The 144,179-nt window shown below is 38.9% G+C and overlaps 1 protein-coding gene across 4 annotated transcripts; it reads left to right on the top strand.

Annotated features, from left to right (window-relative positions):
* The first annotated feature begins 13,434 nt into the window (after positions 1 to 13,434).
* USP25 (ubiquitin specific peptidase 25) lies at positions 13,435 to 101,793 on the top strand. Of its 4 annotated transcripts, none has more exons than XM_059872914.1 (26): positions 13,435 to 13,560; positions 34,629 to 34,706; positions 35,798 to 35,942; positions 44,917 to 45,040; positions 51,068 to 51,230; positions 62,892 to 62,978; positions 67,561 to 67,698; positions 68,573 to 68,649; positions 69,437 to 69,510; positions 70,946 to 71,094; positions 73,335 to 73,462; positions 74,213 to 74,308; positions 74,620 to 74,781; positions 77,209 to 77,417; positions 77,626 to 77,696; positions 81,112 to 81,340; positions 82,586 to 82,783; positions 84,226 to 84,365; positions 87,065 to 87,178; positions 88,950 to 89,045; positions 92,373 to 92,551; positions 93,315 to 93,393; positions 95,243 to 95,322; positions 99,748 to 99,871; positions 100,558 to 100,753; positions 101,197 to 101,793. In XM_059872914.1, exons 1-26 carry the CDS (start codon positions 13,516 to 13,518, stop codon positions 101,367 to 101,369), a joined length of 3,354 nt encoding a protein of 1,117 aa, XP_059728897.1. In that variant the 5' UTR covers positions 13,435 to 13,515; the 3' UTR covers positions 101,370 to 101,793. The 4 variants fall into 4 exon arrangements, with proteins under 4 accessions (XP_059728897.1, XP_059728905.1, XP_059728911.1 ...); XM_059872922.1 differs by lacking the exon at positions 13,435 to 13,560 and adding an exon at positions 27,214 to 27,232; XM_059872928.1 differs by lacking the exons at positions 13,435 to 13,560; positions 87,065 to 87,178; positions 88,950 to 89,045.
* The last annotated feature ends 42,386 nt before the right edge of the window (positions 101,794 to 144,179 follow it).

The raw sequence follows: 144,179 nt of genomic DNA on the forward strand, positions 1-144,179 counted from the left end.
AACTGTAAATTTAGGGAAAGAAATAGGAAGGTGTATGATGAGTACAGCAGATGGGATTCGTGTATCTTTTTCAAGATTCTTTTTCTTAATGCAGCATTATTTCTGTCAAAATTGAAATGCTTTGAAAAATATGCTAAGTTGATGTAAGTCTGTTCAAAGGAGAACTGATAAAGCATTAAAAAGTCCAGCAAAAAATATTTTGACCATTTTGTAAAATTTTTTAAATGTGAAATATGTTATTTACAAGAATAAAAGAAATCTAAATTCTAGGAAATGTTTTGCAGCAACAGAACAACAAAATATATTTGGTTTAAATGGGAAAAAATTGAAATTGGGGGAAAAAATTCTATGAAACAGAAAATCCAGTTCCCAGGCCAGGTCTGTTTAGTGACAATTTCCTAAATCTGCAAATAGTTTTGATTCATAGAATTGTGAGTCATGATTCTGTAAATACTTTTGATTGATGGTTTTAAAGGGAGAGAAGATTTTTAAATGTCAACTCAAAAACGCAAGTGGATTAAGATCTGCTGAGCCACCTGCTTGTTTTAGTGGGGACGGCTTGATCATTGTGTGGAAACCCTTTTCCACATGTTTCTCAGCACTGAAGCTTAGTTGTGCTCTTCTCTGAAAACTGGGTGAAGAGATTTCTCCAAGCTGTAAATATCAGTAGCCTCAGACTAATTATGCTTTTGCAATAAGGCATAAGGCTCTCAATTACCTGAAGTGTAGGCTGCTGTTGTGCAGGGGGAAGGGGGAATGTTAGGACTGATGGGGTTTCTCTTCCCAAGTTACGTGTGATGTAGCCCAGTGTTCTTGGGGATGGCTGGACACCTGCCCATGGGTAGTGGGGAATGAATTCCTTGTTTCACTTTGCTTGTTCATTTGGCTTTTGCTTTCCCCATTAAATTTTTATCTCAACCCACAAATGTTTTCCCTTTTATCCTTCTGATTCTCTTCCCCCCATCCCTCTGACGGGGAGTGAGCATGTGGCTGTGCAGTGCTTAGGTGCTGGCTGGGGTAAATTTCTGTATATTTTCAATTGGGTATTACCTTTGAAGACTAAAGAACATGTCAGATAAGCTGTTACCACATCTCACCTGTCACCATGGAGTGCTGCAAGACAGGTCTCACTGGGAGCTGGCCAGTGTTGGCAGTGGAAAGCTGGGAAACTGTTATTATAAAGACCAACTTCATAACTGGAAGAAGTGTTGGTGGAGGCAGAAGCTTTTAGTGTGAAGGAAGCAGAGCCCATTCATTAGCTCTTCTTGCTATGTAGAAATTCAAACATGAAATAAAAAGGACTGGTTGTACTGTGCAACTCCTCTCTGTGCGATGAGCATTGCACTGTGCTTTGACTGTAACACCCACCAAATGTAATAATCATCTATTGGCCAGATTATCTTTTTCCTCTGGGGAGTTTGACCTATTTCCTCTTGAAACAGATTTTTCTTGTGTCACATCCATGCATTTCCCAACACTCTGTAAGCTGAAGAAGAAATATAGTCTGACAAATTAATTAGCTAGAGTTCTCCTATGTAGGAGACCACGTAGGAGTGTGCAGACCTTAGAGGAGTATTTGTCACCAAATGAACATGTCTGTGCTAGTTCAAATGCCCTTCAAGCTATGTCTGAATTATTTGTCTGTTCAAACGAGTTACTCCTTCTAGTGGGTGGACTCAAGAATCTTGTCCTTCATCTTAATTTGTATACAGCATGGCAGAGTAACTTAGTCATATGAAGGAATGCAGATAACACCTCCCTTGTACACCATGCAGAGCTGTTGTAAGCTAAGGAGTTGTACAGGTAACAGACTAGTAAAACCAGGCCTGGGATGTCTACCAAAACAATTGGGTTGCAAACTCTGCGTAGTCAAGTTAAAAATCTAATTTAGCTATTTGTGTGGGTTCTTAATCATACATGTAATGTGTACAAGTTCACATTAAAGCTAGAATTAATTATATCTTTCAACTCATGCATCTAAATGAACAATACTTTGCTTAACGTAGCTTTGTTTTTATAAATATCCTCCCATTATGCGGCAACTGAATATTCCTGTTTTACCTTGGCTTTTGTGTGTGGGAGAGGCACTCTGGAAACTAAATATATCCAGTATTAATTAAACTATGCCTCTCGGAAGGACAGCAGGATAATTCTTCTTATAGTTTTATAATGAAATTCGTCTGAACATGAAAAAAGCTCAGCCAATTCAACATTTTTAGTTCAATTTTAGATCTGTCTTTACATCAGTGAGAGTGAGCAACAATTGGCTCCTGTATTTTACAACTTAGGAAAAAAGACCATATTTGAAACTGAGTTTAGCAAATACTCAGAAAACAGGAAGAAACACTTAACAGGGAAAGGGGAAATGGAGAACAAAACAATAGTAGACATTTTTAGCACCTAAAGAAATGGGAGGAAGAGAAATGCCCATGAAATACAAATCTGAACATGAAAGTTGCTGAATTCTAAGAATGACTTGCAGTATGTTGGATCATAATTTTCCTTCTCTGTTATGTTTCTTACGCTGTTAATGCCCCACAGATTTAATGGCCTTTGTGCTTACCTCCCGTCCTTGTGCCCCGTATGAGCCAGCAAACTTACCCTGGCTCCCCTTGAAGCCCACAAAACTGGCATATCCCATGGTTTGTGCCACAAGCCATTTGCAGGGGGTTTCCGTCATCCAGGATACAGTTGGTGGCTCTGATTCAGAAATGCTGAACACAAGGGCTGGATTTTGCTCTCAGTTGTTTGCAGTAACCATGGAAAGGTTTCACTTCTGCCTTGGATTTGATAGAATTCAAACCTGGAGCTATTGTGAACTGGATGATGTGAACTCAATGAACTAGAATTTTCCCACTGAATTACTCTACTTACAAATGGGAGAAGTCGCCAGTTTACTTCACCTGTCACACAGGTACCCTGTTATTCATAACTTGTGTTTAATCCTTGAACAAAGTAGTTTAGCCACTCTTGCAGCCCAGAGACAAGGAGGGGGACAGTCTTGCAAATCGTGCTGAGGTTGTTAAGAGGCAGAACCTCTTCAGCTGTTTTGTCTGTCCTGTCCCTTCCAGAGCTGGACTGCAGGGGTGGAGCACCTGCACATGCCTCAGCACAGTGTCTTCTTTCTTGGCCCAAACCAGCTTTTGTCAGCACTTTAAAGAAAATTGCTGGACTTTGCATCTGAGTCATGTACACACAGCCCCAGCAGCTGCTTTTCTGCGGGGATGGTTTTCCCTGGAAAACATGTGATAGCAAATTGTCAAGGGCCTAGAAACAGAAGGAGGAAATAAATAATGAATTTTCAAAGACTTCTGGACTTTTTTCTGTATTTGAGAAGTCAATTCTTAGCCCCATATAACAGACAACAGAGGTCTATTACAAACATTCTGAACCAAATGAAAAAAATATGTGGCAAGCAAGTACCAAAGATTACAAATATATATTTTGCAAAACTGCCTGTAATTATGCAAAGTAAATTTTATGCAAAAAGCGGCGCCACCTAAATGGCAACATAACATATGCACACGTTCAAGAAAGACAGTCTTTTCAAAAAAACTATTGCCACAGTTGTGCAATAGCTTGAGTCTTTAATTACAAGTTAATCTATCCTTGTAAAATGAATTCTTTAATGTGGGGATTGGGGTTTTTATGTTTTTCACTACTAAGAGATTCTGCTCTTCTAGGTTGAAATGGTAAGGAGACATTAAAGGAGAAGGCAGAGGTAACTCCATGTGTGACAACATGACAGTAGTTTTGCTGCAGCTTTCCACTTGGCAAGGTAATAAATCCAGTTTTAGATGGCTCAGATGTTACCAAAGCAGGTCTATAGCTAAAGTCTGTTAATTTCTCACCTTAAACTCAGACACAAACAGTAACTTTTGCAGTTACAAGCAGAAACACCACTGATAGTTATGGTTTTCTCCAAATTACTCTCTTTTCTGTGTTTCCTGGCAAGTAGAACTGGTCTCATGGCATTGGGCTGCAGTGCTTTGCTGCACACCCAGAGAAAGCAGGGCTGTTCCAGCCGTGGCAGTTTATATGTGCTTCCTGCTCTTGTACCATGATGCATTTTCTTCACACGGCCTCCCCGAGAGATGGGCTGAAGTTACAGCACTGTGGTTCAGAGTGAACCACTGCCTTAAAAAAGAAGAGGATAGAAGTTTATATAGGTTGCAAACCCAGATGTCAGTTGGTGCAATGAGCTGGCTTTGTGTTGTGTTTTGAAAGGTTCCAGAAAAGTCCATGGAAGGCTTTTAGATGTGTTGGTGCAGGTGCAATGATAGCTATGTCAGAACCAGAAGATGTTGCAACTTCCTAAGTAGTAATAATAGAAGGGTTGATGCCATCCACTTCCTTAGTGTGTCTTTTCCTGCTTTGTCATGAGGGTGTCAGTCTGGAAGGGCTAGAAAGCGGAAGACTCTTCAGTTTTGAAATATTTGCAATTGTAAGCAGCCAAGAAGGAAATTAGTGCCTTGACAGAGGCAGAGTGTTTCCCTGCAGTCTGAGTGACAAGCTGGGGTCCAAGCTCCACTCCACAGAAGGGGGAGTAGTGGTTTTGAAAGTTAAGAGTCTCAGTTGGCCTTTATAAGTTCTCCTGGTCATCTGTGGCAGTCTTAGGGATGTAACTGTCAGTAAAGACACAGCATTAATAAACCTGAGTTTTGATCACTTTAAAAAATATAGCAGGCTTGAAGAATGGATCAAAATTGAATGTATCAGAAGAAGCAACATTGATTCTGAGAAAACAGATTCCTTCATCTAGGAATCAATACTGATTCTGAGGAAATAGATGCCTTCATCTAGTGTAATTTTAGATGCATCCTCAAATCTATGACCACTTGAGTCAAACTGACTCTAAATTCCATAAAACCTGGTCTTAAAGATCCCAGAACAAAAGTTTTCCTTCCACTGAATTCACCTAGTAAAGATCCAAACTCATGTCATTGTGCGAATTAGTCAATACACCTTTGGAACCTTACACAAAGATGTTGAATGTATTACATTGATCCACATGTCTCCTCTGTGGTGACCAGAGTCTGCTAAAGAACAACTTGAATTATTTTTTTATCATATAGCTGAAAGAAAAACAACAACAACAACAACAATGAAACTCCCATAACATACAGATGTGTTTACCTGAACTTTTCACCTTACTATAGATACACAGGTGGTGGGATGGGCAGTCCCGAGTTTCTTGTCCTGTTTCTCCTGCTCTGTCACCATGTGTGTGGAACTTGTATTTCCAGTGCAGCATTGTAAGTTTTTCACAGGCCATGAAGGTGTGTTTACAAAGGTTCCTAGTGTGGTGAAACACTATCCTGGCCACTTCCAAGGCTGCATTCTGCACAGCTTCCATACCAGTCACCTGCCTAATCTGGTGCAGAGAACTGCTTGCCCTCATAGTGTGGGGTTTTCCCACAATCCCTCCTTGTGTGATTGTGTCCTTCTACAGTGAATGCTTTGCTATCCCTGAGCTCTGTTTAGCCATTCCATCTCCTAGCCTTGGTTAACAAAAGTAGAGCAAGCCCTCAGAATGAGCAGGTTTGCCCACATCTCTACATGGACAACTAAATTAAGTGTATGAGATGTCACCTCCCTGTAATGCTGACCAGCTACTGATGATAAACCTGTCTCTGCCTTCACACTTAGCTAATCATTCTCCATCTTTTTCATGTGATGAACTATTTTATTGTCTCAATTTTGTCCATTTTTATAAAGAACACTTCCTTTTAGTTTTTGCCTTTGGAGATTTTCTTGTTTCATTGACTCTCTGGAATACTATATTGAGCTTGTTTTAAATTGCAAAGTGTGACCATGTGTAGTGTGCCTCAATGAAACATGCATGAACTGCTGTTCTGAGCAGCTCCTGCTGTCAGTCTGTATGCAGTATTTCTGAGGAGGCCGCTGCTCCCAAGTTCCCCAAAAGCACAGCCTAATGTCACCACTTCAGTTCCTGTCTCCATTTTAAGCCACGGATTCTCCCTCTCCAAAGTTAACCTTTGCTGTAGCTGTTCAGAACAGAGTCCTAGCTAGTGTAGCACTCCGCCCCTTCTGCATGTTCAGTTCTGTGACAGGAAAGCTGACCCTGAGGATGGTTTCTTTGGAAACCTTTACCAAATGTGCAACAGTGTAAGAAGCTGAATAGAGTTTTACCAGTGCATACTAAAGATCATCAATGAGAAGCAAATGCCACTGGAGATCATTTCTCAAACAGTCTGACTAATGCAATTTATGACCCCATCTCATCTCCTCAGGCTCCTGTTTAGCTAATGTGTCATCCTTTCAATCTTATGTTTCACCCCAGCTGTCCGTGTTTTTACATTTAAAGGCTTTGCATGAGCTGTGCCTGATAGTGTAGTAGCAAAGGTCACTAAGCTGACTTTACTATTAGGTGGGTTTCATTTTTATATACCAAACGTGATGAGGAAGAGTCACGGTCAAATCTGTTGACAAGATCAGCTTTAAATGTTGAACATCTTAAATGACTTTGCTTTCAGTTGGTCTTCTCAGGAGGGGGGACTGGAAATCTCATTAGAATATATAAAGTGACAGATTTTGCTGTGCCAAGTGTACTCTTGGAGCCCAATATTGTCCCTCATGTGAATACACAAAGAGTACAGTTGCATATTTATTTGGAGGTTGGCCTACAGCTTTGTCTAGAGCAGCCACTGACAACAGTCACAACCACCCTCAATGTATCTCTAAGAAACTTAATAGCAATAAAGGGGTCTTAAAGGGCTATTTTATATATATATATATATAAAAAATATATTGATTAAATATATCTATTTAATCAATATATTATATATATTGATTTAAAACTTCCTTTTGCTTTCTTTCTGGTAGGTAACCTCCCCAGAATTAATTATTAAAATGAAAACTTTTTAATCACCCAAATGAACACTATGTTCAGATAAAACAAGCTAGATATACCAGGTGAAATGGTCTGCAACTGTCAGCATTCTTCTGTACCATTCAGGAAAAGTAGGCTTGCTGGTTAAAACCATGACGAGAAAACAAAACAGTTTTGTTTTTTTTCTCTTATGCCTTCTGACTTACAAAATTGCTATTTTTACAGTCAGTAAATGTGGTCAGACACCGTGGATCATTGAAGTAACATGGAGAATACATTGTTTTCTGCCAAAAATATATATTTTAGAAAGCAGTTAGTTTCTGTATGCAGGTAAAAAATACAAGAGGGTGTGAGCCTGACCTTGCACACATCAGTAATATCTTGTATCTACTCAATTTTTTTACATATATCTTACAGTCAGTAGTAAGATACAAACCAAACTGACACCTATTTAAGAAAATTAAGGACATGTTGTCCCATATCTGGATATAAAAGAGAGGAAACCACTCAGGGAATGTAAAAATGTAAACATGCAGTTCCTTTTGAGGAAATTTCTACACCTTTTACTCAGTAGTTTCGTGTGATCCAGACTGAGAACTATTAAATTTAAAAAAAAATCTTTAAATAGGCTGAGGGCATGAAAATTTTAGGCTATAAAAATCCTACAAGATCCTATTAAAATCCTTTCTTGGGGAAAAAAACCCAGAAGCTGTAATTAAATCCTACTATGGAAGTCATAGTCATTGTGAGGGTCTTTCCTGATCGTTCCTTAACATTTTTACGGGATGAATACAATGAAACTTGTGCTAATGCTTACCATGGTCTAGAGAAACCTGCCTGTCTACAGTTGAGTAGGCTGAAAATGAAGATTTATAAAGGAAAAACAAAACAAACAAACAAACAAACAAAACCACCCAAAAACCAAACAAAAAAAGGCAAACTGCCATGTAAATTTTTAGACAAACAAATAGTTTTCAGAAAAGTTTCCTGTGTGCTGAGGAAGCTCTTTCTGTGTGTGTGCATCTACCCTGCCAGGGCTGAATACCTAGGAACATTGCCTAAACGGGAAACAGTGGTATTCCCCAGTTCATCTTCCCGGAGAGCACTTGATAGCTGAGCTCTGAGCATGCTGACAGGGTGAATCAACATGGCATGCAGAGCCTTGTGTTCTTCATTTAAAAATACAGCCACTGAGGGAGGCAGTAATGATGTTTGTTCCTTATTTAAGATCCTCGTATTTCGAGTACTGTCCCAGTAGATGGACGATTTGAGTGCTGCTCCCTCCTACACTGTCAGGGGTTTGGTGTCCACATTCTCCTCATTCCAGAGGAGTGGCCAGGCAAGGAGGCTGCAGACTAGGCTGTGATAAGGACATGGGCTGGTTGGACCTGAGCAAGGATCATTAAGCTTTAGTTGTGAAACATGAATCCTTATGTAAAGCATCTTCCCACCCATTCAAAAGGATCTTCCCTGTCCGTAGCAGGGGTAGGATATTAGGCACGTGCCTCCTTCAGGTTGTATGTTGCTGGATGTTGTACATCCCAGCTTGAAGCATCCAAGGCCATTCCATACCTAGGACAGGGAACCTGGGTAACTAGCTGAGGTATTTTAATATCACCAAGAATTCAACATACCTGAAATCTATGTGAAATTATGCACTACAGTCTGGGGCCTTTAATTTCTTAACCTTTGATTGTAGGTGACTAGAAAGAAGGGCATCCAAAATGACAGAAGCAAAATATGGGAATTTTGTGCTAGTCCTGTCAGCTTTGACTCCTAGTTTTATGTGTGGATTACATGATCCTGATGGAGAACAACCCTGTTTACCCACATAGACCATTGGTAAGGTCATTGTCTAAGAAAACAATTGTCTGTCAATATTTATTTAGGGAAGAGTGCAGCATGCATTTACATGACTGCATGTATGGGAATCTTGTCCAGGAGTTGTGATAGGCTGTCATCCTGGTCAATGAGCTTTTGCTTCAACAAAAAGCAAAAAATGACTGAGTAGTTGGATGGAAGAGAAGAACAGGGAGTTTGCCCTTGAAAAAATACATGCAAAGTAAGAAAGGGGAAAAAATATATAGAACTGGCTTGATTACTTTGTAATCCAAAATAAATTGTTTAGACCTTGAATATGAGTGTTACACACTTATGGTGCTAAAAGTAATAAATATTTGAGCTGAAATTGTTTCAAAATAAACATTATAAGTAATCATTAGGTAAAGTTTAAATCAGGGGGAATATTAATAAGTATTTTGCTTAAAATTAATTCAGTGGAAATAGTGATTTGTTGTGGAACATGCTTGTTTATATGAGTTACCTTTTCAATGACAGAAAGAAGTATCTTGGGAACAGTTCTGTAAGTTTCTACTCCTTGAAAAACACTGGGCAATGCTTATTGGAAGGACTAGTAGTCGTTGCTGAGCTCTAAATTACTTTCAGCCACATACAAAAAAATGTTATGGCCTCTCAGGAAAGCTATGTGAAATAATATGATCAATGTGCAAGGGTGGTCAAGAAAGTAAATAAAATGTGATGATAGCTAGGGTAAAAAGGGCACTTTAACCAGGTTCTTGTAAAATCCATAATTTCTGTGCAATTCAGCTGCAATTATATGAACTCAGGAGTCTAAATCTGAGAATTTTTATTTTGATTAGCACATGGCTTTAAGAAGGCAGGTGAACAGACATCTGCTGTCAGGAAGCAATTAGAAGGTCAGGAACCTTCAATTTAAGGTCAATAAACAATGGAATATGAAGTTGTGTTTTGTATAGCAACAAAACCTATGTTCACCTCATTTTAGTTTTACTTTTAGATTTTCAAAAGCCTTTCAGAAAACGATTGCTCTCTTTCCTGAGTTACAACTTCCGTTAGTTTTTGTTTTGGTTGCCTTGGCTGATAACCACCAGGAGATTTTGCAGGTGCCAAAGCAATGCTTGAATGGTTACCAGTGACACGGAGAGTAATTGCCAAATGATGATTTCAAAAGTGTCATGCTATAAAAGCTGCTTGAATGGCCGTGGTTTTGTCAGTTGGCTGTACTATTTACTGTAGAGCCAAAAGGCCTAAGTGAAAGGGCTCCAAGATGGGGTTTGTAAATGTGAATCCAGGGCAGCTCTTGTCCAGGGTTAACTACAGAGCCTGTGTTTGTAGCGTTCACTGCACTTTTTAAAGCAGTGCTTTCTCATCCCCCGTATAGCAGGTTACACATTTGGGAAAAGAAAACCAAGAAGTCCTGACTTGTACTTCCCCAGCTGTAACTTATGCAGCCACAGTCTAATTAAAGCCCTAAATAAATGTTGCACTTAATTAAGGACAAACCCAAGTCTATTGAAAATGGAGGGAAATAATGAGCTATTTCTTGTTGTACATGATCTTTGTATACAATAAAACATGTGCTAAAGTGTTTTGTGGCTGGCTGATGTTTGGCTGCTCTTTGCAAAAATAGGAAAACAAGGATTCCTGTGAGCAGGAACAAGCTTTCCCTCCAACTGGCAGTATGCAGATCAGGAAGGCATGATCACTTACTGATTTGGGAAATAGGTGAAATGAAACTTGATGGGTACAATCGCTGAGCCTGGATCACCCTCTTTTCTGGGCCAGCACAGCTGTTCCTGCAGCCAGTCAGTGAACCATTTTGGGGAACTGATCTAGCAGAAGAAAACAACCAGTTTGGGGGGAGGGGAGTCTGTGCTTGTGTTTCAGGTGAATCACTTCTCCAGCCCTGCTCGTGAGGAGGAGATGCAGACGAGGGGAGCCTTGCTCAGGGGACCAAGCAGCTGGAGGCAGAGGTTGTGCAATGTGTCACCAATTGTTTAACAAACAAGCCATGTTTGGTGACAGCCAACACTGTAATATTGTTAAAAGGTACGGAGCAACTAAGAGGAAACCTGACCAACTTCTGTGAAAATGTGCATATATATATATATATATATATATATATATATATATATATATATATATATAATCTTCCTAAACTGTGGCCCTGAAAAATAATTAGTGTTTTCTGATGAGGTACAAATTCCAGTCTTGTGCTCTATGTATTTCATAGAGAGCTTGAGCTACAAACAGAACAGGGAACTCTGCTCTCTCTGGTTCCCAGCAACACTGTAAGTTCGACAGAATCCTCATTTGCATTGCTGTGGTTCAGATTATGTACTTCAATGGCAAATCCCTGTTTTGGGATTGGATTGCTCAGCCTTTTTTTATATTAAAGAAAGTTAGGAAGCCGGAGCCCTTAAAAATGATAATTTTACTGGGGAGGAGAATTTAATGGGAGGTGATACTTTGTCATCCTATCCTGATTAAAAGAGAATTGAACAAAATGTACGATTTCTTCTTTCTTTTTGGACACATTTTATTTTTGGACACAGAAAAGCTATTAAATGAAACAGTGAAAACACTTGAAATTATATTGCAAGACAAATGTATTTCATTTAAATGCTAATTTGTTTATAATATTTTAAAATAGTGTAAACGGTTAATAGTTTTGATGAGAGTTATCTGAACATAGCACATGTCAAAAATATGGTGAAGAAGCTGTAAAAATGTATAAGAAAAAGCATGATTATATATTGGAAGAGGACAGAGGAATTGGACTAGAACTCCCACGCAGCTGCTGCAGAAAAGGTTTCTAAGAAGAGCCCCTAGCTGCTACTGTTGCCTTTCTTACATGTAGCCATCAGTCTGCGTAGAGAGAATTTCCACTCCTATTTCCGGTAAAGTAATTTGCAAGCCATTTCTGATCCCGTTATATTATCTGCATACTTTCTTGTCTTTTGCACAATAAATTCTTTGGGAACATTAATTTTAAAAATTGCCTTGCATATTGCAGCATAAAAGGAAAAGACATTAAAACTGATACAATCTATGGGCAACAAACCTGAGAAGTTCAAATATCGATTACATTGCAACATCTCCTGCACAGAATCTGCAGTGAAATAAAGCAGTGGTTGCAGGTTGTCATGAGTTGTGCTTGTATTTTATTTAGAGTCCAGGATCTTCCAGTGATGCTATTACCTGATAACCTCAGTTTTAAAAAGATCCATACTCTACTGTGGGAAGAGGAGGGCCTTGAATTACAGAGTCATAAAGACGGTGTGTGACAGAAAAGCAGTAGCTGCAATTAATTTTGTTGCATTAGGCTCTCAGCTTTTTAGGTACTTGGGGCTCTCAGAACCGTGCTGCTCTCTGCAGCTTTTCCTACAGACTAAGCTCCACTGGCCTTGGAAATGGAGCTGGGACACAGGTGCCATGCACTGGGCAGGCATTCAGAATGTGGGGTGGGCTTTTCTGCTGCCCTTCACCTGCTTTCTGGGCAAACGTGTTTTGGCCAGCCGAGTCACTTTGCCCTGCTTGTGCTGATGCCCAAAGCAGAGTCCTTTCTTGCCCTTTCCTTGACATCTCAGAGCAGGGTGACAGAGGGACAATCTCTTCCCTAATACTGTTTATCTGTGGTGCCAAAATTCACTGTGGGCTGCCAAGACCAGCTACTCCCCCCAGTATGTCAATGACATTCCTGTACAATTTGAATGCTGAACTGCCACCACCCCATGGCTCACCCAGTCAAACCTCAGGGAAAGGGAAGACCTGCAACTTTAGGATGAACCATTACTGTGCCTGGTTCTGGGCTCCTCAAGGAGCTCCTGGAGAGGGTCCAGCAAAGGCTACAAAGGTGATCAGGGTCTGGAGCATCTCTTATGAGGAGAGCTGGGCCTGGTTAGCCTGGAGAACACTGAGAGGGGACCTCATTAATGCATACAAGGATCTCCAAAGTGGTTGCCAAGAGGATGGTGGGGCTCAGCAACACTAGGGCCCAGCAACAGGGCAAAGAGCAATGGCCATAAACTAAAACACAAGAAGTTCCACGTCAACATGAGGAAGAACGTTTTTTTTCTGTTGAGGATGGCAGAGCACTGGAACAGCTGCCCAGGGAAGGTGTGGAGTATCCTTTCTCTGGAGACATTCCAAACCCACTTGGACACGTTTCTGTGCCACCTGCTCTGGGTGATCCTGCCTTGGCAGGGGAATTGGGGCAGGTGATCTCCAGAGGTCCCTTTCAACCCGAACGATCCTGTGATTCTGTGATTCATTTGGCGATACGGTTTGTTGTCGCTACGAGCAGCGACAGCGCTCGAAGCAGCGCTGGCTCAGAGATTCCCTGGCGATCCCCTGGAAAGCGGCACCGATCCGACCTGCTCTCGCTTCCCCCTCAGCGGGGCAAACTTTGCCTTCCCCGGGGAAGGACGCGGCGGGGCCGCCCCTGCAGCGGGCGAAGGACGCGGAGCCCTTCTCGAGGGAGGAGCGGGGCGGCCGCGGGGCTCGGCGGGGCCGCCCCACTCCCGCCGGGCGCTCCCAAGATGGAGGCGGGCGGTGTGACAGGGCGGAGAAGGGGCCGGGCGGGGGCTGCGCCCGGGGCAGGTGCGCGGGGCGGCGCCGCCGGGAGCCGCAGCCGGGCCGAGGGCGGCGCTCGACGCTCCGGGAGTGGCAGCGGGGCCGGAGCGGGGCTGCGCTGCCCCCCCGCCGGGCGGTGATTCGGGCTCCCCCTCCCGCCCCGCCTCCCGCCCCGCTCGCCCAGCCCGGGCCCGGCCCAGCTGCCGCCGCACGGCGCCGCCGCCACCCGCCGAGCCCGGGGCGCCGCCGGGAGCCGCGCGGGGGCCATGACGGTGGAGCAGAACGTGCTGCAGCCCGGCGGCGCCGCCAAGGTGAGTCTCCGGCGGAGTCCGGCCTGGAGCGGCTCCGCGTCCCCGCCGCGCCCGGGCCTGGCCGCACCCGCTCCGGCTCCCGCCGTTCCTGCCCGCGCCCCTGCTGAGCTTCTCCCGGGCCTTCCCCGTGCCGCGGCCTCGCCTGGGCCCCGCCGCTCCGGCGGCCGCGGAGCCTCAGCGGGGGCCGCTGCCGGCCCGGCCCTGGGTCATCCCGGCCCCGGGCTTGGCACTGCCCTCGGGGGAGCCCCGGCGCGCTCCCCGCGGCCCCGAGGGGGCCTGTTGCGCTCGCAGGCTGCCGGGCAGAGTGGCGGGACCGGGGCTGGGCAGGAAGAACGCGGGGTGCCGGCCGAGCCCCCCGTGGGCCCGGGGGAGATGCTGCACATGCCCGGCGTGACCCTGCAGCGCCGGCATCCGCGCCTGCCAAAGGTGAACGCTATTTCCAGCGAGTGACGCGCTCCTGCTGGAGTGAAAAAGTGCCGGGTTTAGGGGCTCGTGTTAACGTGCATCATGGAACGGGGTTAAGGGAATGACGGCGCTTACCAGTTTTACTGTGCGCCAAGACTCGACGGAGAATGTTTGTCAAAAGAAGGGGGAAAAAAAAGGATACCTTCTAAAGCTTTCCTTCTCTTGAACTGAACTGTCAAGAGAAATGTCTAAAATTATATTGCAACGCTTTTAAGATAATATGTTTTAAAGGTAATTTGTAGGTTAACACAACTCTTGTGGTTAGTGGTATGACTGCTGCCTCTTCCTTGATTTTTATTAGTGTTTTAATGGCATGTTCTGCCTTCATAAGAGGATAAAGGTGTATGTGCTTTGGTATAGTCGGTGTGAAAGTTAAATGGCTGCAGCTGTAAGAGTGGACAGTGGGAATGTGCTGATTAGGGTATAATTGGTTAAAGTGGTACAGCTCGCATTTAAGAAGCTTTTTTTGAGGGAGGGCGTGTCTGGCCGGGGACTGCTCTCATAGTTGGAAGTAGTTAGCAGTGATTTTGGCGGCTTCAGCTGGAAGGCAAGGGCTGAATGGTCTGATTTTGTTCCTCTCTCAGTGTTTTCAGTTGTGGTTTGCTCGGAGATTATTGTAGCAGGTTTGCTGCTACATGTGCCTGCTGTGTTTGAAAACTGATGTTGCTGCTGTGCATCTGACAACTTCTGTGAGCAAGTTTATCTTTTACAAACCCTCTTGTCAGTGGTTTACTTAATATATTGTAATTATCATGTCAGATACATAGTGCTTTCTGGACCCTATTTGTGCTTTCTGATGATAATCCTGAAGGAGTAATATTAGTTTTCAACTAAACTAGAAGGGTCCTTAGTTTTCAGCTAAACTACTGCTTGTGGGTCAGTAGTTCAAATTCACTTGAGCTTCAAATTGAGGATAAGCCCGAAAGGAGGTTGAAGATTGATTGTGGTATATGCCAAGTAATCCATGCTGCAGTATAAAATACAGCTAGCAATAATACTGAGGTTGTAATCAGCATCTGTGGGCGTTGGTCACTTTTTTAAGTGTCTAGAGAAACTGAATAAAATATCAAGGGTTTTTCATGGCAGGGATTTTTTCTTATTTTTTCTGTTGAATCATCTGATTATTTTATTATGTGTAATTGCTTTTAACCTGTTTTATCCCTAATTGCATGCATTTAGGGAATGAGGGAAAGGCAAATCTTAAAAGTACTTTGTAAAAAAGCTTTATTTGACTCCAAAACGAGTACCTCATTGTTTGTGAGACTAATGACTAGCTAATTGGATGACAAACTTTAACATTGATCAGGTATTTGCATGTAAGAAGGCAAATGGTGAAGGTACAGTGGGCTGATGGATGGATGAAAGGTGAAGAGGCTACCATAGCAATAACTTACTGTTTTCCCTTGAAAGAGGAAAAACCCAATGTCCTCAAATCAGGGAGTTTTTTCTGGAGACCTCAAAGTTTGTTGCAATTGTTCTCTGTTAGTGTGAAGAAACCACATACAAGCAGAAATATATTGGGTTTACAAGAGATGCCTGAGTCATCAGCATACCTTATTCGGAGCCGTGGTTCCCAACATTGTTCATCAGATGTTTTCTTACTGTCATACAGGAAGTGTGTGTCAAACTTCAGCAGCACTTGGAGATGTAGGTTTGTATTAATAAATGCTCTAACTACAAACAGCCTGCTTCCCACTGAAGCTATCTTTAGTTTATTGTGTAGTTAAAGCAGCTGCGTCAGGTCAAAAGAAGTTTTTTCTTTCATCTCTGCTGGTCATCTTGACCCTTAGTTAAAATTTGTAAATTATGTCCTGAAGCAAATAATTAATCAAATTATTCTTGTTGCTCATGGCCCTTGTGTGCTTTTCTGACATTGTTCGGTGCCTGAAGGTTATAGGTAATGTTCACAGTAAGACTAAAGCATGTGAATAAAGGTAAACAACATGAGAAGTTAAAAAAAAGTAGCTTCTTGTTTTGTCCAATCTGTATTTCTGTCCCGTCCAATCCTCTTTTTTTGGTCTGGCATTTTGCTGCTGAGGAAATAAGGCATGAATGTTGCAGGATTTCCCGTGTTCCAGGCAGCACTACATGGCTGATGCCTGTGTACCTCAATTTTCCTCCTGGAAGAAGATCTTCCCAGGCTGCCCTGTGTGCTGTGCAGACCCTTCACTTGTCCATTGTCCTGTACACAGCGAGTTCAGGGCCTGGGTGAATGGTGATTTTTCTGCTAACTGGAGATTATGATGTGGGAAGATTAAACGTGTTTCAGCATTGTCTCAGCTCTGATGGTTACTGTGATGGTCATCTTGGAATGGCAGATTGAAGAAGCTGGGTTTTAATTGGTGGCACTTAGCTGGCCTCTCAGCAGTGTGTGTTATCAAGTTCTACTGCTTCTGGAGAGAGCCTGACATTTGGTTGATAGATGGATTTAAAGGCTGTTTTATCTGTCCTTTGGTTTCCCGCACCCACTGTTATTTCAGACCTGTGATTCAGCAATGCATTGGCAGTGTAATCTCAGGAATAGTAGAATAATAGTAGAATAGAGCTATGTCAGCTCAGCTCATTTTTCTTTTCCTAAAAGAAGCACAAACTTTTAAGGATATTTACCACTTGAAATAATGCCTGGCTTAAAGCAAGGTCTGATACTAAATTCTTCTCTCTTGCTATTTTTTTGGGGTAAAAAGGTTAAAATTGTGCTAGCTTGTATGTGCTTCTGTTGTGCTTGTCCCATGGTTTTGATGTACTTATTATTTAAAGATTTAGCTAATAATATGGCACTGAGTGGTTTTTTTTTTTTTTTTTTTTCCCTAAAAGCAATAGCTGCTTCATGCAGATGATGATAGAGTCATCTGTCTCCACCAATTGCCATGATGCAGTCCTAAATGGCAGGAAGTGATTGCAAAGTATCTACTGACCACCTGGTACAAAGAAGGTATCTTGGGAGCTGTGTACTCATTTTTCTTTTTTCCATCTTAATAGGTGGCAACCTTCCAAGGATTTAAAATTCAAATCTTTAAAATGTCTATATCTTGAGAGTTGAGTTCAGAGTTGCCTGGTGGATCCAAGAGGCTGCAGGCTTCCTCTCTCTTCGTGAGGCCAGAGCCACCCTTGCCTGTGACCGATTGCAGCTGTCCCTCTGTACCTGAGAAATGGCCCCTGGGTCATGGAGTGAGGATGGTTTCTGCATCTCCCCATGAATGGGGAGCAAGCTTGGAGGGCTTGAATATGGGGGGGTTACAGCTGCCAGTGCTGGTACCCAGAGCTTTAGTACCTCTTTGTCCAGAATGAGCAGAATAGCAACACTTGCTTACTTAAAGTGTTTGCACCAACTACTGAGTAATTTGCAAAGATTACTTGAAGTACTGTGGAGTTATGCTGTTAAATATATGTATCTTGTTCTGTATTTAAGAAGCTCATATCAAAAAAGTTTGTAATACTTGTAGTTACACCTTTGACACAGATTCCTGTTGGTATTTCTGAAAGCTAGAGCAAGGTGCAAAGGCCGGTGATTCAAAGTAGTTTTGAAAGCCCTTGTCAAACTGGTCTGCTGAATGCCTTCTGGTTTTGTGACTGTTTTGATGGATTTTGTTGGGAATGGGTGGAGGTGTGTGTGGTTAGTTTTGGGGTTTTTTGGTCTTTTTTTTTGTTTAGTATCTACGCAAGCTTGCTGAATCTTGGAGGGTTGTGTTTATTGATATGATATGAATCAGCACCTTTATGAAACCTTTAATAGCAGTTTAAAACTTCTTGCTTTCAGAAAACCTTTCACAGAAATTCAGTAACGATTTCTATTGTGTTTGCAGGAGTTTACAAGTATAGTACTATCATTAGAATTTGTCTGAAATAATGTCTTTAAATATGTTTGGTCCACACCTTGGAAGGAAAATACTACTTCAGAATATGAAAGTGTAAAGTTTTCCTGTTAACTTTTGATAGTATTATTTTAAAATATCTGTAATAAATCCTTAACACACATTCCCCCCCTCCCCCCCAATATTTTTAGGATAACCCTGTATTCACAGCTAGTATGAGCAGCAGCTACAAAAGATAGTAAAACCCATCAGCTTCTATGAAAAGGTCAAAAAAAAAAGTTACCCATGTCTTAAAATAAAGAAGTATTTAGCATTTTAGAAAGTCCTTCATAAAGATAAGTGGAAGGATAATTGAACAGTTGCCTTTCTTACACTCTTGTGCCTAAGAAGATATTTGTGGCTGGTGTCTCTTTAATTCTGTGAGTTCAGCTGGTGTCTGTAGACTTGAGTAACTGAAGGGGAATGAAAGGTAGAACAAAAGATGGAATTTCTCTTCTATTTCTGGCTAAATCTTCTCTACTTCCTTGCTGAAGGACCCATCCAAGAGCTAACAGCCCATTTTTTCAGTCCCTCAGAAGCTGGCCCTATAGCTCCAGTGATCTGAATGGTGAGGTTGAGGGATGTTGCAGGTGCTGGGGACTTAGTGGCCAGGTTTGTAAATCAACCTGAGGCCCCAGGGGACTTGGAGAATGCCTTTTCAGGCTGGGCCCAGATCATTGCAGAACCAGCAGGGAGGTCTCTGACACTCACCTGTGCCAGGAGTTGTCTGAGGAGCTGCATCAGTCACCCCCTTACAGCCATTGCTGGCAGTGCCAGTGACAGGGGAATTATTGAGGTGCACAGCGGTGCCTAAAGATGTATTAAAATAGTATTGTTGTTCTTCACTTTCTCTAGTGGGGGTACTTATTTTCAATTCCCAGCTTGTCAATAGTTCAGATTCACTTGAGCTTCAAATTGAGCATAAGCCCAAAAGGAGGTTGAAGATTGAGTCAATCCTCAAGAGTCAAATGTGACATTCCTGGTATTCCATAGCATAAAAAGTAAACAAAAATCTTAAGAGCTGTGTCGTCACTTACATGTATTAGTGTAGGAATAAATTCCTTTAAAGGCCTGAATTTTCAGTTTTGTTCAGTTGGTTGTGTTTTTGTTGTTTTTTTTTTTTTATTGATTTTCTGTTCTTGTTAGGAAACAGAACTCTTAAAAATCTGAAGGGGGTGTGTGTGTGTGTTGCTGGGATGTGACTGAGAGAGAAAAGTCTTTTCTACTTTCTCTGAGTAGAAAAGCCACAGATGTGGGAGCAGATTTTCTCAGAAACGAAAGTATCCTGGTGGCTTTCACTTTCTGTTTGTCTTGTGATAGTCACTGTGATTATTTTAAAGTGGGTGGAGGTTGCCTTCAGTCACAGTGAAGGGTTGTGTGTGTATAGGTGTTTGGGGGTTTTTTTGTTTGTTTGTTTTTTGGTTTTGTTGTGGGTTTTTTTTGTATGCTTGGTTTTGTTTTTGGCTGGGTCTGTTATTAAACTTGCCCATCAAACCCTGGTCACTAAGTTACCGATGTGATGGACACCTTTAAATTGAAAGAATTCAGGTTCTCAGCAGGGGCCTGTTGACTTGTGCCTGGGGTAGCAGTGTAACATCACTTTTCAAATCACAAGTTAAGAGTATTCGGTGAGTAACCTAGGAGAGGCTGTTGTGACAATGTATTTCAAAAGGATCTTGTGAATTCAGGGTAGAGTTCAGTCTTTTTTTCACATAATGAAATTAAGATGGCTTTTCTTAGCTGACGATTGTACTTTATCAGTTGGGGTGCTGTTAAAGAAGTCAGCATCTGCCAAGAGTGGAAAATATTTGACTGGAGTAAAAATTCAGTTTCAGTAGTCAAGTGACTCTAATGTCACTCACGTGTGATTTCTGCCAGGGAGCCGAGTGTGAGATACATGGGATAAAAGCTCCCTCTGTTCCCTTTGGGACGGTGATGTGTCCAATGTTCTGGTTAATGGGTGGTCAAGCATAATTAATTGGGAAAAGCTGATTCTGTGAATCACAGGAGGTAGTTGCTTGCAAAACCGTGCGAGTTGAAAGCTTTCTATAAGCTTATTCCTTCTATTATTTAAAAAGGGCGAGAATGCTAAAGCTGTGGGGCTGAAGGAGACATGAGGTGGTGAGAAGCCATCCTGCAGAACATACCTTGCATGATAGTACGAACTCAGGCTTCGTGCCAAGTAAAGGTACAAACTCAGGCTTTGTGCCAAGCACAAGGAAATACTTTTTCCTGTTTCCTCAGACTAATGAATGCCATCTTTTGCTGGTTTTTGTGAACACTTGTAGCTTTTACCTTGGCAACACAGTGTGTTCTGAACACCACGTGTCAATTTTTTCCGTGTTACTTTACATTAATACTGTGCTGAATATAGATATTATCATAAGCTGTATTGTGCCTGCACACCTCAGCCAAGCTTGCAGGTAAAATTGGGAGCAGCTGTAGTGTGTGCTGTGGTAAAATGGTAAATCTAAAATGTTAATTTCTTCCAGCATTGCAGTTTTCTCTCTCTCATTATATAGCAGGGTTTACAGTTTTTCATCGCTAAATTTCTGTAGGAGTTCAAAACTTGCAATTGACTAAGAGCTCTACAGACCACTAGTGGAAAATTTTCATGAAACTTCTTTTTGAATGATCCTGTCCGTAGCATCTTCGTGCTCTGTTACCACCCCATTTTTCAGAAGTGGATAATGTATCCCTTGGCTGCAGAGGGTTACACCTCCCTGCCTCAGTATCTGAGGCTAGTATGCCAGTCTGTGTTCTGGAGTGGCTGTGGGTGTGTGCTGACTCCTGCTGACACTCACAGGGCTCTATCTTCTGGTAGAGGGCTGGTTTTAGCATATTGAACTACACAGTAGTTTTCCTGTGGGTGTTGTGCAGAATCTGTGGGTTTGGGCTTTAATCTGAGTGAAATGTTAAGCAACATTGACTCAAAATGTTGAGGTTGCTGTGAAATGCTGTAAAGGAAGAACTGTTTCAAGATGGTGTAAAGGACAGATTGACACAAAATATCATGAGCCGGACACTTTGATGACTTCAGTGTTGGTGGCAGGCTTTCTGAGTTCTCCTTTGTTTAATTACAGAGTGGCTTTCCCATGTGTTTACTAGCATCATTCATTCTAAGCATTTGAAAATCACAAAGAAAATAATCTATTCAGACTAGATTTTGCAATTTAAGAAGGCACTGATTTTTTTTTTTTTTTTCGGTTGGGTTTTGTAGTTTTTATTGTTTTGTAAATGTCATTAGCTTTTCTTTGCCATAAAGGGTGAAATTCAGGAGCATGTTGAAAGCCATCAGCATGAGTTTCCCTGAAATCTGGTGTTACCTGGTGATAGGACTTCAACAAGGACAGCATTGTTGTGAGCAGTAGCATCACTGAGTGTCCACAGTTTTAAAGTGCCTCTCCTTCTAAGGGTGTTAGAGAGGTGGAATCCAAGGGACGTGTCATGTGGAACAGCTTGAAGGCTGGAGTGCAACTAGATTAACTTTGAAAACATTACCCGACACAGATTTGTATATGTAAACCACTTTTTTTAAGGGCATTTAAGGAAATATTGGTATGCAGATTCAAACAAGTTTTATGCTAAGATGCCCAGCTTTTACTTGATGCTTTTGTTTATAGCTGGTTTCTGAATTATTTTACCTGGTGGATTCTTGCTGAAAAAAATTATACTCTGCACAGTATTATTTTAAAATGTTTCTGTTATCAACTAATTGGCAACAGTGAAGCTTATCAAAGTTTAGGTGCCAAGAAAATGGAGACTGTGTTTAAAATATCCTTGACTACAGCTTTTTTAGCCATCAGGTGAAAGCATATTTTCAGTTTTACAGTAAGCAGAGGTAGACAGAACAATGTATTTAATAAAAGCTTGTCAAAGAGGCATTAGTGTTTGCAAGGCATGATCTGGAACCATTTAAATCTAATTGACCCTTGTATTTTACCATACACAGAATTTGTGGAAATAAATGCATGTGATATGATGGTATTCTATCCCCCTGTGACTTCGTCCTGCCAATTGTCATCCTTTCTGTGGTGTTGTACCCCAAAATCCAGAGGGCTCCCTTTAGAAGAGGATGGTCACCTAACATTAGGGTTTGAGTCTGAGGTATAAAACTTTTGGATTGTGATTTATGCAGATGTATTTCATGCCAGTTTTTACTTTTGTTGAACAGTAAATGGTAGGCTTGAGGTCACACATGGTTTATGTGATGATAACTGTCCTTCTCACAGCTGTGTGACTCCAAGGAAAGTCAGATACCTGTGCTTGAAATTTCTATCCTATTCTCAAAGCAAAAATGACACTTTCTGATTTTCAATCAAATTTCCATTAAAACATAAAGCCGCTTTGGAAAGTTGAATTTAGCTGTGTTTCTGCTGGGTTTAAGCTGGGAAAAAAAAAGTAGAGTGTCACATGGAATTTGAAAAAAATATTCATTTGCATTCAGGTGTGTGCTGTGAGAGTGCTTTAAAGTAAGCATCTGGAGAAGACTGGGTGTGCATTGGCACATGATGTTCTTCGTTCTCTTCAGAAGGGGAGATGGCAGGAACAAACTCCTACTCCACTTCCCTTTTGTTTTTGGTTTTCTTTTATTCTTCTCAAAGTTAGTTACTTTGAAACAGAAATTCCTCCTAGGACCATGGTTGTTGGAAAAGTACTTTTCTTTTTTCCCCCTAACACTTTGCACTGCATAGCTATAAATGGCCTGGTTAGAGGACTGAATACTATATTGTATCCCAGAAATCTTAGGTTATGACTGAGAAAGCATTCCTGTACTTTGTGGATATTAACTTTTGCTTTGTTTTGATATAGGACTGTGGGAAAATATATGACAACATTGTTAAGCTTGTAAATATGATATTTTTCTTTTTTAAAGCTAAATATCTTTATAGATGGGTTGCACAGGGATTTCCCTTCTTGGTATTACCTATTTTCCCATCTGTTAGGTACTTTTCTTCAAATTCTGCTTGGATCTCTTATGTAATTTCCCACTTGTTTGAGTTTGTTTTTTTTTAATTTAGAGGCTTTCCCACTACTGTGTAGTTTTATTACTTTAGAATCTTGTAATTATTTGATGGTAGTAATTGGCAAGTTTTATTTAATTCTGGCATCTAAGCTTATAACATTTTTTTTAATGGGGTACTAGAATTAAGTCTTCTCTGTCTGTATCCCATTACTGGTTTGGAAATTAAAAAATAACGAACAGCTTACTGGAAACTTTTAAAAGTTCTCTCTGGTCTTGCATGTGTTTTATGGGATTTAGTGCTGAAAACCAGAGAATGTCTCTTGTGACAGCCCTGTCTGGACCACAGTTGTCCCCTTGCCTGGAGCTGCCTGGGATGCCTTTTTGGTACAGTCTGCAGGTCTACAGGATAAGCTCTATTAATGGTGAAGACAGACCGATTTCCTCCTTGACACCAGTTCCAGCTCTTGCTAAGGTGCTGTGTTGCCTTGAAGCTTTTTCTGAGGTTGATTTTAAGGTGATTGGTACATGTGCCACCTGCTGCTGGTGCTGAGTGGAGGGTGTGTGCAGTGCGCAGGCTCTGCTGAGTTGTTAGAGGCCAGGGAAGGTACTGAGTGCTTTGTGACCTAACTGAATAGAAAAGGATTGGAGATTTTACTATCAGAGGTTATCATCTCTGCCATTTGATGGAGAATGTATTGGCTGCTAAGAAGTCAGCACAGAATTTAAAGTTTTGTTTAAAATAATTTTCCAAAAATGTGAATTTGTTAGAGGAGTATTTTGTACCCCTTTTATTCAAGTCAGCTTCTGAAGCTTCAGGTAGATGTGTGGTGATGGCAGAAAGTCATTTTTGGTATGACACCACTGACACTGGGAAAACTGGCAGGGCTAAATTACAGAGAACAGTGCTTACGAACCAAGGTGGATGTAGATTTCTTGAAACCATGTCTGAATGTTCAGCTTTCTGTGGGAGGTGAGGCAAATGTGTGTTTCAATATAAGGTCCATTAAAAAGTGCCCCCCAAACTTTAAGCAATATCTTTCTCCATGAAGGAAAATGGCCTAGAAAATTTCAGTTGCCCTCTGTGGAGTGCAATGCTGAATTTACTATTTCTTTAGTAATAAAGAATTCATTCTTTCTTATTTATTCAATGCTGAATTTACTCTTTCTTTAATTGTGAGGTAGTAAAATTACATGCTGATCCCTGGTATAGATCTCACCACGTCTTTGAATATTGTAGTGTCTCTGTTGTGTTTGAGGTTCATTTCAATTCTAGCATCACCTGTATCCATGGAGGTTGTTACCCAATGCAAGTGAAAGCTGCTGGCTGCCCTTCACCGGCCATGGTATGGCAGTGGCCTTTCCACAGGGACACAGCATGTGCCAGTGCCTTCCAGGTGCTTGACCCACCAGGAAAGGCTGTCTTGCCCCAGAAGCTGGAACTGCTGTCAGAAGCCTGTCACCTTCCAGGCAACCTGTTAAACACTGCCCCAGATTTTATGTGGCTTAATGTTATCTGTAGGCTCGTTCTTGTGCAGAGTTGTGCCTTGTGTCTGTCTGTGCCCACGTGCCCTTCCCCAGGCTAAAAACATGTCTCTTCACATGATTTCTTTGTAGGTGGTTAGTGGAGGGCAAGATAAGCTATCAAATAATTTTACTGAATGCTGCAAATAGGGCTGTGTAAATTTCGTGATGTAATTTTGTCTTACAATGCACAACAGTTGGGGGGGTGACCAATCGAGGCTGTGGGATGAGTTCACCTCTGGCAGACCTCACTGCAGTGGAGTGGAGGCGCTCCCCCTCTGTTCTTCTTCCCAAACCCTCTGTGTTGTCTCCTCGAACTTCTTGTGGCCCAAGATGTGGGCGAGAGCAGGCAGTGTGATCAGGAGCTACGTGCTGGCTGGCCAAGGTGCTGGGAAGCCTGAGGGTGCTGCTGAGGCTTTTGGGGATGCCTGAGGCCAGGCCAAGTTGCCAGAGGTGACCTTGAGCTGGAGAGGGAGGAGGGTAGACGTGCCTGGGTACATGCCCACTCTGTGATTACAAGGCCTGTTTCTTTAGGGAAATCATGTTACTAAATTTTTTTTTTAATTGGACTAAACGGAAGACCTTTATTGAAAGGCTTTCTGTTAAGTTTGATTGTTTTTTTTTTCTCTTCCTATTCAAAACAGACAGCTGAACTCTTTCCCCAAATGTGTCCCTTCTGTTGAATACAGTAGACTCTTTGTAATACAGACCTGTCTGTGAAAAAGTGCAATTTAAATTTTATTTACTACTTCTCTGCTGTACTATGCTGAGTTTTGTGTGGAAAAATTGTGAAATCTTCCTGGTATCACTTACCTAGGGCATGTAGCAGAGTTGTTTGAGGTGAAGTGGAAGCTTTGATCTTTGTGCCATTAACAGCTGCAGTAAATGAAATCCTTCTGGATGTGCACACCTAAAGCAGGGAGCGGAGAACAGTGTACGGCATTTCAGCCCATGCAGGAGCAGGTCTGATTGTGCATGTTCATTTGTGAGAAGTGTACACCAGAAGCACCACATCTCTGTCACTGTGAGATTTTTAATTCATCTCCCATTGGGGTAAGTTTTCTGCTATAGTGCCTAAATAAGATGGGGACTGCAGGAGTCTTTTCCCCTCATCAGTTTCTCTCACTAGATAGAAGAAGGATTAAAATAAAGGCAGAGAAACAACTCATTCTTTTAGGGCTGCTGCTCCACTACAGTTGAATTGGGTGGTAATTGGTGCAATCTTTGTCTTATCCCCTCCCTTGTCCCAGCCCTGGCTCTCACTAAGATGGCAGGAAATCAATGTATGCAGAGAGTGACTCTCTGATGGTCTTTTGGGACCTTAGCCTGACTTGCCAGAGGTTTGGATGAATGGTGGTGCTGGCTCCAAGGGATGAGTGGCATCTGGCAACACCAGCCTGGGCTGGCCAGCACTGGCAGGAGCTGCAGCCTGGGAAGAGCAGCTGACTCCTCCGAAGCAGCTTGTGGTCTGACAGTCCCTGTGAGTGTTATTTTTGCTAAGTATTGCAGAGCCTGGGATCCCACTGATCTGAGGACGCTTGGAACTTCCAGAGTTGGTTTGTTTGTTCCTAGAATAGTAGCCCTGGTTATCATAACAGCAGGGTGATAGTGAGGAGCTAGTTTGGTGTTTCCTTGGGAGTTCTTCAGTATTGTGCAGAGCAGGGTGAGGCTATCATGATGTCTGTTTGGAAAAAAAACAGCCCTATAAATATGCTGAATGTTTGAATGGGCTAGTGGGACTGCCTTTTCCACTTGAGAGTTAGGCTTGTGAAAGAACTGTGAAGGGCATCAAACATGAGCCGGAAGAGCTTGTCTTGGTGTGATGAGTTAAACTGTGATTGGTATGCAAAGGAAAATATCTCAAAGTATAAAAGGTGGATCTCATGGCAGTGTTGTTTTAGACTAGAAAGACATGACTGAACATTTTTAATAGTCACTACAGTAAAATTATACCCTAGGCAATAGTCATTCCTATGAGGAGAAAGCTTAAGTCTTGGTGGTGCTGCCTGGTCAGGCACTGTAAAATGGGATGTTTGTGCATGATGGTAAATATCTGTGAACAGAAGAAAAAGATTAAGAAAAGTTTTTAGAATAGAAAGTAGCTAGGAGGAATTGGAAGAATATCATAGAATCATAGAATGGTCTAGGTTGGAAGGGACCTCAAAGCTCATTTTGTTCCAACCCCCTGCCATGGGCAGGGGCCCCTTCCACTAGACCAGGTTTCCCAGAGCTCCATCCAGCCTGGCTTTGAACAGTCCCAGGGATGGGGCATCTCAGGACAACCTGTGCCAGTGCCTCACTGCCCTGACAGTAAAGAATTTCTTCCTAGTATTAATCTAAACCTACTCTCAGTTTGATGCCATTCCCCTTTGTCCTGTCACTCCAGGCCCTTGTAAATAGTCTCCCTCCATCTTTCCTGTGGGCTCCCTGCAGGTACTGGAAGGCTACCATTGGGTCATCTCAAAGTCTTCCCTTTTTCAGCCTGAATAGCCCCGTTTCTCTCAGCCTTTCCTCATATGTGTGAATGTGTATCCTGCTTCAGCAGGGTGTTTATGATCCTGAGAAACCCCTTCCAACTGCTGCCCCTGTGGTTCTGTCGTTGTGTATTTATGTACACACAGTGTGCTGTGTATCTGTCATCCTCCCGCCTCCTTCTCCTTTCTATCTGTATAATGTTGCCTCTGACTGACCCCACTGGCTTTAGTTTGCCATGGCTTGTGCATGTTTTTGGCAGGTCAGTTGGTGTTGAGGTGGGATTGGCTGTGAACCACTGGTACTCTGTCATTGCCCAGCTGTTGTCCGGGGGGTGCTCTTGAAGGAATTCTTCTGAATGTGCTGGTGCTTTGAAAGACTCCTCCCACTGCTACCAGTAAGTAATTACTCAACAAAATTAAACTGGAGCAGAGATTTTTGCTAATTACTGTCACAGTTACTGGAGTACATAAGAATCAAAGCAATTTTTGTGAAGCAGATTTTCCCTTGGTGGTTCCTGTGAAAACAACCTAAAGTTTAACTTGTGTCTAGTTAAGTGAAACTGAAGATCTCATTGGTTTTAGTGTAGTTAATTAATTTCAGAGCTGCTGTCATTACTCCTGGGAAGCTCACTGTTATGCTGAGTAGGGTGTAGAGAAATCATGATGGTTTAAAACAAAAAGACCTCAAAAATCTCGGTAATTTTGCATTTCTGACACCTTTTTTGTTTTCAGTAAGTACTAAGGTTGCTATCCTTTCTTGATTAGCATCCTGTCACTGAGGCTTATTTTGGACTAGCTGTCAGTAACAACTTGAAACACAGATTCAAGCAACAGTGTTCATAAATCAGTTGATAGACTAATTTTAAAATTCACCCCTGTTAACTGAGCAGGTGCTTTTCCTGCTCATTGTGCAAATATTCCCCATGCAGGTGATTTGGCTCATAACTTCTGGGTGGTTTTATGTAAATAACTGTCAGAGGTTTTACTTTATATTTAGTGTCAGAGAATACAAACCAAACTCCTCAAACCTCTCCTTAAGATATTATCTCAAAATCTTTAACTATCAGCTTGAATAAAGACAAATGTATATGCTGAGAGTAAAAAAGATTTTTTTTTTTTTTTTGCCACATATGAGGCTCAGAATTGTGAGTGTTTATATGAATGCATGATCTCATCTTGTGTAGAAACCTTAATATAAGCCATTGAAATTCATTGAAAAGTCACTAGTTAAAGCATGAAAAGCATGGGAATGTGATGAGGGTATTCTGTGTGTTGTCTAGGATTATTATAGGTTACATAAAACTATGATTAAGTAGAATCCTTAAGTTAATTTTTCCGAGGAGAGTGTACACACCTAAGTAGTGCACTCAAGCCTTTGCCCCTTGCGAGTTTTAATTGGGCTAGGCTGTGGTTGGCTGAAAGTTCTTGCCATACACGGTGTCCTTTTGCTCCTTGAAGTTATTGCTCTCAGTCCAGTTGCACTTTGTACAAGCTGCTGCTGTGATTGTCAGATTTTGGCAGCCTGTGCAGAGCAGTCCCAGACTGAAAATCTGCTGTCTTTATGCATGTCCTTTGCTCTCCACAGGTGATTTTTGTCTGAACCAAAGCGGAGGTGCATTTGGCATTACAGTGTGTGTAAAAATATATCTTCACCTACTTTCTTAGAGGATACAATGTCATGTAAGAGGTTTCTCTTTTCATACCTGAACAAAAGGAAGCCCAGATAGCAGATGCTGGGCAAGGGGACCTAATTCTGTTGTACTTTAAGGAGCACCTTAGAGCTGGTGCAGAGATTTAACTTGGTCTTTGCATTAGCAAAATAGCGCTTTAAAAAAAATAAGTACACATATAACCACCTCCTAATTTATATATTTTTATAAATACATTTATTCTGCACATACATGGAGAAAAGTCTCAAGGACAGAGCTGGGAAAAGCAAAGCCTTCTGGAGCTGACTGCATGTTTTTTCCTATGTTTCAGCTTAGTATTTTCATGGAAGGAGTTAGTTTTTATTTGCCTATTTGGAACTTGACCAACAGCATATTTAGGAAATGGTTAATGTATCTGTGGTGCTGGAAGCTGCAATGTACAGCAGTGTCTGTGGGCCTTTTAACTATTCCTGGGAGATATGATTAATGTGGCAGAAAATTATATTCACAGTAGTAATTGAGGGTCTTTAGTATGCTTGTCCTTTGTATGCTAAACTATTTCTGTTTGTTTGTTTGTAGCAGAAACTTAAAGCCTCTTTATGGAGGATTACATTCCTCTAAGCTCTCAGTGCTCTTCTCATTACAGCAGCATCATATGAGGAAACCAGCTTATTAGCTACTTGTCTGCAAGCAATGCCATTAGCAGGTCCTCTGCAGCTCAGGCTTCATTAGAATTGTCTTTAATATAAAATATTTGTGCAGTGTCATTTGAGTTTTCCTCCAATAAATAGATCTTATAAATCAGTGTTACACTAGAAAGTAAAGAAAGTGGGATTTGTGTGGAGGGCCCGAGTCAAAACGCCATTTTCAGCATCTGCATTTTCTTCTTTCTTTCTTTTTATCTCTAATAAAAGAATTCATCCCTCAGGAATCAGAATCTTGGCTTGGGCTGGAAGGCACCTTAAAGATCATCTGGTTCCAACCTCCCTGCCAGTGACACCTTACACTAGACCAGGGTGTGCAGAGCCCCATCCAGCAACCTGGCCTGGAACACTTCTGGGGATGGGGCACCCACAACTTCCCAGGGCAATTTATTCCAGTGCCTCACCATCCTCACAGTAAAGATTTTTTTTCCTGATAATACAATCTGAATGTACTCTGTGTCAATTTGAAGCCATTGCCCCTTGTCCTGTCACTCCAGGCTCTTGTAAATAATGTCTCTCCATTTTTCTTGTAGGCTCCTGTCATGTGGTGGAAGGCTGCAAGTTACCCCTAAGCCATCTCTGTTTGAGGCTGAACAATCCTAATTCTCTTAACCTTTCCCCACAGGAGAAGTGTTCCATGCTTCTAATCAGCTTGGTGCCCCTAGTGCACTTTCATTATGTAGTACATAATTGAAATGTGAACTGTGTAGTGAGGCCATAGATCCTGTTTTCTCCTCCTAATGGTTGGATCATCTCATTCATTCCTGAACATACAACTTTATCTGTGCTTGGAAATGGAAAAGAGTTGTTTTATCTTCTGAGTTTTTAAGTGCTTGTGTTGCAAATGCAAATATTAGGATGTTGCCATGAATAAATCTGAAGTTTACATGTCCCTCTTCAGAAGCTGCAGAGACGAGAAAATAAACAGATCACATGTGGCTAATTTCCCCCCCAAATTTATCTTCACTGTAATTCAGTATTAGTTTATGAGATTTGCCTTGTTAAAAAAGCCATTTGTGTAATTTAGCTTTTTGCTTTGATTGTAGGAAGTTATCAGAGTTTACAGTACTGTCGTGGAACTAATTTGGGTACAGTATCTCCCTAAGCTGATAGTAGTGCAGATCCTTTTCTGCTTCACTGGTGCTGGCACAGCTACTGAATATGCTATTGTGTGAGGTTATAAACCAGATAATCTTAATTGGGCATTTCCTGAGAGCAAGGGAGGGATGGCTGAAAAAGGAGAGATTTGGAAATAAGGGCATGCATTCCTAATACACAAATTTGGCTTCCATCCAGGAAAAAGGGAGAATTTCCTGTTAGTTAAAATCTTCCAAGAGCTGAAAGTCTGAAGATACAGTGCCTACATACCTCAGGGAGCCAGAGGAAAGGGAAAGGCTGGGAATAGCTTGTGCATGAAAGCCCCAGGGAACAGACTGCTGCATGATGTGGTGGGACTGAGGGGTGTGAACAGCTGGATCCAGGGCAGCCATACCATCTCTTGTGAACCATCTCCTTTGTGTGGCCAAGGACTTTGGGTACCCTGCAGCAGCTGTACCAGCACAGTCTGGTGTCCGAGATCAGGTCCTGGGGGCTTTTTAGAGTTGAGTCAAATGCTGTTCAGGCTTCATGGAGAATGCATGTGTGTGTGTCACATGTGTGCACATAGGTCCTAACACTGCAGATATTACTGGAGTCACTAAACTGGATCTCTGCTAGAGAAAAGATATGGAATCAGTCACGTAAATTTGAGGATAGGATAGCAAACAGAAGTGGGTACGGGCAAACCTGAAAGAACTGAGGTGGATTTCTTAGCACCTGGTTCTGTTGGAATAACCTGGTTTGTGTGTCCATTTGGAAAGAGAGGCTGCTTATTAAACTGAATTAAAGTACGGTGAGTTATAATTCAGAATTTGAACCTCTGCTGAGGCAAGGTTGGAAAAAATAGGGAATCGGGAAAGAGCTGCATTGAAAAGATAGGACAGCTTTTTTATCTTAGAATGGGTAGTTGTGATCTGAAACTTCCCTTGCTGACCTGATATCATGAGCATACTTTGGTGTAGGTACTTCAGACACTTGTAAATACTTGTCTGCTGCCTTCTTCATTTCTTATCTTTGTTTTAGCATAGTGTGAGCTCTTTTGGGTATTTTTGGTTATAGCCTGTGAGTGAATTATTATTACAATTGTTTTATATATTGATGTGGTTTTAGACATTTGAGAATCCATATGCTACAGTCACTTCAGCTCAAGTTAGCCCAAGCTTCTTGAGCTTTTAGGGTAAATGTAATCAGAATGAGCATTAATAGGAGTAAGAAGGGGGGTTTGCTTCATATGTAGAAGTCTGTCTGTAGTATTAAATATTTCTTACCATACAGAAGAGACTTAACTGTTTAGCAGTTGCACTAGAAATTGATCTCTAAGCTTCAGTCATGGGTAATAGTAACATAAGTTTTCTTTATGCTACAATAACCAGAGGTAAAGGAATATTATTCAAAACAAAATTTAGCCATTTTGACTTTGCAAAGTAGTACAGAAGCACTAAATAAAGTCATATCAGGAATTCACTAATACAAGCACTCTGAATGTGGTTGCAATTGTTTCATAAGTGTCTTAAGTGAAAAGAAAAGCAAAATTAAAAATAAATCTCATCCTCTGATAGTGAATGAGGAGAGGGTTTGACAGTTGCCTGCTCTGCCACTTGTAATGAAAAGAAATAGAATTACTTGTGCTAATAGTTTCATGGGTAATAACATACATTATTACAGTGTCATTATAACAGTGAAGGAGACTAATGACAAGTTAAACATCCAGTTGCAAAAAAGGTGAGTGCATAGTAAAGATGATGAGTGCACTTACATCAGATCTGTGAGGATGAGGGCAGATGGTGAATTTGTGGAAGAGAAGAAAACCAGTTGGAGATTTTAGCTGCCTTATGCAGATTTACAATTGTTTCTGAAGATCTGTTAGTCTGTAAGTATTAAAAGAGCATGTTGATCAGGTGGAAATAATGTCAATTACACGACTCCTAGAAAGGGAATGTGTCCATTATTTAACTTCTGCATAATTTGAAGTAAGTCAATTAGAAATTAGTGGCAACTTGTCCACATTTAGCTGAAGAAACAGTAATGTCTAAACCAGACAAATGCCCCAAAGCTCCATTTAAGGTGTTAAGGAGAACTGTTAATCTTCCTCTTAATTCCTGTCACTTCTAACAATGGTGCTTATGGATTCTCCATGTTGTTCTTTTAATTACCAGCTAGAAATTCTGGAGCTGAGTACCTTAAACTCTTGGCCTTAAAAAAAGTATACTTAGATACTTGACTCATCTCTTGATGAGAAAGGATCATATCTGGGTGCAGTTCTGATCTGATAAATGTGTATGTCCATGGGAAGGGGGCCTTGAAACACAGCTTTTATACTGGAATGCTGAAATGTGGATGGAAACTACAGATGTCTAAGTTTATAAGTCACAGCTGCGCTCATAAATTAACAGCCAATATTTTGAACTGCTAAGAGATTGTTTGTTGGTAAACTGTCTCTTCTGTCTTTTCCCAGTCTCTGTGAACGATGAATATCCTCCAATCAGCCTTTCCAAGTGTTGTATATATTGTGAAAGATACAGAAATCTCTTATAACTTGTTGTTGTAATAATTTACAGTGAAACTATTTTCTGTTATGTTCACCATTGTGTTGGTGGCAAATAGAAAAAGAAATCCACTTTATTGCCATGCCCTTGAATTGGTGCTGCCAATTTTAATGCTGTTGTAATTATTTTTCCCAAATACTCTATTTAATTTCTTTGATTCTTGCCAGGCTTGGGGGCAGAAAAGCAACTTTATGGGGGAAACAAGTCTTGGCTTTGTACTGTGCTATGAAATGCACAGAGTAAACAAACGAGGGGGTGAGGGATGGGGTTAGAGTGGGAGTTTGTTTTCCTGCATCACTTCACTTTTCTTGTGTCAACAGAAGGGTTTTTAAAAGGAAAAGAAAAAAGAAAGAGGCAGATTGGATTGTTAGCAGTGTCTCTTAGGATCATAAATGAAGGGAAGATTGTGTATGTAATTCATAAACATCCTGAACTATACGCCTTCTATTTCAACTTATTAGGGCATGAAGTAGTGCCTGCCAGGTTAATTTCTCACTGGGGAATTCAGCATTCATGCAGATCTTAATTTCCTCCTCTATACAAAACAGTGATAAGGGAAGAATAAGGCTATTTGAATATTTGATTCCAGATAGTTCAGCTAAAAAATGAAGGAGCTGCAAGACAATTATAGCTGCTATTTTAAAATGAATTTGGGGAGTAGCAGGAGAGTGTTTATTTGTTCCTGATAGGAAATATGCTTTTTATCATGTGAACAAAACCCTGTACTTTACAAAAATTTTCTCTTTCATAGATGAAATTACTGTTTTCAGTTCAGGATGTTGTGGGCAAAGAATAAAAAAGAAAAAACATTTGCAAATTTTTTTTCTCCATTTCCCATCTGCCAAAGGAGCAATTGAATTTGTATGGAGCAATGGTCAATGCTCTGTTTTTTCATGGTTTTAATGGTTTAGATGCTTTTAATGGTTTACAGGCGTTCAAAGATTGTTCCAGCTTAGTGCCTGCCTTTTGCTTCTGTGATGGGATAGCTGAGCATGACCAGAGTGAATCATCTGTTGGCTCTAAACAGGGGTGGGACCAGATTTTTATTTAAGTAAAACAAAACCAAGCCTCAAAATTCTTATGGAGTGAATATTTAAGAGACCCAGAACCTCTTGTTCTTTTTCTAATTCCAAATGTTGCTTTAAACTCAGTCATAGGTGCTGACTTATGTGGTTTGGGAGAGTTGGATTCAACTGGTCTAGGAAGGCAGTTTGGATGGGTTCTTAAAATTCTATTTCAGTATCAAGAAACTTGTTTTGTTTGGAGTTTTTATAGTATTTTTCTTAAAACACCTCAGTGGTCAGCAAAGTTGAATTTCCAGGTTTTGTATTTGGAATGGTTAGGAATTGTTTATGTTCAGGAAATAATGGGGTTGAGAATAACTGGGAGTTCAAGAAGTTGGTTTTGGTGGGTGTTCAGTCAGCTATTTCCACTACTGCTGCTGGAGACCAAAGCTGTGGAGTTTTATTTGTTTAGAAGGGCCAACTGTGGCTTCATATGGGCTTCTTAAACCCATGTTGCATAAGCTTACCCACTTTTTTGTTTGAAAAAATCCAAAACCAAGTAAAAACACCAAAATGCAAAATCATTACATTTGGGAATTAACGATTCCCAAAAAAGTGCCCATATTCCAGAAACTAAGACAAACTTGAGTAATGTAGGTTCTACCCCTTTGTGGTGCATAAACCTCCTATGGAGATGCTTTTAATGTTTGTGGAGGAGTATACTCTGATAAGACATGGTTTTACTGTTTTTTGGCTCTAATCTTATTTTGATGATCTGTTTTCTTTTTAGCACCAGCAAACATTTTTAAATCAGCTGAGGGAGATCACTGGTATCAATGACATCCAGGTACTACAACAAGCACTGAAGGTAAGATAACTGACTTGTAGCTGAATGAACTTGAGTGCATCCTAACTGCCTGTGAAAGCCATAAATCCAACCCTTTCTTACTTTGTCCCTCTCTTCCTTCTCTTCTTTCCTTTCCTTCCTCTTTCCCTTCCCCACTTGAATTTATTTCGGGGGGGGGGGGGAAAGCTAATAATGATGGCTCGTTCACTTTGCATGGAATCTTGTTCTCTTTTGGTACTAACCTGAAAATTAATTTAAGTGTTCAAAAATGAAAAGATAGGAATGTTATGACTAGCCTTTAACCTTTGTGTGAATTGTTTTGGGATATGTTAGTGCTACTACAGATGATCAGCTCCTGAGGAACCAAGTGGTGTTTTCTTGTCAAGGTGTGGCTGTTTTCTACCATGCACAGGCCTTGCTCACTGTGTAGAATGAAGAACTGCTTGAACTTGCCAACCTTTGCTAATTTGGTATTGTTTCAATGTTTTTTCAACCACTGTAATTTATTTCACAGCACAGAAGAGTTCTTTGATGCAAGTGAAAAATGGCAGATCTCTGTATTCTGTGTCCATATAAATAAATATATGTAAAAATTTTAAAATACTTTGTCTCCCTCAAGCAGAACGTTTTAGCCATTTATACATGGTAAATGAGGATTTAGTAATTTAAATCAAAAATATATATCTACACAAAACAGGTAGTTGTTGTTAGCATAAATCATGTGCACAACTGCTTTTCATAAACCAGGATCTCTGGCTTTAAAAATGAAACTGTGTATTTTCAGAAGAATTCGTCCGACTCCAGTGAATGTGCTGGTTTGTTGAGAGGTTGACCTACACTACAAGACAGGTTTTTTTTTTGTTCCTAAAATAAGTGAAAGGCCACCCCAAACAATTTTTTTATAAAATGTTTTATCTTTATTTTGGTTAAAAATAGTGAAATATGCAGAATATGTCAAGTTTGCAAACTTTCTTTTTGAATGAGTATTTTGCCTGACAGTACAATGGCTATTGATTTGAAGTTGCTAATCATGTCCTTTATTTTTAGGAAAAATTAAAGAAAGGGTGAGAGTACTCTCACTTGTTTTTGTTTTTTTTTTAATATGCTTAAAGGACAGCAATGGTAATCTGGAGTTGGCTGTGGCTTTTCTCACTGCAAAGAATGCCAAGGTTCCCCAGCTAGAGGAGGCAACTTACTACCAAACAGCCCTTCCTGGGAATGACAGATACATCAGTGTGGGCAGCCAGGCAGACACCAGTAGGTATCTTTTCTTTTCATAAGTTTAGTTTATAGGCATGGGAAATAAAACCTTGCCTGTGACATAACTATTAATCTGCAGATAATTCTTACTTATCAATTCATAGCTTATTATGTATTCTCTCTCTCCTTATCTCAGTGGGGCTTGTTTGGTTTTTGTTTGGTTTTTTTTGTTTGGTTTTTGTTTGGTTTTTTGTTTGGTTTTTGTTTGTTTGTTTTGTTTTGTTTTTATTTGAGATACCTTTAGGCATTACCTTTACATATATGTATGATACTGATCAAAGGGTGAGTAACTGGGCTTTCCATCTTTTTTTACCTTTTTTTTCCCTCCCCCATATTACAGGTTTTATTTTGGGGTCATGCAGTAAATAAAAGCTGGGTACTCCTCTGTAAAAACAAACTTGGAGAAGAGTCTGTCATTGTTTGTCTTGATATGTCAAAGCTTAATATTGTTAAGAGTAGCTCCTCCCTGACAGGAGTGACTTTCCCAAAGGGAGATGTGGGAGGTTAAGTGTGAATTTTGTACTAAAAGAGTAGGTATTTTACATATGAAATAAGCCTTAAATATACCTGATTTTAAACAATTTCATTTAGTTGCTACAGGAGGTCCCACAACCTGCATTTCTCTAAGTCTTGCAGGTTCTAATCCTCTGCATTAGTGTACAGTTATTTTTATGGGAAGAAGAAAATAAAAGTGTTCTGGAGATAAATATAGGAAATAACATAGAAGTAAAAGTCAAAGTAAGTTTTGTAGTGGGATTGGTATCTGTAAAATCTGAGCTTCTTGATGCTATAGTTATTTTACACCATTTCCAATGCAGATGGAGAATATTTTAATTACATATCAGTTCTTTGGCCATATATCTAGTAAAACTATGTAGATTTTATTAAACAAGTAGGATTATTTAGTGCCTCCTGCAGTAGGATTTTTTCCTTCTTTGTTTTGCTCATGGTGGTTTCAATGTAAAGAAGTTTAGCTAGATTTCCTTATCAATTGCACAATTATCTTTTGTCTGTAGAGCCTTGACATGAACTTTTTAAACTTTTTTCTTTAATTAGAGGTGAGTTTATTCTCAGCATGTCCAATCTGAAAACTGCATTTAAATCATTGGTCTTATTAGCAACCCTGTATAAAATGTCCTGAGTGCATAATAGGTAGTGTGTTATCCATGCAGTAAGTTGTGGTGGGTGGCTTGGGGTTTTTTGTGCATTTTTTCTTTTCACTCCTTTGGAAAGAAAACACACAACCTTCCCATGTGTTTAATTTTCAGTGTCAGAAAATTGCCCTTGAGGGAATGAAGTCTATTAAGAACAAACTCACCACTGTGGCATAGTTTCTGGTACTGATAACCTGCTATGGTAGTGGAATAGTAAGCTGGATTCTCTTGGAGTCTGTGTTTAATTAGATTTAATAGCAATCCCATTAATAGAAGTATTTAGTTTTTCTGTCACTTACTGTGCTATACAGCCTTACTGAAGAAATGAGGTGACAAGGGATGTGAATCAAATCTGCAAGAGCCCACATTACCCATGGCAGATGGTCAAACTGAGAAGGGTAGGTCTTGAGTTGTACATTCCAAGGTGAATTTCAGGATTCTCTTCTCTTGTCTGGAGGGCTGAAGGCAGATTCCTTACAGTTACACAGCATGACAAGTCAGTGATCAAGAAACACCAACTGCTGTGGGAAAAGTAGGTTTTGAAATTTTTTTTAAACATCTTTAATATCTGGTAAGGTCCCCACTGGCAACAAAGATGAGAGTCCTTAGCCAGTATTTTCTGATTTAGTTAGACTGAAAACTCATGAGATAAAGGCATCTTTGTGAACTTTTCATCATATTGGAGGACTTAAAAGGCAGGAACTGAACACCTACAGCAGAACAAAAGTCAAAACCAGTGTGACCATGGAGCCCCCCCAAGCTTCTGTAGTGATCTAGTGGATGTTTTTGGAAGAATCCTTTCCTTGTAATGTGCTTGCCTGTAATTGCTTGGATTCTAGATTTAAAAAATGCAGTGCACCAAAAAGGCCAAGTCTCAGGGCCCTGTGTTACTAAACACTGTTGTGTAAGGGGGTGTGAAAGAGCAGTGACTTGTGAGGAGAGAATGGAAGGGTGGGCACAGGATGGGAAATCTTCAGCAGATGGCTTTGACCATTAGCGTTCCCTTCTGCAAAAGAACACGTATTAGCAGTTCTCAGTGGCTATGCTGAGTTAATGAGAGGATCTTGTCTCTCAAATTTGACTCCCTTTATTGGCCCACATAGGTATAATTACATTAATTAGTTAAAACTCACCCTTACTGTTCCTTACTGCTTAACTACCTCTGTGTGTTTGGAACTTGGGATGTTAAGAGTCATCGAGCTTTGTGGTCCTGCCAAGTTAAAGCATCCAAACTGGGAAGGAGAGAGTCACAGATAAATACTAGAGCCGTCTTTTATGCCACAGAAAACCTCCAGCCATTCACAGAGGCTGTTGAATGTATTCCTTGCATAAAGATGTATCAGATGTGAGCTTGACTGACTACATTTCTTTGATGTGGTTACTTAGTTAAAGGGGTAAAGTGAAAATGGTACCATGTACCATAACAGCCAGAATTGTGCTCTGGCCCTTCCAAAAATGACAGTGGTCATAAGTGGTTTGAGAATTGCAGCCAGGATGGTAGGAGGTATGAGGAGACCTGGTTTGTCTTATTACCAAATGCAACATTTCAGCAGCTGCAAAAAAATAATAGGTTTTCATTAAACCTGCTCCGTCTGTTAAACAAAGACTGACTTGCACAATCAGTGTTACTCATGATTCTTGCCTTTTTGTCTGTTCAAAATGGCATGTGCAAGCACCTGCAAATGTAGTATTTTCACATCAACAGTGATACAAACTTAATCTGATCCTTTTGCAATGATGGTTTTAACATTTTGACTTTCTTTTCCTTCTTGCACTCTGTGAGGAGAAAGTGCTTAAGCATAACGTTTTCAATGTACAGATGCACACTTTTTAGTCCAAGGTTATTTCAATGTTTCACTTGGTAGAGGAAATCCTAGGCATTGTACTTAGAGAAAAACAAAAGAAGTTTAGTAGTACTTACAAATATTTTCACTTTATTTATTTCTCTAGAAACCTTTTTATTCCCATTTGAAGTAATTTTGTGTATTTTCATCTATGGCTGCACAACAAAACTGTTGGATTGCTAAGGATGTATCCATTTTCTTATTATTGAAGGAACTTGAAGAACCCCGGGTTAAAGTAAGGAACAGAATGAAGAGATGTATTTTGGAAGTTGTATTGTGTTCCAGTGAAACAGCTGTCAGGACAAATTCTCTCCTTCCCTTCTTTTGAAAACACAGTTATTTTTCATTAAAACTGAGTGCAATTGCACATTCCATAGCCAAAGCAAAAGATTTCGATCCCTTTTATAAGGGGATATTACAGTGTAAGTATGAAATGCCACACATAGCAATTTGAGGATTGTAGACTTTATGGCTTCTGGCTTTTTATATCTTCCTGTTCTTACTTTGAGCCTTTGCATATGTCTCAAAAGGCACTCAGCCCTTTCCAGTGAGGTAGAGTTTAGGCTCAATGGTACCTACATCCTTCTGAAGTGGTGTTTATAAAACATTTCTTACTGTTCCATTCTAGAGACTCAAAGTTTATAGGGTAATTTCTTTTGGAGCTTCACTGCCCATACTTTTAGACTCCTAGTGTCTTGCCTAAATCCCTTTTGCTTCAGGTTTAAGTCCATTACTCCTTGTGTGCCCCTGTGGAAATTATAGCACACTTCATTTCTTTTATCTCAGATGACATGTTGCATGCTTGAAGACACTGTATCAAAAGACTTCTCTCAGATCTAAATGAAACAGCCTAAATTCCTTTCAAGTATTTGGATGCATTTCCTTTACCTATTGTCTTTTTTTTTCCTTCTCATCTAGGCCTTCTTTAGTATGCTTTTTTCCTGAGCTGTGGCACTCAAAACTATAATGAAGACATCAGCTTAGTTCTTAAGAAAAATAGGTGAATCTCTATAAATATCCATGTAGTACTCTGTCAGAAGTGTAACACTTCCTATTTTCTTCAGTGCTGTGATGATGTGAATTGCAGATTGAACATGAGTCGGCTGTAGCTCCTGGATCATTCTTGGCACAAGTCTAGACAGTCCTCATTCTCTAGCTGTTCATTTATTGTTTCTCTGAGCAGAATTTGACAGTGGCTTCTGTCGCCTTGCCTAACTCAACCATCTCTGTGTGTCTTCATGACATTTCCTCCTATTTCAAGGATTATTTGTCTCATCTCCATCCAGGTTCCTGGGAGTTTTGTCAGCTTGGTATGTCAAGGTCCTTGCTTCAAAATGTTGGGAGTCTTGTAGCTTGAGTTCCTCTTCATCCTACAGATTCACTTGTTTCTTTGTGTCATGATTGCCTCTCTCCTTCCCCATCAGTGTGAGAGTCTTTGGTTTAAGATGTTATAATTGCAGGATGTTGTAAATACAGCTGAGATGAGGAAGCTGTGGGAAAGTGGTGGCCAATATTTACAAGCTCTTGCACCGGTACAGCAGTTGGAGTTGGCTGAATTGCTGCAGGGGTGCTGGGTGCTCTCCCCACATCCAGTTTTAACCGAAATTGGCATATACAGCCAAGTAAATGCCTTTAAATCTTCATCTTAGGAGCCTGAGATCACTGTGAATTTAACATCACAGAATAGGTGGCAGTATGTAGGATCTTGCTTAGTTCTGCTTGTAATAAATAAACCAGATGCAGTCTCAACTTCCTTTAAAAAAGTCTTTGTTTTTTATGTGTTGAAATTGGAATGTTGCTCTTGAATTTTCATACTTGGCACTGCTCTGTTGAACCCATCAAGGCTGCCCCTTCATTTTTTTTCTCCCTGTTCTAGTTGTTGTATCACTGTGGATGTTTATTGCCTATCCCTGAGTTCAATTGCTACTTCTGATCTGTCTCTCATGCTGGGTTTCCCAGCCTACTTAAGTTTGAAGTTCCTGCTCTCTGCCTCCTCCTCATATAAGTACCGAGTCAACAACACAGTAATTATTTTAATGATCTAGGCAATAACCAAGTAAGAACCATTTATTTAAATGAAGATAGACATTTCCTAAGTAAACAGATAAGTTTTTCTTTCTTTTTTTAAAAGGAAGATTTATGGGGATAGAAATGTTGTGTGTATTTATTATACATACGCTAGTATTTGTCCCAAATTTCAAAATACAAGTTAAAATTGTTTTGTAGAATTATAATGTCAAACTCTCTGAATCTTATGTATCAGAAGGACACATTATTATATAATAATAATCTTGTAAACCAAGAATACATTCCTTAGTAAAACAGATGATTAATTATGTAAGTGCATGTGTGTTTATTCAATGAAAACTAAACCAGACTGTGTTGATGAGAAGTTTCTTCACTTATGGGGAGTTTTTTTGTAAGCAAAAATTTATTTATTAGTCACGGCCTGGTTAAGAATGTTTGCATTTTCTAAGGCTATTTGGCATTAAAGTAATAAGTACCTTTATGAGGATGAGCCAGTGAGAACTGAAGTGTTCTGTGGGCTAAATGAGAGGAATATTACAAAGCTGGCATGTGTAAGTTAAAGTCATGTAACTAAATTTGGACAAGTGGCATGAGTCCCACACCTTTATGAAATGTATCCTTCAGCCTATCACAGAAAAATACTTGTGTATCTGATAAAAACTTTGAGTAAAAGTCACATGTTTTTTGTTTTTCTTCAAACTCAAACTTAAAACAGTAATCTGTTGGTCAGATAAGAAACTTCAGCACCTCAGTTTCATGAATGAATTCTACTACTCATAGCTGCAACATTAACATCCCCATGCAATAATTTATAAAACATGAAGATATTTTAAAATAAAAATGAGAAAAAAGAAAGCTACATTAATTTCATGTATTTTATGTACATTTGCATAATGTATAACCATCTGAAAGGAATGCAAAATGTAGAGACAAGGTAATATATATATAGTTTTTTTCTGGTTTTTAGAACAAAGAGTTTAGTCTCAGACTTATCCTTCTTTTATGACTTCCATTGAAGTCTTCTTTCCTATCTTATGATTTAGGATTCAAGTTGTATGTGAGGTGTTGCAGCTTAATGAGTTACTGTGTGAGCTGTAAAGACATTAGCTTAAATGTCAAAACCATTTTTATGTTACGTTTGCTATGAACTAAAAGCTTGCATGAAATAGGTTACCATGGATGAGCTGATATTAATAAATGTATTTTTTGACATAAATTATGCTAGGTAAACCCTCTGTGCCTTGAAATGATTGCACCACTCACATGTAGTGGTAATATCTGGGAATGTGTCTTCACTCTGTTGCCTTTTTTTCATGCAGAGCAGGAGCAATGTATGGATAGAACATTTCTAAAGAGAATCCTATAGTGTCTGCTCCAAAACCCTGGCATGCCAAAACAAACTCTTTTGGCTCATCTGCTTTTGGAAAGCAAATGGAAGTAAAAGATTTGGGGTTTTAATATTAAAATTATGTAACTTCTCGTAATACAAACCGTAATAAACTTCTAAACATATAAGAGGTTGGTATAGGCTAATAAAAATTAGAGAGCTAAGGAGTTGCAAAGAAGTTGAATATTTTAATGGAAGTGAGAGTTGGAGTTGATCCAGATAGATTTTTGTATAATGGGGGAGGTTTTTTTAAATACATCATTTTCACCTACATTGGGTTCTTTTCTAGAAAATAGTCCCCATATAGAGAAGCTGACTTCTTAATCTAGCTTTCTTAATTGTCATGTAAAAATGTCATCACTCTTACCTGACTAGAGACTTGCTCAAGGAACATTCCTCTCTGTAAGGAAGTGCAATCCCATACTTGTCCATCAGCATGAGTGGCTGCTGGGTTGTGACCCCTATTCCTACTTTGAGAAATACAGCTTGGCTTCAGGGAAGACGAAGTGCTGTGTGTGGCTCCTTGTAAATGTGCAGAAAATGCAACACAAGCACCACATTTTAGAACATAATAGGTAGTGTGTGTATGGTGAGGGGATCCTCTCATTTGTCAACCTTTCTAGTCTCCTTCTGCTGTCAGACTGTAGGACAGAGCCAGGTTTGCATGTGACCCAGGCTGAGGTGGTATTTTTGCCCAAATTATGTTATTCTCAGCATGGCAGCATATTTATCAAAACTTCTCTGGGGGAGACTGCTGGTGGTGGTTGTAATTGCTTTAGTACTTTTGAAGGAGAATTTCAGGCATCTGAATTGAAGTACCCTTCTGTTACGCTGGAAGATCTGAGCTGACTGTAGAAGGCCAAAGAATAAAATTAGGAAGTGCTGCTTTTATAGCAATAGTGTTTTTCCATACTTCTAGGTCATGACAGATTGCCCAGTATATTCTGCAGGTAAGAGTGCTCCCTTTATATAAAGTAAATAAAAGAGAAGTTCAACCATTATTTGGAGAAAACTGGGCTCAGTTTTAAACTAGGTTTTGAAGATGCTGGTGTTAACAGGAAAGTTTCTTTACAACTTCTTTCTGGTTTCAGCTTTTTGCAAGGACAGGTCATCCCATTTTCTGTTTGTGTGTGACTATGGCAATGATTTTTGTATATTCAGTTGAGTGGTTTTTTTCTGATCCACTGAGAAACATCCCAAAAAAGAAAGCCCAGGGGAATAGGGGAAGCTGCAGTCTCTACAGTGGGCTGTCCCATGCAGGAGAGAAGTCAGAACGTAGACAAGCTTTTTGGAGTAACTGGGTTTGCCTGTGGAAGGAGAAATGCTGACAAGCCTCTTGTCTCTCTTTGTCAGCAATTGCCAGTTTCAAATTTGTATCTCTTTATCCCAGAGCCTTTCAGCTTCTAATGGCCAAGCCTCAGGCTGGAGAAAAGTCCCTTTCATAACTCTTTGGGTAAACTTTGCCTTGGAAGAGGGAGGCTCAAACCAGCTGGTGCTCCATGTGCGTGTCTGTCTGATATAGCATGCAAGTCTCTTTTTCACACTCTTCCTTTTATTCTTTCTGACTTGCAAAAGGAGACTTCTGACCCTTGAAATGGTGATAACCAGTGACCTGGACTTTTTTGAAGGTCTTGTGCAGCTGATGGACATTCCTGTAGGCTCTAGCGGCTCTAAAAACTTGGCTGTGCCGGATGGGGACATGATTTCTGTTGTGGTGTGTAGTGGGATCCCACCTGAATTAGGAGCCAGGGGTGTTGTTGTTGCCCTCAGGAAGTAAGGAAGTTTATGGGGGATGTCAGTCTTTGATCCTTTGTATAACAAGAGCTAGTGAAGAATGCAGAAGTAGAGCTGTTTTCAGTCAGTAGTCCATCCAGAATTTGCCATTTATCCAAGTATGGATCCTCATTTCCTCTCCAGTATTTGTTTTTTTCATGCTGAAATGTGATACTTTCAGTAGATGAAATCAAATTTAAATATGTTCAGAAAAGGAATGCACCAACAGGATAGAAAATAATTAGGTTGAGTAAGGGACTGTTCCACTTGTTATGAAACTGTGTGAAAGTATTTGGCTTACCAGGGTACAAAAATACTTGTAGAATTTGGGGCTGTGTTGGGAAAACACTGTTACATGTTCCTTCATGAGGAGAAAAAATCAACTATGCTCAATTAAGGTATCCTTTTTAAGTAAGATCCTCTTCATCATGTGTTCCCTGAAGCAACTGATCTCAGTAGCTGAAGTAATGCATCTAAGTGTATTGCTTTAAGTGGACTTTCAGACAACATGTATTCCTAAATTTGTCCTGTAGCCTTGTAGAAGTTAAGAACATTAGGAGCAAGGAGAACTACAGCCTGTCATGTCAAGAGTGAGCTGCTGAGGTTTTTATCTGGCTTGGAGGCAGAAGGGAGCTGTTAGCAGGGCCAGTGGTTGCAAGAGTGTAGGGCACAGGGATGGACTGGAACGGTGCTCAGCAATCCATGTGGGCTCTCTCCTCTACAGTAAGACTTACCTTTCATTCTGTTTCACTTTTAATTTTGAGAAAGATAGTTTTGCTTTTCAGATGTGATTGATCTCACTGGAGATGATAAAGATGATCTTCAGAGGGCAATTGCCTTGAGTTTGGAGGAATCAAACAGGGCATTCAGGGAGACTGGAATAACAGATGAGGAGCAAGCCATTAGCAGGTAAACAACCAACTTATATAAAGCAGAAATTAAATTAAAGAGTTGGAGATTGGCCTGTATTGCTTTTTTAAACTTTTAACAAATAATAACTTGTTTACTTTTACTTGTGCTACTGATATGCCTGGCTTCAGGTTGCTGCTTTAATGTATTGTATATTCTACACTGGAAAATAGTCTATTATGTGTGGACTAGGATTTCATAAAATGTTTCATATTTTTGTATTTCTTTAAATGTGGAGGAAGTGGATGGAGATAGAGAATGTGTGATCATATTTAAATAGGAACTAAACTCAGAAGTTTCTCTTGTGTATCAGGTAAAAAGCAACAAAACCAAACTATAAATTAAGAAGCTAATAAGTACTTTGTCCTGTTTTTTGCAGTGTTCATTTTATAATAACATTTTCTTCCCCCTTTGCTAAGCATGAGATTGAGGGAGTAGGTATTAATATTGTGACTTAAGGACAATAAGAACAGCTGCTCTATTTTAGCAGATGAAGAATGTTATTAACCTATTTAACAAGTAAGATTTATAGGCTTTGAGTGAAGTTCTGAATTTCAAGTTTTATAAACATAACTTTCTCAGTTTCAGTGTGATTAGAGTCTTTGAGCTAACTTTTGGTCAGATTTTATGATAACTTTTTGTACAGTGTATGTTTTTTGGTAATGTTGATACAATTATGAAATATTTGGGACTTGAACTAAGCCTGGGTGTAGGGTTGTGTGGGAGGAATGTTGTTTTTTTTTTTTTTTTTCCATCTGTCACTTGCCTTGGGAGCGATGTTGAGTTTTTTATTTGTGGCTGGCCTTGTTCTAAGGGAAACAGGCAATGATTTGATCCTTGATAGGAGGCAAAGTACTACCTCCTCATAAAAATTTTATAAAAAAATAATTTAGATGGGGGGCGATAACCATGATAATTCTTTTTCTCAGTTCATTGTGTTTGGCAGGCTAAATGACTTATTAGAAAATTCCATCTCTGAGAATATGGATATTTTATTACTTTATTTGTATTACTTTATCAACAGTAATTTTCTTTTCCCTTTTGAAAAATAAATATGCTAATTGTGAGAATAAACATACTCCTCTGCCTCCCCATTTGTGATAAAAGTCATCTTGTTATATGAATTTAAGATAGCATATTTTAGGAGGGAAGGGTGGGATGAAAGGGATTTTTATTCTCATTAACAAGTGGAAGAAAGATTTAAGGGGTTTGTTTTTTCTAAGACCTCAGTATGTGCATGTATACAAGTAGATGGTGGAAGTTCTGTCCAGTTTTTTTTCTTCAGAAGGTCAGCTCTTGCATTATCCTTTTTGAAGGGCAGAATTGCTATAATTACAGAGTTCTGATATAGGCAGGCACTCAGAAAGATGGACCTATTTATGGAGATGGAAGATTTTCTCCCTCTTTTTCTTTGCCCGAGCCTTGACTGCTTTTGCTGTGCTCAGTTCTTGGGAGCCTTGAAGATTTAGGTTTAGGATTTTTGCTGTAGACTTTGTTTTTTACTTTTGAAACTACCCCCCCTCCGTGCCCCCCCCCCCCCCCCCCCCCCAAAATTTGGTCATACCTGCTTAGCCCATAATATTATTAGTATTATAAATACTTAGTATTTAAATATTATACATACTTTTTACTTAAATTACAGTGTATATTTTTCTGGCTGCAGAAAATAACAAAGTGTGCCTTTTTTTTGTATGTACAAAGGCATCTAGGCTATCTGGTTATTTGTTGAGAAAATGGAGAATGTTGGTCTTATGAAATAAAGACTCACATCTAATAGCAAAATTACACAGAGTAACGTGCAATGTCAAATGAAGAGCTTGTTGCTGGTCATGTCCTCCTTGGTGTGCTGCACTACATTTTCTATGCTTGCTGGAGGGTTCTTTGGATCATTAATTGCACAAATTCATTTCACAAAGCCATGCAAAAATATTCACTGGAGGATCCATAGTATTTCATGACACATGGAAGGGAATGGGACTTTGCTTGTGAATGGAGGCAGAGAAGAATGAGGATCTTGAAGGCTTTGGCAGCATTGAGACATTAGATCAACTCAGTAATTTAGCAAGAAGCACCCTGAGCTGATGACAGATTATGTCAGTGTTGAACAAATAAAGGAAGTTAAGAATTTTTGAATTCTTAATCCAAACTGTTCAATCAATTTCCTTAAGGCCAGTGATTTAGACTGGTTTTATTACAAAAAGACAAAAGAAAAAAACCACCCCACTTTGTAGTTAACACCCCACAGAAGAATGTTGGCATTCCAACAGAAAGTGCATGATCTGTGCAGCACTTCACAAAACAAAAAATAGAACACTGTGATTGTAAACAAGTCAAGCTACAGCCATTTGCTTTGGATTTTCTAGATAAAACAAGAAGCAAAAATCAAATAAGAGGTCAATAATAAGCAATTTTAAACTGTGGAAATGTTTCATTTTTAAAAATGTAGGCCATGTGCATATTTAAATAGTTTTTGCTGTTGTGGATATTTTTTTCAAAGGTATTTGTAGTGGTTTGGAACCTAATTTGCACAGATTTTGTTAGGCTTTCCAAGGGAGAATTAATGGAATTTCTTGACTTGTGTAATTAATGTGGTAATGCACGTAGAATTTGTCTTTCTGAATGTAATTGCTTCAGACTGCCTAATGAGGACAGATGTGATTACTCTGTAGGTGTTGAGAGAGCGCATCTGACATGTCCCAGTGTCCGAGCTGAACATCTTGTACATGGCACGTTTAGAGTCTTTTCCTGTTTCCTCTTTAAATCTCCTGGAGAAATGTGCTTGATCAGTGTAATTCTCGTTGTGAAGAAGTTTTTCCTCTTGATATTACTTTTTGTGGATTGAAGGCTGAAGCTGGCAAAAGAAGGCTTCACTAGGGCAGCCAGTGAGATATTACTGGAAGGAGAAATCAGCTGTGGCTGTGGTACTGCCCCTGTATAAATGAGTCCATGCTGTCAGTGCATAAAGGATCTGCGCAGCCCCTGGGCTTTTTTTAAATCAGGGTCATTGAAACTGCTTGGGACTCTGCACTGTGGGTAGGCATTGTGTGTGTAGATCCAAGGTGGGGTTGTGGAATGTTGTAGAGTCAGGGATATATTCCTGGATGTCCAGGTGTAAGACAGTCACAGTACAAATACCTTCCTGTACTCTTTTAGCAGAGTAAGCTGACAGAGTGGGCTTTTCTGCAGCATGTTGAGTGGGCTTCCTTAGAGTGTGGTTTGACTGAATCTTTGTGGACTTGCCTTGCTGCGGGGTTTTTGCTTTGTCTGGTGAACCCCCTGCAGTTCTGCAAAGATGCTTGGCTGTGCCCAGCTTGTTACAGAGAAATAAAAGATTGCTTTCAAGTCTCATGCCAAGCCTGGCATTAATTAACCCTTGCTACAGAGGATTCCAGCCCTTGGAGTTAGGGAAACTCTAGGTCCTGTGAGTCAGGGGCATTGTCAAACTCTGCAGACAGCTAGCTGATGGCTCTGTGCTGGAGACTGAGCTGTTGTCCCCAAGGGTCACCAAGTGGGGCTTCAGCTCTGTCATCAAAATTGCTAAATCCTTGTAATAACTCTCTGGAAGGATGCTTGTTTTGTCAAGCAGTGTGAGATTCTTGATCCAGGTGATGTCCCAAATTTGTGACACTGTGAATGTAAGACAGTGAGCATTTTATATGAGATATCCTCACTGTGCTAGGAAATACATTTAGTTATGTAGCATTCTAGCTGATCATTAGGTTCTTATTTGCTGTGCTTACTGCACTTTATTTCACTTTTCATTTTTGATTTGACTGCATCATGGCTATCATTATGTCGGAAAATTAATTCAGCATATAGAATGTGCAGTTATTGCATGTGCTCTCTGAGGACAGATAATGTTATAAGTAGAATTAAGGAAAAAATACCATGATGCCTTCAGAAACAAATACTTTATTAACTCATGGAAGCACATTTTAGGTCGAGCTAGAGGGGAGTAAATCCCTTACCTGCTAAAGAGACACAAATTCAATACAAAGAAATTTTAGTAGGTAATTGAGATGATGAATGGTAATACTCACGGGGTCAGGGAACTATTTCAGTTTGAGAGTATTTACTTTTCTGAACTTGAATCTTGAAATACCTTGAAATATTCTTGAACTTCTGGGGAGAACAAAAAAAGACAAGTTTGTTTTTTTACCTGAAACACAAGTGGTGTGAAGTAGGTATTGTAATCCTGTTACAACATTATTTAAATTTATTCCAGTCTGTCAATCTTCCTGTCAGTTTTAAAGGTCCCTTCTATTTAGTTTAAACAAGATTTTAAGCAATTCTACCTGCATGACAAATTATTATAACTACGTATGACATTTTTTTCATGTCCCCATTGACCAACTTTTGCTCTCAAACCAGAGATGCATAGGTCATCCAACAATTTTGAAGGACTGTATTAGTGAAAAGGGAAATGAATTTGACTGTTTCTTTATATTTTTGGGTTTTCTTAGTAGAAAAAACTATCAGAAAAGACTCTTAGAACAGTCAGGATCAGATTCCATCCCTATGCAGTGTTTGAAGAGATGTCAGAACAGAAACTCTTGTGGATTACATGCCTGTCCTTTCAGTGCTGTTTACAGGTGGCATAAAAAATAAATTGATTAATCCTTGGGAAATTACCACATTTAGGTTCTTTCTGAGACAGATACAAAAGTGGTATTTGTATCAAATGGTCTCTCAAATTTAGAATGCCTCTCTTTTACTGTATTTTTTCTGAAATAAGTATCAATGACAAATTAGTATGTTCCCCAGAACAGTTATCTTCAGTAAATTCATATGATGCTTCATAGTTCTTGGTAAGATAGCTTTTCTTTCTTTGATAGCTTGAAATAAAGATATAGGAAATGGAGAGATTATGAGGAGGGGGGTTGTCTGTTTCTATGTTTTTTCTAAGATGTTCAAACTTTATCCTTTAGGAGCTCCCTTTAGAGACCAACCTAAAGCTGCCTTTCTTTAGTGCTTAGTGACTCTAGAACTGAGAGAGGGCAGCTTTTCATGCTGCTCAGACTGCTTAGATGCTTGTGATGCAGCCTGTGAAATCCTGTGCTTGGTGTTGGAGAGGAGCTCAGCCTCTTGTCTGAGAGCTGGACTGGATGGCTGGGGACAGTGGCTACTGTGTCAGTAGTGCCCACGCCATACTCTTGGCTTATGAGTTAGAGCCACTGTTACATGACCTCAGTGCATGCATCTCCATCTTTCTATTTAAAATACACCTACCACAAATTAATTTTAAGGTGCATTTTGTCACCAGGCTAAGCATACCTGTTGATACAGAAATAGTGTATCAAATGAGGCTTGGGTTGGAGATCTTCACACCCATCAGATCCTATTGTCATATGAAATATGGGAGATTCAGCATAAATCACACAGGAACAGTTTCCAGCAAAGAAAGTGGTCATTGAAGCATACAATTAAAATGTTGGGTGGCATTTGAAAAATTGCAGGGAGATGTCTTTCCATGGCTCATGAAGTAATTACTTGCCATGTAGAGTGATTAGCACAGTTGCATAAGTTTCAAAAAGGAAAATTAAGAAAACTGCCTTCATTTTTGAAAGCTGCCTTGCTAGCTGGCTTCTTGTCAGTAAATGAAAGATTGGTGACTTTGTGCTTCACATAGCAATAAAAGCATTTGAGGATGAAAGCACTGTACTATTAGTGCTGCCTAAAATTTGTCCATCCTGTTTGAATCTGGTTCTTAAATAAGTAATGACTTGTAGACATGGCCCTTGTATCTAGAGCTCTCACAGGAGATTCATGCACTGAACAATGCCATTTTCCAAAGGTTAATGGAATTGCTGTAGAATAGCTTAAAGTAAAATAGCATTTTTAGATACATGTTATTGCATATAATATAATGCATATATTGCTCAGCAACAATAAGTTAATGATGTCATTATTATGTCTATATTGCTACCTAAATGTATTTTACTACTTGGTGGGGGTTTTTGTTGTTTTGTTTTTCTGGGGTCTTTGTTTTTTTTTTCTCACATTTTTCCCTCCCTTCTGTTCTCAAAGAGTTCTAGAAGCCAGTATTGCAGAAAATAAAGCCAGTTTAAAGAGGACGCATCCAGAGGTATGGAGTGACTCTCCAAACCCTTATGATCGAAAGCGGCAAGACAACTGCCCAGTAGGATTAAAGAATGTTGGCAACACGTGCTGGTTTAGTGCTGTCATTCAGGTAAGCACTCTTCAGTCAGCTCTGGGCATTCTTCATTATATCTGTGGGGAGGTGAGTCAGCTCATTTTAAGGGAATAATTGAAAATAATCTCTTTTCCTGGGTAGTTTAGGCCACTGCATGAGAGATTTTTGCACATTATTTACTTATTGCATCTCTTAATGTGTCTATCCCTAAGTCACGTTGAAGTGTAGAAGGTGCTGGTAGCATGTGTGAGTGAAGCTTCAAAATGTTTCTTATTAAGAAGCTGTTGAAGACATGGAGTTGACTCTCTGAAGATCCTGAGTGTATGGAGCTTATGCTGTCATCAGTGGCAGTTGTGTCTGCTACAGACTACCCTCCTCAGGATGAGGATGTGCATACAGCCTTCTTGAAAGGCACTGAAGTCTCTGGATTACAGTCTCTGGTTCCCATGGGAAACTTCAATAAACATCCTGACCCTTGCTGGGTTCAACACAGCAGGACACAAGCAAACTAGATTTCTGAAGGGCATGAGGAACAGCTTCTTGGTATGAGCACTGATGGGCCAACTAGGGGTGATCCACAGCTGAATCTGCTGTTCCCCAAAAATGGAAGAACTGAAGGTGGAGTAATGTGGGTACTCTTGATTGCAGCAACCATGAAATAGTAGAGTTCAAGATGCTGCTGGGAGCGAGAAAGGAATAGCAGGACCCAGACCCACTTCAGGAGAGCAGACTTTGTCTTCTAGAAGCTGGTATCTGGGGTTCCATTGGTGGAAGTGCAGAAATGCTTAGGAAAGCTAATAGCATTCCCTGATTGCCAGAAGAGTCTGTTCTGCTCTCAGGGAGCTCATAGCCAAGCTTCACTGCCAAGCAGGCAGTGTGCAGGATCTGGAAGCAGAGATGGGCTACTGAGCAGACTGGAAATGTTGTCCAGGCATGAAGGAATGGTGTTAGTAAAGTGAAAGCTGACTTGAGTTGGTACCTGAAAGGTTGTCTAGGGTAACAAGAAAAGGTTTTGATGTCATACTGGGCGTAAAGGGCTGAATGGGGAGAATGTTGCTGAATAGAGCAGGTGAGGTACTCAGTGCATTGCTTTGCCTCAGTCTTTACCAGTGAGATGCATCTCTAAGACCTCACACCTCTACATGGTTGAGGGATCTCTGAACAAGGATTTGAGTGAGAGATTACTTGTGCAAACTTGACCCATACAAGTCCACAGGAGCCACTGAGCTGCATCAAGTGGTGATGAGAGACAGTGGGAAGAAGTCTGAGCAAGGCAACTCTCTCTCATTTTTGCAAAGTCATGGAGAATAAAAGAGGTTTCTGATGTACTTGAGCCAGGCTTTTTAGAGCAGTGCATACTGGTAGGATGAGAGGCAATAGGAGTCATTGAGGTAAGGAAGATTAAGCCTGGAAATAAAGAAGCATTTTTTCTATAAAGACAGGCAGGCAGTGGAGGCTGCCCAGAGAGGCTGTGCAGGGTTTGTCAAATCTGGGAAAGTTTATAGATGCCTGAAAAAAAGCTCTGAGTGAGTAGCGTGGTCTGATCTCACAGGTCAATAATGTGAATAATGCTAGTTAGTTTAGGGCCCATCATCTTCTATAAATTCCAGAGTTGCTTTCCACCATGTACCTCACTGTACACATAGCAGTTTTGAGTATAGCTTTCTTACATAGGTAATCAATCTCATATCATGTTTCTGTCTGTTCATGCTAGCTAGCTCTTGTTTCTACTACACTGCAAATCTCTTTACTGAGCAAACATGGTCAAAACTTGCTGTCCTTTTTCAATCAATTCTGAATTTTACTTACCAGTGCAGAGTTGGTGAATTTACAGTAACCTCCCTTCAGGCTGGAGCAGATGGTTGGCTCTTGTTCCTCTCTTAATTTTTGATTGCGTCTTTGTTTGTACCTGGACTTTCCATCTCACCTCACTGGTGCTTAGTTAAAAGCTTTTGTTTAATGAATTCTTCCAAAGTTGCCCTGAAATCCCAGTGGACTGCATAAATTGAATTATTGTTATGCATGTTGTGATTGACTTGGAGATTTTTGGTTTTGTTTTAAGTGGGTCATTTTGTGTGTTGGTTTGGGTTTTTTTTAATGGGAAGGATTCACTTACCTGCAGATTCTGTTTAGGTAATGCTGTGGATAATGGAATGGAAAGATTGCTTTAATTGTTCTGTGACCGCCCCCCCCCCCCCCCAACTTCCCACTGAAGTTTTTATGTTCTTGGGCCTCTTTTCTTTCAGCATTTAGGAATCTAACAGGTATTTGAATTTTCTGTGTTCCTGGACATCTTTTGATGTTTCCTTGTTCATCTCTCCACCTTTCCTTATTCCATCACATGCATAGCTCTTTTTGCAATAGCAGAAACATTGTCTTTGTCCTAACAGAAGCAAACATTTTATTTCCATTAAGATCTTTATGGGGCTAATATGACTTGGTGTTTTACCTTCTCTGTTGTGTAATGAGATTTTGTCCTAGCAGTCCCAAATCTAAAGACTGATTTTATGTGCGCGTGCCTTTCTGTTAAAGATTTTTTTTACATAGGAAACTGAAAATCTTAAGGTAAATGTAGGAAACTGAAAATCTTTAGGTAAATGTTTTTATAGAAACTTGGATTTTTAATTTGTTAATCACAGAGATAGGAGCAGAGGGCAGAGAATGTAGAAACTTATGCTAGACCTATGATCTCATGTTATTTATACCCAGTGTGCAACTTTATACCTTGAAAACAGATTAGAAAGAGACCTAGCTGGTTCTTATGGTCACCAGCCATACCGTGTAAAAATCTGTGGTGTCTAGAATTATAATGGCTTGATCCTAAAACATAGTGAAACTTCTGGAGTTAGGTCTATGGAATGTAATTTAAGCAAATCATTGAAAGATTTATAACTTCAGTTGGTTGAAAATTTAGGTTATTAATATTATCTGTCAGCCAGGAAGATTTATGTTTCAAGCAACCATCCTAGGAAACTTAATGCATGTTAATTTAGAACATTAGCTAATACCATACTTATGTATCCACAGGGCAGATTGACTACTTGGGTTGCATTGACTATGTAGAAGTATTTTTTTGCTTTCTTTGGGCTTTTGTAACCTGACACATCACATAGGTCAACAATATCTAAATGTTAACTACTGTCAGTCACAATGATATATTGTGTAATATAATCTAAAACTAAATTGCAAAGAAAGAAAAGTCATCCTTCTATTTAAGGCATGCTTGTTAAGGAAAAAAGAGATTTTGATGCTTTCCTTTTGCAATGTATGTTTTTATAGGCACCAATTAACTGCCTTAGTGAAATGCAGTCATAAATGGTTTGTGTATTTGCATTAAGAGTATGAAATTCCTGAAGAGATGTTCTCAGTGAGTGATAGCAAGGTTTAACAAGATTCAAGCATCACTGGAAATGTTGCCTTTACCCTGTATTTATTTGTGCTGTAGAGAAATAGGCACGTGTGGAAGGCATCCTCTTCTGCATGGGAAGAGGGGAGTCTCTCTTCAGAGAGCTCCAAAACCAAGTTTTGCTTTCCACAGTTACATTCAGCAGTGTTAGAGTGAACAGTAATATTTTTCCCACAGTGTAACTTCTAAAAATCTGCCTTGCTGTTGAGGACTTCTGACTTCATAATATCATGAATTTAAAACTGAGTCCCCAAGACAGTATTTCAAAACAAAACTGTATTAAATCTTATTACCTGCCAAGAAATCTATCAAGTTCCTCAACCTTTTTTCTACCTCTTCTTGAACTTTTAATAAACCTACATTTGGGACAGGAGTTCATCCATGCATGATTTTGCTACTGTTTACTTTAATGAACATTTATAAAAGGACCCGTAAATCTTGAAGCTTTAGAATATTTCTGTGTTGGTTCTGCATTTTTTTTTAATTTATTTTTTAAAATTCTCATTATTGTAACTACATATGTCGGCTCTTGAATTACAATTTAAGACATCAAGTTCTTTAAAGAAACAAAATACAAATACACCACTGTATGTTTTTACTTTTCTGCAGTAGATTTTAGTGGCCCCTTTGTGAAAAGGTAACGTCACAGTTTTTCTTGGCTGTAAGAGTTTACAGCCTGAAAATGTCTTAGAAATAATAAATTTATGGAGCCTGTGGAGTGGTTCCTTCATCCCATGCTGAGCACAAGTTAAGTGTTTTCAGGACATGGGATATAGAAAGCAAGTAAGGATAGGACACGGATATGTTGTTGGAATTGTGTGTTAGGTTTGCCGCCTGTGCAAGTTCTCCCCCAGATGTTTTGGTTTAAGACACTGCACCAGACAAACTTTATCTTTTGGAGTCCCAAGTGGGATTCTAGTCATGTAGAAGAACTAATGTCCTGACAGGACTTGCCCTGTGGAAAAGATGCCTTGGGAAATGCCCAGATGGTTCAGAGGATGTCACAGTGTGCCAAGGTAGATTTCTGTGGGAGAGGGAAAGTGTGTGGGGAAATCAGTGAAAATTGTACTGTGAATGCTGCTGTTTCCTCTTTCTCCAGTGCCATTCCTCATGTACCATGTGCACTCTCTCCCCCATTCTCATGACTTCCAGAGGGCCAGGTTGCAGCTTCTCCCTTTACCAAACGAGGTATCCCAACAGGACAGCTGGGGCTTGACATCCCCACATGCTTTTCCCTGTGAGTCTGTCAGAGGTGGATGAGAATTTTTTTTTTTTCCCTCAAAAGTGCATAGCTTGCTGAATGAAGTTAGCAAGGATAAATCTCCTAGGGTGGTCTTTAACTTTTATTTTCAGCATCCCTAACACCACTTCTGGCATTTTACTCTGTTGCATTGTGCTTGGGAGCAGCCTTCTTGTTTTCCTGATGTTAGTGTATTTGGGGTTAGGATCTCCTTTGATCCTAGACTTCTAGTTCTTGGAAGAAATGAACCAACTTGATGGGTGAGAACCAAGCAAGTATTTTCTTCCCAGTTGGCAGCTCACTACTTGCCAATATTGTTCTTCTTTAAAGCAGCCTACCACAAGTATCTAACTTTGACATTATTTTGTGTTTCTTATTTGTCATGATGAATGGAAAGGATTGTGATGGATGATGTGGTAGTGCATTAATACCAAAATGCCTAGTATTATATTATTAAATGTGGACATTTATACATTGTACATGGGTCCCTTGCTTTGCTGGGCATGCAGTGCAAGGTTGTAGGCTGAAGAACATTCAATGTTCAGTCCCCATATGACTTAGAATGGTCATTGATGGAATATTTTCTTTCCACTATTTTCACTGTGGAACAGCCTGAGGCAGGGGCTGGTGGGGGATGTGATATAAACTGCTCTGTAGAGTTTCATGGGCAGAGCAATAATGATGTTGGAAATCTAGTTTCTTACTTTCCATTCCTCTGTCACTCCCTCTGTTTCTCTGAAAAGTGAACCTGTCCCTTCCAAATTCAGTCATCCTATGATATTTGCTGACAGGGTATTCCTTTTCTTCCTTTTTGTGCTTTTATAGTCTCTGGCTTCCTCAAGTTGCTTGTCTGATATTTCAGACTCTTACCTTGCATTTAATGATTTGTAATATTGCAAAATTTGTTGTGAAGGTATGGAAAGCTTTAATGGATCATGGCTTTCATTTTGACTCATAAGTAGTTGCTCATTTAATTAAAATAAAGGATACAGGATGCATTGTTTATGTGTGTTATTTAAATTTACATCGCTTAATTTAGGCAAGAAGCTGAAAACTAACCATGTAAGGAAATGTTGGCTGTGATTTTTTTTTTTTTGTCCTAACATTTTTTTTTTTCTTGCTTTGACCATGTAGTAGAGGAGTGGTTGGATGGCATTTCTTAGTATGTGCCAAGACACAAGCATAAAGTGAATTCTTCTGGACACATATCATACTTAGCTGTCTTCTGAATTGTAGTCATGTTCTGAGTTTGTTGCTATAAACAAGTAAATGTTCTTTAAATGCAGGCTGGTAATTCCATGGTGAGCTGTTTGTTTAAAATGTTGACTTAACCCAAGCCTGCTTGAGGTCTTAGTTTGACTTTCAAGCTCAAACAGTATGCAAGCTGTTTTCCATCTTCTTCCATGTCACACCTCAGCCTTCTGAAGATGTAAGACATGATAGCTTAAAACTGCAAATTGTGCCTAGGTTTTCAGCAGTTTGGAATGCTAATTGGTTGTTGGTTTATAAATAAAAATGTCCTTTTAGAGGTACTTTCCAAAGCTTTTGAGACCTGGGATTGAATCTGTGGTTCTCAAATCTGTGATTCTCACTACCACTGTACATGTTCAGCCATCAGGCAGTGTCATATCTATCTGTAAGAGTTTTTATTTCAGAGGGGAAGAGCAAAAGAAAACTCCTCTTTCTATGCTTTCACAATGTAGTTTGAACAGGAACCTGCTCAAGCCCCAGCTTTGAAGTTGCTTTGTTCACTTCCCTTCTGAATTCTTTATGAGAAATTTTCTAAAGAATGAGAGAGAAGCTTTGGACTCTGCCAAATCCTCAGTGTATATAAAGAAGCACAAAAGTATGTTTTGGATGACCTCCTAATTTTCTTAATGCCTCTTACTAGTCTCTGTTCTGGAAACAGGATTTACCACTTAACAGGAATAATACAGAAACAAGTGGAGAGTGGGAGACAACCCCAAAGTTATAAGGAGGAGCAGGGTAGAAGGGAGCATTGTGCCCAGCAGAGTAATTGGTGCAGTAGCAACAAGCAGCTGCTTTATGGACTTTGTTGTGAGAAAGTACTTTGAAGAATATGAACCAAAAAAGGAAAAATAATCAATAAATAGGAAAAGTCTGGAAAGCCTTAAAGAGGAGAGAGAAGTGATTCTCCCAGATTAGAACCAAAGAGTGGCCTGGGTTGGATAGGATTTTAAAGATTATCTGCTTCTAACCCCCTGCCATGGGCAGGGACACCTTCCACTAGACCAGGTTGCTCAGAGGTCCATCCAACCAGGCCCTGAACACTTCCAGGGATGGGACCTGTGCCAGTGCATCATCATATTCACAGTAAAGAATGTCTTCCTAATATCTCATCTAAACCTGCTCTGTGAGTGTGAATCCATTCTCTTTTTGTCTTATCACTCCAGGATAGTCTTTCTCCATCTTTCCTGTAGGCTCACTTCAGTTATTGGAAAGCCACACTTTAGGTCACACTGAAGCTTTCTCTTCTTCAGGCTGAACAATCCCAATTATCTCAAGATACAGGGATATAGAGTCCAAAAGGCTTGCAAGTTGGTGAGAAGTGGACTCAGCTGTCAGCTGCTTATATTTTTGCAGTTTGGAGCTTTGGATGCTAATATTTAATCAGAGAGTATTAAATCACTAATTTGTGCAATATTTAGAAATACTTTTACTTTGAACCTTTGTGCTTCAAATATTGATAACTAGTAAATTTCAAATTCTTCATTCTCTTGGAGGAAACATGGCAATGCATGCAGGTACATTCCATAGCTCTGTGTTTTTCTTTGATTTGAGTTATTAACATGAATCAAATGTTAACCCTAATAATACTCAGTCTACCCCATTAAAACTGGCTCTATATACCTTAAACCACCAAAATTGTTTATAAAGTGAAGAACATAAATCTAATTTCTTATGTTGGCAGAGGCAAAGTATTCCAAATAATATACTTTATAACATAGGGCTATATTTTTGCTTTTTATTATTAGAACAGTAATGATTTATTCACTATTTATGATTGCTCTCTGCTTGTTACACAGAATGTAGGTAGATATGGTCTTGGCTTTGTGGCTTTAAAGAAAAAATGAAATAAATGTCAAACTGAAATGCATAAAAGGCTGCAGATGACTAAATGAGGAAAATGGGTGTTGTGCTGTGCTAATACACATAAATTTTCAACTTGTACAAGATCATTTTTAGCTAAGTGCCAGTACCCAAAGGAATGTGTTTAGGAGCTCTGTAGGAATGCATGCTTTTCTTTTCCCTTGCCAAGAGTTGCTTTTCAAGCTGTCCTAGTAAGATATATTTAGTTTTTGGGTTTCTTCCTTCTGTCCTGTCTTCCCTCTGTCTTTCCAAACTCAACTTTGCAAGTTCAATGGGAAGCTGTCTGCCTGTTCATGGTCTTATGCAAACTTGTATAAAGGTGATGCATATTAAAAATGCACAGTTCTTGTGGACATTTTTGCCTTTTTCTTGTTGGTATTTTTTTTTTGTTTTTGTTCTCAGTGCTGGAAACAAATACAAAATTGGTAGTCAAAGAGAATCAAATGTTTTCATCAATCTGTTAGTGAACCAGCTGATTTTAGTTCCCAATGTTTACAAACTTGCAAGAATCCACCAAGAGCCTGTCTGAAGCTCTGTGCAGCAGCTTGTTGGGTCATCTTGTACCTAGACTCAGAAGCAGTGTTTTCCTACTCTCTAAGTGTTATTGGTGTCAGTAACTTTATTAATTTAGGACTCTGGTGGCTTCTAATGACCTGTGTTTCTTGCCAGGCGTTTATATATTCAATATACTGACTAATTTATATTCTTGCAGCACTAATTCCGTTTATATTTTGCATCTCTGTTCTTGAATGTTAAGAATTAATTCTTTATTCAGTCAACCTAAATTTTGGCAAAGTCCTTAGGTTTGATAATCCTAGAATTTAAGGGGGGAAAAGAGATAAGCAGAGTGTTTTAAGGGAAACCTAGGCAACTTGCATTCAGAAACTGTTTGAACTCAATGTAAGTAAACATTACTCATAAAACTGAATGTTATAGTATCTTACAGTATAGAAGCTACAACTCTACCTAGTTTTCTCTGGTATGACTGAAAATGCATCATAACCACCTATAGCAGGGGAAAGCCACAATGTCTTGTATTCATTATTCAGTATTGTTAGTGTGAATACCTTAAACTGAGACTGGACTTCTGTTCTTCTGTATTCTGTTCTGACAGAATACAAGGCAGTAAGAATACTCTTTATGTCCATACTGTTTATGTTCATGGCAATTTGAATTGGTTTAACTTAGCTTGGCTCAGTCAAGTTTCCAGATGACAGCTTTTAAATGGTTTAAATGCACTGGCGGAAAAAAAAAAAAAAAGCCGCAAACCCACCTTGTAGAGAGTTTTTCTTTCATGCATAAGTTTTGCATACTTTAGTCAATTGTAAAGGTATTTGATCAAGGACAGTAGATGTGAAGTATCCACCTTTTAGATGCAGCCTGTTTTCTTGCACTGGGACTCCTACACCTTTAGTGTAGCTGAAGCCAAGTGGGTAAGAGGTGAGGTGCTTCTCCGTGCAGTGTGATTGGAAAGGAAATCTGTTAGGAGCTTTAGGCCAGGGCCAGTGTGTGGCACTTGGGCCAGGGACAGTCTGCTTTGTCTCTTGGTGGCTGCAGAAGAGCAGCTTCTGCCTCATGGGCCACTTACCCTGGGTGCAGGGAGCCTGGACAAAGTTGGCTCAGCAAACTGGAAAGTGTTTTGCCTCACCCCTGTTTGGGCCTTGGGGGTGGTTGGCCTTGGGAGGTCTCTGCTGGGCTTAGGTGAGCTCCTTTTTATCTCCTTACCTCAGGAACAACTGCAGGTTCATCACTGATATACTTCAGGCACTAAAACAGTTGGTTTCAGGCACTTGTTTACACTTACACTAGGAAATGATCTTTTTGAAATGAAGGTAGAAGTTTCCTTAAGTTGACTTAGCTCACTATAGGAGAGCTACAGCCTGACACTGTCCTGTGTGCATTAGTGGTGTTGGCAGCAGATAAACTGTGAGGATTCTGCTGTATCTCACAACAGCCATGCACATTGTAAGCTGTTCTGCCAAGAAGTTTAACAACTAAACATCTTGCGTAAGAATTTTTGAATAGTACAAGGTTGAAGAGGAAAAGAGCAAATTGGAATATCCTCTTAATTACTCTCAGGAGATTGCACAGATGGGTTTGTTCGGGTCAGTCACAGAGCATGGAATTATGTTCAGAAGACTTCTGAATTTAGGAAACTGAATTTTTGTGAAAAACTTGTTGGATTGAATGCCAGGCTAAAATGCTAAACTTGAGTACAGTTTTCTGTACATAATTTGTGTGTTTGTATTATGAAATTGGCCTGCTCAGCTTCTTGGCACTTTGATGGCACTTGGATTAGTTATGGAGAGAATTCAGCCTTTGGACATTATATTTCAGCAGCTGGTTTATTTTGTACATGAAACATTGCTATGTTTTGCTTGCTGAAGAGCCCACCAGTGGAATGCTGTTACATCATGAGACATAACTTCAATTAGTATCAGCTTCTAGACTGACACTTGAATTAAATATTAACATTTTCTGTGCTTTGAGTAAGTAAACAAAGGACTCTGTTTTAATCTCCCTTCTCTGCAAGGATGGATAAAAGGGGAACATGTATTTTGAACAGCAAAATAGGAAAAAAAGTTTGACTACTCAGTTGTCTATCTTGATTCAGCAAGGTGAGAGAGATCTTTTTTTGGCTGATGTTTTGGATACTTTTTAAATCTAAGAAGAAGTGTGACACTGGTAGCCTCTTTGTTTTGATGGGAATGCTGTATACCGGGGGGATATGGGAAAAAGTTAAACTCTATATGGGCTCTTTCACAAGGAGAATCAGTAACACAGCAGTATTTTACAACCTTTTTTTTCCCCTACCAATATGTTCCAAATTACTGGAATAAGTGCAGAGCCTCTTCACAATTTGTGTTTTACTTATTTGGCACTGTGGTGTTGAAAACCTGTTAAACTGATGTGATCTGTGACTTAAGTCTTTACATAGGTAGGACAAGTTCTGGGATCAAAGTCTATTGCTGGGGTAAGCAAACTCTGCCTTTCCAAAACAAATAGCTAAGATATGTGATGGAGTGGGAGGAGAGTTAATTATAGATTGTAAACCAAATAAAATACAAATAGGAAGGCAGATCTTTCCTGTGCTTCTCTGATGAGCATGTTTAAGGTACTTCAGACCTTTGTTCCTACTGTCTTCATCAAAATGTTCTTCTGTAACATAGTGATTTTTAGTTAAGGTGGTTTTTGTCTGTACAGAAAAGCAGTGATGTGGTTCCACAAGTTCTGAGGCCTCCAGTTCTCAGGTCAATGCATTGGACTTTTACTGTTTGCAGCCCAGAGTCATCTTGCTCCTGTACTCTCTTGGCTCCAGGCACTGTGGAGTTCTTTGTGGGTGTGCCTGCAGCCACCTGTTTTCATGTCCTAGACAGACAGACACCTGTCTATTCATGTGTCCATAAAATTGTAATGGTATCAGTCCCTTACCTGCATAGTTGTATAAGCCAGTTTCCTTACTCTAATGTGCATCCTTTAGATCTTGTAGGAATTGGAAGGGAGGACAGAATGCAACATGTTCAGCTAATGCAAGTGGAATTAGGTTGCACATGCAGAGATGTAGTCTCTGTGCACTGAGGAGTAGATGATAGAGGGCCTACAAGATAAATTTTAGATGGCTAAACAGTGTTTCTTGCCATTTTGAAAACTGACAGTTATACAATTCATAAAATTCCTGTTGTAAAATGTAATTTGCCCATTATGTAAAATTATTGTTCCTTTTATGTGATTAAGTGCAGAGTATTTTTTTATTACACTGTTTTCTTGGCAAAAGTAATTGTCTTCTGGTGAAAATATGTTTTGCAATACTCTGCCTTCTGAAACAAAACTTAAAATTGCATGTGTTTGACACTTCATTTGTTTTGCTAAGGCTTATTTGGAAGAGTTTTGTATTGTTTGTAGAAGTGCTTAAATGTTTTCTTAATTTTTTTCTTTTCAGTCATTATTTAACCTACTGGAGTTTCGAAGACTAGTTTTGAATTTCAATCCTCCTGCAAATGCTCAAGATTTACCCCGAAACCAAAAGGTAAAATGAGAAGCTGATTTCCTCTCATGGCTGATGAGGGCATTTCTGCCTTGGACTTGAATTTTGCACTGTTCTCTAGCTTATATCATTATGGGTTTTAGAGGTGCCAGTTAACAGTTCTCTGAGCTTCCTGTTGTGGATCTTACATAAATGGCATCAGCCTGGCAGCAGAGTCTGGGGCAGGATGCTGAGAGAGGCAGATCATTTCTCATGTGAATGTAGCTTGTCTTAGCAAATGTATTTTATTCCAGTTCCCTCCCACTCGGGATCTGACATTGAGCTTTCATTCATTAGCTTGTCTCTTCTGGCTTTTTCAGGAGGTGATTATAAGTATAAGTTTTCTCATGCTTATCCTGGTACTCATATAGGATCAGGAAGGGGAAGGCCTTGGCTTAGATTTCTTGTGGCTTCAGACTGGCAAGGGGGAATGGTCAGGAGTGGGGGACAAGACAGATCAGGTTTTCTTCCTTCATGGGCCTCCTTTGAGGACAGATGCAATGGGGGCCCTGTGGTTTCTATGCTATGAAAAGGGAAGGAAGAAATGGAAAAGGAAGTGGCTTTATGAAGCTGCTTTGTGGCCTGATTTTTAGCAGGGACTTATAAAGCAATGAATTTTTTCATACCCAGAAATTAGAATGACTTAGGTTGAAAAGAACCTTAAAGATTAACTACTTCCAACCCCTAAGCCAATGACAGGTTCACCTTCCACTAGTTTAGGTTGCTCAGAACTCTATCCAAGCTGGCCTTGGACACTCTCAGGGATGAGGCATCCACAGCTTCTCTGGGCAACCTGTGCCAGGGACACAGCACCCTCACAGTAAATTAGAGTATTGCCTGTTGCCCCTCTCTGTCAGATTTAAAGAAGCGAGTGTGTTGTCAGTCTGTTCTTAGTTGTTTGTCCCTCCAGGATTCTCTGGAATGTTCACTATCAAAAGTAAGAGCTGTAATTAAAGAAGCAAAAGGAGACAAAGAGAAGACAGTGTCCATTTTCTAAACCTCTGGGTATGTTCCATAAAAGGGAAGTTGAATGTTCAGTCAGGCCTGGATAATTTCTCTCCTGCCCTACCCCCTTCTTTCCTCACCGCATTCAAAGTGCAAGAGGTCACTTTTTTGGTTGGAAAGCATATTTGCATTAGGTCATGAGATGGTGTGAAAAGGAAACATGGGTAGTGTTCCCAACACAAGGTAGGGATGAGGCAGTGTATTTTAATGAGAAAGATATGTCATGCTTTACAAATAGTTGCAGTAAATTGTTTTATTTTTAGATCGACTTTCTGCTCAGTGTTTAATTTTTCATCATGTAATTTTTTTTAGTAATATTCTTCAGTACTCAGAAATTTTTTGTTCATTTTTCAGCATGGAAAAAGCAATTGGCGTCTAAAAAGTGGTATGAAATAGCTGATAACAAGCTGTTGGTTTCATAAACATCTTGCCCAAGCATTGCCACTTGCAGCTGAATGCCTTTAGCCATTCCACAGTGCTTTATTTTAGAAATTCTGACCATGACAGGCAATAAATTTGTGTGAAATGGTGTGGCACCAGGCAAGTGCATGGATTTGGGCAGAAACCTTGCTTTCTGCAGGCCTGCTAGAAAGAATCTCTGGCAGGAGTTTGTGTCCTCTCCTTTGTTAATTTACATTCCAGAATTAAGTAGCATTATTACTTGGTGTACTCATCTGTCTTATCTACAGCTGAAAAAGGATTGAGGAGAGTTTAGGATAAGGGATCGCTGCGCTAGTTGGAATTTAACGGATAGAAGACATGAGCATGCATGCCCCCAAATATGGTGCCCTTATTTCTCTGTAAGTGAAGGCAATTAGAGGCAAATTGATTCAGAGTTGTAATATAAGTTACCAGTTGGCAGTAGAAAAAAAAGTAAAGCCCTGAAATTTAGTTCCGACTGCTTACTTATTTTAAAACTACTTTGCCTCAGTTTTGGTTTTGTTTTTATTTTTATTCCAATATTAACTACCATATGTGACTGACATTCTCCAGGATCACTTTTTCTTGCTAATAAAGGATGTGTTTTAATAATCCCAATTTTTGAATACATGGGTTTACATCACGTTGTTCTTCCAGTTGATGGGAATTAGAGTTTAATGCTGGGGTCATGACAATCTCTTGATTTAGAATTAAAGCATGTGGTTGTACTTCAGGGAATATTGCAGAGCAGGGTGTTTGTTTTTTTCCCATCAATGTATTGAATCCAAATGCTATGAATAATTTGGCATGTAAACTTTTTAATCCAGAATTCATTGGTATAAAATTTTACTTAAAAAAACCCCGAAACAAACAATAGCCCCACCCTATTTGTCTCAGCTAATTGGGCTTTGATTTTCTGGATTTGGGCATACGCTTAAAATCTTCAATTTGATCTGGCTCCTTTTAATTTGAAAATAATTTGTCTTCCTTTGTTTCTTTCTGTAGAACAAATGCAGTTCTCTGTAGTTACTGCAGCTTCTTTGCTGTCCCGGTTCTCTTGGCTCTTGCTGTCACATGAACAAATCTTTTTTTTGCTGTACACACTGAGACCAGCTAAATATTTGGCCTCAGTGATATCTTCAGGAAACATTTTATTATCAGAGGAAAGGGGTTACTGCACTCTAGGTTAGCACATCCTTCCACCTGTTCTGATATTATTGTAATATTATCATTATCTCACTCTCCTGGCAAGCTGATTGGCCACAGTGGATGTTTGCTATGTATTAAATATGTAGACTGCTTTAAAAGCATTTATAATAATAAGTTATTCTGACATGTATTAAGAAATTATTTATGCAGGCAGGATAGGTGGTAAAATGGAAAAGGTCTTAGATTATGAAATTTCCATGCAGAGTTTAGTTAAAAACTTATTTTAATCTCTTTTTGTGTTGGTGCATGTACAGGATGCTTTAGAAGTGAGGGTTGCATGCTATGCTGTGTTCACTTTATCAGTTCTTGTTTTGACGTACAAGTCCTTTTGTGGAACTCAGTACCTTACCTTGGAGATTGGCCCACCTTATTTTGAAGAATTTAGGGTTTGTTCTGGTCCACAGTCATGTCTATTGCGTTAAATTGAGCTTTTTCAAAAGCAGCAAGGATTTCCCTAGTTTTAGAGAACTTTAGTAGCCTTTGTAGATATTTGTTCTGAGTAATCCTACTTGCATTGGTACTTAAAAAGCTAACTTTGGCTAAAACTCAACCAAAGTAGTAGTGTAAATTTGGGTAATGCAGTAATGTACTATGTACATTATAATAATGCTTATGTACTTCCGATTTAATAAAAAGAGTATTCTGTGGGTAATAATTTATTTTATGCATATGAACTATCAGTGGTATTGAAGCATCTTTATAAAATGTATCTAAAAATTGAAATTCCATTTGTTTTAATAGAGCACTTTAAGAAAACAGCAAGAAAAATACAACTTTTGAAGTTTGTTTCCTTTGTTTGTTGCTATATTATGCTTTAAGTATCTAAATGGGAGACTGATTTTGTTCTCAAATTAGGATGATTTGATGCTGAATTAGGGTGGCACTTGAAGTGCAGCCTTTTCTGTGAATAGTGTTTATAACTGGCAGGTATTTTGCAAGGTGGACTAGAAGAGCAAGTTAAATTCAGAGATTTACATGACTATAAGTATTTCCTGACTATTATGTGGAATACGTGGAATTCACTGTTCGCTTTTGAAATCTGAAGTAAACCATATTTTATAAGCAAAAAGCTTTATGCCTCCTGGATTGACACAGGAGTGACTAAACAAGTCTGCTGTCTGATGAGCATGTGAAATAGTTTGTCATCAAGTAATTCCAGTTTGACCAGTATCAGACATCTGTGGTGCCTTTGAATGATACTTTGTTCTAAATACAAGTGGATATTACATGGGGTTTAATTTCACAAGTATTTGCCAACTATCTACTCAGGAGTAGATATCCAATCTCTGCAGCATTGATAATCTGTGATTTAATCTATGGTATTTGTGTTTCAGTTTATTTGTTTTTCATCATGCAGGCAGAAAGAATTTCTTCTCTTCTGGAAACCAGCAAAAGAATGCCATAGTCACATGAACTGTATTTCAAAGTTGGGTAGGAAGGGGAGCAGGCTATTTTACTTGTGTCAAGAGAAATAATAAAGGTTAATTTAGACCTTAGAAGTATAGTTTCCAGGAAAAAATAAGCTTAAAAAAGGTGCTGAGTAATGGGTAGGCTCACAAGAAATTCTTCTAGAGGTACAGAGGAATACTGATTTCAATAAAATAATGCATATTGTTGCAGGGTGTTACTTAAGACTTTTTAAGTTTTGAGAGAAACATTTCTGTCCTAAAGGCAGCTCTGCTTGTCCAGTTTTCAGTGCAGGCCCACTTCAAAACAAACAGTATTGTCTAGATATGATTTCAGGGAACCTTTAGTTTCTGAAATGGAATTTTCTTCCCAAAGAACTGCATTCTTTTGTAACATTAACAAGTAAAAGGCATGCAGCATTACCTTGGTAGTACTGCAGGTAACCTTATATATTATTATGACATTACTCAGGTTATTGGGTAACATTTCTGTTCAGCAGATTTCTGTTACCACTTTGTTAAATATTTTTATTCTTCACATACAGGAACATAGGAATCTGCCTTTCATGCGTGAATTGAGGTACCTGTTTGCACTTCTAGTTGGTTCAAAGAGAAAATACGTTGATCCATCAAGAGCAGTTGAAATCCTTAAAGATGCTTTTAAATCAAATGATTCCCAACAGGTAAATTCCATGTATTTTCAATCAATTTTTTGCATGTTTTTATGTAGTCATATTGTAATGGGAAACACTTACCATAGACAACAGAATATAAAAATGTCCACAGAAAAGCAACTTCTAATTATCACAGTTTTTGAACTTACGTGGTTTCTGGTTACATTTATTAGAAAGATGTAAAAAGAAAAATTCCAGACAACAGGACTATTTTATTCAATACACTTTCTTCCTATTATTTTAGAAATGGACTAATAGTTCAACTTTCTTGCTTTTAGGATTTAGTTTAGCTTCTAAGTCTGGGGTTTTTTGAAGGAGAAATACTATTCTGATCTAATGGTACACCCAGGGCTGTACTGTTAATGTTCAAGGCCATTATACTGCTTGTTTAGATACTGGTTTGGAGGATCTAAATATTCATGTTCAGGATTATTACCCAAATCTTAATGTGCATATTCTGCTTTTTTTGGAGCAATATTCTACTTCTTCAGATGCTTTGTTTCATAGCATGAGGTTGTTTATGAAGTTCATTTAAACAATGAAGTGTTTAATTACAACAGCACACTGAATTTGGTGCTCGATGAAAGTAATATTAGTCACCACTTGCTAGATACCAAAGGGTTTGAACAATGGGATTCAAGAGATGCCTTTGGACTAGCGTGGTGTGAAAGCTGAGCCCAAGTAACAAGGATCACAGGACAGTGTCACTGCTGAGGAACACCAGAGCCACTCATAAAAAAAACAATTGTGGCATAGTCTTGGACATTGTGTGATTCTGGAACACTGGTGGAGGGGGAAGGGAATTCTGCTAAACTGGTCTTGTAAGGTGACACTTTGTTGTGTTCTGTTGCATATGTGTACTGATCACTTTATTTTTTTACAGCAAGATGTTAGTGAATTTACACACAAATTATTAGATTGGCTAGAAGATGCCTTCCAAATTAAAGCTGAAGAAGAGAGGTAAGATTTTTTTTCTCGCTCTGCTTGTTGTACATTTTAGATGAGAGAAAAGCAAACCAAATGACCAAAAATGCAATCCTCTGTTTGGCTGAAAAAATTTTGACTCTGTAGCTTGTTTTAGTTCAAGTGTGATTTTTTTTTTTTCCGTTCCATACATCAATACTTTCAGGTTTTTTTTCCACGAGTTGTCTGTTTTCACCCTCTTATTTCATGTTAGAAATCTAGCTCCATGAAGTCCAGAGTATATAGAGAGTAAAATAAAGAGGTGTTTTGTAGATAGTCAATTAGGCTTTTTTCATTTTAATGCCATTTTGCTTTTCAATCCTGTAGTTAAAATACTTCAAAACCTTGCTCCTCTTTCTCATCTCAGAAGAAAAACTCATTGTTTGCATTAGTGAGCATCTGGAAACTCTTTTGAACACATGATTTTTCTATAATGTCTCAAGAAACAGTTTTTACAAGGGCTTTGTACAGTTTAAACACTCATTATTGAATCTGGTTTGCATAGGTTGTCTTAAAATGAAACGCTTCTGAAAATTAGTTTTCAGAATATACTTTTCCCTCTAGATGTCTGAATCATTGTTATTGGCAGTAGAGGAAAGTACAAAAATCAAGAGTAAAATGGGCATAATTTCTGTAATGAATTCAGAAGTTTTTAAACTTCTGCATTCTTTCATTCTGAACTCTGAATTCGAGAAGAATTCATAGTTTTGTAAATAAAAGGTTGTAGCTTTGACTTGGATTTTTTTTTTTTTTTTTTGCACTAACACATCTCCTGTTCTTTTAGGGATGGAGAGAAACCAAAGAACCCAATGGTGGAGTTGTTTTATGGACGATTTCTAGCAGTAGGTGTACTTGAAGGTATGCATCAGAATTTACTTGGACTTCTCTGGTCATGTCTGATCTGTGCTTGTCCAAGCACACAGGTGACTGATGCATTTTGAGGATTTTAGCTACTTCTGCAGAAGCAGGTATGGAGAACACAGACATATAAATTCGTCTGTGCCAAATGGTTTGGTCAGGTATGAGACTGAGGAGAAATGCATTGAGCTGTAGGGATCCACAAAAACTGTTTTCATAACCTTCAGGATCTGAGTGTATGTTCTCAGTGCAGCAGAAGTTGGGGTGAGATGCTGAGGAAGATGCTTGGAAGAAATTATTGGGGCATTGTTACCAGAAGGCAAGATACTGTATTTCACTGAGCTGTTCTCTTGTGCTCCTTCTGATTCATTTAATGCAATTTAAAACTTCAGTTTTGGCATTTCTTATGCACAATTTCTTATATGGAAAACTCACCCTCCTAAAAGTGCAGTTTGTTGGAAAACAAGTCAGTGGAAACCTGCTCAAGGGCAATGTTGGAGAGAGTGCTAAGGAGGGAAGGGACTGTACAACAAGCTTCCCTTTACCTTATTTGTATGTAATTAGTAGATCTGCAGAATTGTACTGTTCTCTATTTCCAAAAGGCTATGAAAGTATTTTTGAGTCATTTTAATGTTGGTGATTCTGCCTCCCATCCAAATGAATGACTTTTGCATTTGAATGAAGCAGGTGTAGTCTTTTAAGTGGCTTCCAGGTTATTCTGTGACCTTGAACATGTTTCTAATGAGTTGTTGTCAGATTTCAGAACCATTCTGCAGATTTCTTGCTAGTAGCATTCTTTCTTTTTTATATTTAGCTACTTTCATCCCTTACATTCTCATTTTAACAGAGGAGATATGTAAAAATCAAACAAATGAAAAGAAACTCGGAGATGCAAGACTTGTTACTGACTTTAGCTTGAAATAAATTTAATTTCCAGGTTGAAATCACTTGTCCCCCATATTTCTCCTCATTTTTACACTTAGCAAATTATCATTTTATTTTCAGGACAGAAATGAATGTTCTCTTTTGTGGCTTATTTTTGCAAAATGTACTTATACAAAGGGCTCTTTCATACCAGCAATTCCACTGACTTTTCTGATACAATATACATTTGTGTTACGAAGCTCCAATTTGCAGGGAAGGACTTTGATTTATATGTGTAAAACTTCCCATATGTCTGTGGTGCCATGTAATTTTCAGTTTTGCTTATTATCAAAAAAAAAAAAAAAAAAGAAGTGGGCTGAAGAGGAAAACACAGTAATTTTCAATATTGCTTGAGCAACATTTTTGAATAAATTGTCTTTTGGCATATAATTAAATTCAATAAGAAAATGTGGATATTGTTTAGTGGTCTAGATCAATTGACCCTAGATAGGGTTTTTTTCAAGGTAAATTTTTGTTCTAAAACATTAACTGTTTAATTTTTCATGTGAAGGTAAAAAATTTGAAAACACAGAAATGTTTGGCCAGTATCCACTACAGGTTAATGGCTTTAAAGATCTGCATGAGTGCCTAGAAGCTGCAATGATTGAAGGGGAAATTGAATCTCTCCATTCAGAAAACTCTGCAAAGTCTGGTCAGGAGGTAAGTTAAGTGCTCCTGTGGACCTCTCTTGGGATGTTGTTGTAGTGCCCTTTATTTTTCTTTGGGTTTCATGTCTGGTTTTTATGGTTCATGGCACCTGCTGTATAGATGAGAATCCCCATTGCCTGTAAAGGCTGAGCTACTTTCTCTTTATACAGCTGGTCATGTTTCATCACAATTATTTTCAAGATGTGAAATCTTAGGAGGTTTTTTCCTACTTATGTAAAAAGTTCAGGTGTAATTTCTTCCTTGGTGTCAATCTTTTGCAGTAGTGCAATTTTGCTTCCTTTAATGTGAAGCCTAGTGATGCACACTGAAATCATCCTCCAGTCTGAAGTTCTGGTATCAATTCTGTGTTTTAGAACAAATGTTTTGTGGTATCTCTTCTACAATGAGCATACTTCCTGAAATCTAATTTGAAGAAAACAAAATCTCATAAATTTCTTGGTACAATCCAAGTTTAGTTTCTCCGTGCAAGGTGAAACCTTGTATGTACCTACTCCAAGAGCATAACTGTTCATCTTAGGAACTAAAGATGTCTTGCAGTTATAACCTGTGTGTATTCATGCATAAAATGCCAATTCTGTTATAAATGCTTGACTAGAAATGTCAGACTTGGGTGTTGTGGGTTTTTTTGTTTTGGTTTTGAGGCTTTTTTTAGGAAACAGCAGGATAGTGATGTATAGATCTATACTGTTAAGCTTTGAGTTCTGTGAAATTGTCAGCTTTGCTTCTTAGCATGTAGAAACAGAAGTGAAATAGTCATATGACAGATTGGCAGAAAAACAGGAAAAGTAATGTGTGAAGTCCTACTCTAGAAAAAAACATTGCTTCATTATTACTAGAGCCAAGTAAATTGGTTATGTGTCCCTGAAATAATCTATAGTGATGTTGCTTCTTTTAGTAGCCATGAAATATAATGCCTGAAATATGTTACAGTGTGTTGGAATGTTTGGAAGTACAAAAGGACTCTGATCTTCTTGTAGCTTTAACATGGTCTGTCTCAACTGAACAAAGACTTCAAGTAACTTTTCTCTTAGTTGATTGATATCAAAGCTTAAAGAGAATAATAAAGTGATACTCAAATGTGTTGAAAGTTCCTCAAAGTAACATCCTAGTTTTTTTTTCCTTTTTCCTACCATTGACTGTAATGGGGTATTTAGCTTGTCCATTATTAGTATTATTATTAGTATTGTTATCATGGTTCCTAAAAGCCTCAGTTACAGAGCAGAGTGTCAGCTAGTGAGCTAATGTAGGAACAGAAAAAGGAGACATCCTCTGTCCTGAGGAACTTAAATCCTGCTTCAAGAGAATTTTAGCCATGAGCACTGGAAGAAAAGGCTGTTTGTCAGTTATAATATGAAAAGACTATTCAAGACATTTGGCTAGATAGGAGAACTTGAAGTGAGCCCTGAGTCAAATGCCACATCTGGGCTATGACACTGATAACAAATGTCTCAATGGTGTCTGCAGCAATCAGAGAAACTTCAGGTGGTGGTTAGATACCCCAAACTTATTTAAATAGGTAGACTGTGGTTGATATATGTGAGAATTAAGAGGAAAAAAAAGATCTTCAGTGCTGGAACTGGAGCTGGATTTATATTGTAGTTGAGAAACAACGTATGTAAAAAAAGAAATGAGGACTATGGCTAGACCTCTGCTGAGTAGTCAAAGACAAATGGGGTAAGATGATGATAGCAGATGATAGTAAGATGATTAGAGACATGAGTAGAAACTTTAGGCTGTTAGTATGCAGGAAATGTCAAACACTCACTTATCCTGTTTCAGGGGGGATCATGAGAAGCTTTGAATGTTGCTAGGTGAATGAAAGGATCAGGAATCTGAGTCTGAGAGAACTCTATAGCAGGAAGAGCACTTGATAACAGTGTAAACAACCCTTTCAATATCATGGAGGAGTTAAGAAAACAGAACAGTTGGCAAGACAGGTAGGCTCAAGCATGAGCCAACTTCTGTATGAGCAAAATAAATGTGAGTGGAATAAGTATTTCTGCCTTCTCTGCTGGAACGCAGATAGCAAAGCTCTTACGCAGCATGGGCAACAAATAGTCTGTGTTTACATTGAAGGGAGAGGGTGGTAGCATTGGAAGACTTATGCTGACCCCCACTCTAAAACCAGTTTTTGTCATAGGTGTGTCAGTCTGCAGCTTTTTTGTATCATTATTACTGAATTTCTGCTATTGGAAGGCATTAATTTTGGGGATTTCTGTTTCTTTATCCAGCACTGGTTCACAGAGCTTCCTCCTGTCTTAACTTTTGAGCTATCAAGATTTGAGTTTAATCAGGCTTTGGGGAGACCAGAGAAGATACACAACAAATTAGAATTTCCTCCAGTTTTGTATCTCGACAGGTACGGTATGATGTTATCAACAAAAATCTAGTATGGATATAAAATAAATCTTGTAAGTTTGTTAAAGCTAATGATGTGTCTTATGCTCACTTGAATCATATGAAATTTATGTTCTATTTACACAAGGTTAGAGTTTTCTTGGGTTTCATCTGTTTCAGAAAATACACATAGATCACAATTTAGGACATACTGCTGCTTTGTGTCAAAAATCTGCTTCCACTTTCGTTTATTGCTAGGTACTTGTGTACACAGGCAAAACACTCTGAAAAATCACACCATTTATGTTTCCCTTTGGGAAACATGGTGGCAAGTTGGATATTTTGTGTTGTTCCAGATACTGTTCAAACATACAGTCAGTTAGGATGAATGCATGCAGTTTGTCTGTAGAGCAGAAATACCAGGATGACTTTCAGTTAGCTGCTGAAGGTTATTTGTCAACCTAAATAATGAAGCAGGAGTATTGCTCTGTGGCTGCCACTTAAACTACTTAATTTACAATCTCTCTAATAGTGGTTTTCTAATTTGTCATCCCTGGTATCAGCAGAGCTTTTGACACTGGGGGAAAAGCATCTTCTGAAAGTTGTGGAAGAGAAGGCTCTTTTTCTTCTCAGTTCTTTTTTAGTGCTGAGTATGTTGCAGGTTCTAGAGGGTTTGAGTTTTTATTAGTATTGAACTACATGGCTGATGGAGACAGACCTCAATTTCACTGTTGGGATAGGCTGACAATGCTTTTTAAATTTTGTTTTACAGGTATATGCACAAAAACAGAGAAATAACAAGAATTAAACGAGATGAAATCAAGAGACTCAAAGAGTACCTCACAGTTTTACAACAGAGATTAGAACGGTACTATAGATAACTGTGTAAATGCAAATACTATTATGGGCTACATAGAATAACTCTTTCCATTATACACTTAGTGTATAGTTATTTACCTGCGATTTCCTCTCTATATCTCTTTCTTTACCCTTTCTTTGGAAGCTGTGTATAAGTGTTGTAATTCTGATTCATGAAATATGCTAGGAAAGATTTGCTTTAATTAATTGCAGTCAATCTGAAAAAAAAATATAATTTTTTTCTTTTTTAATTCTTTTTTTTTTTTTTTTTTTTTTTTTGTATCTGTGAGTCATGGCATTAATATGTTTTGTGGTTAACAGATATTTAAGCTATGGTTCTGGTCCTAAACGATTCCCCTTGGTAGATGTCCTGCAGTATGCCCTGGAGTTTGCCTCCAGCAAGCCGGTGTGCACATCCCCCGTGGATGACCTGGGTGCCAGCGCCCCCGCCAGCGGCACCCTGCCACCACAGATCCCCCCCAGGTAAGGGCTGCCTCCTGCTCCCTGGGCAGAGACCAGAGCCAACCAGCCTCTGGGGGAGAGGAGGGAGCACGTTCAGCTGCTTTGTTCACCAGACCAATAAAACCAAGCATCTCTAAGGGGGTAGCATAAAGTTTCTGCTCTTTTCTTTCAGCGCAGCAGGCTTAAATAAATAAAAATGTTAATGACCTGGGTTTGTCTCATGCACTTAAAAAAAATGTCTTCACAAGGAGATTACCTTTTTCCAGCACAGCCCAATTCCATCTACAATTCTAAATAGACTGAAGATTCTGGTGAGGTCATTGATTCCCATGTGTATTGTTTAAGAATTTGAATTGGGCAGTGTGTATGGGCTGCATAGCATCAAGGTTTCTGGTGTGCAATTTAACTGTTATTTTTTGCCTGCTAGCTAAGCTCCTTTTCTGCCATGCAGTTTGCATGTCTTACCAAATTTGTCAGGAACCTAAATAATCTGACTTCTTAAATGCAGAGTAGCTAAAGTACCAGAGAGAGATCAATGTCCAATGATGTTGTTTTTCTCTTTGTTTAAGTTAGTAACTCAGAGTAGGGGATTGAGTGTATGCTCAGTCAGTTTGCAGATGATGCCCAGCAGTTAAGGACTGGGGCGGGGGGGTGCTGGTCGACGGTGACTGAACATGAGCCAGCTGTGCCCAGGTGGCCAGTGGCACCTGGCCTGGATCAGCAGTGGTGTGGCAGCAGGACCAGGGCAGTGACTGTGCCCCTGTGCTGGGCATTGGTAAGGTCACACCTCAATCCTGTGCTCAGTTTTGGGCTCCTCACTGCAAGAAAAACATTGAGGTGCTGGAGCGTGTCCAGAGAAGGACAATGGAGCTGGGGAAGGGTCTGGAGCGCAAGTCTGGTGAGGAGCAGCTGAGGCAGCTGGGGGGACTCAGCCTGGAGAAAAGGAGGCTGGGGAGAGCTTATCACTCTCTGCAATTCCATGACGGGAGGGTGTAGCCAGGTGGGAGCCAGCCTCTTCTCCCAGGTAACAAGTGACAGGACACAAGGAAACAGCCTCAAGTTGCACTAGAGGAGGATTAGATTGGATACTAAGAAATATTTGTTCACAGAAGGGGTTGTCAAATGTTGGAACAGACTTCCCAGGGCAGTGGTGGAGTCACGCCTGGAGGTATTTTAAATATGTGTAGATGTGGCTCTGAGGGACATGGTTTAGTGGTGGACTTGGCAGTGCTGGTTTAATGGTTGGGCTTCATAATCTTCGAAGTTTTCTCCAACCTAAGTAATTCTTTGGTAATAGAGTACAATTTTGGATAAGTGGACATTTAACAGTTTGTAACATAGCTTTGTATGTTGTATTTGGACAGTAGGGTTCTGTCTTCTGGGTCAGTCAAGGCTGTTAAATTTGTCATTCAGAGAAGTGAAGTACATGAATCTCACAAGGCTTTAAAAAGATGTCTAATGCCTTACCAGTATAATGCCAGCAGAAATTGTGATGATTGATAAGAGAAGACAAACTTTTAAAAGTTACCATTGCTTCCATGAAATGTAATATCAAAAGTAATAAACCGGTCAAACTCCTCTACAGGAAGTTTGTTCTGTAGAAATGTAAGTATTGTAGCTTTTTTATCCATCTGTAGAAACCACCCCAGCACGTTATATGGAGTGACATTTTCAGCTTTTAGCGTTCTCAGAACTTTCTAAACTCCTGAAAAATCCAAGTTCCTCAGGCTGTATCATGATGCTGTACACAAAGTAAAAATTCAGTGGCATGCAAGAAAGATCTTCAGTTTCCTCTTATGCTGTGTAATTATATAGAGGTGATCTTGTTGATGGGAAGAGAAAAATCTGTAATAAGTCTTCATTTTTATTACCCTCCTGCTCTTGCCAAATTCTCCTAAGGTGGCTGCTTTGCAGTTCGTGTGTGAGTGGTTTTGAAGGAATTTAGATGGGTTTGTAGTGCATTTCCAGTGTGGCATAAATATCAGATATCCCTTCATTATTGCTGTTCAGCTAACATAAGTTGTAGGTAGGACATTAGAAAAAGTCTGCTAGGCGTAAGACACATGAAGGAAGTTATTAAACTGAGCATTTGTGCTTATTGGATTTTATGGTTATTGGCCATAAGACAAACTACTGTGATTTCTCTCTCTGCCATTTGGCTGTAAATGTTTCAAACCACAGTTATTTACATGTATGACATGATATGAAGTTGTTCAGTAGTGTTTCAAATAAAGCAAACTTTGTTGTTGTGCTAATATGTAATGCACCACAAAGCTTTCAGAATTTCAATACTAATTCCATCTTGCTATTGTAGTTATGTGTTCTGGATTGCACTTTAGGAAATTATTACTTCTCAAATGCCCATTTTCAGATGAAAAGTTTTTTTTTTTGTGGTATAACTTAACGTGATGATTCAATTTTTATAATTCATGTTTTGAATGAATGCAGCACAACAGAACAGCAGGGGCCTTCATCATCAGATGTCCCAAGCACATCTCCTGTACAAAGATCAGTAATACATAAACCATTCACACAATCACGGATTCCCCCTGACCTGCCCATGCATCCAGCGCCAAGGCACATCACGGAGGAGGAGCTGTCTGTCCTGGAGGGCTGTTTGCACCGCTGGAGGACTGAAGTTGAGAATGACACAAGAGGTAATGACACTGGGGAGTGCATTTGCTGTAGGAAAGGATTTGTGCAAATGGGGGAAATCTTTCCTCCCAAAAGGTTTAGCATTTGGCTTGTAGACAGATGTACCACGTGTGGAATGCACCCCTGTTTGGCTTTTCATGAGATAAAGATGTAGTCATGTGCAATTATACAGCTTTGCTGAAGAGAGGTTCTTTCTTTTTTGTCTTTCAGATTTGCAAGAAAGTATATCTCGAATACATCGGACAATTGAGTTGATGTACTCGGACAAAACAATGGTCCAGGTAAGTACAGCTTTGGCATAACTGAAAATAGATCTTTTTTGGCACTTCTAAAAAATTCTTAGATGTTTGAAAACAGAGCAAATATACAATTATGTAATGTTGTGAGAAATTTCATTGCAAAGTCATAATGGGTTTTGTAAGCCTTTAACTCTGCACAGTCAAATGAAAGACAGCGTTGCAGTATTTTACTGGTGACATGTTTAAATTCAGGCAACTATGATGAAAAGTCTAAAATATGTTCTACCTCTGATCCCCATTTTTTTACCTGAATGCAGATTAGCACAACAAAATTTTCTTGCCCCCATTTGCCCATTATTACTCAGTAACCTTATGGCTTTAAGGTGGTGAAGCATTAGACACAGGAAAGTACTATTTACTTTGCTGCTTAGTGCCACTGCATATTGCAACTTCCATGCTAATATATGGAAATTCAAGGCTCCTGATTTTGATTTGTAGTTAATTCCAGTGAGTGGTTTTGTTGCTATTGGCTTGGTTTTTTATTTTGGTTTTTTTGGGGATTTTTTTAACTTTGTCTAGATTTTGTATCACTCACAGCTTTGATTATTAGTCTAAGCTATCTTCTAGCACATTCTTATTCTGTGTAATATGAACAGTATTTTTAGAATGTTTTGCTGTGAAGTTGTAGCTCCTCTGCTGTTTCTTATGTTCACATACTCATCTTCTCTCGCTCTAAGAGGTTTTAAGGTTAAGGATTACTTCCTCTGTTACTTTCTGTTTGTAAAAACAACGATTTTCATTCCAAGTAAGATCTGTTCAGCTTACGGTTTTTCTTGAGGTATGTTTTCATTTTATACATGGCTCCTAATATTTACTGGCAGCTGAACTCTGATGTTAATAATTTCTGGCAGATTTGCCTAGATAACTTTCTTTAAGCTTGCAACTAGCAGGCACTTTTTTTCCTTAATACTTGTGTTCTAAGAAGGCCACAGGCTACATGTCATCTAACAGTAAAATTAATTAATTTGGTAACTTGCATCTGAATAATCTACCACCAATGTGTTGGTTTAGGTGTTGCAGGAAGAAATACCTCTGGATAGTAAAGATACTAGACAGATGTCATTACAGAAGAAAAAGGAGATTACTTAGTAAAACACAAAGTAGGTGCTGAACCCATCTGAAATCACAGGATGGAAGGGAAGCTGCCTTTCTGCAGCTTACCTGGTTTGTCCCTGTTGCTGTTTTGGCACAATAGGAAGGAGGCAGGTATGCAGAGCTGTCTACTTTTCCCTGCTTCCCTTGTCTCTGGGTGATTTGATAGCTGGGTATTGCCCCATTCCCTGGGAACAATTCCCCTCTGCAAAATACAATTGCAGGATTGCAGTCTTGAAGTCAAGTTCTATGCACGTGAAACTAGACACATTTTTAAGACAAAATACACTAGGAAACATCCTGCAAATATTGTATTTATAAACTATTTGATAAGCTCTTTGTCTTCTTTTGTACTTTTGGATTCTAAGGAGATACAGTAGTCCATAAAACCTTTGTCAAATTGTCATATGAGATACATTCCCAAAATCTTTATTATTTCATTTTCCTGAATGAATGTTTTATCAGCTGCTTATTTATTTCCTTCCCTCTGTGAACTTGCTGTTGGGAAAGAGACACAACTGTTTTTTCAGTGGGAGTTCATCTTGGTTATAGCAGCTTTGACATATCTGTTCTCTAGCTACATGTGATGGGGTTGGTGAAGCTCTACTCCTGATTTGCAATTAGTAAGTGTAAACTGAGAAATTTAATGCCACCCATGTTTGTGTTGCCTTGTGCTATTAATTACTGTTGATATAATGGCTTATCACAAGAGATGCCTGTTGGCACTGAACTCACCTGTCCCCTGGTCACAGACCTCTGTGGGGAACCTTCCTGAAAGCTCAGTGTGGGTGACTGACAGCTGCTTCTCCTGGCCTGCAGGAAAGGGTGGGGACCCTCAAGCTGACCCAGTTCACATGGTCTTAAGTAAAACTATTTAAATTCAATGGGGATTTTTAGTTCCTGATTTTAGGGTAAGAAAATTTTGTTTTGACAAAGTCTAGAGAGACACCTTTTTATTAAATCAGGATCTGCATACATTTTTGTGCATATACAGAGGCTTGCAGTCTTGTTAAGGAGGCTTTCACACTGGTTTAATAACAGATGTTAAAAACCCCAGAGCATTCAGATTTAAGGACTTGTCAGGATTTCTTCTGTGTATATTTCTTGTGTTTGGGAGATTTAGAGTGCAGTCTGGTCTCTGGAAAGACAGGCTGTTTGATTCTAGCTGCTGTGCAGTCACTCTGCTTTACAGTTCAAGGGGAGTTGCAAATCTCCAGCACTTGCATATAGCCTGGAAGAGAATGATCAGCTTAAAAATAACTCAAGGAGTTTCTCCAGTCACAGATACGTGTGTGTTTATGATTGTTGCAGTACTCAAATGATATTTGCAAAAACTACAGAGTACACCTTGAGTTAAAGAGACTGTTTATCTTTAGTCCAGATTGTGACACCAGCACAAGCTGGTTTTGGGGATTTTATCCCAGCTGAGCTGTTGTCATTGAGACACAGTGTGCATAGCAGAGAAGCTCAGCTTTCCCTTTTATGTTGTGTGTGTTATTCCAGCAGGTTAAAATGAGTCAATCACTAAGATGTTCTCAAGGGACTTACAAGTAAGAAAGAACTCATTCATTCTGCTTTTCTCCCTCCTTCAGACTCCCAATTACTTAGGTAGAAACTAAGTTTCTCATTGTTCTTACTTGTTGGTTTACAGATATAGACTGGAATTCATTTTCCACTGATTCTAGAAACTGCTATTGTCCTTTGCCTCATTAGGAGGAAGGGACCTTTTCAGGTCTTCCATGCTTTATTTAGCTTTTCCTGATACAGATCAAACACTGGAAAACAGTTGTTTTCCCATTCTACTGTGGGAATTCTATTTTTGGGTAACTGAAGCAGATACTAATTTAAATAAATTCTTTTACTGTCACACAAAAAACACTGAGTTTTAATTTGCATGTGCCTTTCCAGACTTTTTGACAGGTTTGCCAGGTTGGAACTGAAGCAAATCAGAGACAGTCAAGGCTGATTTATTTGAGGGTTTTTTTGATAGATACAATGACGGTAGAAATATTAAGGAATTAAGAGGATGAGTGGCAGTAAAGACAGCAGAGTAGACATATATGTCATATACTAATATTTTCAAGATCCCCTGTAACTAGTAGTGGTAAGTAACATAGTTCCAAGTCCTTATGCTTAGTGGGTTGCTAGCTTTACTTGTTTTTCCTCTGTGTTGTGTTTTGATTCTGATTAACTTTATTTCAATTACCTTTATTTCATGTAGCAATTATTGGTGGGATGCAATAGGAACTAAATACTGTCAGGGAGGGTTTGACATTTGTTTTATCTCCTGTTTTGTTTTATTAAGGTTCCTTATAGGTTGCATGCTGTCCTAGTTCATGAGGGTCAAGCGAATGCAGGACACTACTGGGCATATATTTATGACCACCACCAAAACAGATGGATGAAATATAATGATATTTCTGTGACAAAGTCAACTTGGGAAGAGTTGGAACGGGACTCTTTTGGTGGTTACAGGAATGCCAGTGCATATTGTTTAATGTATATCAATGACAAGGAGCAGTACTTGATACAAGGTAATATTATCTGCACAGATTCTGCATGATATAGAATAGCTGAATACGTTGGTCAAACAAACTTGTTTCAGATGGATTTCCAGATTTTTGAAATGTTTTTAATAGTTATTGAAAGTTTTATTCCTGCTGCTAACTGTTAGATTGTTTTTGTGAGTGGAACAATTGCTGTTCAGCTTACAGATCAATAAAGAGAATGCCTGTGTTTTCAGCATTGTTAAGATTTAAAAAGAACCTGTTTACTAATTTGTAAATATATAGAGAAGGGGTTGCAGAATTTTGGAGGGTTTATTTCAAGATTAGGAGAGAAGTATGGAAATAGAGAAATGAGCCTTTTGACATTAAAATCCTCGTGTACCTGCTTTTTTTCCCCATAAGCTTCAGAGCCCTGATACACTCTACTGGAGCGTGGAAACTTGAAAGCATATGCAGTAAATTGAAATGTGAATAACTTAGACCTAACAACCACACATCAAACCTAAGTAATACATGGGTTGGCAATTTTTTTTCAGGTCATATAGGAGTATGCAGTTATAAGGCTTTGTGTGGAAGTGATTAAAGAGAGGACAGTGATCCCTTAACACAAAGTTTTGGATAATGGTAGCCAGAGAGCTATCTGTGAAAGTGTCCAGATACTCAGTAGAAGGTCATGGAAAATATTCCTGTATTTTCATAAGGCAGAAGGCTCAAGTGCTCATTTGTTCAGTGTTTAAATGAGAACCAATATTACCCTTGACATTCCTAGGTTGCCATATTGGAGGTGCACTTGCAGTCATAGGGTGTTTGGGCCCTGTAGATTGCCTGTGCCATTCCTATTAAATCAGAGGCTTGCTCACTGCAGGGCAATTACTGCTGGTGGATCCCCTAGGATGTGGGATACCCCTGCAGAGACTATTCTCAAAGCAAAATGAAGATTAATCAATTTAGCTAGTATTCTTATTAGCTAGATTTCTGAATTCCTGTAGGTCTACCCTCCTTCCCCTTTTCTCTTGGTGAGTTTATTTGTGTCCAGCTCTCTGTGGCAGTAATACAGTCAAGAAATGGTGGGGATTTTGTGAGTATTCTCTGAATGTTCATATAGAATGCTCAACAGATAGTAAAACCAGTTAAAACTAATACAGTTTGGGGGGTTTGGTGCTACACTGTACATTTATGGTAATTCACTTGTGGATATCTGTTGAACATACTTTTTACTTTCTTTTGTCCTGTTCTTTCTTTTTCTGAAACTTCTATTTCATGTTACCACAGAGGAGTTCAACAAAGAAACAGGGCAGATGCTTGTTGGAATGGACACACTGCCTTCTGATCTAAGGGATTATGTCAAGGAAGACAATAAGCGTTTTGAAAAAGAACTTGAGGAGTGGGATGCCGAACTTGCTCAGAAAGCACAGCAGGAGAAATTGTTATCTCAGATACCCAGGGCACCAGCACCCTCACCTGCTCCAGGTTAGCTGCTTCTACTTGTTTGGAAAGGGAGTAGGACCAAAAATCACTGGGGCTTGTATATATATTTTAGAACATAAGGAAGGAAGAAAAGGTTAATTTGTGTAATCTTGATTACAGCTATTTACTTGGCCAAGGTGACTATAATTCAAGTTAGCCTGTTGGGGTGGATTTTTGCATTTCATTTTTTATTTAAAGACAATAATTATTCATTGGTTCCTCTGGCTTTTCCCTCCCAGTTGTCCTGAACTTCTTTTTTCTTTTTTTTCCCCCCCATAAAAACTGAGTCTTTTAAAGATAGGTCTCACCAGTCTGTTTTGAGGACTTGATAGCCTGTAAATGATGTATTTCTTCTATTCAGGATGATTTTGTGTGAGACCTACATTCACATTTTAAATCAGAATAGCATTTATATCTGAAGAGCAGAATAATGTATTTAGTGCAGTGCACTGAATAGATTTAACAATAATGAGAGTAGCGCCTGCTGGAAAAATTACTGTGTGGCAATTAAAATTGTGGAAAAGATTCTGACCAGCAACTGTGAGGCCAATGCTTGTTGAAACCCAGCTAATAAGGACCACTGGCAATCTGATTATAAACCAGAGCTGCCAGGTTTTTGGTAATATTCACCTTTTGCTCCATTGCAGTAGGCTGTGTATATTATGTGAAAGATGACATGATGAATTTTCTGTCCAGATGTTCTTATTGCTGTATTTGAGTCCTAAAGATTGAGCATACATTTCTCATAGCTATGTGTGACTGCAAAATGAGTGTAAGAAGTGCAGGGATTTAATGGGATTGCTGTTTTGCATACTCTACGGAGAGTTGCTTTATCTTTTGTTATGTTTTGAGTTCACAAACACATTGAGATACGTGCTATTTCTTTTGTTAGTAATGGAAAGTACAAAATTAATGTTTAGTCTGCCAAAATTTGGTTTCATCATGTAAGGAATATAAGACACTATTTATATTATATTTAATCAATTTATTGCTCTCGAGTGGAGAGACTATCTCCCTTAAGGCAGAAAAATATAATGTGTTTATTATTTTACAAAGCAAAAATAGATCTTGCACTCAGGTGGCTGGAGGTCGTTCCATATGTTGAGTCTGTATCCCACAGAAACTCCAGCTAGAATCTCACCTTTGTTCTCAGTCATCCTTGATAACTGGTTGATGAATATCCCTCACTCCAGAGTCTTAATGGGTCTATAGACCAGACAGGTCTGTTGTTCCTAATATAAAATCAGGGATCCATTTGTAGGGAAGTGTTTAAAATTATCTGAGACACAGACTGGTGTAGAGTTGTATTTGTGAATCGTGTGACCTACCCTGCATTTTCTGTGTGCTTACATTATCTATGAGACAGTGATCTAAATAAAACTAATCAATTGAAAAGTCATGCTTACGTTAACACACAAAATTGTTTTCTTATTTCTGTCACTAAGTTCAAGCAGGAGAACCAGAGTATTTAGAGCAGCCATCAAGAACTGATATTTCAAAGCACTTAAAAGAAGATTCTGTACAAGCAATCAATAAAGCTTTAGCTGAACAAGAAGATAGAGGTCCAGAAGCTATAATGGATACGGTGAGGACATTTTGGAGCTTGAAATACTTCTTTTACTTTTATTTTGCAAGTGAAAATGATACAAAAACTGATAAAAGGGTGTGAGTCTGGAAACTTTGAACTGACAACTGCTTTTTCTTCAGGGACTGTCCATTACTAAAGTCCATCCAGAAACTGGTAATGGGTGTTGTGCAAAAAAAAAAAAAAATTATAAGATAGGTGTTCTCTATGGGATTAAAATGCTTGTCAGGAGTACAGCATATTGTTCAAATTACAATCAGCTGTTTATGCCCACCATCTTTTAAAATTGGTAGATGATTCCATGTATTTTTGAGGAGTAAACATTGACAGTCCATGTGAAAGACTTGAAAAATATTGCTTTAGACATTCAGGTTTTTATCTGGGAAATGTTAAGAATATAATTGAGTTCCTTTGACAGACCTGTGGAAGTTATGTTAGCTTTCAAAAATAAGGGTTTTTTCAACAGTATTCTGTAGCTTTAATGCAGATTTACAAGTTGAAGAAAATATTTTTTTGTGATTCATAGGATGCCTACATTAATTTAAAATTTCTATAATAATCAGTGTTGGGTGTTTGTTTTCATTTTCTACAAAGTATACTAAGAGGAATGGGACATTAACTATTTTATAGGTTATTAAAGAAACTAATATTTGACATTTTCTTCTTTCAGCAAATACTTTCTTCCTTCCCTATAAGTATGTACATAAATGACAAATGTGTTTGCCACAAAATATGTGCCATTAAAACAATATATGCATCTGTCTTGGAACTATATCCATAAATGTACACTGCAGCTTCCTTAGGCATCCCTAGTAACCACTTAGGGGATGAACAGTTCAGATCTGTGCAAAATGCTTCCCAAGATCGGGTGTGACTCCTCATTAAACAGAAGCAGTCTGGCCCCGGATACCTTGCAGTGTTTGAAAGCTATGCGACAGCTTGTTGGCACCCTCTTGACTTGCTGTGTTTTCCACCCTTTCTGTGATGGCAGGAAGGCAGGGAAGCACACTTCCTCTGCTAAACTAAAATTGAAGCTAACAGGGAAACTCATCTAACTCTGGATGAGAAGATGCTCTGCCACTAAAGCCTTAGGCTGCTGCATATTGGCCTTTTTTGAGTTCTCAGAACAGCTTAGTGGGAGGCTGTTTAGTACGTGTTGCTCAGATGAAAAGGTGGCTGTGAAGATACCAAAATGCATGATAAAATGTCTTTCATAAGGCTGTCCTCCTTCCAGGTTTGTGGACACCATCCCAGTGGGATGTGAAAGAATCTTAGACTTTTTTCACTTGATCAAGTGTTGTAGTTCAGGATAATGGTACTTGGCACAGTGGTCAGCCTTAGGACTTCACATGACTGTGGCTGAGGAACACCACGATCTGTTTAATGAGACAAAAGAAAAAAAACAAACCGTGCAAACATTTAGAAACAAATGTAGGTCAATTTTTAGTTAATCTGAAGGTACTCTGATAACATTTAAAAGCAGTTCTCTGTCTCCCCAAATTTCACTTCTGCAGAATTGTGCTTCCTTCTCAGTGTATCAGCATGCTTTTTAATTATTCTGCTTCCATATGCATTTAGACATGCAGGCATATATTCCATGACTTCCCTTTTTGTTTGTCCATTTCTAAAAGAAGGAAAGGAAACATCAGCACATGTAACAGGATTGTAGGTTACTCACCACATGTTCATTTTTTTCCATTTTATGCATTTTGTCCTTTCTTTAACCCTTCTGATTGCACAGCCCTCCTTTGTATTTATGCAGTGTTAGGTGTAAATAGATATTGTGGTTTTGGAATCTTTGTTAAAAGGTGAGGCTATTGTTACAGTTGGAGAACAAGTAGCATAGCACTTGGCCATTGCTTGGATTACAGTCAAGGTTTAAGTTCTGCAAATGTTTCAAACTGCATGTTATTCAGGGATAGACCATAGAAGCCAATATTTGTCTGTTGTTGTTTAAAACTTAGTTTAACTTATCAAGAATTTTAGTAACTAGGATAGTCTTCTCCTGATTTTCTGTTTAATCACTCTGCTTAAAAATAATCCAGTTTAATGTAATGCTCCTTTAAATGTTCTTTAAAAGGCTTTTTAAAATTTTTTTTTCTCTCCAGACCATTGGGAAATGTTAGCTTTCAGTTTGTTTCTATCCTTTAGTGTGACTTTATCAGGTATTTCAGATATGAAGTATCTGACCTGGCCTTCTTCAAGGCCAGACTGGATGGGTCTCTGAGCAACCTGATCTAGTGGGTGGCATCTTTAAGACTAGATGATCTTTGAGGTCCCTTCCTAAACTAATCTCACATTTTATGTTATACTTAGTAATTTTGGGGTGAAGTGTACAAAAAATGGTGGTTACAGACTCATCCTTTGCCAAGCGACTTAAATTTGTAATGGATATTAGAGTTGTAATACTGGTATACTAACCTGTAAAGATAGAATTAGTGAATAAAGAAAAAATTAAATAATTTCAGTAATTATGGCTTAATTTTAAAATGTACTGCTTAAAAAATTATAAATATCAATTATATTCTCTAACTACATACAGCTTCTGAATTTTTTCAGAATTTAAGCAATGGACATCATTGTACTAGATCAGCCTGTCAGTTTGCATCTCTCCATAATTTTATTGTATTTTCTGATAATGATTATGATTATTCTTTTTTTTCCCCTAAGCATGTACTGATAATGGTTTTCTTCTGCAGAGCTCTGATAATGCCCCAGCTCAAGCAGCTCCTACCCAGCGAGTGGTAGAGGTGGCGATCCCCGATGTGGGGACTTTTGTGATTGAGTCAGAGGAGGGGGGTTATGACGATGAGGTACCTCGGATTGCACTTGTGTGCACCGCTCCTCCTTGGTGCTTCCTTGTGCTGCCTGATGAGAATTTTTGGCATGTTTGCACACTGTGACACCTAACAGATTTCTGCAAAACTAAATGCTTAGCGATTTGTGATCTTTAACAATGTCATAGTTTGTCGTGAAATACGGAAGGAAAGCACTACAAACTCTTAATTGGGCACGGTTTGCATGCTGCCTTTTCCACTGGAGGTGTATCTGTCTCTTCAGCTGTGGAGGTTGAATGTTTGTGTTAGGCCGGGTAGCCTTCAAAATGCTGGTGATAAGACTGCACACTGCTGCATTATTTAAAAGGGGACGGGACACTGAGAAATGTTCTTAATGTTTGTGCTTTTTTGTCAGTCCAGTAAAGTCTGATCTCTTACTTGCCAAGGTTAAACTCTTCAGGCTTTGGGGCTTAAATTAGCCATGCAAATAACCTGCAAATGATATGGCTGGTAGAACTGAATCTTGTGAATATCAAAAATAATTCAGACTTGTGGTGGTACATGTAATTGCTACTTTTGAGGAATAATTGAGGGGCCGGTTGTTTTTCTGAGGAGCATTTTTTGTTGCTGCCCAGTTTCAGCAGTAGAAAGCAACACTGCCAGTCATCAAACTGCCCCTGCCTTGTCACTGCTTACTCTGTGTTTTTTTTGGCTGGGAATAGAGTTGGTGCAGCCCATATTCTTCATGGCTTCTTGGGGAGCTTTAGCTTTCCTAGGCAAATAGATATTTCAGGTCATTGTGCCCTGGAAGTGTGATCAGTTATAACTGGGAGGATAGGGTGGGGAATAAAATTGTTTAATTGACATTGTCACACTGAGTTTAGCTTCTCACAGATGTGTAGTCTCCACCTTGAAAAAAAAAAATGCAGATTTAACGTCATATAATGACCTGCTTGTTTGTTTTTCCTTTTTTCCCTATGCCATTGTCGTTCTAGGGGGTAACTTTCTTGCCTATGTCTTTATTCATTTTCTGAGTGTATTCACTTTTTAAAATGTTTTTATGTGTGGGAGACTCATAGGGAGTTTAAGATCCTTCATCATTTGTTGCTGCGCCAGCAATACCTTGGGCAGGGAGGGAGTGTTTTCCTTTGCTTACAGATCAAAAAGAGAAAGGCTTTTCTGAGTAGCTTGGTTGTATCAAATTGTGTGTAACTGATGTGAATAGCAGTGAGAGATGTCTTGTGTTTGGCTTCATGTTTCTTAATTGTTTTGGGTTTGATGTTTAAGAAATTGTCTGCAGATGTTTCAGGGATTGATTGCATTTGCAGCAGTGAGTCTCTTATTTTGACCTTGAAATATGCATAAAACACAGGTGGCTTTAGTGCAGTATATCTCAAGTGTGATTGGATGATTTTTCTACTTGAAACTTTTGTTTTTAATCTTTTGATGGCCATGAGTAGCACTCATTCAGTGTGCAGTTTCTGCTTGATACTAATGCTGAACTGTGCATGTTCCTTTCCTGGGAAGTTTGGTCCATGTAACTTTTTTGACACAGATTTTTTTCCCTTTTTTTTTTTTTTTTTTCTTTTTTGTAAGATTCCTTTAATGTTGCTACAGTAAAACTATATAAACACATGCCATGATTTGAATTGCAGAATATGCTCACTAGATCTGTATTGAAGTGTTCCATATCAATGTATGCATGCATTAAGTTGCTTTTTCATTTTGCATGAGACTAAAGGCATATTGAATTTAGTCATTAAAATATTAATCATTCAAAACTTTTACCTTAAATCCCTTATGGCAGGTCATGCTGACCCCGAACATGCAAGGTATTATCATGGCTATAGGTAAAGCCAGGAATGTTTATGACAGGTGTGGGCCAGAAGCAGGGTTCTTTAAGGTACAACTAACATTTTCAACTTTTTCTCCTCTGACTTTTCCTGTTAGATATGCTACTCCCTCTACCCCTTTCTATATATAAAGTCTTTTCCAGCATTTATACATGCTTGTCTTTATCAGTCCCTTATTTAGATGTTTCTCCCTTGAAATATACAGATATTTGCCCTGTTGATGTTAGCAGCTCATAGACCTTTCTGCATTTTAGCTTTTTAGTAACAGAAGTGAGTAACATATTAGTAATATAAAACCTAGATGTGTGATCAACAAAAATATATGGGTTTTTTCTCCTGTTAGTAATAAAACCCATGCCTTTGCTAGACTGTAGGACATAAGGATTTTTTTTACCCAGGGACTTTTAGTCATTTGTTGTTTATTTCAAAGAGATTTTCTTGGTTTGTACTCTTTAAAAGATTTTTAGTAATTTTAAATTGCTTGCTTTTGTGTAACTGCATGGATGTCAATACTGTTTATTTAAGCAGTGTTTTATTACTGGGAATTAGACATTAGGCTTTTTATGGTGATTAGTCTTCACTGTGACATCAGATTTAGGAATGTGTTCATTTTCTTAAATACACAAACTTCTGAGCACCTTTAGCTCCTGGCCTTTTGAATTTTCAGGGTATTAGAAAGCGAGTTGCTTTAACATGATGTAAAGTGTAAAATCCTCTCAAATGTGATTTGGAGAGGAGAAAAGTTTCTTGCTTGTCATTGAGTAGCAGTCTGTTTTCTTCTTAATTGTTATGCTGTATAAGAAATTCTAAAGCCACAAAACCCCCAAACAAGCAACAAACAAACAAAAAACCCTAACATCACCAACAAAAAGCTCTTCAACCCCTTGGTAAGGAAATTGAAACCTCATGGACTGGTTTCTTGGTTTGCCTGTGTGATTGTTTGACATGGATTTTTAGAGAAGGGTTATAACCATAATGTGTGTGCTGGGCTGTCTCTGTTAACTGTGCCTGATCTCAGGGAAGGGAGAGACATCCGCCACAGCCTCTGTTCAGTGAAACTGGGTTTGCTTGGGATTCAGTGTTGGTTACTTTTTTAATTTTCAAATTTATTAATGAAAATATGTAAAGTGTTTTTCAAGTTAAAAAAAAAAAATCCTCATTTGATCAAATCACTCCTTGATTTGAACCAGAAAGTTCAATTATATCTAATTATATTTTTTAATATGAAGGTTGTTTTGATAATTTTAAAACAGAAAATTACTTCAAAATAAAACTCTATGAAATGTTTTAGAATTATCAAAACAATGCTCAGTTGAAATGATTTTGTCTTTAATTTTGAGTCTTTAAACATTTAGGCTTCACAGGGGCAGAATGTCTTTGAGTGAGAAAATGTTTTGACATAAAGTAGAAAACTTTCCTTACTCATTTTCTGATGAGTTGTGTTTGTAATAGCTTAGAAGAGGTGAAATATGGTTCATTTGGAAGGATTACATTAGTATGAATGAATGCAGATGAAGTGGGGTTGTTTTGGGAGCAAAATTTTTAGTTTGGGACACATCACATGAAATCTCACTTTTTCCCATAACTTACTATAAAAGCTTCTATGATGTCTTTTATTACTTTTGCTGTGTTCCTTTATGTGTTTTTTTTTTTTTTTTATGAAATTAGTGTTTCTAAAAAACTGGAGGGGGTTCTGTGTCTTGGTTTTAATGTTACTCAGGTGATACTCCTTTGGTGTGGGTCATTGTTACAGCCGAGGTTCCACTCCCCCTCTAGACCTCAGGTTTAAGACTTGACTAACATTCAGATATTTCTTGGTCAGTCATCTCTTCCAATCCTCGTTCTTTAATCTTTATAGACAACTTATTGCAGAATGTTTCCTTTAAGATGTTTGTTATCCTTAGTGAGAAAATGAAAGTATATAATACTTTTTTGTACTGTCCCTTTTTTCTGTAGAGAAATAGGGACAGTACATTTCTTTTCATTTTGTTAAAGATTCCTGAATCTGTAGAATAACACATTATTTTAAAATTATTATAAAAATATTGGGTTTGTGTTGCATTTTTCCTACTTCTAAGTAATTATATGAAAAATAAATGTCTAAAGCAGTTTAATTTTGCTTCCTCAATAAACTAGGTTTAGTTGTTAACCATGTTGACTTTCTAATGGTGGAACTTCTGATGTAAGATAATCAAAACTCTGTGGCTTTTGGCATTTATGATGTTGTCGTAAACATCCTTTTTAGTGGTAATGCAAATCATGAGTATTTAAAGATGTTGATGCAGAATGTTCTCCTAAGTTTTAAAGGTCTCCACGTGCTCTATGTTAAAACTGTATGATTATTACCCTACATGTTTAGTCCTGAAACAAAATGTTTTATTAGCAGAGGATGGGAGCCCAAATTTCTGATAGTTAAATGTCAGGTGTTACAGCATAAAGACACTTGAAATACTGAGCAGGGGTTTTTTGGTGGTTTTTTTTTTTTTTTTTTTGTGACTGCTTTGATGCTTTATTTTATGCATATGTTGTATTGAAACTTTGCTAATGTGTTAGGAAACCATCTGATAACCTCCCTGTTTTCAGAGGGAAATTATGGAATGTGTGTTAACATTTGTCACCATTTTTGTAATTCCTTTTCTTGTTGCTCCTGTTTATGCTGTATAGTGTCAGTGAATAAAATCTAATGAACATATCAAATGGTGTTCATTAAAATCTAATGTGCTGGCAAAGCTAGAAAAGTAAATTACTCTGATGGCCTTTAAAATTTCTCTAAATTATTCAGGGAGGGCTGCATCCTGCCCTATAGGGCAGTACTGTTCATATTGAATTATTATTTTCTTCAGAAATCCTATCAATTGTTTTTCATTGAAGTACATATTTCATTCCACTTAGTATTTTCCAAGTCATACACGTTCACTAAACTTCCTGTAGGGTATTTTTTTATTCATGTCTTTGCATTTAACTATGTATTAGAGGTACTTTTTTACCTTATGAGACTTCAGAAGATTTCTTAAGGTCAAGTGTCTGAAATTTTATACTTGTCTTGGGCTTAAAGAAACCTCTCTAAGGATTGGATAAATCTCCTCTCAGGGAGACATAGCACAGAATTGGAGCTACTTTTGAAGGGAAGGTTTACTTGGGATTTTGTCAGGCTTAACTGGTGAGAGAGAGTACCAACTTGACAATTTATCTGTGGGGTTTTTTTTGTTTTCTTTTTAAAAATATAGTTTAGACTTTTTAGAAAGGTGGTCTGTGGAACTGTTAAAAATTTTTATAGGCAAAATGTCATGGCACATAAAGTATCTTGTATCTGTGATGTTTGAGTTAAAAGCCAGAAGGAATAATGTCTATTTTTTTTTTTTTTTTAAATTATGTAGGCAATTAAGTTGGAGTACACACGCCTGCTAAAATTAGCCCAGGAAGATCCACCACCTGAATGTGATTATCGTTTGCGTCATGCAATTGTTTACTTCATCCAAAACCAGGCACCAAAGAAGATAATTGAGAGGACATTACTGGAGCAGTTTGGAGATCACAATCTCAGCTTTGATGAAAGGTAATAAGATCTGCACATCTCATTTCCTGTGTTCATGAATGTTCTCTGATGTGTGGAAACACCCCTTCATATTTGGCTGGTGTGTTTGGCTTTATCTCCTAGTTAATAGCTTGCACACTTACATTGTAAAACAAATCATCTTTATAAAAATCCCTGCTAAAAGACTAATCAAGAAGTTCAGTTTCTACTCATCTAAGTAGAAATGCTCAGGGTTGTTCATAATTTTGCACATAGTTTTCTGTACTTTCTTTCACTGTGTTTTCTTACTGCCTTGAAAGCTAGTATTAGAGAGCAAAGTCTTTCCAACTGGGTGAGTGACTGACTCAAGAGCAAGACTACGTCTCTCTTCCACTCAAAATTTCATCTACTAACTTATATAAATAGGTAAATTAAAAGTTAGAAAACAGCCTGATTTCTGTGTAGGCAATAATCTTCTAAACTTGTGCAAAGTAATTGTCAGGGAGATTCAAACTATCTGAAATTTAAAATTAAAAGAAAGACTGAGCAATGTGGCAATTTAGTGAAATAAAAGAAATAATCCTTTAAATAGCTCAGGCTTCCATCACACATACTTCAAAAGTGTGCCCTCTCTTGCTGAATATACCATGCATAATTAAATGTACATTTTCCAAGGCATTTTCATACTGGTTTGCATAAGGCTCTAGCTCATACTGTTTAAGGCTTCTGTCTTTGTAAGGATAATATAATACTCTGTGAATTTCCAGTAATATTTAATGATTTTTTTTCTGTTGTTTGTTGTAAGGTGCCGTAACATAATGAAGGTTGCTCAAGCCAAACTTGAAATGATAAAGCCAGATGAAGTAAACATGGAAGAATATGAGGTCAGTCTTATGCTTTAAATTAAGTTCTAATGTGAAATAGTTATTAGTAAAGCTGAATTCTGTCTTCACAAATTTCTTCTTGTCTCAGACTGAGAAGTTAAAACTGGCTTTTTATTTAAAGCCCTTATTTGTCTAAAGGCTGCTCTTGAGCTAAAGCTTTTTTTTCCACATCTGTAATTCCAGTGTTTGAGTCATTAATAAGTGTCAGGTTGGAATCTGTCCTTACTTTGTTAACAAGTCTTGACGTCACTAACAATATTTTGTAATTTGTCAGCACATGAGCCACATGGCTTTTTCTAGGCAGCTGGCAAGGAAGGAGGAGAGTGGTCTGTGCCCAGCCTTGCTCATCTTGAGAGCTGCATAGCAGGCATAGTCCCATTCCTGCTTCTCCTCCAGCTATCTCTGCAGCTACTATTCCCATTTTCTTATGAGCAGCAGATTCTTTTCTTTGCTGAGACCATGCATAACCAGCTTATTCATTTAATTTCTCACCTGGAGCACTTACCTGTTAAGTGAACCAGGAGTCACTTGGTATAAATGTTTTTTTTTCCTCCTGTGCTGTTTAGAAAAACTTGGAGGGAAAGTGAGAGTGAATATTGAACATTAAATAATCCTGACTAATAGCTGCAAAAATAATTCATCTCACATTTAAAGCTAAGCCTGTAGCTGATTTTCCAGCAACAGTTTCAAGTCTGAGTAATACTGTTCATGAAGACCTTTTAACAGTGGGTATTTATGTCCTGGGCAGATTCCAGTGCACCACCTGTACTTCCTTGTTGTATTGGTAGGTCCAAAAACTTGCTTAGGAGGGTAATTGGGAATAATCTTTCCCTCACAAATCCAATGAAAAATATTTTAATTTTTACTTCTCATTACCAGGTTTAGGACCTAGAGTAGATACTACTGCATTACAGTTTGGCTCCCTAGTCACTGATAGGGAGGGACCTTCAGAGGGGTATTTTAATTGCATTTTCTTGGCTGTGCAGGGCTCAGTGTTTTACCATTTTCTGAATGATGCTGCACAGAGAGAACAAACAATTCTGGACTTACCCCCACTCCCTACCTTTAGAGCTATCTTCTGTTCCTCTGCAGAAAATTGCCCCTTTTTTAGCTCCTGCAATAGGTAGTTGGGGATTTCTTCATCAATTGTGTCAGTCCAGTATAGTGAGCTGGCATTTTATGGATGTTTTCTCAAGCTCTTTCTGTTGAATCTGCTAGTAGCTGTGTCTTATGGTGTTCTGTCCCCTCTTTTATCTTTAATGCTCAATTGAGAGTCAGCACTTAACCCTCTGTAGAGAAAGTGCCTTTCTCACCTGGAGCATTTACCTGTAAAGTGAACCAGGAGTCACTTGGTATAAATGGTGATGCAGTAAGATAAATGTTCTGCTTCAGCAAGAGCATCTCATCGGAGTTGCATTTGTGGTTTTTTTAGCACTTCCCATGTAAAGTGTTCAGGCTTTTTCTATGTCATTCTTGTATTGAAAATTAAGCTTAATATCTGGCATACAAAAAAGCTTTCCAACACTTCCTGAGTAATACAGGGAAGAAAAAACAAGATCTTGTATAATTTTACCTGTGGTTCTCCAAAGATGCTTTGTGTTCCTTTCAAATGGTAATAGGTTCTGTAAGAATAATCTCATATAGAAATATTTAAGACATTTAAAAATTTTCTTTTTATTGAGGGAAGGGTGGATTCTGGTGGACTTCCCTCATATGGAAGCCCACTGGCATCCTTAGTACTTACTGTGACTGGACACTAAATTTAACTGGAGGGGGAGGTATGTGTTTAAAAAAAAAATTATATTTCATGTTTGTGGATGAATTTCTATTTACCCTTTCTTACATGCAGAGATGGCATCAAGACTATAGACATTTCAGGGAAACAACCATGTTTCTCATGGTAGGATTGGAGTTTTTCCAAAAAAAGAGGTAAGTGGTAGTATAGAACTCAAATGTAGTGGAACAATGTGAAAGCAAAATGTAATATTGATAAGTAAAGCTGTTTTCTAAATTAAGAAGTCTTTAATTTCCATTTCCAATTTCTTATACAAGCCATGGGTTCTTTACAGAGCCCCCTCCACATGCACCCCTATTATTCCTTCTCTTCTATTCTTAAATGCTCTGGGTGTCACTGTGTGCACATATATTTATCTGCTTTCATTAGCAGACACAATTAGTCAAGTCTGTGTCTTTCCTGCTTTTTGGCTGGGTCTTCCCACTGAAGCACTTTTACCTTCTGCATTAGTCTGAGCCAAAACCTATGGTGGCCTTTAAAGGTCAGGAAAACAGAACATATTTGAGTAAAACTGTCATGCATAGCTGTCATAGCTGTAGTTGATTGTCCTTAACTCTATGGTGATTCATTCCCTTCTCTTTTTGAACCAAGTCAGAAATTGTGGCTGTATAAAATGGATGACATTTATGTACTTAATTCAGAACAGCTCATATTTATTCTGATCTACGCATGCAACAAGAATGGTGATTACAGTATAAATGTAGTCAATCACTGATTTTTCATGTATAAAATAATAGGTAGGGAAATTTGTAGCGGGAGTCAAATTTAATTCTTTGTCTCTTTGTTGAGTAGTAAATTGCTCCATATTTCTCATCTTATATCTTCACAAAAAAGAAAGGCCCCAAACAATACAGGAAAATTGATTGCAAAAGACACAGCCTTGCCTTTGTGACACGATACCTCTTTTTATACAGATTAACACCATGAGCCCAGAGTCTTGGGTTGTCTTCGGGTTACCACCATGTAATAAACAGTACATTTACTAATAATCTAAATTGAAATATGCTACACTATTGGTCTTAAACAGTTTGTGTACAAATGTTAGTCAGAAGATTGCCTGGCTTATTTGAAGTCTGGTGTTGCTTCATTCTTTAAAGAGGCAAAAATGTTACAGGCATTGGTGTGGTTTATAGGAACCCCTTCATGTATTCTCTGAGATTACAGCTAGGGTGAAACATCTTCAAGTTCTTTGTCACTGGGACTCCAGAGTGGCACCTTCAATTATAAAATACCAATATTTTCAATAAATTCCTTCTTGCCATAACATATTCTGGTTATGCCTTGGAGGAGAGAGGGAAGCACAGGTTTCTGCTATGTGCTAAACTACGTTCTCCACTATTTACAATAACTTGCAGAATAAGGGTGAGGTGTTTGTTAGAAAGAACTTTCATAATTTAAAAAACAAGCCTATTATCACCAATGTGATAATACTTACACTCTAATATGGGTCAGAAATAAAAGGTACCATTTCAGAAGTGCTTAATGAAGTTTCTGATACAAAGATAGTAGGACTAAAGTATAGTTAGTGGATGAATGAGATCTGGCTATCCAGTGACCTGCTCCAAAGGCTTCTTGTGCAAATACATACCTGTGTTTCAGCTTCAGGTTCCCAAAGGTTTCAGAGATTTACAGAGATTCCCACCTTGCACACTTAAGAGAGCAATGGTGCCATCCTTATGCCGGAAAAAAGACTAAACTGCTGATCCCTGTCAGTTCATTCAACACTAAAATCATAAAAACATAACTTCAAAAATATTCATGAAAGGATAGACTTTCATAACAGAAATATGATTTTCATTAGTAGGACTGTTTTGAGGCTTTTTTCCCCCCCACAAACCCACCTGTCTGTTGACAAACTTTTCTTAGCTTCAAAACCTCTGAATGATAACCTAGCACCACTTGATGTCTTGATGGAGCCAAAAGTCAACCTTTATTCAAGCAGTATTTATTTCTTTAATTGTGCTGAACAAACACAGAAATCAACATTAGTTTGGTCTATCTTTTTCATGCCTTCTTTCAATGGTCACTTGTCATCCCTGATGATGGGTGACAAGGCCTACTTTTCACTGCAGGTGGAGAATTAAGGGGTTTTTCAGGCAGTTCTCCTCTGACTTTAGTGTGGAGCAGTAACCTACTCTGGCTGAGATGAACCCAGGCAGCTAATGAGCCTTGGTAGGAGTTTTGCCTGCAGCTCACTCTTGTGGCAGCAACTTAAAAGTGAACAAACGCTTTACCAGTTGCCTTTTAAGTTTCTTGGAAAGCCAGTACAGCTTTTCAGTTTTGACTGAAATGCCTTTTTCAAAGCAGTGCTAAGATATTGCTATTCTGTGCTTTCTGTGTCTTTTCCAATGCCTCAACCTAGTGAGCTCCAGAATTTTGTGAGCAGCTTCAGTGATTTTAGGTTTAGGCTGCACACACTCGAACTTATGTGCAGTTCAGCTGTGAGAAGGCAGAAAGCCAACCATGTCCTGGGCTCATCCAAAGCCCCATGGGCAGCAGGGCAGGGAGGGGATTCTGCCCCTCTGCCTCCTCTGCTGAGACCCCACCTGCAGGGCTGCATCCAGCTCTGGGCTCCCAGCACAGCAAGGACAGGGACCTGCTGGAGCCAGGCCAGAGGAGGCACCAAGGTGATCAGAGGGATGGAGCACCTACCCAGTCAAGACAGGATGAGAAAGTTGGGGCTGTTCAGTCTGAAGGAAGAGAAGGTTGCATGGAAACCTGAAAGCAACCTGTGAGTATCTGAAAGGAGCCTACAAGAAAGATGGAGACCTTTTACAGAAGCATGGAGTGACAGGACAAAGGGGAATGGCTTCAAACTGACAGAGAGGAGGTTTGGATTAGTTATCAGAAAGAAATTCCTTGGTGAGGCACTGCAAGAGGATGCCTGGAGAAGCTGTGGCTGCCCCATCCCTGGAAACATTCAAGGCCAGGCTGGGTGGGGCTTTGTGCAGCCTCATCTAGTGGAAGGTGTCCCCCTGCCCATGGCCTTCAACCCAGGCCACCCTATGGTTCTAGGGATCTGTTTGCTAATTTTACTGTAGTCCATTCCTCAGACCCAAGATATATAAGGAGTCTGAGCTTGGATATACAGTCATGATAATCTAAAATAACTTACCTTGGTGTTAAATGGCACCACCGTTGTTTCAGGAAAGGCTGAGGAGAAGGAGCAAGAAGAGGGTGACTGGTAGTAACTATCACCACTGAGTTTTAATTTGCATCAGCGGAGCTATTGACACTGTAGCTTCAACCTGCAGTTTCACAAATAACTGAACTAAGAATGGGAGGAGGTCCACTCCCTCTGGCTTTAAACCAGCAGTTTCAGTTCTTGTAATCATCTTTTCTTACCCTTTCCTCCTACATTAAATTTCTAGCTGTCTGGTCGGTTTTATTGGTAACCAGTGGTATGAAGAGCTTTTATGGCTAGGAAAAATGGACTTCAAGTAACCATTTCCCTTGTTTTTATATTGTCTCATTGGGAGGTATTACCTTACATCTTGAGTTATTTACTTTGGAAAACTCTTGACTCGTATTCAGATATGCTCTGTGTGTCCACATAATTTTTAGCCTCTTTTAGTAGATTAGTAGTTGGTTTTGATAGTTTCGACTTGACACATGAGCTCATACTCTCATCCGGAAGGAGTGCACAATTTCATGTTCCTTTAACCACTCCCTTAGGAAATTTCTCTTCCTAGATTTTTTTTTTTTTTATTATTTGAGTAAAAATGAGATATCACACTGCCTGTTTTTAGGGTAGCTACCAGAACTGCTTTCAGTGCTTGTCTGTCATAACTGACAGTTATGTAAATCAGAGAGTAAATCTTTGTAAATCAGAGAATCAACCATTTCAGGTGTTTGCAGGAGATGATGTGCAGCAGTATGAGGGGAGATTGTTCATCTGTGCATGAAGGGATCTCTGTCAATTACTTAACTGATAGGTTCTTGGGTGCTCTTTTATTCCTTCTCTACCAATTAGCCTTGCATTTATCTTCTGCATTCAGATTAAAGACAGAAATATCAACAGTCTGACAGCGCTTCTGCTGTTGAAATGCTATGATGGCTTCTTCCATCACATTAGATTTCAAGTAGCTTGGAAACTTTAAATTAGTAAAGCTTAAAAATTCACAGTTTTTGTTATAGAAATAAGACGACAGCTTTAAATCTTATTTGCTGAGGTGGAGAATGCTATCAAGATATTCATGGCAATGGAAACTCAAACCCAATGTGACATAAATTCAGTCAGGAAAAATTAAGTTTTCATAGATACTCAAGGCCAATCTAAAGTTGTTTTTCAAGTGAGTGAAATCATAACCTTTGGTTTCAGTGAGCTTTGGATCAGACATTGTTTGTAATGATCTAACCTAATTATAAAATAATTTATTCTAGTGTGTGTAAAAGACAAAATTGTATGGTGTAAAAAAATAAATTATGAAGAGATTGGTGGAAAGGGGTGGACTTGCTCTCCAGCAATTAGAGTTGCTTGTCCTTGGAGGAACAAGTAGTTACCTTGAGGCAGGTGGTATGTGGATGTTGCACCTAATGCTTCTGTTTCTTCACTTCAGTTACATGGAAGCCTTGCTCTACCTTATCTATGCTTACCAGAATAACAAAGAACTCTTGTCCAAAGGCCCCTACAGAGGGCACGATGAAGAGCTGATATCTCACTACAGACGAGAGTGTTTGCTAGTAAGTGAAGGGGGAACTATATGTCTCAAAATGTTAAATTTGCTGTGTAGCTCTAATAAAATTAATTAATAGAAAAGTGTTGCCATCACATACAACAAATGTCAAACCTCCCTGCATTAGTAATTTAATACTGAGGCTGTAAGAGGAAACAAAAAGCAAAATTTAAAAAGAAAACATTATTCCCCCCATTTTTTGTGACTAGCCAATAATTTTCTTTATGATAATAGTGGGCTTACTGTGGTCGTGTCTGGGCTGGGTGGGAGCAGTGGTTGACAGAGCTGGTGAGCAGACTCACCCTGCTGCCGTGGTTTGACAAGGAGACAAATATTGGGAAAGACATCAGCAATGATGCCTTGCCTGAAACAAGGGATTTTTTCCTTTTTATGTCACTTTTAACAATAGTGAAAAAATAAAAGCTGGTGATAAAATCTCAGTCTTAACAAAACAGCTGCAAAATTGGAGTTGGCAGGTATGAAATGAAGTGGCTTGAGGAACAGCACAAGTTCAAGTGGATTAGGACAGCATAAGCATCGTGGAGTAAATAGTAAAATACAGCTGTGGTTAATACAAACTGCCAGGTAATTCTGTAGGAAGACTGTGCTTTAAAACAAACTGATAATGATGCATGGTAGACTGTGAAATGCTGTGTACTTAAAGGCTTTCCTTTTTTGTGGTGGCTTCTGAAGAAACTAAATGAACATGCTGCAGCACTGTTTGAATCAGGAGACGATCAGGAAGTAAATAATGGCCTGATCATAATGAACGAGCTTATTGTCCCGTGTTTGCCATTACTACTGGTGGATGAAATGGAAGAGAAAGATATTGTTGCTGTGGAAGATATGAGGAACCGTTGGTGTTCCTATCTTGGACAAGAAATGGAACGTAAGTAATTTATTAAGATAAAAGGCCCTTGTGCACCTTTTTTATGAGTATGATGTTTTCAATATCTGGAATTAAACCTGTATCTTTTTTGCCTTGATAATGCTTTTGAGCTACCTTGACTTTTGAATAATTTTGTACACATTTAAATAAAAGATTTTTCTTTGTTTTGCATTGGGGTATCAGGCTGTAAAGGAAACATGCTTTTTGAGTGGGAAGACATTTGTCGTGTTAGACTTTGTAAAGGGGAGTTTATATCAACATCTTACAAGGAAATTGGTATGTCCTAGTTATTGCTTAGTAGGTCTAAAGAATCTGAATTATTCCAAGTGAAACTCCTCTACCTCTACCCACTAATTTAAAAAAAAGTCAACACTGGGCAGAAAAAGGCCAATTCTACATGTGGACATAAACGCTTATGTTTGTTTTTCTGGTTTGATTTGCAGCCAACTTGCAAGAAAAACTGACAGATTTCCTGCCAAAACTGCTAGATTGTTCTACAGAGATTAAAGGTTTCAATGACCCGCCAAAGTTACCCTCCTACTCCACACATGAACTGTGTGAAAGATATGCCCGAATCATGTTGTCACTCAGTCGAACTCCAGCCGATGGAAGATAAATTCTGCAGACCTTCCTAAGCACATTGTATAAACTTTTTTAGTTCTTAAACCTTGCCTTCCTGTCACAGGGTTTGCTTGTTGCTGCTATAGTTTTTAACTTTTTTATTTTAATAACTGCAAAAGAGAAATGACTGTACAAACTTTAGCCAGACTGCAAACGATTAAAGCTGAGAATCGCATGGCGCTCAGTCGTTTCAACCAGAATTGATGCAACATGCAAGTCTGATCATTATGGCAAAACTGCTTTTTTGCCATTTATCTGTTACAGTATTACTTTGCTTTTATCTTAAGATTCTTTACTTTATCAACAGCTGTCTGGATCATTTTGTGACTGCAACTACTTTAAGTGTCCAGTGCTGTGTAAATACATGGTACTTGGTAGCTTGTAAATGAAAAGAAAGAATAAAGTTTTATTTATGGCTACTTCTGTGTTTGCAAGCAGATACCTTGTATATTATTGTAAAATACGGGTATTTTTAGAAGAGATACAGTATATTGATGGGTTACTCAATTTTATAGACAAGGTTCTTTAGGATTTATGGCCAGTTTCCTTTCAGGTACTCAGAGATTACTGTATGTGAATATATTGAAAAACTGTCACAGTATTATACACAATGGTGTTTTGTATATTCTTCACTGGTCTGTTTGATACTGCACCTGAGCACTTTAGTGTGCGTGTGAATGGCTATGCCAAGTCTTTTCTAATGGTAGGGACTGGCTTCTGAAGTAAAACAATAATAGCACTTTCCTTCTATTCTTAGAAAAAAATTGAAGTAAAAAAGTTAAAATATTTTCAGTATAAATATATTACACCCTCTACGCAAAACTTCTTAAAATTGGTGTAAGTAGAGAAAATAAAGATTTTAAAAAACTGAATTTATGAAGCTTAAGGATTAATCCATTTTTAATTGGTATTTGAGTCATGTAAATGACCAGAAATAAAATCTTAATTTTAATTCTTTACTTGAAATGGGTTGCTACTGTTGCAACAAAATATCTCAAAAATCTTTTATCTGTCCTAATTAAATTTCTGTTGGAAGTAAAAGAACATATCTATCTGGCTTGTTTTGTAGAGCTGAAATACTGTCTGGTTTTAATGAAGAAACTTAATTATTTTGTGAAAAAAGAGATTTAATGCGTCCTTAGGTAATCCTGTTACCTGACACTATTTTGATTCCTTCTCTTTTTAGAGAACATTTTGTGTTAGATCAGTAAAATATGTGAATATTTATTTGTATGTTTTTATTGGAGCGACACAACTTTTCCTTACAGGTTTTCAAGTGTGTTTGAATATCTGTTAATAAAAACCACAGAGGAAAGGGAAGGCAAGGAGTGATGAAGTTCAGACCACCTAGAAGTGCAGTGGGAAGAAATGTGGGCATCTCATAAGCAAGAGGCAGCAGAGTTCAGTCTTAGCACGTATCAGTCTGAGAATTTGTTCGCTCTGGAGAGACACTGGATCACAATGTACAGGGAATGGAATGTGGCCTTCAATTCCAAATCTGTTCAGGGCTGTTCTCCACTCCTCTTTCAAGTATTGCAGTGCTTCATGCTTTTTCAAACCAACCATTTATTATATCAAATTCTTTTTTTAAAAAAGAATATTGACCTTTTAGAAGTGAAATACTGCAAAGGAGCATTATTTTAGGTCTGAGACTGATGTGTGAAATATCCCTCTTAAAGAAAAAAGATATGCTTACTATGAAATGGGAGAGGATATATTTTAAAAGCTTTTACATTTTGCATCTGTTCAACTTTGATTTGAAACTCAAGAATATGCCTACTTAGTGCTGTATTTTTAAACAAGGGTTTGAACAGATCAGACTTCCTACTTTTTTAATAATAGCAAAAAGAATTAGAAGTGAAAGAGCAACTTTATTTCATTATGGCTAACAGGTTTTGAGTTTGTGTGTTTGTGGAAGCTTTTAAGGAAAGCTCCCCTCTTACCCCAAAGGAGCCAGTAGCCCTCATCTGTTTAATATTTCACAACAAACACATGGGAAAACACATGGACAAAGGCACTCTAAGGTAAAAAAGAGAAATAAATTATTTCATTTGGGAAGAATACCTAAGATTTTTAAATTAAAAGGAAGACAGTAAGGATGAGACTTGGTTCTTGTTTGGGATTTTTTTTTAATTCAATTTCTGAAAGTATGAAAATAATCCACTGAGGCTCACAGTAGTGAAAATAAATGTGTATTCCTTTGCAAAGACAATTTTTTTAGTTGAATTGAGAAGGTAGAAGAGCAGAAATAAATATTTATGTATTTTGCTGTTTTAATATATTTTTAATATCTGAGTTTAAACCTTCAGTGAAATCATTAATGATTACATTAACGTGAAATCATTAATGGTTACATTAACTTTGTATTAAGAACCTTGCTTTTCTCACTGCAGTAAGGCAGTTGATAGCTTGGATTCACAATACCCAGCACAAAACCTCTACAAGTAACTGTAAGGTAGTAAAGCATACAGTCCATTTGGCTACCTGATAATCTGTGGCTGAATTATGTAAGGAGGTATGGTCTCTTCAGCATGGGGATTATGAAGAGTTTTTTCTCAGTTAATAGAAAACAGAAAGATCAAGGAAATTTAACCAAAATTAATTTACAAAATCATCTGTACCATCAAGTGAAAGGTGGGTTTTTTTCCAGATGTTGCTTCATAGTGAAAAAAAGCCTGAACTTACCCTTTTTCAGTTAATTACCTTTTTTTTAATCTCTCCCAAACATGCATCTTCATTTCAGCTGCCTGATCCTGTTGCCTTACTTGAAGTGATATTTTGGTAGTATCAAGAATCCTGTTGTTTCTAGTTCAAGCTACCATAGCAGGTCTGTCAGTCTCAGCCTAGCAGAAAACCATGAGCAGCAGAGAATTGAGCTGAACAAATGAAGAGGATGGGTGGATGGAGTCAGTTTGTGCTTCTTAGATGTGAGATATTTGGTAACAGCATACATGAAGAACTTGACCTTCACTAGTGAGTCGGTGTTGTTTTGTGGGCAGTCTGTGCTTTACTGCAGGGAACAGGGTTGCTTGAGAAAACCTGAAGTATGAGCAGCCCCAAAAGCATATGCTTTGTGTTCAAGCATTACCATACCACAATTTCATAATATCTGCATTAAGTATCTTTCAGGTTATTTTTAGGCTACTCCTGTGAAGATTGCAGCTCCCGAAAGGAACTGGACACCACCAGTACCACACAGGAGACAGCTGGATACTGTCCAACAAATGTAAAGGTTCATAAAGGGAGACAGTGGTTGCTGCCCATATTCTTCATTTTGTCACGTTTCCTTCTCTCAATCTCCAGTGACTCCAGATGTCTGTGGGAGGCCTTATATAAGCACAAGGTAAAGAATTTTGATGGAACAATGCACCACTCTAGGTCTTGCAATGAGTCACCTCATCTGTGCAGCATTTTTCAACATAAATGTGTGTTTTTAAAAAAATATATATTCTAGGGGTGAGCCTGTAAGAATGCAAGAAAAGTGAGTATCAGTCTTCGCAGTGAAAGCGGTTGCATCTTTCCATTTTTCTTTTCTGGAGAGGACAATAATATGGATATGAAAATGCTCTTATCTAAAGAGGTCTTTCAGCAAAATGCAGTAGGTAGAATTCCAAAGGGGAGTGATTCAAGTGAAAAAAATATTTTTCATGTGGTTGGGATCCAGTTTTTCTGTGTCCTTGAAGATCGTTTGAGGTCCTGGTCTTAGTGGATAAGTTATTAACTGGAAACACTTTTAACTCCTAAAGAATATCTTTCTTTGTAGGCAAGAATCAGCAGAACATTCCTGTTTGGTTCAGCATTTCTAGTTTGGTTCTGATCCATATGGGAGCAAAGTCTCTGAACTTTTGCAGACATGTCTGTTGCTGCCATACACACATGTGCTCCAGCTTTATTGTCGTGCCCTTAAAATCTTGGCCTTGGCCATGGAATGTTCTCAATTATGAATTTCAGATCTTCTCTGTAAGTAGCAGGAAAGGACTTGTACTTCTCAAAAACTGTTTCTTGAGGTAGCACTTTGAAAGAACAGCTTGGCTTGCTTTCTGGTGGTTGGGATCAACCCAAATCCCCTTCTCGCAGGCTGGGAAATGCATAGTGGGAAAGGCTTTTTTCAGGATGATTGTCACAGGGTGGATTCATCATGAATGTTAGGATACGGTCATTTTTCATTGATCTCGTCATATCTAAACTGAAGTGCCTCTTAAATAAAGTTTGGGCTCCATGGTTCATTCTTTCACTTTTTATTTCCCCTTCTCCTGTTGTTCCCCAGTGAAGATCACGTAAATATTGACTTTTCAGGCTTTGTAGTTGATCAAGTCTTTGATTTTCCATCAGCTTGAACTGTACCTTCACCACCAGGCTACAGAACCAGGATTCCTCTGCTTCCATCTGATTAGTGTGGGCTTCAGTTTCTGTCTTGCTTTTCCTGGAAAGGCCTGGGCAGAATCTGCAGGTCATAGAACACCTTCCACACACATACTGTGGCAGCTCAGTATTTAAGAGCCTGAAAGAAGGAAGTTATGGACAGTTAGCCAAAGCTAACTAAACAGCATTTTCTTTACCATGTCTTGGCATATCAAGAAAAAAAAAAGAAAAAAATGAAATAATTTGTTGGAGCCTGACTTAACTGAGCACTTAAGGAGCATGGGGGATGTCTTGTGCATTGTATCTCAGTACTATCCTGGTTTATGAAGGTCATGGAGGCTGTTCCTCTTGTGTAATAGTTTTCAGTTTACCCTGATCTTTATACTTTGTCTTGAATTATTAAAACTGCATTCAAACAACTTATGGCAAAAAGCAGTTTTTCCTGCTATGCTGATTTCAGTTGGTAACTCTTCAGTCCTTATCTATGTCTGTGTTCTGTGTCTGGGTGTTGCCTATCTGTGCTCAGGACTGTATCTGCTTTGTTATTTGTGCTGAAGTTCCCTGAACCCATTTGTAGTTTGTGCATATACAGACAAAAGGGGAAGAGCACTAATTCCTGTAGATATTCTTCAAGAAACAAAATTTGCATTTTGTCTGTGACCTTTAATCTGTAACAGCAGAACTTTCAGTTGAATGTGGACTAAGGGCTTGGGAAACCTGTGGGAGTTTGGGGAGGGGTTGCTCTTGAAAAAAATTATTGATAGTACAGGATCATGAGATGGAGGGAATTGCTGTGTAAACATAGTAAACTTTCATGTGGATTAGAGAAAAAATCATTAGTTGAATTAAGTTTTCAGCCAAGAAGTCAGTGTTACATAATGCAGTATGAAGAAAACCTCCTGTGTTCTTAGGGAATAGGTTGGAGTGTTCAGCTTTTGTTAGGAACCTTGGTCGGTGAAACTGAAAAACTTGTAACTTTTAATAGCTCAAGGTAATACATACTTGTAATCTGCTTATGAAGTCTTTTTTGTCTGGAAAGTAAAAAAAAAAACCAAAAACCAAATTGTCTCCACAAAATCAAATGACACCCCCCCCCCCCGCCATTCCTACAGGAAGATAATATTGTTCTGTGAAGTCCAAGTTTAGTTTGGATATTTAAAAAAACTTCTTATTTCCTCCCTCCCTTGCTCAGTCTGTTTGAACAAGTACATTATGTTTTGAAATGCAAATAATTTCTCTTTGAATTTCTGAAGGAAAATTTGTCATCTCTGATACTTTTCAATGTGAGATTAAGACCTGTCATTGTATTTGGCAATACTGGCAATACTTGTTCCACCCTCAACTAATGGTGATTTTTAGTTATGTGGTTGTTGCAAGAAGCTTGAACAGACAAGACAATTTGTTACTTCAGCTTCCTTCTGTAGGATGTAATCCTCGACATTCTTTGCATACTAAGGTTTATACTGCTGTGTTTTAGGAATTTACTCCCCCCTTATCTTGGGTCAGTTTAAGGCTGTTATTCAAATGCTTTGCATTGAGCAAGTGAAACAGCACTGATTCTGTTTGTCAGTGTTCTACTCCACTGGAGACAGTGCAGAGACATCTCTGTGCTACTTGGATTTCTTAAGAGATTTTATGGTGCTTTGTGCTCTGTGAATTTATTTGAAATGAAAGCTGATGGACTTAATTACCTCTTGGTTGCAGTTGACATAGAAGAGCCATAATGTTGTTTTCTATTTAAAAACAAAGTAAAATGAAATAATTTCTCCCTTGACATTTATTCCCACAAGAAAAGTAGAAGTTTCTGGGTAAGAGCTGGTAAGTGTTCAAACTGGTCACAATCCCTTCAGGAGGGCACTTGCATGGATAGTGTGTTTGTCCTCCTGTCTTTGTGCTAAACACACTGATTTAAAAGTATTTATTGTGGATTTTTATTTGGTGTGTAGTGATTTTATATATTTTCTTTGGATAGGCTTGTTTTGTAATGCCTAATGTCAGTTCTTGTTGTTGAGCAAGAAAGTATGATACATTCCAATGGGAATTTTCTGTCAGTTCAGTGAAGCTGTGAAACTTTGCAGTAATTATTCTCAGTTATGTCTATGCAATTACCTGGTTAACTCCCCACTGTCCCCAACAAAGCCACTTCTAAAACTAAGTAGTGGGCTCAGGGCAAACTATAATTTTGTTGATTATTAGGGGTCTTTTTTTTTTTTTTTTTTTTTTTTTTTCCCCAAGGAAAAGACCGGTTGTGTGACAAAGAGAGCTACAGAGGTTTAAGATAGATACCAAATACTGATAAGCTCTGGCTAAGAGAGGAAGAAACACAGTCAGGTTTAAACTTAGCTGAGTTATTTCCTCTATTAAGACTGAATAATTTGGAGTGGTTGCAAATGCTGTTCACAAGCCATCTATTAAATGATGCTGTTCAAAGAATGTCTGTACAGAGAGGTCCTGGATGATGAGTAAATGTTGAGGGCTTTTAAGTACTGTAGTCTAACACCTCTTTCCAGAGGGAGAGTATTGTGGAGTTTGATCCCTGCAGAGTTCAGAAAAGACATGACAGGTGGTGTCAACTACAGAGACCCTCAGAGGTGTGAGTGGACAGAGATGTGTCAGGACTTCTGCAGCTGGTTTCATTCCTTCCTCCTGGCTTTGATTAACCACAGGCTCTTTGCCCAGAAGAGACTCCGTGCTTCTCAGTAATGTAGGCAAAGCTGGGTTTGTTGGTGAGAAATGATGGAGTGGGGCTCCCTGCTGTAGAAGAGGGGAAACAGGTGTATTTTGGACAGTAACCTTAAGGGGACAGGCATGCCTGTTTTTGGAATAGGGAGAGCTGAAAACAGTTGGGCAAACCCCTATCTTTTCCACCAGTCACTGCACACTGGCTGTTCCCCTCCTTGTCACCAGCTGAGTCTCTCAGCCGTCTGCTTCCTCAGCTGAGTGCCAGGTTTGCCACACTCCTTTCTAGTGTCACACCTGTGAGCTCATTTTTACTTCAAGTCCTTTCTGAGCCTCTCCTTTCTACGGTACAAGCCCTGCTGGATAAGGAAAGGATGGCCTTACTTTCTAAATAGTGAAGGGGCATACCCTGTTTTAAACCTGCAGTCAACTGAATTCAGCTCACTGAGTACTCAGCTAAATTTTGTGATTGACTGACTGACACATGGCAAAATGTATCCTTCAGGTTTTTCAGATCTTTATAGTCACTGCTTATATTTCAGCTCCCTGATGAAGAGGTCTGCAGGATGTGATTCCTTCCCTTCACTAGCAGTGCTTCCTCTGGGAAGAAGTTCCTAGTAAGAAGAAATCCCTCCTGTCATGACATCATAAAAATGTCTATGGAATAAACAAAAAATTTGTGTGCCCTGAGACCAAGAAGGCAAATGGCATCCTGGAATGCATTAGGAAGAGCATTGCCAGCAGGTCAGGGAGCAATCCTGCCCCTCTGCTCAGCCCTGGTGAGGCACCTCTGGAGTGGTGTGTCCAGTCCTGGGCTCCTCAGTCGAAAAGAGACATGGAGCTCCTGGAGCAGCTCCAGTGGAGGTTACAGAGATGATGAAGGGATGGAGCATCTCTCTTATGAGGAAAGGCTGAGGGAGCTGGGACTGTTCAGCCTCAAGAAGAGATGACTGAGAAGGGACCTCATCAGTGTCTGTGAGTGTCTGCAGGAAAGGGTCAGAGCAGGGACCAGGCTCTGCTCAGTGGTGCCCAGCAATGGGACAAGAGGCAGGAATTGATGCACGGGAAGTTCCACCTGAACATGAGGAAGAAATTCTTCACTGTTCAGTGACCAAACACTGGGACAGATCACCCAGAGAGGGTGTGGAGTGTCCCTCACTGGAGATATTCCAGAATCATCTGGATGCAATTGTGTGCCATGAGCACTAGTTTGATCTGGCTTGAGCAGGGAAATTGGACCAGATGACCCACTGTCATCCCTTCAAACACTACCCAGTCTGTGATTCTGCAATAAATCATAAATTTTGGTCTTGTAGCCATCTCAGACAGCATTAAAAGCCATGAGATTGTAATGGGAAAGCTCCTCCTGTGATTAGTGGTCTCTCTGAAGGAAATGATGTAGTTCTGTGTAGGACCTAGTAGAACTGGACTTGGCACTAGGCTTTCTTTGACATCAGCACAGTGTGCACAGGTCTGCAGTGACAGCAAATGTTCTGACAGCACGTGCAGCAGCACTGCATGTGGGAATCTACTTTTACATGTTAAGCCTCAGAGTTACAAATTTCAGCATCAGTGCTACTGATTCAGGCTTCCTTCACTGGAGGATAAAAATGTTAAAATTATATCAAACACACTGCAAATGAACACAGATGTGATGAAACTGAAACATTTGCTGTCTGAAAATATTACATGGTGACAGCCTAATGATGAGGAATGCAGCTAAAATAATTGAACTTCAGTTTTGACCTGAAGTTCAGTTTGTCTTTTGATATTTTAAAAGTTTCTATTTCCTATATGGACCGTCTAGTTAAATTAAAAATCTTGAAGTTTTTACTGGAGTGCTTAGTGGCAACGTACATACTTTTTGATTTTTTTAAAATCTTAATGAGCTTTTCCTCTGACCTGCATAGGAAATAGTTTAAAAAGAATACATTAATCCGGACAACATTTGTTCTGGAAATATATAGAATATGTGTGCTACTGACAATGCTTTTATACTGCAGTTTTTTCAGAACCTGGGGTTTGTCTGGGTTGGGGTTAGTTTTCTTTTATACCTTTTTATAAAGAGGCTAATGCTGACAGTGATCCCTTCAGATCCTCTGATGCTGCACTGTCCCAGGGAATAGGGGCTGCTGAGGGCTGAACTATATCTCTGCCATGCCCCACGAAAAACACAAATGGACATTTATGTTTTTCATGGAGCAATCCTCATCCGTGGACACAGCTGCCATCTGGGAAGGCTGTGGCAACCTCCAGGGTGAAAGGATTCTGGAACACTCTGAATTTCTTCAGTCTGTATGTATTTACTGAGAGTATTGAAGCCTGGATTTGGGTGGTGAGAACTGTGGGCTGCCCAGGCAGCTCGTGCACTCCACATCGCTGGCAGCATTCAGGGCCAGGCTCCATGGAGCTCTGGGCACCCTGGTACGGTGGGAGGTGTCCCTGCCTGTGGCAGGGCTCGGAACTGGGCTCAGTTCCAGGTCCCTTCCAGCCTAGGCTGTTCTGGTTCTGTGTCCATGGTAGGGCTTGGAACTGGGTTCAGTTCCAGGTCCCTTCCAGCCCAGGCCATTCCTGTTCCCTGGGAGAGGTTGGAACGGGGGGGCAGTTCCAGGTCCTTTTCAGGTCGCTCCCGTTCTCTGGCCGTGGCAGAAGTTGGAGCTGCTTGCAGTTACAGGTCCCAGGCCGTTCCAGTTCCATGCCTATGGCAGAGGTTGGAGCTGATTGCAGTTACAGGTCCTTTCCTGCCCAGACCGTTCTCGGTCCCTGGCCGTGGCCCGGGCTGGAACTGGGTGCAGTTCCCGGTCCCTTCCGGCCCAGGCCAGCCCGGGCACGGGGCCCTCCCGCGGGGCCGCAGCGGCCCCTGCCGGGCCTTGGCCGGCACTGCGGGCGGGCTGCCGCGCTCCGTGAGGGGCCGAGCTCCGGAACGGCTCCTGCGGAGAACCCGAGCCCTGCCAGCCCGTCGGGACCGGGGCAGGCTGTGTAAATAACTCGGACACTTGGTGTTTCCCGCAGTGAAAACTCCGCTGTGCTGAAGGGCTCCGGAGAGGTCCCGTGGGAGCTGTTCTTGCTCTCTCGGCGCTTCAGACCTGCCACAACCCTTCAGACCTTTTCACTTTTAGTGGTGTTTTCGTCTGAATCAGAACGATTCCTTTCTTCTCTTGGGCTGGAAATGAGGTGTAGATTTTACCAAGGAAAGCCTGAAGTGATTAGGGACTATTTTAGCACAGGCAGCAGTAGTTTGTCCTAATGGTTGCAGTTCCTGTGGCAGATTCATACTAAGCTGCTTTCCGAATTTAAAATAGCCTGGGGTGGTGTTCTTAGCAACTGGTCTTTTTCCTCTGAAATTCACTTTGTCATTGGTACCACTGCCATGGCTCTGGTAGCATGTACCAGCTCCCAGGAAGAATTCCTAGGAAAATCAGTGGGGCTTTCTGAGACTCAGGTGTTCCTGTGAACAAGAGAATTTAGGATAGCTTATTAGCAGACATTAAAAAAAAAAAAAAAAAAAAAAAAGACATTGTGAATTTAGCCTTTCTACCTTTAAGGTTGTGTATAAATGGGAGGTTTGGGACAGCCATACAATGGAAATTTTCAGGAGCTTGTGTTGTAGGTCAGTTTGGTTTGGTTTGGTTTGTCTTAAATGTCTATAAAAATAGTATTTTTACTTGTTTATATATTCACTTTTTTATGCTAATGATGTCTAGAGGAAAGAGAAAGAATAGCTTATGAAATAGGGTTTCATTTGGAAGCCTAGAGCAGGTTAGCTAGTAATTAGTGGGTTAGTAACTAACTAACCCACTAACTAGGTTTCTTGCCTATTTGTAAGTGTGTACATATGAAAAAGCAACAGTTCATACCAGATGATCTGGCATAGTTGACGTCAAAGTTCCACAGAGATACTTGAGTGAGAAATAAAACTGCTGAATTTTTTTTACTCCTCCTAGCAAATCATAATTTTGACCTTATGTGTTCAAGAATAGCAAAAATAGCATGTGTAGCAAAGCTTGTCACAATCAAAGTATCAGCATCGTGATCTCATGACAATGGAACACAAAGTCTGTGTTTTGAGCTTTTCTGCTGGGTTTGAACTTGACCTGAAGTTCAGACCTGAGCTAGCTGAGGTCATTCCTGTGTCCACCTGAAAACTGAGGCATTCAGGAGCTGCAGCATCCTCTTTGCTGCCTGCAAAAGAACGAAGAACAGATTAATCTTTATTGTGCTCACCTAGTTTGAGATTCAGTAGGCAGACCAAAGATTGCTTTAGTTAATTAGGCCCTCTAATTGGATTTTAAAAGTTATTAACCTTTCAAATAGGCTCTCCAGAGTGGCATGTCAGCATGTTCTGAGCTAATGTGTAGCCAGCTATTGGTTCCACTTACAGGGCTGACAAGCAGAGGGCAGGCAGGGTTGAGTTGCTCCTTGGGGAAGGGAAGGCAGGGAAAACTGTGTCCCTGCTCTGCAGTGGCAGGAGTGCAGGAGAGGAAGGTGGTGCAGGTACTCAGTGTACCCAAGTAGCTGCTGCCTTACATTCTCCATCACTTCTTGCTCATGGAACCAACTGAGATTTTACAAGGAAAATCTTTTCGCAAAGAAGGTGGTTTTTTTCTCCTTTGATGCTCTCTTGCATTTGTGTTTGCTCCTCTTGTGGTATATATTGCATTTCTTCATCCCACAGACTGCAAGGAGTTCTGCCTGAGATTCACATTACAGAGTACTGAGAATGGCTGGCCATACTGGAGGGGAATGTGTGTGTGAAAAGCTACAAATCAAAATAATATTATTTTCTGGGCATACTGGAAGGTATCATTAGTCTTCTACAAGTTTTGGACCAGTTCTGTGGACAACTTTTAATTCTTGATGAATTTAAGTGGCCTTCAGTGTTTGTGATTCTGTGCCACTCAGTCCCATGTGTGCAAGACCAAAATAGCCCTACATGAACATGTCAGAGATGACCTGAGATGTTTAAATATCATGACTTGTGGTCAAAGTTATAGAGATGGATGAATTTGTGTTGCTGTAGCATGTCTACAAGAGCTTTCCTGCAAGCAGTTCTCCTTACCCAGCGTTCTTTAGGACTTGTGAAATTTTCTTTTTTTTCCCAGTGTGGAGTGTATGAGGTCATATGGGCAAGAAAGAAGCCAGATGTGTGCTTACTCAAAGTTGCCCTATGAAATATAAGCCAATGTACAGCAGAAAGTCTCTCTGATATTCAGTTTTCATATAACAAGGAGTTTAAACCCCCAACTCTCAAGACCTATTGCATTTTTCTTTCTTGCCATCATAATTACTTTTCCACGGCTTGTAAGTTACTCTGTGAGAGCTGGAGACCTGAGACCAGCACTGAGCCATTTGTGTTCATACTAAAGTGCTGCCATTTGATGGATTTAATTAACAGCAGCTGCTCCATGCTTGCTGCTCCCCTTCCTGCTGTTCATGCTGCTCATGCTCTACCTGCTGCAGAGAGCTCAGCCTGACTTTCCCTGTCGTGTCACACCATGCCTTGCTGGCAGCACGTCACAGCGCTGCCAGCCTCATGACGGTGGACTTCTGTCAGTGCTCAAAGCTCCAGGGCTGACAGCAGACCCCAGCTGCCAGCCTGCTCTCTAGAACAGAACAGAAGGAAATGTGTCATGCTTCTGGTGCTGAGCTTTTTTCATGGTTTCACTTCCAAATGCTTTGCTGAGAGGCATCAGGAACTTTCTTCAGCTGCACATTGTATGTACTCACTGTGAAATATTCAGAGAGAAGAGTGCCAAATGGAGTTAATGTGTGCAGTAGTAGCACTCAACGATAATACTCAGTTCTTTTATCATTGTTTTTTTTATCCAAATCTGCTGAGTTCCACCCTGAGTGAGAAACCTGTAGCTATGGAATTGCAGGCTGAGATATGGAATTTTTCTTAATGGAGTACCTACACTGGTGGAAGAAGTAAAATAAAAAGGACAATTTTCTTAATATAAACTCAAAACCCCCAGTACTTTGCCTTCCCTTCTAGCTATATTGATGTCTTGTTGCAGAACCAAAGCATGCAGCAAATTGCTTTTTTTTTTTCCATCATAGTCATTATTCTTGCAGTTGGTAAACTCTTTCTAGAGTATGCTGGGAGGTTCTGAACTGATTAGTTGTCCAACGTGTTAACACTAACATAGTGCAGTGCTATTCCCCCCTCACCTATCAAGGCTTGTAAGTCTTCTGTGTGGTTCATTCAGCAGAGTTTGTGCTGTAATGGAAACCTTCACTGGGAATATGTAGTTGTGACCTGTACAGTCTGAAATTACGCACACTTGGAAAAAATCTTAATGTGATATGTTGTCATGAGGGGTTATAAAAGCATGAAAAATAGATTGCTGCCCTATTCCTCCTCTGAAAGATTGATTATACGCTTCTTGGAAATGTGGTTTCAATTTTGGAGAGCCAAGTTGTGGTTTATGAGCAGGTACCCCAGGGCAAACCCAACCCTGCAGCAATTGGACCTGACACTCACTTGAGGCAGGGGGGACCACAAGACTTGGGGATGTGTAGTCTCATCATCACCTTCTGGTTTGTGTTAGAATATGTTCTTGAAACCCCAGCTGAGAGAAAAGTTCTGCTGTTAGTGTAGTAAAACCAGTGATGGTAAGAGTGAATAATGATCTTGAACATCTTTAAATTTTAAAAGACACAGTGGAGAAAGATGTGTCTTCCCCAGTGCAGGGAAAGGAAGTTGAGCAGAAATAAAAGAAGGGTAAGGTTGAGCCATGTGTTTGAGGACTGTATTTCTATTTGGGGTGCTGTCTTCATTCTAGAACCACAAGCTTCTAGTGAAGCTGGTTGAATTGTCTTTCTTTCCCATTCAGGAAAACTGAAAATATGTTTAAAACCAAAAAGTCTTGAATATGTGCTATGAAGTCAGTCTTCATCTGCTTCTCCTATAGATCAAACAGAACAGTTGCTGTAATCTGGGATTGGCACAAATGAATGTGGATGAATAGACATATATGCATGCATGTGTGCGTGTGTGCCTATTGTGATTCTTCCTTCACAAAGGAGAAAATGGAATGTGCTGTATGTTCAGAAAAAGGCAAAACCCTTCAGACTAGCATTTTACCAGTCTTTGGATGGCTGCAGGCAGCCACTCCAGCAGATTTGTTTGCAAGGCCTTGGTACTTCCACTTAGAAAGCTGATGATCAATATTTTAGTTCAAAGAGACTCAAACCTCTGTAAGCACACAGCCTAAAAACAGGCTTGAAGGTATAAAAAACCTTAAGTGTTTTGCTTGTTCGTTTTGACTTCTGAAAAATTAATACCTTAAAAAATCTCTTTCAAAAGTAATGAACCATATAAAAAGCATAAAAAACCTGTAAAAATCTATAGAGATCATAGGTCAAATATAAGTGTCCAGATTTTAGAGTGCTGTGTGGAGCCAACACTCTCCAGAATATTAGTTACCATGGGTATCTGATATGTTCACATCACAAGTCTTGAATAATATTGTCACTTTATAAAGAAAATGTTACTTATGATTTAGTTGAAAGCAGAATAAGACTAATTTTACGGTACCTGTAATGTCAAAGTCAATTAAAATTCAGGTTTATTATGCTGATATTAAAACTATTGGAGTGAATGCACCGTAGGGAATTGCTCACCTATTATCCAGTTCTGTTCTAAATGGAACTTCAAAAAAGCTATTTTTGGGGAGGTAAATGCTCAAGATAAAAGTGGACTTAACCTGTTATTTTCAGCTTCTAATTTATACCTTTTTTCTCTCTGTTAAAGCCTTGGTGTTCCAAGTGAACCGTAAGATTCCAGAGGTCAGAAGTGTTTTGTGTGTGGCTTTTTGCATGGCTACCATGGATCACTGTTTGCACAAACAGCAGCAGCCACTTGGATACCAATGTAAAACACCCTTGCTCCAATGACCATTTAGTGGCAACTCATCCTAGGACCCAGCTTTTAGTCCTTATTTAGTTGTACTTCTCCTGAAGAAAGAAGAGGGAAGAGGCTTTCTGTCATCACTCATGTCAAAATGAGCTGCTTTCCAGTCCTTTCAGTCCTGTTTCACATTGCACAGAATATTGTGGGTTGGAAGGGACCCACAATGATCAATCAGCAAGTCCAGCTCTTACATGTATGGCCTGGGCAGGGATCAAAGCCACAGCCTTGGTGTTACTTACACAGTGCTCTGCTCAGCTGAGCTACTCCCAGAGTCCTGCAGTAAATCAAACCACTGTGCTGGCTCCTCTTGAAAGCAGGTGGAATAAAGAAGTCCACAATAAACAGCTCCCATCCCATGATGCTCGGGAAGCTGAGAGGAAACAGAAGTGAATGAAGAGTTGCTGGCATGGTACTGATGATGCTGCAGAAACCAGAGAGGCTCACAGGAGATGCTTTCACACAGGGGATGTTTCCTTGCACTCTGTTGCACAATTGCTGGAGGCAGTGATACAATCATACTAATAGTAATTGCAATTAATAGTAAGGCCCATTGCCCCACCAGGACTATAGGGACTGATGAGTAAGGAGGATGGGCCTTAGCAGTCTTTAGCCATGATAGTTTTTGGTGCCAATGATGACTTGTGAAGGCTGACCTAGAGCAGAGACTAGATGGAGCTAAAGAATAAAGTAGGTGTTTATTAAGAGGTCTCAAATAGATCCACCTGGAGCAGCACAACCCAAAATGGCCACAAAATGGACAACAGGTCACAGGGTCTCACACTTTTATAAGTTCTGGTCCATTAGCATATTGGAGTTAATTTTCCAATTACAGCTCCAGCCCATGAAGTCTCATCCTTCTTGTTTTCTCTCTTCATTCCACTGTTGTTCATGCTCTTGGGCCGGAGATCTGGATTTGTTGTCCTTGGGTCCCCAGCTAGAGAAAGAAATTGCTTTGTCTACCTATTCTGTGAAGAGAGCTTACTATCCCCTTATATGAAGCCTAGACTTACACACTAGAGCAGAATAGAATATGAAAAATATAAAAAGCTAAAATTGAGGCGTCATCAAGTGCTCCTTCTAAAATAAGAGTAGTGATATTGACAAAGTTATTACCATTTTGCTTCACAAACCAGTGCTGAATGTACTCCTTCAAATCCCTCCTGCAGTCTTCAGAGCTAAATGCCCTGCTTGGTTTGGAAGTGGGGGAAACAAGCAGTTTTTGAAAACTAGTTTTGGAAATCCTGTTCTTTCTATAATTGTGGAAGGCAGAGAGCAACATTAGACACATGTGTAGAACATGACTTTTTTTTCCTTTCTCTGATGCAGTCCCAACTGCTTTTTCTAAAATCATTTCAGCACTTAGAAGAAAAGTTTTAAGTGCCAGACAAATTCAAGCACAGGGTAAAAAGTGTTTATCAAAGGAGTGCCAAAACTGAGAAAATGTGTAACAGCAGCAAGGTGAAACTATGGATATATTGCTGCTGTGTTTTCTATAGCTGGTACTCTGATTACTGTTACTTATTACTTATGCAAGGTTATATTTTCTATTTCTCGCTGTAAAAAAAGTTCATTAGAAAAAAAATACTATTACTTTGCTGTTAGAAGTGAACAAAACAATAAGGTTTTTAACTCTAATTTCTGCAAAATAATTTTGGTGCCTAGTCATACCCCACCTTTTTTTTGTTTGTTTTGTTTGGGTGGGCTTTTTTGTTTGGGTTTTTGGGGGTTTTGTTTGTTTGGTTTGGTTTTGGTTTTTACAGCTGTCTGTCTCCTAAATGTAAATTTTTACATGATCAGGTTGCTTTTGTTTTGCCTAGACCTTTAAGTACTGTGAAAAAGATGGAGAAGAATGAGTACTAATGATTGCTACATCTATGTCTATGCCTTTCACATTTTCTTTTTAATTTAAGGTGAGCTTTCAAAAGCGACACTACTTCAGTAAACACCTTTGCATCATTGACATTGGGGAACAACACTAAATTTCCATAAACCTTTAAAAATTCAAACTTTTTCTAGGAGATGAAATTTTTAAGCAATAGGATGCATGAAAACTCTCTGCTCTTCCTTTAAAAACAAGTATGTAATCTACAAATGCTTTCATAAATTTGTTCCTCTTATGTAGATCTGCAAGTTTTGATAATACCTAAACAATGTGGGTGTTCTGTTTTATGGTGTTCCTGTGAATGTACTCATCTTCTAACAATAATGGAGTGCAGAGAAGCTCTGGCTGTACTGTTTTAAATAAAAACTGTTGGGTTTTTTTAACTGTTCACTTGGGCAAGTCAGACTTGAATTGGGCTTTTAAACACTGACTTTTCAGAGCCTCAGTCAATTGTTTAAAGATATTGATGAATTTTATTACATAGGCTTGGGAAACACTATACTCTTAATATGTCTACAATACTGTGTTTTAATACTAGTTCAAAGATCTTATAATCCTATTCCTTAAAAAAGGGTTGGGGGTATTTTTGGGTTATTTTTTCTTTTTCCCAGAGGACTGAAAAGACGCTAGGAAAAAATGGAGCAGTTTTGATAGAGGAAGGCTTGCTCTTCTGATAAAAATATTTTCTTGCTCATCTGATATGAAGCAAGTGTTCATTAGCAGCGTAAACAGCCAGGTTTTGTTCTCATATGATTCAGGTAAAATATCTTGTGGAATTTTTTTGCTAATAGAAGATGTAACTGGACATTCCTTGATCCTACATAATAAAACATTGTCTGTTCAGAATATACCTGCATGATTTTTGGGAAGTTAAAGCTACCTCAGAGCATTTGCAATGAATCAATGTAACTGATTATGGTATTGAAATAGCCCAGCTTGGTTAAGTTTCTGCTATAAGCAAACATTTTAAAATGTTTTTATTGCATCATCTTAGGGCTTAAGATTGTATAACATATAGCCACAATTGTTTAATTTTTGGCCCCCCACCAACTACTTCATAAGGTGTCACATGCTTTGGTTCAGTTTCCAGAAAAAGATTCCTCTTCCTAAATGTGTTAGGTGGTGACGAGATTAGATAATTTAATTTCTTCAGTTTTTCCCTCCAGCTGAATTCATTGTTCTGTGAGGGAGTTTTCTTGTTGAGGTGGAGATAAAGGAGTCCTATAAATCCAGGAGCGGTTTAGCCCTCCTGTAGCCCTGGAAAGAAATGCCTCCTGGCTCTGTAAGCCCCAAGGCTGCAAGGTGCTGGAAGTTGGGAGCAAACAGTAGAGCAAAAGTCATGGTGGGCTTGCCTGTGTTACCCCTAGCACAGCATTTGGAACAGGATCTGGGGCTGGAAGAGCTTTTGACTCTGGCCAGTAGAGCCCTCTAAACGTTGTTACCTGAGGGGTCTTAGCCGTCTTGCCTGCCCTATCCTGCAATGTGGACTTTTGTGGTGGCTCCTCTGACACAGCTTGGGATCCCCCCAGAAGGGCTGGGATGGGAAACTTCCCTGCACCTTCGGTGGCTGTTCTCTGCCCGTTTCTGCAAGAGCAGGTGCACCTGTGCTCAGTTTTCCGTGCAATTTGCAGACCCTCCATCAACAAGTGAAAAACCAATCCCAGCAAGGTACTTGGATAGGGGAGGAACAGAAAGTAATTAAATTAAGAAACTTCTGTGCCAGCTGTGCTTTGCAATGCCTCTCAGTAGAAAGCATTTTTTTGTTTTTCTCCTGCCTAAACTAAGACGGAAATTTAATTTTAATGTCTTCTGGTCATGCAGTACCCTGGGAATGAATCTTATGAAACAGCCTGTATCAGGCCTGTAAAAATTGTAGACCTGCTTAATCTGCATGAGCTTTAACTTCGTTATGTCAGTACAGAATAATTAGCAGAAAACCAAAATGCAATTTTGTTGAAGAGAATGGCAGTTCTGAGGCTTTACCTCACATACAGCCTTGCAAGGCTTTTAGTGTCCTGTCAAGCAATCTGTCAGAGCAGGAATGTTGAGAGCATTCATTTTTTACTTCAGTTATTTTCTTACAGGAGCTCAAGTGACTCCACTGAAACTCTGGCATATATCACAGACAAAATTGGGTCAGAAGAGAGCACAGAGGTACTGAACTGAAAAGAGATAAACTCATCTTTAGAAGAAGAAAGGAAGTCTCAAACTGCAAACTTGGGTTTAATTTGTCTCCTCCACGTAAGGTAAGACTTTTCCTAAGGGATTTTTCAGACAAGCTAATGGTGTCTTTGATATAAATGTACTATTAAGTTTTGTAGGAAAAATGTTAATAATTTTTTTTTTTTTTTTTTGTTGAGCTATATAACTTAAAGTAACAGAGGAACACTATTTTTCCTAAAATTAAACAAAAGCAGCCTAGGGAAGAGTCTCTCCATGTTTGGTCTTGTGGTTAGTATCCAGTCATGGAAGTTGCTGAGCATATTTAGGTAGCAGCAAGAGTGGTGGGATTTATATCTCATCATTAATTGCAGGATCCCAATACTTGTATTCTGGTTACTGCCAGTCTGGTGATAAAGCTGATAGATCAAATTTGATTGTATGTATGACTTACTGGTGGTGTGACAGTATCAGATGTGAAAAATTGCAGCTTTCCAATTTGCATTTAAAGAAATAAATATTAGCATCTTTGCTATAGAACATACTCCTTGATTGCATAGGCTGTTACAATGTAAATAAGGTTTGAATTTTTTTGCTGGGCCTGATGGAATGTGTAAATGCAGAAATATCACACTCCCAGGAAATAGTCTCTTGAAGAAGATGCCTCTGCCTAAATATCTTTCAGACCACATTGGTGTATTTGCCACTTGCTCTTCTTCTCATGGAAATCTGATGTTACCCAGATTTTTTTCTGGAGAAATTCTTCTTGTCTAAAAGCTTTTGCAAGCAATTAATTCTCCTGTGAGTTCACTGTCTAAAGCTGTAACACTATTGCCTCTATCAATCAACTGAATGAGAATGGGTAAATCCCCATTTACCATTTAGTTATGATACCAATCCCCCACTAATTATTGAAAACATTCTTACAACCAACCTACAAGTCTGCAAGAGGGGCATCATGGCTCACACTACAGCACTACATCTAACATTTAATAATCCTGGTGAATCATTCTTTTGCAGCAGAAGGGATGTGGGGAAGAAGATTGGAAAGGGGAGGCAGGATACACAGGAGATGGTTTCTGACAATTTTTCTAGTGGTAATAAAGTGCATCATGTACTGTGATATAACTATTAACTACAGTTAAAATAAAAATATTTAAATCCATCATGAAGGAAGTCAGGAAAACACACGTGGTTCCAGATGTTCTGTAATGTGTATCAAATCAAGGTTATGAAGAGAGCCCACATAGTCCAAGTAAAAGTAGAATAGAAGAAAATTTGTCATTTGGACCTTAATACTGATTGCTCATAGTTGGGGTTAAGTATAGTGGTGTTTAGAAAGCCACCTAGACCTATTTTGAATACAAAAGAGATACTAGTTTAAAAAATAAAATAAAAAAAAGCTGTCTGAATGAACATTTTGTTTTCCCTTATCTCTTAAAATCTGTGTGGGAGTGTACTGCTGCTATGCAAATTGTATTTGACAAAAGCAGTAGGTGTCTGTTTAAGAGCATGTCTTATCACCAAGTCATTTCTAATAATAGCTTAACTTTTGATACTCCTGATATTACAAATAGTTTTCATAAATATTTTATAACAAATTGTCAAATCCTTATGTGAAAGCACTTACTGTATTTGCAGCCACTTGGGGTGTAAGAAACTAACTTTTTAAGCTAATTTATTTTAAGAATTATTATTCTCATTTAGCACATCCCCTGGTAAAGTCAGATTCTGAAAGGTAAGGACAGACTTTTTATAAGGTTGGTAAATCCAAGTTAGTCTGTCAAGATCCTACTGTTATGGCTAGAACTTTTAATTAACTAGCTTCTAAAGAATTACCACATCTGCATATGGGAAGAATAAATCACTGAGGTAGAAAGCCCAAGACCTTCTTAATGTCCTTGTAAATAACATGAAAAATCTGAAGATTTGCCTGGAAGCTGTTGTAAAAGAAAAATCTAGTTTAATGTGCTGACCTGATTCTGTTCCTCCTGGTAACCTTGCTATAAAGTTTTAAGTCAGATGGAGCATATTTGAGAATATAATAGAAAGCAAAATAGATAATGAAGTGCTTTAAATGAAATGCAGAGAAATATTTGTAACTTTCAGTTTGGGGATGGGATTTTATTCTTGTTGTTAGGGTTTTTGGCCCTTCAAGTATGGTAAATGATTTTAGAGCATAAGTGTGTACATCAAAGTGTGTTTGTTTTCATATACTGTCACTTAAATTTAAAAAATAAAAACCTGTGTTTTTGTGTGTTGGCATACATATGTATGAGTGTGCACACACATTATATTTCATAGCGATGGAAGATAATTATTGTTTTCTTAAGGATAACAGATTGCATTTTAACATAAGCTTTAGGAAATTAATGATGTTTTTTTTAACTATACCTACCCCAAATGGATGTAGCCATTATTTTCTTCAGATTTAATGAAATACATTAAATTACCTTTTCTTCATCTTAAGTATCAGCCTTGTTAGGTACCACAGCCTAAAAATAGGACTGAGAAAAGCTGTGTCTCTCTAAGCAATAGTACATTTTAAAAGAATATGATAATGGGGATTACAGTAGCTCAAACTACTTTCTCTGATGCCAAATGCTAGAGCATTTATCTTTGAAATGCTCCCAAAGCTGCAGTTGCTCAAGGGCTATAAGGGGCAATCATTTGAGACAAGGAAAAGTCAAATGTCTCTTTTGAAGTGCCAAATAGTATTTTTTCAAGCAGTGTTCTCAAAATGGAAGATGCGAGTTCAGAGTCTTTTGCAGGAGAGCTTCAGTGCAATGTGCACTTTGGAGGAATGTCACTGTAGTTTAAGTGTGAGTGGTAAGGACTTTTTGCTGTACTAAATGAAAGAAGAGGACTTCAAAGTTCAGTGTTTGCCTTGCAACAATTGCCAGTTTCTGATGTCCAGACTCTGAAGTGAGTTTGATCTTTGCTCTCAAAATTACTCAATTTTTCTCAGAGGTTGAAATTGTCAGAGAGAAACCAGACTCTCCTTAAGCTGAATTCTAGCTTTCATTTCAGCAGACTGCTTCCAAGTAGGAATTGTAAGAATGCCTGCACAGCTCTGCCTTGTAGAAGTGGAGCTGATGGGAAATTTTCTAGTTAAAGAAACCTGATCTGATTCACAAGAAATCTTCCTGACCACCCTTTGGGTGAGTGTAAGAGGAGAAGAGAGAAAGGTTGGGCTGTCGGGTAGCAAGTAACACCATTGTGAAAACTCCCATCAGGAAGCTGAAGTTCATGTTGAGGCTTCTGCCTTGCCTCATGCAGATGAGTGGAGAGGCTCCCCAGCCACCAGGTATCCAGACAGAGTCTTCTTGCACTGTTTATTCAAAGTGGGATAGCTCCAGCAGAGCCAGAGGTACTTTATCCAAAATAACTTGTGATCAGATTACAGTTTGGGGATCTTGGAGATCAGAGTTCAAAACCTCCTTCTGAATCACTGAGAAGAATTCCCTTTTGGAACAGCTTGAGCACAATGTTTCTGTGTCATGTAAAATCACACTCTGAGCAAATCAGATGTGTCTCTGTGCCTCTGTCTCAGAAGGCCAGATGAGCCCTGAGAACCAGGGTGTTCTGAATCTGGGGCCATAATTGTGAGTGAATAGCAAAATCTCAAACTCCTTGATTTCTGTCCCGATGAGACTCTTGTTGTTCAGCTGTCGATCTGCCACACGATTTCTCTGTTGGTCTGTAGGGCAGTCTGTAATAACACCACATGGCTATTGCTGACAGGGTGAAAAGGACATGTGACCACATGACCTTCTCTTACCTCCCTCTTAGCTCTTGCAGAATGCCTGCTAAATGCCAGGCATTGCTGCCATCACCTGCTAGGAGTGAGTCAGGGTTGCAGAGGGTGTTTGACTATGAGATCCCAGCTTTGCCCTGAAAGGTATGGAGGTAACAAGGGAACTGGAAAAGGAGGGAAGTGCAAAATAAGGCAAAGAAGTACAGATAATTTAAATATTATTCCACATACAGTGAAGTAAAAATTCCTGCCTGAAATAGGGGTGGTCCCTCCTAAGTGAACCACAAATTGGCTAAATAGAGGATGACTGCATGATAGTGGGCTTCTGTGAACTGATTCTAATTTCAGTGAATGGGACCAACTGTTCTCCTATAGATCAATGTGTTGTGAGACATCCATGTGACTTCAGCCTTGTTCTCTTGTCTTCTTCCTTGCCTCCTCCTTGCTTTGTTTTCTCACTGTCCACTTCAGGCCTCTAATCAAACAGCTGCCACCTGCTCCTTGCCTCCTTGTCTGCCCTGCCTGTGCTACTGCTGTCAAGGACCACCAAGTTGATCAGAGGAATGCAGCACCTCTCCTGTGCAGAAATGCTGAGTGAATTGGGATTGTTCAGCCTGGGAAGGCTCTGAGGTGATATAATTTCAGACCTCTGTTGCCTGAAGGGAGCCTACAGAATGCATGAGGACTATTTACAAGAGTGTGTAGTGACAGCACAAAGGCGGAATGGCTTTAAACTGGTAGAAAGTAGATTTAGACCAGATATTAGGATATAATTCTTTGCTGTGTGAGGCACTGGAACAGGTTGTCCAGGGGACTTGTGGATGGCCCATCCCTGGAAGCGTTCAAGGCCAGGTTGGAGGAGTCTCTGAGCCTGGAGTTCTGGTCTAGTGACAGGTGTCCCTCTCCCTTGTTTCGGAAATAGATGAGCTTTAAGGTCCCTTCCCACCCAAACTAGGAAGTCAGACGATAAAATTTGCCCATGCTGTACTCAGGTGTGTGTTCATGCTTCAGTGATTTCAATAAAATTTAATTAAATTATTGCACTTTAAGTTGCAGAGAATTTATAGATCAGTGGGGCTTTCTGTCTTTCTGAGGAAGGCCTATTTGAAAAATTACCTCTAAATATTTTTAAACGTCAAAATATACCACTAGACGAAGACAAATTTCTTGCACTCAGGTAAGCATGTATTCCAGAACATATTGAAAAAAGACTTGGTGCAGTATATGCAGTTTTCTGACATATGCAAATAAAGGCAGCAGTGTTAACTGCACGTGCAGTGTGTATGTGAGATTGCAGGACTGTAACCAGTCCAAGGTTACTGGGATCACAGAGCCCAGCGTTCCGTCCCTGGCAGTTAGCAGCACTGGCTGCTGAAGGAAGAAAGTGTAACTTATCAGCAAACAGTAAAACTTCCCAGGAATATTTTCCTAGCCTTCAACAATTTGTGGTTCACGAACTTTATGAACCAGGGGTAGCAACTCTGCAGTGAAAAAACAAATAGCTACACGCTGAGTACTTATAGCAAGGGAGTCAACTCTCATTTAGCAAATGTTATATGAGCACATAAAGAAAGTCTGTTCAGTCTGTATATACAAATGAGATGGAGAATTAATTTTCCCATTTCCTGCCTTATGAATGTTTTACTTAAGAACATTTGTACTACTTTTAGTTAAATTCTGAAAACAAGGGTGAAGTCCCATGGTAATGGGTGACTTGATAGGGGAAATCAGAGTCATATTTAAAAAACATTAAGAAATGTTCTGGATATTGTGAACAGTGTTTCCTATTCCTGTAGCAACTCTAGTGTTAAAGGTGAGTAAATTCTTTTAAATCTTTGGGCCTGATCATTCATTTATAGGTGAATTGGTTTAGCATTAGTAGGGCATTTACTCCATCGTGTAAGACAATAAGACAAAAGTGAGGATGACCAATTATTCTGTTTATGTGATTTCATTGTAGGCACTGATAGGCATCTCAGGAGAATACTTTCAGGCAGCCTGAATAGCTATTTCATGCAAAATTTCCTCATGTGCTGTTTCTAAGAATCTTTTGACAAGTAGGTGTCTATTTTTAGTTCATTACTGTTCAAACTTTTACACAAAAATATTCGACACAAAACTATTTCCTTGTTGTTACTGTTGTTATAGCAGAGATGCAATGAAAAGTAATAAGCGAAGATTAATTTGGGGGTTTTGGAGAGCAGGATGTAGAAAATACACGTAATTTAATTCCTAATTTAAATCTTTCTGTAGATTGATGATTTCATAAATGTATAATTGCAAATAATTCTGTGTATCAGTACTGCATCACTTTTGTGATCCAGTTTTAGACCATGGTCCTTAAAATTCAACCAAGAAATATCATAGTAAGAATATTCTGGGAATCTAGTGCTTTCAGCTATGAACAAACACTTGGAAAGCTGGTTCAGGAAATCTTTTTAGAGATGCCTGGAGACCAACTTAGCCTATCTGGAATCTGAATCTTTTCTAGCAAGAAGGAGATTTGTTCCAGGCCTCACTTCTGTGGTGACTATTTATACATTAGTCTGTTTTCTAAAAAGTAGAAGTATAATTGGAGCTTAAATGAGTTTAAATTATCTTTCCTTCCTGCACAGGAGTGGCTAAAGGCCAGGTCCTCATGCCAGCAATCCTTACAGATCCACCAGTTTTCATCTCCCAACTGCACACTAGTGCAGGATGGAAAACACTCCTGGTTGTGAAGGGTGTTCACTTAGATTGTAAGAGTGTATTGTAAGATGTGCATGTGTCTGGAATCCAGTCATTTCAATGCCTATGAAAATGGTCTACATGTGATTCCCTTTCCATAAAAGAAAGATGCTGTAGGCCTTCACTTCTCTGAGTGGCACAGGTAGAGATTCAGGTGTCTGTTCTGGTTCCTGAATCAGCCTTTTGAACTCATGTGTGCCTCAGTTCTAGTTCCTGATTTTTTTCTCCCTTTAGATACCTAAATTGTCAGTAGATTTGGCCTTCAGTCTACTGTGATAATTCTTGTTAATGACAAAGTCCCTCTCCTCACACTTTGGAGTTGTTTGTGTAGATGTGATCAATTTGTGCTAAATTTGTGTAGTTAATTTCCCTCTTATGGATGGTTTATTTGTGAATTTTAAGCTTCTGTCAATGAAGAATTTTAGAGTAATACAGGAAAGCCATAACACTTAGAGACCTGCAAGGTGATGTGGATGGTTGAGGCTGTAGTGTTCCTATTGCCATGGTTGTTTGCCAATCTCCTATCTTCTCTAATTGGAGCATAACAACCTTGGCCATTTGTCATTAAGCATTGCAACATCAGTCTCTGGCCTTTTGCTGAACTCTGAAGAATTGTGACTTTTCTTTGAACTCTCAGCTTTTAGTTCCACTGACCCTATGGCCCATTTATAACTGCTGTGCCATTTATCACTCTGGGGCTTAGAAATATGGTTTGGGGGAAAGACTCGAGTGCAATCATTCACACCTATAGCCTCTTTGTATTTGGACTTCACAGTTTCTGTGTAGTGTAACTGATAGGGAGAGATTAGTTACAAAACTGTAATTCCATTGAAGGATTGTGATAATACCCTACCATAAACTGTATATGATGCTCAAGAGGTTTGACATCATTGGGGTTCTGAGATTAAGTTACAGCATCTACTATTAGTCTCTGTCAGTATCTGTTTTAGAAGATGGTTTTGTTGCAACCCCAGCATAAAATATAGAGTATTTTCTGAGTTAGGAGATTTGCTGTTGCATTAATCGTCTCAGAGTCCTGTTAATAGTTAAACTATAGCATGACATAAAACAGATTTGGCACAAAAAGACAGAAATATTTATTTTTCCATGCTACAGAGGAATTCTCTGTACTATCAACAAGGTCTTGGGATATCACTTTGAATCAGAACTTCTTTGGCATTTTATCTGTTTTGTGCGCTGAGAAAAAAAAAAAGCAGCATGTGAAAGTCAGAGTTACTGATTAGCCTGAAGTATCATTTCTGGAAAGAAAACAGTGTATATTTTAAAAGTAAAAAAAAATGTGACTCCTTATTCTTTTACATTACTCTCTCCCTGTACAGCTTCTGCTATTTGCACACACACACATACACACTTACTGTTCCTGTGCCCCAAGGAAACTATGGCTTCCCCTTCCTTAAGCTTTTCTTCATTTCTTTCTTTTATCTGATTTTATTTTGTTTCATTTCTCCCTCCCTCTACCTTTTCTTGTAAATTTTTCCATCACTTAAGAGAGAAACTGCTGAGTATGTTGTGCTTTAGTGTGATTTTGGCCAAAGAATGCTTATTTTTAAAGTGATTTGCCCTTGTGTAGAAGAAATTAGGAATTTAAAACTCCATCAAAGTATCTTGTTGTGCATATGGCTGAGAGATCTTTTCACAATTCATATGAGGGAAACTAGGTAAGGGAAGAGTTCAGACAGATGAATAGCTCCAAAACTTTAGGAAGAACTTTCTTCTTCTGAGAATAACTCTCCTGTTATAAGAGAAAGATCAGGATATTATATCAACATTTGGAATTTTATGCCATGGGAAAAAAAAATGTTTTCTTTGAAATGAGAGAAATGTTTATTAATTTCTTCACTACAAGGTGAACCACTCAGGAGAATGATTAGAATAATTATTTCACTTGGCATTTTCTAATCAAAGACTCCCATTTTTATGTAAGAATTAAAAAGTTTATTCACTATTCTTCCTTAAGCTTAATTTTGCCTCCTGTGTCCAGACTTCCTGGTTGGATGGTGTCTCCTGCCATTCCATCCCTTCATGAACACAACGTTTTTGTGCTGTGTTATGATGTAGAATGGAAGGAAGGCTGCACAGGTGCCTGAGCCCTTTTCCTACTGCCTGCATTCAGTGTACTTTTTTTAGGATAGAGAAATGTTAAGTTCTTGCAAAGATTTCAATTTTAGCTAGAAAAGTAATAAAACAGAATATTTTGAGATAAATGTCAAATTTCACAGCAAAACTGTGCCAAGGCATCTGACAGCTTTCCTTGCATTTTCAAATCCACCTTTCTCTGTACTATAGAAAGTATAGAGTTCTACAGTAAATACATAATATATCTATTGCTCCCTCTCTGGTGCAACTTGAGTTTAGCATAAATTTCATGGAAATTTCCAAGTTTATTAGAAGGAAAAAGCAAGAGATGAGATGAACTGTCAAAAGGACAAATTAGCCAGAAATTTTCAAGCCATAAGAAAAAACTCAAAAAATTGTGGACATAATTTTTCTTTTTCAGCTTTGGATCCCCAGTGCATATAGATACTTTCTTGAAATTCTGATTAAAACATCTAATTTCCAGGGAGACATAAGATTGGTGAGATGGGTTTTTTCCTTCGGTCTTAGAACTTCCTGTTACTCAGCTGTAAGTAGTTACACACCAATATCCAAACTTTGCCTCCTCAGCCTTACATTAAGCTTTGCAGTAATTACCATTTAGAATAAAGAAATGTTGTGGTACCCCAATGCAGCCATTGGTTAGTGTTCAATGCCACTTATGTTTAATTAGCAGATAATTGGTCATTAGTAATTGTAAATGTTGTATGTACTGCAAGCCTTTGCTGTGTTCAAAGGGTTTCAATTTTCATCCATTCAGGACAAGGCACTTAAGCCACTTTGTCTCTGTATTCTAAGTCAGCAATCAAATGAAGCCCTGTAAATCTTTGTTCCCCTCAAAGGGGAAAATGTAAATGACACGAACCAGTCACCATGAGATGTTTTAATGCTGGCCTATTCAAGATGATGTTGTTTATACAGTGTTTCATAAATCAGCTGGGTTTTAGTGTCATTTAAAATACTCCATTTAGTTTAAAAACTAAACTGAAGCAGAGACATAGAAGAAAGGGAAGGTTATTCTGTTTTAAATGTAGAAAAACTTGTCAATTGTTTGATGCTTACATTATTTACTGGAAGCTTCTCTGCTTGCTCTCTTAAATATTGTTTAGCAGTATTTAGTTAATATTTTTTGAAATTTTTGCTTCATAAAGATTGAGACAAACATTTTGGTTGAAACTTCAATACATTTGTTTTGGAACCAATGTGTTATGTGTCAAAAAGGGTAAATATTACTCCTCTTTTCTAAATAATAAGACACTGTGTCCTCTCATAAAAACAGAACAGAAGAAAATGAATATTCTTCCTATAGAGTTTGGAAAAGGGGTCTCAATTTATTTTTGTGAACAACCGATTGAAGATTTGATTTAGTTACATAAAAGGTGGCTCTACACGAGAGAGCTGATTGAATAACTCTGCCTCTGTAACAAAAAATTGTCTGTCTAAGAAGGTGGTGCATGCATTTTAGAGCTGCCTGGGTGAAGTGAATTTTACTTTTTCATAAACAGTTCAGAGACCATTGAGTACTGGTCTGTGTATCATAGTGGTATAACATGATGGCCTCCACACATGCTCTTCTTTTTTGGGGAGTAACATTAACTTTTTTATTACTCAGGCAGTAGACCCCAGGGAATTTCCCTCTCATGTGTACACAAGGAGAAATTGGGACAATTAAATTGCCTGTATTTTTTGTTAGTGTTTTTTTCTTAGTGGTCTATGGAAAATTAAATAATTAAAATTGAACTATAAATAATATACTGGTCTTGCTCTGCTGAGAGGTGCAATATTGTCCTTCTCAGTAGGAGGACAATTTAGACTGTAAATAAAATGAATTTTGCTCAGTTGTCCAGGAACTGAAAGGGCAGGTAGGAAAGGAGGGACCAGCACAAACTGCACAGTGGTGAAACCCAGCTTTTAATTCACCAAACCCAGCCTTGTTTCTGCAGCTCCACACAATTTAAAGAGGGTTTTTTCTATGGTTTTGGTTTTTTTTTGGTTTTTTTTTTTGGTGTTTTTTTTTTGTTTGTTTTTTTTTGGTGAATATTTTTTTTTTTTCATATGGTTTATGTGATCTGTAATAGATAGTATTGCCCCTCATCCTCAGATTTGAAAAAAATTGTAGTGGCTGCTGACACTGTTTTGTAATGTGCTTTTTTAACATCCTGTTCTTCAAATGTGATGTTCAGGAAAAAATCTTTTATTTTAGTGACAGCAAAATGCCTGCAGCTTGGATTCCTTGAAAAAGTGAAAATGCTTTGTGACATGAATGCAATTTACCCTTAACATTCTCTGTATAGTGCTCTCTGATCTGTTTGCTTCCCATGTACTTTCAACCCCATTGAAAATGCCTTAAGGTCCCACTTGATAACATTCGAGAGCCAAAGCATGCTGAACTTCTGAAAGATGATCAGAATGGTCTGCAAAAAATCCCATGCACCTGAGTGTTCAAAAAGGCTTGGGAGAGATTACTTTCTTCCAGAGCTGGATTGCAGTTTCAGATTTGATGATGGTTTCCCTGCTTGGATTTATATGTACATATTGAGGATTCATTTTTGGCAGGTCTCTACTTCTGAATATTACGGTACATGCAAATTCAGACATGAAAATATATTTTGGAAGGTGGTATCTTGATTGATATTTCCTTGAGTTCCTTATTGTAGGAGAGCAAGAGGAAGAAGAATAATGATGCAGCAAAAATGATCCTACGGCTTTTATATGGGAAGTTGTAAGGGGAGATTCTGACTCAAGAGGAAAAAGACGAATAAAGATTCTAGTAATGGTGGAGCTGATTTTAGGTCCTTTTTTTTTTTCTTTGTTTTTTCCATAGTTGCTTAACTTGGTTTTATGTATAAGTATGATTTTGCATATGATTTTTTTTTTTATTATTTTTATGGAAAAATTAGAAAAGTTGGACAATTTTCCTTTAGTCAATTTCATTAGAAGCTACCTATCCTAATACCTCCTGAGGAGGAAGCAGATGCTGCAAATACAGTAGGACATGTTTAAATAGAATATACATCAGGGAAGGGTGGCAATTTTGTGTGAAATAGCATTATGTAGAAATATTAGGCAAGACTGTCCACTTGAAAAAATTTGAGCACTGACAGTGTTGTGTTGCCCACAGATTTGCTCCATTTTGTGCTTACTTTGAATGCTTTTACAGCTTATCATAGGCTCTGTCCTGTGATCTACATCCAAGTTCAGCTATATTTAGAAAGCCTTTGTACCCCTCTGCAAGGCAGTTCCATGTATAGACATATTGTCTAAAAGATATATTCTGTAGCCAGGTACAAATTATTCATCTTTTGAGCTTAGATGGAAAGAGTTAAGCAATGACCACTGTCAAAACATTCTGGTTTACTACATGCCTTACATACATGCCTCCTTTACTACATGCCTCCTTCATACCTAGAGACCCTTAAGAAAAAGTAATAAACAGAAAAGACTAGAGTGTTATTTTTATTGTAGTTGTGCTTGAAAACTCCACCCACAATTATGTTTCTGCTGACTCACTTTATGTGGAAAGAGGCAAAACTTGATTTTTTTTAATAGTTTCATTACACAAGACTCTGAGGTGAAAAAAAATAGTATTGCTTATTTTGCAGAGAGAGCGGAATGAAACTCAGAAAAAAAATACAAAAAAAACATGCAGGAGGATTTTCATGGCCTCAACACACGGAGTTTAGATGATTAAAATTTTACAATTTCAGATTCTGAACACTCATACTTAAGTTTCTCCATAGCAGGAGGCTCCTTATAGGTATTTTTGTATTTCAATAATCAAATAATTACTGAAAAAAAATTGAAGATGCTGGCTGAAGATTTTAAGAATTGGATATTGGGAAGTCTGCTTGTTCTTGATTTTAAAAAGGTAACATAAGAAATCTTTGGCAGAGGTGGAAAAACCTTACTGAGTTTCAGTGTGTAGTTCAAGGCACCTCTATGTACACTTTGTTTTCCATGTAGTTTAAATCTATGGCATGATCAGTGGATTTTTGGAAAATATTTTTTAAGTTTAGGAGTCCTACTGGTAGAGGACTACTCTAGGCCCTAACCTCCATCTTATTTAAGCAGCTGGTACATAAGGAATTGTGGCTTGGCTTCCAGCTTTGGATCTTACTGTTTTAACTTGAAAGAAACTTTTTACATTTAAATATTATCTACTGCTCTTTTTTAAAGTTGTTTGTTGCTTGTATTTAAAGTATAAATAGTACTATTTCATTAAACTATTCTGGTCTAGAACCTTTATTTGTACCTTGCCCTGATCTTACTGTTAAAAATAAAATCACTTAACCCCAGCCTTGGAAATAAAAGACAAGACTTTGAAATGTTTGTTAGGCCTCAAAACTCTTTGAATTAATCTATTTGACATTAAATATGCATTTTTGACACAATAATGGGACTAACTTTCATAGCGATATCATAATTAGTAGCAGGAATTTTTACTGTGTTGTGTATAGTCAGAGAAAGTCATTACTTCCTAATAATCTTCTTTTCTGTTCTATGTTCACTCTTTTGTTCTTCACTCCTGTAGAATACCTGTCCTTCAGACTTTTCTCCACAATCCCCATGTGCAGTGAGTTGGCTACGTCATGTTTATTAAATAGAGACTGTTGCAGCACTGTCTGTCAGTCTCCTAGCTTCTGTCTACAAATGTGAGCTTTGGCCATCGCTTTTCTTCCTTCTTTCTCCTTATCAAACACTTCCACTGGATTTGTAAATTTTCAGGGGAGAAACTGTTTCAGTTCAAGAAATAGTGCAAAATTGGTCTGAGACTTGAAAGTTTTTTCCTCCCTTTGTTCTCTTTGCTGCATGCAGTGAAATTTTACTGCGTGTTTATTTTTGAGATTACTCAACTTGCAAAGTCTGAAAAGGGACATGAATGCTTTGCTGTGAGAGGTGGTCCCTCTCTTTATGAGGATAAAGGAGTGGTGGTCCCTCTCCTTTCTGAAGATACCAGAATGTCAAACATGGGAGTGCATGGATAGGCTTCAAATAACAAAGTGTGAAAGGCACCACCACAAACATGTTTGTTATTAAAAACATCTGGATTTAGCACCTGCTTGTACTCTGTTGGAAATCTGAGCATGCCTGAGCATGACTTGTGTGGCTGGCTCGCACTGGACCTGCATACCAGATATTCCAGATCCCCACTTCCAGCTCTGTCCTCAGTGCATCACCATGCATGTCCTTTGGGAGAGTCATGCTTGGCTCCAAGTCTCCTTGTATTTGACATTGGGTGGGAAGTGGAAAGCTTCTCTTCTCGCCTGGCTCAGCAAGAATGCCGGCTGTGGGGCCATGGATGCACATCGGGAGCCTGCCCTGGAGCCTTTGGTGCAGCACACGGAGTTGCTTCTAGATGTATTCCCTGCCCTCAGCACTAACACTGGTCCATGGTGCCCTCTGGAGTGATGTGTGGCTCCATGGAGAGCCACAGTGTGCCTGCTCTTCGCTCAAAGGCCAATATTTGGCTTTGTTGTTGTTCCCCAGTAGGTTCCCACAGGCATCGCTCCCTCTGGAGCATGGTGGGGAGAGGCATGCACAGCAAGCTGTATCCTCGGGCATGGAGCTCTGTGGGTTTCTGAAGGCATAATTTTCTGTAAGAAATAGCTGTTGTGTATGAAACCAACAGATATAGGAAGAATTAAGTCTGAATAGCTTTCTTTGTTTCCTATCATTTGGGGAATTGTTTGGTTTTCCCCTACTGCTAAGCCAGTTGGAGAAACAAGGATCTCTCTGACCCTTCCTTATGGATATTTTTATATAACCCATCAGACCTGAACTTGTGTTTTTCTAATGTAAGAATCACTATATTTTTTTATTTCACATCTTTCCCCATGCTTTTTTTTTCAATGAAATCTGAAAATTTCCAGATTTAAATGGTAGAACCTGTAGTGTGTAGGAGCTTGTTAAATACAAAACAAAAGGAATATATATAATTCTGAGGTAACCAAATACTATAATCTCTATTTATGTGATGGAGAAATGGAGCCACAGACTTGTTCAAAACTGTAAAGAATTTGGTATGCTACAGATTTGCAACACAGATTTCTTGGCCCTATGCCCCAACCACCAATAAATAAGGCTTCTTCTTATTAGAGCTCAAATATAACTTTTGATCTAGTACTGAGGGAGAATCCTGCCCTTGATTTGAAGATGCATTTAGTAAGCTTGTGTTCTTCCATAACTGATTTGTGACAAGCAGATTTATCACCTTATGTTATGTAAGAAGAAAGCTGGCATGTGAGATGCTCCATAAGTTGTAAGGGTAGGAAGGAGATCCCCCCCCACACTCCCAGTTCAGTCTCCAAAGGGCCAGATTTTTCTGTGGGAGAATATGCAACATTTGGGTATGCACTGATATGAGCTTGCACCATTTAAATATCAGGTTACATCCAGTCATTCCATTCTGTTAAAATAATGCTGGTTTCAATGCTGTTCTTGTCAAATGCTCCTACCAGAAAGGTTCTTGCTCTCTGCCAAAGCTTTGGTTTCTGCAGCAGGCCAAGCCCTAGTTTTTCTAACAGCCCCATTTGCTGTGCTATGTCCAGACTTAGTGCTGTTGCATGGTCCAGATGGCTTCAGGTGGCTTTATTGAGAGTGTGCAGAGTACACACCTCCTGTGTGGTTGGGGACTGGTTTCAACTGCTCAGTGTGTGCGTTACTACAGGATCTTCCCATTGCTGCTCCTCACAGTCACAGAATCGTTTATGTTGGAAAAGATCTCCAGGATCATTTGCTTCAACCTTTGATTGAGCTCCGCCCTGTCAACCAGACCATTGCACCAAGTGTGATGTCCATTCATTTCTTGCACACCTCCATTAAGGATGACTCCCCTACCTCCCTGGGAAGCCCATTCCAATGTTTAGCAGTCCTTTCTGTTGGAAGAAATTCCTCCCAGTGTCCAACCCCAACCTTCCCTGGTGAAACTTCAGGCCATGTCCTCTTCCCCTGTTGGTTGCCATGGAGAAGAGACTGAGCCTCATCTCTCTACACCTGCTTTTCAGGTATTTGTAGAGAGTGATAAGGTGTCCCTGAGATGACTCCTCCAGGCAGAACAATGCCAGCTCCCTCGGCTGCTCCTCATAGGACTTACATCTACCTTGAGTGTCTGTCTCCTCCTGGGATCCTGGAGCTGCCATGGGTTGCACCAGCTGAGACATCACCTAGTGTGTACTGATTTTACAAGAGCAGTCTCAGCTTGATGAGCTCTTTCTATGTGTCTGATACAAGCAGAGTAGAACAATTTTATGTCTCACCTATAGCAATTGCTTTAGCAAACACCAAAATAGCTCAAAATACTGGAAAAGTTTTACAAGCCTCTCATAGGCTTAAATTGCTTTTATGTACTGAGAAAAGTAGAGAGCCTAATGCAACAATTCCAGGAGGCTTGATGTCATTCCTAATGTTGTGCAAATGATGTGATTGCACTGAAATGTAGAACTACACATTTCAATTACAGTTTCCACGCTCTAAGTTTTCCAGCCTCTTCCAGGATTTGTCATAAGGGAATTGTGCAACATTTGTGCTTTGTGGTTCGAACCTGGAAGGGTTAATCATTCTTTCTGTAAGTACCTGAGATTTTAGCAGTTGATAAGTTTCTTGCCTATTTCTGAATGCCGCTTTGAACTTCAGATTAACTATCTAACCACTAAGGGCTTTAGGAACTCATGATATGATGAGAATGTTTGTACCTATTGTGACTTACTTTTTCATTACCTTGATGGACGTTTGAAAATGAATACAGATAAACGATCAGATTAAAATGAGTGCAACAACTATGCCCTATATATAGTTTGGGAAGATATAACGCAGCTGTAGAGGTGAGCTTCTTGCAACATTACAAAGTGCTTTGTTTCAACATCCTCTTTAGTTGCTGGTAGTATTGCAGCTCTCTGCTACTATTACCTGTAGTGTCTTGTAAATAATGTAGAAAAAATGCTGGGAAGTACTTGTTCCATCTTTAAATTATTCGTTCCGGATTTGCTGATGTTCCACAATTTAATCCTGCAAATGCTGAGGGTTTCCAGTAGAGGTCAGGATGACATTGTCAGATATTTTGTAAGCGTGCTGACCTGAATAGGAGCCATCTAAGACTTTACTTATTCTCACAGGCAAAACATTTGGGTGGGGTTTGTTTGTTTTACCTTTTTAATATGCAGATAAAGCACTGTATAATTATTTTGGTTTCCTCTCCAGACTTCATCAACAACTTTGTAAAGTTTGATAGCAAACATATCGAGTTTCTCCAAAAAATGTGATGATTGGGAATAAGGAAAAACAGTGGGAAGAGGATGAGCCTGAAGAGCTAATGCTGCTATTGAAGTAAATGTCTGTTACAGTGCAAATTTAAAGGCTAGGGGACCTGAGAAATTGGTTTAGAATAGTTTTAATTTTTTATACTGTGTGTAAATTTGTACATAAATATATATATATATATATACACACATATTTTTATGCATATCACACATACCTACACAGATATATTTATACATATCAGCATACATGTATTTTTATCTAAGACTGTGATATATACACACAGCAGCAACACTTAAGCAGTCTTTGCTTTGGCAACTCATCTCTGCTTTTTCATTGTAGCTGCTGTCTCCTGGCTTTAGTAAAAGAACAGATCTGTCTGAAAAAGTAACCCTGTGGAGCAGAGGAAAAAAGATCTTTTTGGATTTTCTTTTTCAACCACTCCAATTACTTGATTGGTTTTGCAGCATAGCCGTAGCCATGCAAATAAACATGCCCACCCAGTGCACTGAGCTACGAGTGGAACAAGACCTGCCTGAACTGTCTTGGTGTCTGGAAAGAACTGAGAAATATAGTTTGTATTTTAAAATACTAAATCCTATTCTAGACTCTGGAATGCAGTTTCCTGACTGGGGTAGATTTTTTGGCAGGTTCTATAATGCAGAACCACAAAGTCTGTGTAGCCTTGTGCATAGGCACATCACAGAACTGCTTCACTTCACTTATTTTGCACAGTTCATTGCTGGCTGGCATTGCAGTATATGTTTCTGTTTTCAGGTTTGTGTTGCATTAAGATTTCAAATATACCTACACATGTGGTCATGCATGCACTACACACAAGAAGTTACCCATGTTGTATTTAATGCCTTTTTGTGCTTACAAAATTGTGGCAGTCAGGCTCCATGTACTCACTGGCACACTGGTTAGTGGCACATCAGCAATTTACAGGTTTCACACACAAGCCCTTTTGTAAAATGTAGGTTCTTCTTCTCTGGATGTGTGTAGGGATCAACTCTTGCAATCCAGCCTTCAGTGGGCATCCACTCCAGGTGCACTCATGTCACCACTGTTCAAAGATACTTCAGCATCTATGTTCCAAAAGAGCTGGAGCAGCCTGTTGTTTGCTGCCCCTTAGACAAAATAGCTTTCTCCACTTTCTGTAGAAACCAACTACAACCCACATGGATTTTTATCCAGGCCCCAAACTGCAGTTTGGTTACCTAAACAGGACAAGAGGATGTTCACCATCTCTGAGTATAGAAAGTGTTATGGAGGAGGATAAATAGCTGAGGGTGAGGTGCAATAAGATGACTCTGAAATCTACTTTTTCAGATGTCTGCTCTAAATTATCTTGCCATTAAAGGTTTTATCAGACCATGGCGTACTTTCCAAGAGGAGTGGTAAAACTTCATATTTCTGGAGACATTAATAGCTAGACTGGAAAAATCACTTTGAATGTATATAGGGAATAAACCAAAAATTTCAGGGAGATATATTAGGTAGCTCAGTTGGTCCAGAAAAGAGTCCCACAACTCCTCTGCTTCCCCTGGTAGCTGTTTTCTGTCATGAGCCTGATTTTAACTCATCTTTGCCATAAATGTCACCCTTCCAGATTGGCCATGCACAGTGGCCTGTCTTGTTGCAAGCCCAGCTGGCTCTGAGCAAGGCAGTGCTGATGGTTACAGTACACTGTCAAGTGGGGTACCAACATTTGAGTCCTCCTTACTTTCTTTTTCTTAACTAGCTGCCTTCTGCAGCTATGCAGAATACATGGCCTTTTGTCTGACTACAAAGCTATCATCCCATTTTGCCTTTTGGAGGCCTTCATCTCTTGTAATACTCCAGGTAAAACATTTTCCATAGTCACTGGCATCATGCACATCTTGTCAGCACCTAGCAGATAAGAAAAAAAGGAAGGATCTCAACTTCAACTTTGCCAGCTTCTAATCTTTCTTGCCAAGGTCCTCTCTTTTCTTGACTCTTGGGTAAGTTTTTTTTTCTAGTTGGTTATGTGATTTTTTTTTTTTTTTTTGCTTATTTTATGCCAGTAGCTAGAAAACAACTCACTCTAGCTTATAGTTTCAAATTTTTAAAGAGAATAAAGATGAAGCATGCATTGTCCTTCCTGGTCAAAGCACAGAGTTAATACTATTAATGAAGAAAATATTAAAGAAATAAAGCACAAAAATATTTTTTCATTCTGGAAAAAAATACCTACTTATTTCTGCAATATGCAAACTACTATTTTCCAGGGCAGTGTTTTAGGAATGTTCTCTGCTGAGGAAACACCTATCATAATTTTAGTTATTGTGGTTATTGCCGAGTAGTAACTCAGCACTGTAGCACTGTTTGTCTTCCAATTCCAATTCAAAGATCTGATTTATATTTGATTTTTTTCATATACATTGCAGTCTTACTTCACTTTTCTGAATTCCTTTGCAGAGAAGCAACAACATTTACACTCTTATTATTTTTAGTTTACTTTTGAAATATAAATTGAAAATGACACAGAGCATCAAGAGAACAGACTCAGCTCCTATCCTGTTTTTTTCTGTCCGGATCCCTTATCTGCAATTTTGAATATGGCCTTTTATATTTCAGATCCACAAAGTACTCACACTTTTTACCTCTGATGTCCTAATAGCAGCCACTGAAGTATTTCTAAAGACAGTTTCTTCTCTGTTTCTCAGCTAATGTAGCCTTTCATGACAGAGTAGTCTCTCCTTATCCTGCTTTCAAATTTAGTTTGTTTAGTACATCACATTTTTAATAACCAAAAAGTTATGCATAAATTGCACCATTTTGATAAAAAGAATATAGTCTTTATCACTATTTTTAGATCATGGTTTTGTCAACAAATATAAGCTATGTATATTAAATCTTGAATGGTTGAGTTCATTTTTTTGGGGAATCGTATGAGTCTAAAAAAGATTAAATTCTATTGTGTCCAGATCTGCATTGAGCTCTTATTGTGTTTACTGTTGCCTCATTCCATATGCTTTTTATTTATATGCACCTGCCTCCCAGTTAAATCTTCATTAACATCTGCAGAGGCTCAGCTTGCTTTCATCCAACATGAAGGATTAGATGTTTTAAACCATCTACATATATACACATTTTTAGCTTACTTTTCTTCTGAACTTCCAAAAGAAGCACAGAATTACTGGAAAACCCAGATGTGGAAAGAGATGACAATATCAGAAAAACTTTGAGATTCTGAAGTCTTTTTAAGTTTTCCATGGCTTCTGTTTTATTTGCACTTGTTTTGTTTTGGATTTTTTTGTATTCATTGCAAATGTAAATGTGTATGACAATTTTCATTATACAGTATGGGACTGAATGCTGTCTGGAGTAGTTGGTGTTCTTCCAAAAAAGCTCTGATTTAATAAGTGAATGTCTTCAAAATCTCCCAATTGTGGAACTGAATACAATGGAAAGCAAGTGATCCACTTTACTGCTGTGCTGAAGGAAAATAAATTTACCCCTGCCATTGACACCTTAAGTAAATCATGGGTTGTACATGTTGTGTCTGTCTTCAAATGAACTTGCATTGAAACTCTGACTGTGTAAGAAGATGTAACAAATGCTCACTGGTATAATGATTGGTCTCTGTTCAGTACTGGAAGCACAGAACTAATGCCTAGAATACAGAGGCTGAATTGTTACTCCTAAGGACAAAAAAAAAAAAAAAAAGAAGTATAACCATTACTTCAGGTCACCACTAAGGTCACTGACAGCACAGCATGGGGGATTCAAGTAGAGCAGCATGACTGCGACTCGCTCATGGCTGTGAAAGAGGTTTTCAGTCCCCATTACCACTATGTGATTAAATTGGAAGACAGAATACATTCTTTTTTGTTTTTTTACTCTTTTAAAAAGAAAGGAAAAAGAAAATTTCAAAACTGAAATTTGAAAAGAATCCATTATGAATAAGCATTGCTGTTTGTCCTACTGATTACAGTTCCATGAAGATTTTGTTTGTTAAATTAGTAAAATCAGGGATGAGTGGGTTGGAAGGGAGACCCCTCTGCAATCCATGCACTGCTTGCTTTAATAATTAGATATGGTCCTGTTGTCACACTGGAGTCCAGCTTTTATCATTCTTGGCAGACAGAGCAGAGCAGCACTCTGGCACTTGACCTGCCCATAAAAACTTGAACAGGAAACAGCAATAAATAATCCACTCAAAAGGCCCTTGAGAAAAGCATTGCACTTGATTCCTTATAGGAATTGCATGTTACTCCATTGAGAAAGTGGGCTCTTCCAAAGCACAAGCTTTGTACTGTCACCATTTCTTAAATTTATTTTTTATGAATAAATGTCCTAATGGTAGCTTGCAATATAATTTTTTTTTTTGTTTAGAAGACCTGAAAGAGGCTTCAAAGTTGTTTCCAGTTTTATTCCTTTTAAACATAGAAATAAACTTACAACATATACACACACATCCAAACAGCATTTCAAAAAAAAGCAAACCAGCCATGTCTTCCTCCAGAGTTGGTCCTGGCTTCTTTCACATGGGGACCCTGATTTGTCTTGTTCTGTTTTCCATAACAACCTTCATCCTGCTGAAGTGACCTTAGAGTTTGACCCCAAATCCCTTACCTCAGTCAGAGCACCCCTTCTAACTTGAGGCCTGGTCATTGAAATTGGCATGAGGAGCAAAAACTGCTCTAGTTTCTCCAGAAATTTCTTTCCTCCGTTTTTGAGGGAAATGGAAGAGTATTTCACATCCTTCTCTAGCCTGAAAGAAAAGACTGATTCTGTTTGTATTTATCACAACCTATTTATAGTCTTTGACAATGTGATCCATTCCACAAATATTTGCTTTAATCTCTGGTTTTTCTCATGAAGTAAATTAGAGAACTAAGAAAATAATTTGTAGTGTGTTAGTCACATAGTAATTTTTTTCATATGTGTACAATAATCTAATTTTTCATGTTCATTTCAGCACCCTGAATGAATCTATACTACTTGGTAAAGAAAAAGAAAATGTTTACTATTTGCCAAGAATAATTTGTGAAAACAGGGTTTGGAAAGATTACTATCACATTTACCTTTAGTAAATTAAAATTGTAGAGTTGTTTTGTGGGTTTTTCAGTTATTACATTCACTCATTTAGTCTTTGTTTCCTGCTCTGCTAACTTTTAAGTAGACTAGGAAATTTTAGAAAAAAAAACAAAACAAGTTTGTTCATTCCTTTTTTTTTCCATTTATTTCTGCACTTTAGGATCCTAAAAAGCCCCTAGAGTAACTAATGCAGAGAGGTACTTGGAACCAGGTTAAGAGTGTAGCAGTTTGAAATAGCTGGATGAGTTGATTTCTGCAGTGTTATGATTTCTTCTATTGCACATGTTAAGGGTGACAGCGAGGGCCCCACTCAAATGGGCCCTGAGCCATCTGAGGTCTTGGGCTGGCAACGGGCTCCATCTTCTGTCTGTCCTTGCACACCAGGTGAAAACAGATACTTGGTACCACGGGATTCTTGGCCTGTCCTGTCCAGGGCCAGAGGTGGACTTGATGATCCTTGTGGATCCCTTCCACCTCAGTATGGGACTTGCACGAGTTTGCCTATTTGGCAAAGGGGCAAGAAAGTGGTGCTGGCCAAGTGTGAGGTGGTTTGTGGTCACCACTTGCACCCTCAGTGAGCAACCTCATTGCAGCCATGCTCCTGCTGAGATTTGCAGGTAGGGCTGTCTTAGTGCACTGAAATATTGCATTTATATGCTTCACTGCTCGCTCCTTCCTTTTTTTGTATGCAGAGTATTATGAGCAGCTTGAATGCCTTGAAATTCTAGTAATCTGATTTTCAACCAGACTTAAATGCATGACTGATTTGGTAGCAAGGACAGGTAAAACTATTGTATTCTGCCTAGTAAATAATTATTAACATGTTAGTTATCTATTTAATTTTTCAAAATTTCCATTAAATGTTTCAAAACATTTGTGTCTGTGGCTTTTGCAAACATCCAAACTTGATATGGATCTAATTTATTTTTTGAGAGGTTTACCCTTCTACCAAGTATTTATTAGCCTACATGAAATTCATAGGCTAGTGGAAAACTCATTTATTTATTTACTAATTTTCTTGGTTATTGACTATGCAAAAGTTTCCACTAATAAGAATTCTTCCCTGTTGTGAATCATTAATACATTAAGTACACTTCAGATTCCTCCAGTAATGGTACAATGAGAAGTGCTTAGCTGATTTAAATGACACAGATGTAGTACTAATTATACATTTTAAATTGGCAACAAACACAATTAATTTACTGATTATCAAAAACAAAAGTAAAGTTTTTTTTATTATAGTAATTTGCTATAATTTATCACACAGCCATTTTCTTTGTGTAATATTTATGCATTTGACAAACCTACAAAGAGATATGTAATTAGACCTGTTTCATCCATCACTGACTGCCTTTTAACCAGAGGTTTTACGTGAACAGCTTACAAAGACACTCTCAGATTAACCACACCATAATGGTGCCATCTTTTAAACCAACAAATATAGGGGTTTTTTTAGGTAATTCAAGTGGATTATCAAAATTGAATTGTTTCATTTAACTTAGGTTCCTGAAGGTATTTTACAGAGCTGTTGTTTCGGTGATGGTTTGGTTGTAGTTTAGCAGAACTCTCTGTGTTTGATTGCAAATTTTTTTTGTAAAAACTTGAAACAAAATTCTTTTTATAGGCATTTTTGAAGGAAAAAGCCTCAAACAATGCTGCAGAGAATAAAAATCTTTATTCCTGCAATAGCAACAACCCCCTCTCTAAACGCTTTGTGCTTGGGAAAGTTTGGAATTATTTGCCCATGGATTTGGGAAATCTAAAATGAGGCCAATGTTTTATTTTCATTTAAGGCTAGATTTTGGGCATTAAAAGCTGCAAACATTAGAACTCTCCATATCAAGCCCTGTCATCAAGAAATTTATTTGCCTGTTAAATACTGTCTTTA

This window comes from Haemorhous mexicanus, chromosome 2 (genome assembly GCF_027477595.1).
Source record: "Haemorhous mexicanus isolate bHaeMex1 chromosome 2, bHaeMex1.pri, whole genome shotgun sequence".
Classification (NCBI taxonomy): domain Eukaryota; kingdom Metazoa; phylum Chordata; class Aves; order Passeriformes; family Fringillidae; genus Haemorhous; species Haemorhous mexicanus.

What these genes read in the sequence shown, in the direction of transcription:
- USP25 (XM_059872914.1), top strand. Translation starts at nt 13,516, where the DNA reads ATGACGGTGGAGCAGAACGTGCTGCAGCCCGGCGGCGCCGCCAAG. An exon ending in AGCACCCTCACCTGCTCCAG is followed by an intron (nt 82,784 to 84,225) that starts GTTAGCTGCTTC and finishes TCTGTCACTAAG; the next exon opens with TTCAAGCAGGAGAACCAGAG. An exon ending in CAGAAGCTATAATGGATACG is followed by an intron (nt 84,366 to 87,064) that starts GTGAGGACATTT and finishes TTTCTTCTGCAG; the next exon opens with AGCTCTGATAATGCCCCAGC.